General features: G+C 42.1%; 1 protein-coding gene across 1 annotated transcript; it reads left to right on the top strand.

Moving 5' to 3' along the window:
- The first annotated feature begins 4086 nt into the window (after positions 1 to 4086).
- Hibadh (3-hydroxyisobutyrate dehydrogenase) lies at positions 4087 to 103502 on the top strand. Its single transcript, XM_032906481.1, has 8 exons — positions 4087 to 4291; positions 13711 to 13871; positions 20815 to 20924; positions 23697 to 23818; positions 91375 to 91508; positions 92720 to 92796; positions 100496 to 100652; positions 102632 to 103502. The coding sequence occupies exons 1-8, from the start codon at positions 4204 to 4206 to the stop codon at positions 102788 to 102790; spliced, it is 1008 nt and encodes a 335-aa protein (XP_032762372.1). The 5' UTR covers positions 4087 to 4203; the 3' UTR covers positions 102791 to 103502.
- The last annotated feature ends 40677 nt before the right edge of the window (positions 103503 to 144179 follow it).

Consider the following 144179-nt stretch of genomic DNA (forward strand, 5'->3'; position numbering starts at 1 on the left):
ATGTTTCTAAAGTTGTGTGGTGTATGTGTGTATGTTTGGGCATGTGCCTGTGTTTTTCTAAAGTGGTGGTGTGTTTGTGTGTTTGTGGTATATGTGTGTTTCTATAGTTGTGTGGTGTATGTGAGTGTCTGTGATGTGTGTGTGTATACGGTTGTGTTGTGTGTGTACGTGTGTATATGTGCATATACAGTTGAGTAGTGTGTATATGTATGTAGGTGTGTGTATGTGTGTGTCTATGGCTGGGTGGTGTGTGTGTGTGTGTGTGTGTGTGTGTGTGTGTGTGTATGTGTGTGTGGTGTATGTTCATGTATACGCCTGTGTCTACAGTTGGGTGGTAAGCTATCTTCTACCCTAACATGCTTTCTGTCTTGCTAAGATGCCCCTGTCTCAAGTTTACAAAAGAAATGGTTTTTATTGAGCAAGTTTTGTCTGTGACTCTTGGTATTTTCAGGATTTGGTTGTGGATGCTTTCTCAGTTTTAGGGACATGGCCTACTGGGGGTTGTGAGAGAATGAAGAAAAGACAAAACCATAGGCACATGTGTAGCAAGCAGGGATCAGGTGGGCTTGGCTCTCAGATGGGGAAACTGCAGCACCCCAGAAGCTCAGTGTGTTCATTGTGTAGCGTTGAACAGAGAGGCAGGGCTATTGCATACAGCTGAACCAGGAGGTGGGGCTATTACAGTCAGATAAACAGGAATGCAGGTTTTATGACATACGGTTGGATCAAGAAAATGGTCTAGCTAATCTCTAATCTCAGTAGGAGCAGTCTCAGTGGGGTGTGGTCTTCAGGTCATAAATATCCAGGGGAGAAAGTTATGGTGGGCATTTTCTGCACATACTATTAACACCCACAACTGGACCTCAGAGTAAGGCTTTGTCTTTTCCCTCTGGGTCTCACCCTGGGAAGCTTTGCCATTCCCATGGGGCTGAGGCACTGTGGTCCTTAACATGGCTGTACCCGTGTCAACAGCACACATCCACTCTGAACTTGATTTACTCAGGGATAGATGGAAAAAGAAATAAAAGGAGGACACAATGGCTTTGTAGGGGTTGATGTTTTTCTTACAGATATAAGGGTGAGCACAGGCTGAGACATCTGGGAGAGTCTAAAATAGACGTGGACCAGGGTTACTAGCAGAGGTATGTAAGGAGAGAGAAGAGAGGAGAGGGGAGAACCAGAAGCTAGGAGACCAAGAGGCAAAAAGGAAAAAGGCCTATGTAATTAAAATGAATGGGTTATGTAGCGAAGAGCAGTTGCGGGAAGGGCAGCCCAGGCAGTCCCTGGGCTGGAGACTTTAAGGTGGAGGGCTTGGTATACCAACCAGGGTAACCCTAATAGGTACTGAGAGATGCTGGAAGAACTTGATGGCCAGAATCTACTTTGATGTTAAAAGGTGCCTCAGTACCTCAGTTAGCCATTTGCCCCAGGGTTGAGACCTAACAAGGCTTCCTCTGGTTCTCTCATTTGGTCTCTCTAGCTCTCGGTCTGGGATATATTAGGAACATAAAGAGTCATAGAATGGGAAGGCTGTGGTGGCATACACCTTTAAGCCCAAGGCAGATGCAGCACTCTGTGATTCAAGGCCATCCTAGTTTACATAGCAAGTTCAAGGCCAATGTTACCGGTCAATCCCTGTCTTAATTCCTAGCCTCCCCAACCCCCCAAGTCTAACCATAGACAGTAAACTGCCTTTCAAATATAATATCACCTTCAAATAGTGAGAATTGCTGATAAAGTCACAACGCTTAGGAAAAATTGCCTTTGAAAAATACTTTGTGAAGCAATTCAAGGATTCTGGGAGGAGACATTAGTCTATAAGATATGGGAATAAGTTAAAATTATGACATCCCTTTGTGACACTGAAACAAATAGAATTAAACTTTCAATATTGGGAGAGTTCCCTAGCCAGAGCGAAACCAAAGCAAACTAAACCAAACCACAGAGTGGTCCTCTGCTTGCCTCCCTGACAGTCCCCTTTTCTTTCTACTCCTAGGAGGATGGTGTTCACAAGAGTCGGCGTTTTGTAAGAAATAACTCATTTTCGAGAAAGAAGCCCCATAAACAACCCAGAGAAACAAAAACAGTAGCCCACAATAAAAATGACAAAAGCAATCTGATTGGGTGTAAAATCTCGGGAGGACTGGGATATTAACTCAAGGAGCTGCAGAGATGAATTGATGTGTTGTCTTGTGTCGTAAACAGCTCTGCTGTGGGGGTCGACTTAGCTAGAAAGCAGACTGCACTTCAGCAGTTAAATATAGAAACCTGTAGGGACACATTTATTGCTTGCAGAAAATCCATCCCAGTAAAACCTAAAGAAACCAGAATAGAGAGACACGAAATGCCCCAGAAACCAATTAGCCTATTAGGGATGGAAGCACAAATCTAAGAGACTGTCCAGTAGCTACAATGTTACTTGTTTGTTTTGTTTACTTTCCCTTTACCTCTGACTTTCTTTTTTGTTTTTAGCGCATATGTAAGGACTGTTTGGAAGGAGGATCAAAGGGAATTGTTTTCCTATAGCTACAGATGGGTCCTCACACTCTGTATGGGGTTCCTGGGAACATTAACACTGTGCCAGAACCCGGAGCGCCTGCAAAGAAAGTTTCAACCATCTCAACTTTCCTCTTATCAGCCCTGTGGGTAACTAGGAAGAGGCTTTTTGCTCTTTAAAAGTCAAACCTGAATCCCTTGATTCTGCTTTTTAGGTTGGATGAGTACAACACAAGGAGAATGGATTAATAAAACAGCTGTCTTTGTTTTGTTTTGTTTTTTTGAGGGTGGAAGGTAGTCATCTTGGTTTTCCTATTGCCCCCAAACCCCTTTCTTTCCTCCTGTTCTACTTTCCTCCGGAGGTTACGAGTCTTGTTCTGGTGTACTGAAGATGGAAATCCTTTAGCAGAAATAGAATGCATTGCAATTAGGGAACAGAAATTCAAATATGTATACTGTCTTACAAGGGGTTTTATTGCTGTGAAGAGACACTTTAACCACAGCCGCTCATAAAACAAAACCAAAACCAAAACGAAACAAAATGAAAACATTAAATTGGGGCTGGCTTACAGTTTCAGAGAGTTAGTCTATTACAATCATCATGGCGGGAAGCATGGCATCGTCCTGGCAGACATGGTGCTAAAGTTGGAGCTGAGAGTTCTAATATCTTGATCCGAAAGCAGAAGGGGACTGTGTGTCACACTAGCTGTAGTTTGAGCATATGCAAGACCTCAAAGCTGGCCTCCACAGTGACACACTTCCTCCAACAAGATCACACCTATTCCAATAAGTCACACCCACTATGGGCCAAGCATTCAAACACAGGAGTCCATGAGGGCTATACTTATTTAAACCACCAAATATACCGAATTTCCAAATAAGGAAAGATCAGCAAAATATGTTTCTTATAATATACAAATATACTAATCTATCATTTTAAATGTGCCATTAGATTTTGGTTTCGAAACATTCAGGTTGTAGAATTTTTAAACATTAAGGACGCATTTCTTGGAACTCAGTAAGTTCCTAGAAATTCTACCCTTCAAAGAGAACAATGTTATTGAATTACTTTCTTACTACCTTTCAAATATGATTGGAAAACCCGTTAAGTCATATCACATAGACATCAGTTAATACACACATGGTAGATTCTGTGGTTGTGCTTCAACAGACGCTGAAAATATATATGTTAACTCTGGGAGATCCATGTATTTATTACTCGAGTTAAAAATGAATCCCTACACTAGGAAACACGAAATTTCTGCTCTTTCTTTAAATACTGCAGTAGCTGTGGTTCTTGACTGTGAGGAAGAAAAACAGCAGGCCCGTGAAGAGGCAGTAGCGGAGTGCAGGTGCTCAGAGGAGGAGGAGGCGGTAGTGAGCGACAGCCACCGCCTCCCACACACCCCCTCAGCTTTTGGATAAACAAGAATTCTCCCACCCAAAGAATGTAAACTCGGTAGGAGCCGGAGGCAAGGCTGGGCGTCTGTGGATCTGAAAGTCCTGATTGGTTCGTTCCCGACTCTCCGGCCACGCCTCCTAAGACGGTGCTCCGCCCCGCGCTGGGCGGAGTCCAAGCAGAGCAAGGAGAGCGCGTGCGCGAGCTGTCCTTGCGGTGGTGCGGGCCATCCCCGGCGCACACTCGCAGTCCACAGGCCGTGTGTGAGGCGGCCGAGGTCACGGCGCGGAGGCGGGGCGTGGGGCAGCATGGCAGCCTCCTTGGGGTTCCGGGGGGCAGCCTCCGGCCTCCGGTACTGGAGCGGCCGGCGGCGGCCCGTGGGCAGCCTTGCAGCGGGTAAGGACCTCGCGCCCCATCTGCGCGTCTTCCTCTGGCTGTCCGAAGAGGGCTTTTCGCCCGAAGGGCTGCGGTTGGGTTGAGGGTAAAAGCGACAATTGTGGTCGTCTCCTAGGCCTGGGGCCCCTTGTAACTGCCTCCTGAGCGGTCAGCCTTCCTCTCCTGCCCTATGCCCGGTTCCACATTGTTCAGCGTTTCCTCTGCAGGACCCAGAACAGCTTGTGATGAAGGGAGGAATGTTTGGGTCCCTTGCGTGCTCTTTGGATTTGGGGCTCCTAGGACATTTGGAGGGTTCAGCTCCAGGGGTGACCCCACTGCACCCACCTCTGGGACCCCTGGACTTTCATCTCCCCCGCTTCACCTTAAGCGGGCGCTCCCTCAGACTTCAAGGCCTGATTTGTTTAACCACCCTAGTTGGTGGCATGGCTGTATTCTAGAAATCCAGCAAAGTTTGTCACCCTTGACCAGCCAGCAGCGCTAACTCCATTATGAAATGGAGCTGTGCTGCCTCAAAGTGGTGGACTTCTGTCAAATTATTAACCACAATTTTTTGCCTCAAAATCGTGTCCATAACCTAACCGACTGACTGCTGTGCTGTTAAGTATGGAAAGTGACCAGGGATTTAGAAGAAGCTGTGTTAGAGATACATGAATATCTGAGAACTACTTTTCACACGAGGACCTCCAAGGCCTTTTAATAAGTAAATTGGGACGTCTTCAACAAGATCCAGGAAGTAGCTCTTGCTTCTCCCTAACTCTTGGATTTTCTTTTTTTTTTTTTTTTTTTTTTTTTTTTTTTTCTGAGCTGGGGACCGAACCCAGGGCCTTGCGCTTCCTAGGTAAGCGCTCTACCGCTGAGCTAAATCCCCAGCCCAACTCTTGGATTTTCTAAGACATCAAGACACCTCTTTAAGAATTGGTTGATTTAGGGGTTGGGGATTTAGCTCAGTGGTAGAGCGCTTGCCCTAACAAGCACAAGGCCCTGGGTTCGTCCCCAGCTCCGGAAAAAAAAAAAAAAAAAAAAAAAAAAAAAAAAAAGAATTGGTTGATTTGTGGGAGATACCGAAGGATTTTTTTTTAAATGTAAAAGTTTATTTTAACAGTGTACTGTTTAGCACTGTCATAGGACTAGCAAACAAAACATCTTTGACTTTGCCTAATATGCAGGAGGCTCTGGATTCAGGTGCTTCTGTTCACTTGTTTTAGTTTTTGTGTAAGAAATAGGTTAGGAATTGATTTTTGGGCAGCTCCTAATCTTTGCCCTCAGAAAAACCTATGACTTTTCTTTGTGCTTTGGAAAAACATCTGTTTGCTGATAGATGACAAAAAGGGAATTGTGGTAGCAAGAGACAGACTTGTATGATTTTGGGTATATATATATATATATATATATTTTTTTTTTTTTTTTTTTTTTAAATCACTTGAAGGGAGCATCAGTTTTCTCATCAATGGACAACTCTTTGAGATTTGATTAGTTCAGGACGGTGTATTTACTGTTTAGTGTTTTTACAAGGTGACTAGTGATAGTTTCATGAACCGTTGAATTTTATGAAAATTCTTATAATCTGTGATAGGAGAATCTGTGGCCAAAGACTCTAATACTTCGCTCTGACAGCCGGAAGGGCCTGTCTCCCAGTGCTGGTTGTATAAACTGCTTTACCAAACCATCTTGTACTTGGGCTGCTTTGGCCCAAAGGTATGTGTCTATGAACAATTAATTTTAAGTAGTAGTTCTTTAGCGATATCTTTGAAACACTCAAGCAATCCTGTTTTATTTTGGAATTATTTTAAATGCCAGTGTTTATATAAACTATTATTAAGGACAAATAGTAAACTAATTGCGAAAGTGTTAATGTATTTTGAGATTTAAATCTTTTTTTAAAAGTGGGGGAAATACCTCATCTCCATGCCACTTTGAAGTGTAGGAAAATGTAGAAAAGGAATCATGTCCAATTACTGATATTTAATGTTCTGAATTCTCTGGAGGTGTTTGCCTCTATCCTATGTTTAAACTGTTTATATTGATAGTCGATAGTGTTATAAAGACTATAACTTTTTAAAAAATGAGACCGACAGGTATCAAATAATTTCTTTCCTGATTCATAACTCATTTCATAAGCAAGTTTTATATTTTATTTTAAAAGATAATTATATTTAGCTTTAGGTCTATTTTTGTAAAGAGGACACATACACATACTCTTCAACTTAACTTTTTGGGACTCCTCACCATGTACATGGAAAAACTGTATCAGGACATTTTTAAAGACCACTTGACTAAAGATGGGGTGGGAAAATTAAGTAGTTTCTGTATATAGAATTGCAATACTAAGTTTAAAAAACTACTGATATCTTTTGTATATATGTTTGTACTTTTTGTATGTTTAAGCTTTTTTTCAGTTTAATATATAAATACAGTGAATTGTGAATACATTTACCCACATTACCCCCAGTTATACCTCTTCCTTTCCCTCTGAACCCCCTCTTTCTAGCTCGTTCCCCAGAGGCTACACCATTCTCCAAAAGATAACCCTTCCAAGCTACAACCATTAGTAGGCAAAAGTACTTCAGAAACGGTGGGTCCTCACAGGACCTCCTCTGTTCGTGATGGAATGTTGAAGGGTCAAGTGTCCAGGATTGTAACAGCTGTGTGGTGTCTGCATGGTCATGTTTTGTGGCATTCCTCACCATCCTTTCATTCTTTCTTAAGCTGCCACGGTCCTTCCTTGATGTTCCCTGAGGCTTGGGGGAGGAGGACTGATAATGATTTTGTGGAATGTACTACTTTTTTTTTTTTTTTTAAAGATTTGAATCTCAAAAAAGTTAACATTTTTGAAGTTAGTTTGTTACTTGTCATTGACATTAGTTTATATAAACAATGGCATTTAAAGTAATTCCAGGGCTGGAGAGATGGCTCAGTGGTTAAGAGCACCCGACTGCTCTTCCAGAGGTCATGAGTTCAATTCCCAGCAACCACATGGTGGCTCACAACCATCTGTAAAGAGATCCGATGCCCTCTTCTGGTGTATCTGAAGACAGCTACAGTGTACTTATATATAATAAAGTGAATAAATCTTTAAAAAAAAAAAAAAGTAATTCCAGGGTAAACCTCAGCTCCAAAGTATAACCTCAGAGTAATCAGGTATAATATATGGTATTGTTTGCCATTTACATTAGTGTCACTTGTATTGGCATATGCAGGTCTGAAAAGTTACACGTAGCCTCTGGACCAAAGTTGACCTTGAACTTAAAAGATTACACACAGAAATATTTGTTACTGGAATAACATAAGGCCTTCCTAGAATAAACCGTCCTTCGTTGAGAAACCTCAACTACTAAGGCAGTGTTCATTCCGTTACTATATATAACATAGGATGCCATGTTGGGTATACGGTGGTCTTTTCTCAGCCAGTTTTGCTTTCTTCACTTCCAAGAGTTGCTGACCATTAAACACAGTCTGAAAATACTACATGGAAAGATATTAGGGAACCAACCACATTTGTATAACTTCAAAACGCTTATTGTTATAATTGTTCTACATTATGATTATTTTTATGTGTCTCTTAGTGTGCCTAATTTATGAATTAAGTTTTATTATGGGATATATATATATTTATGAATTAAGATTTATCATATATATTATATGCATTATTTCCTGCATATATATAAATATATAATTTTCTTTATACACATATACATATAGAAAAATATGTATAGTTTGACATTGTAATTTCAGGCATCTATTAATAATAGGCATCTAAATAATTCAAATTATTTCCTTCAGATGAAGAAAGAACACTAATCTTATGACAGAATGAAAAATCCATTTAGAAGCTTTAAGTGATTATTTTTGTATAATGAAGTAAACGTTTCCTTATAACTTTATGTTGGTTTTTTTTTTATATAGGATATATACTACAATACATGTGTTCCTTTGATTAGGTAGATTTTGGAAATGTAAAATAATCTTTTCACAGACAGTAGACTGATTTCTGGTAGCAGGTCAAGTTACCAAGATATATATAACTTTGCTCCTATTACATTTGAGAGATCATAATCTGTAAATTTAAAATCCAGAGTTGCCCAATTTTCTAACCAGTTTCTTCACCATTCAGCCAGTATCACCTTTATGCTGACTTTTTTTTCCAGCTTGATTTTATCTATCATCTGACATTGCTGTTTCTACACATTACTGTTAAGGAAGATGTATTTTTCTTATAGGTATGAAGGTGTTTTTAGAGTCCCACTAAACTCCCTGGGATCCCTGTACCTATGGGAACCAATTCTGTACACCAAATACTCCTTCAGAAATTCCATCTTCACTGGAAGCTGTCGTTTCCCAAATGACTCCTGCTGCCTTTAATCTTCTCTTTCTTCTAACCCACTAGGTTAAAGAGGCCATTGGGTGTAGGACTTGTTCCATAGTGGCACCTTTTGGCCCTTTTAATACAAGTAGCTACTATTTACTGACTATCATGTGCTAGGCACTGTTTAATGCTTTACATATCTTAGTTCAAGTAATCTTTACAGTAACCTTCTGATGTTGTTGGTACTGTTGTTGATAAAAGCATTTAGGGGAGTTAAGTAACTTTATGCTTCAAGGACATACAACCAAAGGTGATTTTACATGGATCCCCTAAACTCAGAATTTAAATGTGATCATAACCAGTGAACAATTTCTCTTTGGGCAGTACTTACACCAACTTCATACCATGCATTTCTTGTTTTGCCTCAGTGATGAAGAGAGCAGAGCCCATCACTGACAACCTGTCTTGATTGATGCTCACATAGTTGGCCCAGATAACATAGGCCTCCTTGTTCTTGTTTCCTTAGCTTCTGCAGCAAAGGTCAGCACTGTCCTAGCTGTTCTTGGATCCTGTCACTTGGAGTTTCACAAGAACTTGTCATGGTAGATAGTCTGTGACGACTCTTGTCTGCTAGCATTCGTCCTGTTTGCCTGTTTTACACCCAGCCTTTGACACTTACTTTGTCTATCACTAGACAAATTATTTGTTCCTTCATTTCATTAAGTACCTCTCTATCTTTTATCCAGTCTGAAATTTATTTATAAACAGGAATTTCACTTATGCCTTTGTTAGTATCTTAATATTTTTTTTAAAATCTTTTGCTCAGGTTCTGAGTATTACCTATGGTCTGTCCCTTCCCTCACCGCCACTTAGGTCATAATATTGAGAGTTATAGATGTTTGTTCATTATTTACAGTGCTTTTGTTAATCCCTTGTTCCTTTTTTTATTACGTTTTTCATGGCACTTCCAGGTCATTGGCAGGGTTGGTAGCCTTGGACCAGACATTATCTGAATCTGGGATAAGGGCCATCAGAGAGTTTATCTGTGTAATGGTTATAGCCCAGCTCTCATTTGCTGAGTCACTTTATCACACTGTAGCTCTGTAGCTGTTTCAGGCCTGGCTCTAGTCCTGTGTGCCCATTTAGTGAAACCTCTCCAGTTAGAACTCACTTACATAGCACTTAACATTCACTGGGCCAATTCATTTATTTCCTTTTCTTACAAAAGCAGTTATAAAAGTTAAATGCATGTAGTAAAAATGGAAGGTCTTTAATAAAAAAATCTCTTCTTTCAATCAGACCCAGGACTCTCAACACTTACTATGATGACTGCTTTTTTTAAAAAATATATCCATACAAAACCCAGAAAAATAAGCCCATGTATTTTTTTTTCACTGCATATTCTTGTATTAATGTTCTGCATCTTGCTGTTTTTTTCTTTGGGTTTTTTTTTTTTTTTTTTTGGAGCTGGGGACCGAACCCAGGGCCTTGTGCTTCCTAGGCTTTTCTTTGGGTTTTATCCTGGAGGCTTTTCCTCTGCCTTTAGACTGGTAGACCGTGGTATGACATGACAGAAAGATAGACAGTTAGGGAAATGCGGGAGGGAAGAATCCCCTCACTCTGGAGTCTGGTTAAACTTTGACAGATGAATCAAGATGGTGGAAATCCTGCAGGGCTGCACTCCTACATGCAGAGTTAAAGCTAACCCATGTTTGCTAAGAGAGGGAACCAATCTTCTCCAGGATCAGCCCTCTGATGGGTTATCCAGTCCCAAGTGGGCAGCTCTAACAAATGGAGTCAGCAGGCTGTACTTACATGCGTGTGTGAGCATGTGTGTGTGTGTGTGTTCATGTAACATGAATTTAAGATCATGAACTTGAGTGAATGTGGGGGACACATGAACTGGAGATAGGGAGAAGAAAGGGTAGAAATGAAGTAAATATAGTCCTCATGTATAAAATTCTCAAAAGTTAAAAACGTGACTTTTCTGAAAAAAAAAATCCAGTATTATTTACATTTTCAGTGACAGTTTCCTTTAAGAGATAATAATCCTTTTATAGAGAAATGTTTCAAATAAGACTTAAAACAACACGCTTAAAGCCTAAACATATTAATAACTTTCACGTGTGGTCCTCCTTTTCTCAACTGTAAACCTGCAGTTTTTGTTTTTTGTTTTTTTTTTTTTTTTTTTTTTTTTTTTTTCGAGCTGGGGACTGAACCCAGGGCCTTGTGCTTGCTAGGGCAAGCGCTCTACCACTGAGCTAAATCCCCAACCCCAAACCTGCAGTTTTCAATTGCAATGGGAATTCACAAGAATTCTCACTTACAGTGAAAGACATGTGCTGACCCCTGTCTGTAGGCCTCGTGAGTGACTCTGGTTTCTACCTTACCAGAGCTCAGTCCCATTCAGTCTACTCTGGAGCCACTCTATAACGCCATTTATACACAGAAGGAAAGGAGGAGGGATGTTAACAACCTTTGAGATGTAACTTGAAAACCACGAAAATCATACACATGACAACTATCGGTTGGTGTGTCCTTTCTGTGAGTGCCTCTCTAATAACCATTGTGCTTGAATTTATGTTAAATTAAGTACTCTACTAATATGTTATTAGTCGTTTACATTTTTCTGCTGCAATAAACAGTTCTATAATAAACTTTATTTGTGTGGTTCAGAGTTTAGTGCATAGCAGGACCCTGCAAATGATGGTCCATGGTACTGTTTTTATAAATAAAATGTATTTGAGGGCTAAGGCTCGGTAGATAAGCACTTGCCATGCAAGGCTGAGGACCCAGGTTTGGACCCCAAGAAGCACACACATAAAAGCTGCATGGATGTGGTGGCTTACCTAGAACAAGCTTCCTGACTCCCTTCACTCCCAAGCTGCCTAGCTAGGCTAGCCTAGTCAAAAAGCTCATGATTCAAGAGATTTGTAAATAAAAATAAAGTGGTGGGATCTAGAAAGACGTCAAATGTCGGTCTCTGTTCTCCATATGCATCCATATATGTATGAACATTCACATGCACACGATACTCAAAAAAGACAGCATAAACCATGCACTTTATTTGTTATTTATGGCTATTTTGAAACTAGAACAGATGAGTGGAATAGTTCCTCATGGCTTGCAAAGCTGAAAGTAAATTACAGCTGATCCTTTTAAGACGAAGTTTACAACCCTTGTAAATTTCTAGAAAGTAGAACTGCTGAGTCAAAAGTTGTTCTAAATTAAAATGTAGAGTTTCAAAAAGGCTCATCTGATATACTCGATAATGTATGAGAATACTCATTTCCATAAATCCTTGCTTGCTGATTATAGTTTTTGTCCAAATTTCAGTCCACTCAGTAGTTAAAGAATAGTGTCGGGGCTGGAGAGATGGCTCGGCGGTTAGGAACACTGACTGCTCTTCCCCGGGTCCTGAGTTCAAGTCCTAGCAACCACATGGTGGCTCACAACCATCTGTAATGGGATCCGATGCCCTCTTCTGGTGTGTCTGAAGACAGCGACAGTGTACTCATATACATAAATAAATCTTAAAAAAAATTAGTGTCATTTTTTTTCTCTAATTAAGACAAGTTGAATATATTTTCTCTGAAGAGAATTGAGGTATTTTTTGTTGTCATTTTGTGATTTTTTTTCCTACCTGAGTCATTCATAGATGTAGTCAGGATTTTTAAGTTATTCAGGTATGAATAGTGCTTTTCATACCAGATGCTAGCAGCCCTTCCTTAGTTACTTGGTTTTTGTCATCTATAATAGTTTTTATGTATTAATATTGTTAGTTTTTCTTCTTGTGAAAAATTCTAGATGGCAAGTACTAAATAGTATAGGGAATTCTGAGTAGTCCTTTGTGTAGAGTCTAAAGTTTATTGTTTTTGTCATTTTCTTTATTTCTATCCACATATATTCATATCTAGCTTGCATCACTTGAAAGACAATAGCAGTCACCATGATGTTTCCTATTATTTTAGTGTGCATCTTGGAGGAGTAAGGCCATTCCTCCATGTTACTAGACCAAATGATCATACAGACTTTCATGTCCTAAGATTGAACTTCTGTGAAGCCAAAATACACGAGTGTGTTCAGAAGTCACACCTAGCATGAGTTCAACTTGTGGCACTGCAAAACCAAAAAGCAGCTCAAACAAACACAAAGACTAAATCAGGCCTTGACTGTTTTCTTAAGCTTGCTAAGCATCTGGGTTCCCAAGTGAAAGGTTATCAATAAAGAGGTTTAGGTAACAGTGTCTGGTGTAAATATTAACTTACTGTTCATTTCTTCTGGCGTTTCTTGTTTCTTGAATGTACTCCTGTTCCCTTTTCTTTATGTAGTTCCCTTCTTGTTCTGTTTAAACCTGATCCACTCTAGAATACACAAGGTAAATATACCTTCTTAAAATTTTCAAGTCATGAATTCTGTACCAGCATTAGTTGTTTTTACATATTATTCTTACCTGTCTTGTATTAATGTTTAATTTTGTTTATGTCCTCTTGGATTTTAAGGTTATTGCAAGGCAAGAATTGTATCTCATATATGTTCAGTGGCTACGTGTAGTGGTATATACCTGTAATGCCAGTACTTGGGAGCTGAGGTTGGAGGATCAGAGTTTGAGGCCACCCTCTGGCTTAGCACATAGAGGTAGCTGCTTTATTTCTTAAGCAGAGAGCTCTAAATAATTTCCCTTTAGGATCTCAACGTACTCACACACGCTCATGGTGAGTCGGAGCAATCATTTGAAAGGATTTGAAACTTAAAAATGGCTGAGCTTAGTCATCATCACACAGAGTCTCAAAACCAAAGTTATTGAAAGAAAAGGGAAGAATAAGACCTGTAAATGCAAGGGCAAGGAGAGTTCTTTCTAATTCTTTCAGTAGATTATCGACTTGCGCCTTTCTAAATACTGTCAATATTGTCTAGTGTCACTGTGAAGTGGAGAAAGTGTGTCTAATGTTGTTTCCAAGGTGACCCAAAGCGTTCTTACCCTTTAAAGCACTGGTTTATGAGGTTAAGCCAGCTTTTAGATGGTCACGATCTTTTAAAGTGTTTGAGTATTTTGCCTACATGCATGTATGTGTACCACAAATTTATTTTTTATTTATAAATGTATTGAAATCAGTGTGTTCTAGGTCAATGGCTTCTAAGACTCCAGTTGGATTCATTGGACTGGGAAACATGGGCAATCCAATGGCAAAAAATCTCATAAAACATGGCTACCCACTCATCCTCTATGATGTGTTCCCTGATGTATGCAAAGAGTTTAAAGAGGCTGGTGAACAGGTAAGGCTTGTCTTTGGATTTGCTTTAGATTTTGTTCTTTAAAAATAACTTTTCTTTATCAAAGAGGCAAGCACTTCTTAGAAGCATACCCAACAGAGTTGTAAAACCTAATTGTATTCATTTTTAATTTAACATTAGGTCAACATTGGATGCACATCAAAAGAGCAGTATAGATGCTGGGAGGGGTCTATTTTTTGGTAGGTGGCCTGGGCATTTCCTGTTCGGTCATTTCCTGAGATAATATCTTCTCTGATTATGTTGATGAAGCAGTTATTTTGTTAGAGAAAGTTGGGATGATTGTCTTAGGACAGGAATGTGCTTTGGGACTTAAAGCTTTGCCTGAGTCCCTGATCCAATACTTCATTTTGTCTTGGTGGAACAAGTCAATTCCTCGGCTGGTTTCCACATCTGTAAAATGCATGATGACTACTTAGATTTTGAAGCTCAGATGAGGAAATATATGTGGGTGTACTTTATAAATGTTGCATGGCAGCACTCTGTGAGTCCATCATTAGTGACTGGCTGTAAACCAGGAGACCACATAAAAGCATTGCGGGCTATAATACGGAGCTGAGTTATGACTGAGCTGTAGTGTGTTGCTTTTAGGCTGCCATTTACATTTCAAGAACTGGGGTACTAGAGTTTATCATGTTTTATGATAGCATCTGCCAGGTAAGTCTTGTTCTGTCTGGATTTGTCAAACTTCATTAGTAATTCAGATGATAAGAAACCTTACTTTAGCCTCTAAATTTAAGAGATGTGCTTTTTCTGCAATACGAAGGGAATTTTGCACATGTTGTAGAAAGATGACAAAGGGTAGGATTTGATCCCGGGACTGGAAGAGTACTGTAAGTCTCCTAAGAAACAGAAAAGTGAGAACAAAATGGAGCAGAATAACAGACATGCAGTCCTGAGATAGAAAATAGGTTTAGTGACTTAGAAGCCATTTGTAGAGCTGAAGAGCTCCTGTCTGTCCTGGCCGTGTTCTCCATGCTGTCTGGTACTGGTGGTGCTGCATGAGAAGGTGACTGAGAGCTTGGGGCTTTTCAGTATTGCACTGAAGCTACTCATGCCCATGTAGTCTGTGGAGACTAACATCGCACTCCTTGGTGCTCTGGGCTATACAGGCTGTACAGTGAAGTAACCTAAACTTTTTGGAACGATTTGATGACTTACTTTTCTAAGAGAATGTGACAAAGGTGACCTTTTATTGTCTTGAATATGATAAGTATTCCAAGTTGTTTTGTTGTCTGGAGGTCAAATCAGTTGATAGTTGATTGAAGGAGATAGTATTAATTTTGGGGTAACACTGCTATTTGACATTCCTCACTTTTTGGTGACATGTGATTGCAAATGCTGACTGCTCTCTAAATCGAGGGAATGCCTTCACTTAAATATAGAATTTAACCAGAAAGCTCGGTAGAGGTCGAATGGAGACCGTCCAGTGGATTAGAAGAAAGAACTGACAGAGCATAAACTCAGGGGCTTTTAAATGCCGTCACCGTTGTCGCTCCTCCCACGCCTGTAGAACTTACAGCTTACTTTTGGAACAACTGAAATGGTTGTCACTGCATTCTGTATCTTTCAGTTTTTCCTAGATTTCCAGAACTTTCTGGTGTTCTGCCTGAGTTACTGTCTTCTCTGACTCTATTCCTCAATGCCATGCCTTTTTTTTTTTTTAACTGATTTTAGATAGGCTTGTCTTGGAATAAGGGAGACATTTGCACTTTCAAAGGAAGAACAAGAACCTAATATTTAGTGAGAAACTACTATGTCCATGGCTTCTTGTTAAGTATTTTGTGTGGTATTTATTCTGTTTTGGGGGACAGGGTTCATTGTATAGCTCAGGTTGGTCCCGTACTCTCATCCTTCTAAGTGTTTGGATTATGAGCAATTCAGCACTCTCATTTTCTTTTTTTTTGTTTTTTGTTTTGTTTTTTTAAGTTGTATTCATTTTTAAGTATGTCTTTGTGTGAGAGAGTTGAGTGTCCTCAGAGATCAGGAGTGAAGTCAGAACCGATACATAGAAAAGCTAGGTGCTCTTCTTGGGTTATTCAGTGAATTGATATGATAGCAGGAGCCAGGGACTGAGCAAAGGTCTAGTTTTGACACCAGAACTGTGGCTCCTTGCATTACAAGATGCACAGCCCACAGCCACTAATTAGTAAAAGTTAATGTATAAGGGATTTGTCAGTATGCAGCATGGTTTCATTTTGTTTTGTTTTTGCTCTGAAATGTAGCTAGCTACTTTTTAATCTGTTTATAAACTGGATAATTGGTATAAATTGCCTGACTGTTTAAAAGAAACCAGCAATGCTGAGTCATAAATTGTATGTGCCTTGCCCCTCCTCTTTAGCACGTGCTTCTTGTACTTTGAAGAGTGTTGGAATAAAATAATAGTCACTCATCACAGTAAGATTTTAGTGGATAACAGTGGATGAACAGTGGCCCCAGAAAGGTGTCTTCTACAAATCAAAAGGAAACACAAGCATAGAGAGATGGCGTGGCAGTTAAGAGCACTTATTCTTACAGAGGACCCAGGTTCAATTCCCAGCAACCACATAATGGCTTACCACTGTCTGAAACTCCAGCTCCAGGGGGTCTGATGTCCTCTTTTGACCTCATTGGCCACTAGGGGCATACATAGCACACAGACATACATGTAAGCAAGAGACTTATGCACATAATAAGATATAATGATATAAATAAATAAGAAAATAAACGGTAATACAATAGTGAATCTTTATGACCTAGACTTTGGCAAAGGATTCTTAGCTATAACAGCACGAGTTTGTGTAACAAAATTAATAGGTAAATTGGAATTCACTAGTATTAAAGTTTGCTTGTTATAAATAACACCAATAAACTAAAAAAGGTCTAAAATATTTAGATATCATATATTTGATAAGGGACTTTTATCTGAAATACATAAAGGAGTCTTACAACTTAAAAATTAAAGACAAGTAATTAAATGGTGAAGGATGTGAACTTGAAGGTGGTTATATAAGAGGCCGGAGAAGCATGAAAAGGATGCATTGTAATGAGGAAGAGAACCATGCTCACCGTGAATCTCAGAATGAAGAATCAAGCAAGCAAAGCAAAACACACCTTTTCATTGTGGTGATACAGAGAAGTCGGCAACTCAACAATGGTAGTAGTGTCTTCCGCCACTTTGGAAGACAAGTCTAGGGAGTGTCTCAGGTAGTGAAGCATAGAGTTATGATATGACCGAACAGTTCTTAATGGGTGGTGTATCTGTGTATGTTCATGTGTGCGTGTGGAAGCCAGGGGTCGATGTTGCCCGTCTTCCTCTATCACTGCCCCACCTTGTTTTTGAGATGAGGTCTCTACACTAAACCTGGAGGTCACTGATTTGTCAGCCTTTCTCTGCCTCTCCAATGCTGGGGTTTTAGATGCATGCCTGGCCTTTGCTTGGGTACTGGAGATCTAAACTCCGGGTCTTATGGTTGTATGGAAGAGCTTTATTCATTTAGCTGTCTCCCTACTTCTTAACCTTGCAATAAAAGAAAACCTGGAGCTAAGCCAGGCCTAGGGGTGCACACCTTTAATCCCAGCACTGGGGAGGCAGAGGCAAGTGGATCTCTCTGAGTTCAAAGTGGGTTCCCGGACAGCAGCTACATAATCAAACCCTGTCTCAAGAAACAAAACCGCCCCTCCCTCCCAAATAGCGATACAAAACAAACGTGTCTATACCCAGGAAAAATGAAGGCACATATTTACACAGAACTTTCTGTATAATAGTATTGTTCATAATAGCTAAGAAATAGAAACAACACCCATGTGTATCAGTGAATGAACTAGAATGTTACTTAGGAATTAAGGGAAGAAAGTATTGATGTTTGTTATGTCACAGATGAACTACGGAAGCACACTAAATTAAAGAAGCCAGTTGCAAAAGACCTTGCACTAAGCATCTCCTATCATCTGAAAAAGAAAAAGGAAATCTGTATATATAGTCGCTCAGTGCTTGGAGAGGTCAGCAGCACTGGCGCACAGGAGTGACAGCTTGTGGATGCACAGGTTCTTTCTGAGGAGTTAAACACGTGACTGGTAACAGTTACTTTTTTCTGGGAATACAATAGAAGCCAAACAATTATTCACTCTAAATGAGAACATTGTATGGTGTGTTTATCACTGAAGCCACAGGGGTGTAGCTAGTGGCAGCTGACAACCAGGACTAAAGTCACAGCATGGAAGAAGACACAGAGTTCTGGGAAGAGGGCGACAGACATTGCAGTCATGCTGCTGCCAGTGGAGTGGCACCAGCCGTTGGAGCTGGAAGAAGCAGAGAAAGAGCTTGTCCTAGATCATTGGAAGGAGAGTAGTCCTGCTGACACCTTGCTTTCAGACTCAGAGTTCTGCCTTCCAGCTCTGAGAATACGTTTCTGTTCTAAGCTTCTGTCCTTCCGGCACTTTAATGTGGACTCTGGAACATAATAGAGTGTTGGCAGTCTACAAAAAGCATTGGCTTGGAATCTGCCTTTGCCATTCAGTTAGCTGTTCAGTATTTGCACATGTTTTTGGTTTTTCTCTTTCTTAGCTTGTTTCCTAATGCATAGAATAAGAACAGATCTTTTCACACAACTGTTAAAATAGAGTTTAGCACATAAATACTATTTTAGTGTTAGCTGAAAATTCACATAGGCCATGTTCCTACCTCTGCTATATACATCTATTACTCGTGTGCTCTCCATTGAAGGGATAGTAGCAGTTCCCTTGTGTGTGTGTGTGTGTGTGTGTGTGTGTGTGTGTGTGTGTGTGTGTGAAGACAAGTTGCTTTTATTGGGCTGATAATTATGGGTTAAGCTTCCTGTGAGCCACTTAGCAAAACTGAGAGCAGGACCTCTGCTAAGTCACTGACTGAACAGCTGTTTCTGGAGTATATTCTGTGTGCCAGGAACTAGAACTTTTTCCTGAGTGAGTCCCAGCCTTACTTCCTTGGGACCCAATAGTAGGCATTAGATTATCATAACGTTCAAACAATACGACTCTAAACTGAGGGAAGTTGAACGTAAAAGTAAAAGAGATACTAGTTTGTTTTAGATGTATCACATTCGTGAGATGGCATATAGAGTTCTCTGTGGAGGCTGAGAGAAGAGTAGGAATGATTTATTCAGGGAAAGAATCAGGACAAAGGAATCATTTTTTTAAAGGCAGAGCCTCAGTCTCCACTCGTTAGGCGGTTTTTGCTTTTGGCCAACAGATAAAGCTTGAGTATCTGTCTCATGTTGCTTTCTTTCAAAATTATAATTTGAGTATGATAAAATGCCAAGACAGTTATTGAGGAGAAAAAGACAGGTGACACTTAACAGTTCGTTTCTGATAGAGAAGTTCAGAGAGAACTGTCATGTTTAGTCTCTGCTTACCATCCAACAGAGGTGATGTCTTCTGAAATGAAAGCTGTGAGTTCAAGGTTTCTGAGACTGCGATGGTCCAGGACAGATTCAGTGACCAGGTTTTCTTCTTTCCACTTGTAATATGTGAGTGGATAGAAAGAGATGATGTCAGTCTCGTTTTACAGTGACCAGCTTTCCTGGAATTGAGGGTTACTGGATATTAATAAATGGTACGCTGGAGGTAAAAGCTAAATTAGGTATTTGGTGGTTGTTTTGTTTTGTAAGAGGGCACATAGAGGTCTCTGGAGGCAAGGGCAGAAGAGTAGGTGGGATTTATTCAGGGTAAGACTGAGGACAAATGCATCATTTCCTTAAGAAGCAGAGCCTTAGTCTTCATTTGTTGGAATCTCCCTCTGCTCCCAGGCATGTCTCAAATTTGCAACTCTCTTGTTAACACAAGTCCCCCTAAATCTTAGGATTACAGGAATTAGTGCACTGCTTGCCATTATAGATTGGGAAGCTGAAGCCAGCGGGGTCAAATGATTTGCACAAAATCATACTGACTACTTGGCTGAGCTGCAACTAAACCTGAGTCTCTGACTTCCCTCAACAAGTGTCGCTTTGTTCCATCATTCTGTCTTTGCTTATCCACTCAATTAGCACACGTAGTTGAGGGATTCTGATTAGTTGGCTGCTAAAGGTTTTTGTGGCTAATGTCAGATTGGAAATGAGGTTGATTTCTTCCTCTCTGCTTTTGAGTTGTTTCCAAATTTTGTCAGTTATAGTTTTAAAGTCATCATAGCAATGATGAGAAGCGTTTGAGTGCCCTTGTCTAAGAAAAATGTCTTTGTAATACAAATCAGACATTGTTAATACATACCAAATGTGTGTGGTCATTAGATATGAAGCAGTCGTGTCCAGTAGAGCAGTGGTGTTGTAGCTATTATTGTTCATGTGTGTTTTTTCCAGACCTTTGAGCTTTGACACGACTTGCTATAATTGAGGGGTTACCAGTGCTCTGGCAAACCAAGCATCCCGAGAAGCAGATGCTTGGGATGCAGAGGGCTGATTAACCACTCCATGTACTTGGCAGTTGGACCATTGAACTGGGCATTGCCAGTTCATTGGGTTTGAGAAGCTTGGAGATAGGTCGTGTCCTAAGATCCATGAGCTAATTTTTGGTACCCTGTAAGGACCTTTGAAGGAGTGATCTAGATGGAACTAAGTTTCTTTCCCTGGAAGAGAGCTCCATTTCTAAGGGCACCGTGAGTTTCCTGACATAAACTATATCTTGGAATGATCTAGAGACGGAGCTTCACTAGGAAGAGGCTTCCTTTGTTTTGCTTTGTATTCACTTCAGGGAAGTGGACATTTATGGGGGCTTTCTGTGAAGCCCATGTTCTCCAGATAGTTCAGTAGAGGACGAAGACTCTGGCAACCTCCATCTGTTCTTTATTTCACTGAGCTTTGTCACCGGTTGTGATCTTGAACTTTCCCCAGTAAATAGTTGCAGATCCTGACCTGTTTGAGACCTGGACACTGCTTACATTCGAATTAAACAATTCTCCTTTGCAATTTCTTTAAAGGTAGCGTCCTCCCCAGCAGATGTAGCGGAAAAGGCTGACAGGATTATCACAATGCTGCCCTCCAGTATGAATTCAATAGAAGTTTATTCTGGAGCAAATGGAATTCTAAAGTAGGTATTTCTCAAGTGTACGTGTTTCTTGCTGTAGTTCTGGGTTTGCATTTGTTAAAGCTGCTGGAGCATTGCAGCTCTCTTGGTTAAATCTTCCTGTGTATTTCCTTATTTCATAAAGTGAACAGTGATTTTCTGCTTACTGTGAAGAGTTAAGGTTTGCACTAGAGTCCAGTATGTGACTTTTGGGGATAACCTCCTCCTCCAGCCTTGTTTAACCCTTGCACTGCATTTACTCTTTCATGGTAAATGGTTAGGAGACTTTTAAAGCTTGCACTTTAAATCATACCTACTCTTTAAAAGCATGATTTTCTTCTGGTGTATAGAAATCCAGAAAAGGGGTTCTCTGAAAAATAAAACCAAACACTGGAAAGAGCACTATCATTTAAGATTTTATTACATAAAAAGCTATTGAATGCCCTCTGGGCTAGTCCATCTGCAGTGAGGACTTCGGGAAGCTGAATTCAGCCTTAGCAGTAGCTCTTTGAGTGAGGTGTGCTCAGGTCAGCATTTCCCACCAGTGTCTGTGTTCCTTGGCACTGTAAGCCTGCTGGCGAATTGTCACTTACTGCCATACCTTGTGGTGTGGCTATGTCAGAAGGACAGTGGTTGCATTCCAGTCTCCAGGCTTTCTGTTTCCTAGTCCTGACTCACTCTGCTGTTGGGCTCAACAGGAACTAGTACAAAGCCATGTGCCATGTAGACACCTGAGTCACCGACACTGATTTCTAGTAATGCTTGCTGAAAGAAAGCAAGATTCACTTTGAGAAAACCGTAATACAATGATATCTGAGGTTTGGAAAACTAACAAACTTGTAAGGAAGAGACATGTGGATATTAGACAGAAAACTGATAAGATAAATGTTTAGATTTCAGGGGTTGAGTGGCACTCATTTGGATGGAGTCAGCAGGCCCACAGTGTGGGTGGTCTCGAGGCGGCTGGGCTGACTGGCTACCTAGCCTGCCCCAGCTGTGGCCTGCTTTATTTCTCCAGCAAAGTTACTAAAACGTGTGCGGTGACACAACGTTTACTAATATCCTTTACTTTGGAGCATGGTGGCCAGCTACTAGACCAGTTTTGTCCAGGGAGTGCTTAGGAAGAGTTTGGTTTCATATTAAACTATAATTGCTCTCCTCTCAGAGATGGTCCCCTTCTGCCCCTCGGCCCCCCCCCCAGTGCATAAGTAATTTTTTATATAGAATTTGTTTTTAAGATTGTTATAGGTGATAATACCATGGAAGACTGGTAGTTTTATTCATATTTTTTCTGTTACATAAAGTAAAGCCTTTGCTACTGAGGTGAATTCTAGGAGCACTTGGCATGTCTCCTCTGTAGAGTCCACACTAATACTCTGTTGGATCTGTCTAAATGTTTTTGAAAGAATTCTATGCACTGCCTTTTTCAATAGAAATATTTTGTTTTCCTCTTTAGTAGTTTATTTTTTAAAACAGTGATTTCCCCATTTTCTGTTTTAATTTTTCTATATATGGAGTTCTAATTTTCTAGTCTTGATTCTGTATCCCCTGGTGAGTAGACCTGTGGAAGGAACTTGAGGAAATGGATAGTGGTGAGATGGCTTGGGGTAGAACCCTTGCTGTGTAAATTGACTCCAGAGTCCTCTGTCCTCCATGTGTACAACCATAACACATCATTTACACACACTAATAATAAATAAATAAGAACGTCGGGAAATTTGCATACAATTGTAAGTTATCATTCTTGATTTATATGTTTATTCATATTTTTGAGACAGGATCGCACTGAATTCCTTAGATTGACCTTGGACCCACCTTGTAACCCAGGCAGATACTGAGCTTGTGATCTTCCTACCGCAGCCTTGAGTATTTAAGATTGTAGGCCTGGGCCTCTAAGACCAGGTAGCTAAATTATAATGTAGAGTTTCCTAGCCACTAGGATAAGCACGCCTGTAGATAAAAGGGAACTATTTCAGGTCTATGTTAGCACTCATAGTAAAAACAGCATCTTTTACCATAAGGATGATAAAGGTTTGCGTAAAATATCCATGATCCTGTTTCCATCTTTACCAATGTATGCATTTTCATTTGCCAAAAATATCTTGTCAAACTTCTAGATTCCATCCTTTATTTCCTTTTTTACCTGTTTAATATTTTGTTTTAAGAGTGTCTTATTAGGACAGGAAGTAGGTGGGTGGAAATGGATCTGGAAGAAGTAGGGTGATGGGGAGGTGGGAGTGGATCTGGGAGGAATTGGAGGAGTGAATATGATCAAAATTAGTTATTTGAAATCTTAATTAATAAAATATTATTTAAAAATGTTTCCATTGTTAAAAGAATATACCCTCTTGAAACAAATAGCTGTTCTTTAGTTGCTTATATTTATCCTTAGTGAAAATGGTATGGATATGGGGAATTTGCAGCATAACTTCCTAAAGACTTAAGCTTTTTAAGACCCAGTAACTGTCCACTTCCCTTATGAAGTTATAGGGTTTCAAACTTGCTTACACTTTAGCTTCACTGTGTTAGCATGGCCAGTGTGCTTCACCTGATACTAAGCTTTACCAATTCATTTATTAGATTTTCATTTTGATTATCTGAATGAGTATGGGTTTACTTTGAACTGTAATTGATCTGGAACTTGAGTAAATAAATACGAGATTTTTCAACTATTTCAGTACCAAGCCATAGACCTCCTTGATAGTCTGGTGATTTTGAACTGATTCTGATTGTATGCTTAGTTGCATGAAGTACTCATTCAGAGTTTTAAACTTGAATATTTTCATTTGTACTTAGAAAAGTGAAGAAAGGCTCATTATTAATAGATTCCAGTACTATTGATCCTTCAGTTTCAAAAGAATTGGCAAAAGAAGTTGAGAAAATGGGAGCTGTTTTCATGGACGCCCCTGTTTCTGGTGGTAAGTGCTATCTAAAACACATGTCACCTTGTCATGTAGTTTTCTGCTTGTCAAAAGTATCTGTCCTGCTTTTGTGCCACCCAAGGTATTTCCAGTTATTTTAAGATTTGTAAAGATTCTTAACCTCTCGTTAAAATAATAACAGAACAGAACTGGCATGAATCTTAGTGCTCTCATGATACAGCCCTGCTAAGTTACCCGTAAATTCATTTAAAAGTGTGTTAGAGCTTGGAAGAGTCACGTTGGTTTTGGTTGAGTTATTGTGTGATAGACAGATTACTGCCTAGAAGTTTAAGAACTGCTTCAGGAAATAACTAGTTTGGGGCTAGGGCTGTAGTTCAGTTTGTTGATTGCTTGCCTAGATATACAAAGCCCTGGGTTTGATTCCTAGCAGTATGTAAATTACATGTATTAGTGCATGCCTGTAATCCCAGGACTGGGTTGGCCAAGGTGTGAGAGTCAGGAGTTCAAGGCCTTCACTACATAGGCAGTTTGAAGCCAATCTAGAATGTCTGGTGTCCTACTTCAAAAAAAAAAAAAAACAACCCCCTACCCCCAACTTGGCTGACTCTACTGTTCAAGAAATTGAAAAAGTGATTTTAAAAAGAACAAAACAAACCCATCTGACCTCTCAAGTTATATGTGAGGCTGGAGTGGCTTTACAGGTGACTTACTAAAACGTAAAGCAAAGAGCATTACATTTTCACATGAATGTTTCCAGACCGTGGAAAATAAGGAAAGACTTCCCAACTAAGTCTACACAAAAGACCTCTGAACCCTCTTATTTAAAGCAAATAGAGTCAGAAGGTAGAATGGTAGGTGGCTCTCAGTCAGGAGCATAGAGTTCAACCTTTAAGACGTCATTAGCAGATCAAATCCAACCATAAATAAGAGAAGTAAAACATTGCAAGTTCTGTGTTGCCTGTATGTAGAGATGGCTTAATATTAGAAAATCTGTAAATGTAATTTACCATGTAACATGATGAAAGTTACGTGATAATCCTTGTGAGAAGTCAAAGACTCACCAATGAATGTTTTAAAATTTAATTTTGCATCAAATAATATCAGAAGTAGGTGTGTGGGATGGTGGGTGTGATTTTCTGTCATTTCCAAAATTGCTTTGTAGTCAGAAGTGTTCTAGTATATATTTCTGCTTATACATATGTAAAGACAAGTATGCATTTGTAGCAGTAGGAATTTTATTCCAATTATATTAAATGTAACTTTGGACTTTAAAGAGATGAAAAGTAAAATATAATTTAATCCAGATTTTATTTTTTATAAACTAATGGTTTTGCCATAAAAATTATATTCTAAACTTATTACTATTTTTTGTTGTTGTTGCTATTTTGTTTATTTGTGATAAAGTCTTTTTTTTTTTTGGTTCTTTTTTTTTCGGAGCTGGGGACCGAACCCAGGGCCTTGCGCTTCCTAGGCAAGCGCACTACCACTGAGCTAAATCCCCAACCCCTTGTGATAAAGTCTCATGTATTAAGCAGGGTTAATTCCCCTTGTCTCTACCCTGATTCCCCTGTCTCTACCTCCCAAGCTGGGATTACAGACATTTGTTATCATGTTCAGCTTCAAGTCAGTTCTGAGTGTAAGTGAAGGAATAATGAATTGTTAGCTCTTCTTAGTTTAGTAAGAAGCATAAGGATTTGTAGTAGTATTTAGGCACTTTAAAAATTAAAATTTATTATTAGTATGTGTATGACATGTGTAGGTCAGAGGATGATTCTGTGGAGTCAGGTGAATTCCAGCCGTCAGACACATGTCGTCAGGCTATGTGGTAAATGTTCTCCTCACTGAGCCATCTCTAGGGCTACTTTTTAAAAAAGGTTTGTCAGTGTGTATATACTGTGTGTGCGTGCGTGTTAGTGTAAATGTGGGTACATGAGCGTGCACATGTGGAGACCCTGACTAATGCTGGGAGTTTCTTCGGTGGATCCTGTTCTCTCCGCTGAACCCAGAGCTCACAACGGTGAGTCTAGCTAGCCAGGAGGCCATCTTTGTCTCAGAGCTGGGATTGCAGGTGGGCTACCACGCTTACCTGGTGTTTACTTGGGTGTGGGGTTCTGAGCTCTGGCCCTCAAGCTTGCACAGCTTTATGCACTAAGCCAGCTCCCCAGCTGGATTCAGGCATTCTGATTGTAAAATACTAATAATATTGGGGCTATGAATAAAATTAATAAAATGAAACATTCTTTTGTTGAATGAGATAATACACAAGTTCTTGCCAGGCATTCTCCTCTTTCTTCCTCCCATGGTGCCACAGTAACATTGGGACTAGAGATGTCTGCAACCGTGTGTGTCTTTACCTGGGTCAGTCGGCAGCAAAATGACACTGAAGGAAACAATCAACAGGGATGGGAGAAAAGAGCTTCACGCTCTGACTCTGTACTGAAGAGCATCTGGTTAAGCGTGGAGCAGTGGATCCATATCAGCATTTCTCACAAGAAGAGCAAACCACCAACAATGCACAGACTGTCCCAAGGCTGAGGGAAGCTGGCTGGGTAAAGGCCCTGGGTTCCCATCACACGCAGAACCCAGGAGTGTGTGTGGTGATGGTGGTGGGGGGGACATATGCACGTGTTTGTGTGCTGCTCATGTGTGCACATACATGTTGAGCGAGACCAGAGGTTGATAGTCCATATTTTCTTTTATTGCTCTCTTTCTTATAAAAGCTTTTGGCATTTCTGTATTTATTTTTTTATTTAGAAAGAACATGCATATGGAAGTTAAAGGACGACTTGGCAGAATATTTTCTCCTTCACCATGTGGTCTCTGGGGATTGAACTCAGGTCACTGGGCTTGGTGGCAAGTGCTTTATCCACTGAGACATCTTGCAGGCCCTCCACTTAATATGTTTTACACTGTTAATTATTTTGTGTGTGTGTGTGTTCACTTTCCTGTATGCTATGTCATATGTATGGAAAGCAGAGGACAAGTTGTGGGAGTCAGTTTTTCCACTGTGTGGATCCTGGGAACTGAACTCAAGCGCCATGTTTGGCAGCAGGCACCTTTACTCACCAAACCATATTACCAGCTCACTCAACCTTGATTTTTGAGCTAGTCTGTCATTGATTCTTTAGGAATCCACTTGTCTTTGCTTCTTCAGTGTTAGGGCTTTTACATGGGCCTGGGAGATCTGAGTCTGAGCCTCATGCTGTCTTCTCAGTCTGAAATATTCACAAACATTTGAAATCATTCTTGTCTTCTCATGAGACAATGTTTGAGTCCTAACAGGACTGTGAGTGCATCTGAACCTGTACTGTTATTGATGACAAGCTTCACACAGGTATAGTTTGTGATAATTAATTGGTTTGACACTTGATCATTATGAGATTAATTACTATATAATAGCAGCTTATTTGTATTTATATGGTCCTTTCACCGTTATTTGTAGGCATTTAATGTGATGGATTAGCCTCATACTTATTATTTTTATATATAAATATGGTTTGTGGAAAACGACTCTAAACTGAGCACACCTGTAGCCTCATCAGTAGGGAACCTGCAGCAGGAGGATTGCTATGAGACCCAGGTCAGAATGGGCTACATGGTGACGTCCTGTCTCAGAAGCAACAATAAGAAGATTGTACTCTCTCTGTTAAATAAAGGATTATCTACCTGTGTCAAACAACAGCTTTAAAAATGCTTATGTTTTAACCAGATGAGGCAAGAGGGAAGTCGGGGCAGAACAGTTAGGGCCCAGGCATTGACCCAGTTTTATGGCGGCTTTGTATAATCAGTTGTGGAATAGGGAATATTTTGGATCACTTGAATAAAACCTCTTCCATTGCTTCCCATGCTTTAGATCTGAATTAGAGGCTGGAGATTGATTTTGGGTTGTTTCCTCTATTTCTCCTGTTGTTGTTGTTGTTGTTGTTGTTTTAATTTGTTTGGATGTGACTTGGGGGTTTGTTCTCTCATTGCATGATGTGGAAACTCAGGTCATCAGGCTTAGTGGCAGGTGCCTTTCCTTCTACTCTCAGTTTTTGAGACCAGGCCGTTACTCAACCTGGATCTTTGCATTTCAGCTGGCCAGGTTCCTTGCAGCCCCCTGTCTCTGCTTTTGCAGTGCTCGAGTTACAGATGTCTACTGCCACGTCTGGGTTTCACATAGGTGCTGGAGTTTAGAACTTGGGTCCTCCTGCTTTCACAGCAAGCCATTTAACCCACTGAGCCATATTGCCATCTCCCCATGGGGGGATGTTTTAACTAAAAATGCATCTAAGTAGATTTATATGAGGATATAACTATAGTAGCATACAAATACAGATGAGCCTGTATCACAGTTTCTATTAGCATTTTACATAAAAGAGAAAATTTGCAGCTCAGATGATTGAAATAGAGTAGTGTTTGGAGGTGCAGGTCATCTCCCCACCCAGTACTTCTATTTCTTACTAAGTAATATTCTCAGGAGTAACAAAGATCATTCCTCTCTTTTTTCCCTAGGCCAGGAGCAGCAGGGTGAAGGTTTTCCCTAGGTTGGATTTATGTATATTAAACCCAACAGAAATGACTTCTTTTTTTTTTTTTTGTTCATGTTTCTTTTTTCGAAGAAACCATGGGGACTTTTTAAAAAACTTTCAAACCATGGGCCCCTTTCCCTCCTCTTGTGTTTCTACCACTGAGCTAAATCCCCCAGCCCTCAGAAATGATGAAGTTCTGTTTTACAAAACACATTTTTTATTAGAAACCCATTCCCAAAGCAGTTGTGTCATGTAATTCAAGAGCGTGTAAGAGCCATTTCACTCTTTGGCATGTTCTCATCTCTTGGGTTCTTTTTAAAAAACTTTCAAACCATGTACTTCCTTTCCACGTCTCATGCTCTCTTGTGTTTCTAGGCATTGGTTCTCTTTCCCCCATTTCTGTTTTTTTTTAATATGAAGTCTTTTTTAAAAAAACAATTTCTTTGACGAAATACTGCATATCTCTCCACTCTCACCCATTCCCATCATCATGCTTATCGGGCACTGGCGAAGTAAGAAGTAAGACGTGTAAGTGCATATTGAACTGACAGGTACCACCAGCTTAAGAGCAGGAACCTCACTACTTATCACCCTCAACGTCTCAATTTAAAAGTACATCTTCTTTTTAATTAGTAGAATACTTGTTTGCAATTATGGGAGCAGCGTGACATTTTTCAGTTACAGTGTTACAGTTCTAATCAGATCCAGGTAACTGCAGTGCCTGTCACCTAAGCTGTGGATATTGTTCTGGACTCCCCATCCTCTTCTCTCTGACTAGATGACCAGAGTCCCCATCCTCTTCTCTCTGACTAGATGACCAGAGTCCCCGTCCTCTTCTCTCTGACTAGATGACCAGAGTCCCCATCCTCTTCTCTCTGACTAGATGACCAGAGTCCCCATCCTCTTCTCTCTGACTAGATGACCAGAGTCCCCATCCTCTTCTCTCTGACTAGATGACCAGAGTCCCGTCCTCTTCTCTCTCTGACTGGATGACCAGAGTCCCCCTCTTCTCTCTGACTAGATGACCAGAGTCCCCATCCTCTTCTCTCTGACTGGATGACCAGAGTCCCCATCCTCTTGACTAGATGACTCTGATTAGATGACCAGAGTCCCCGCACACTTCTCTCTGACTTGATGACCAGAGTCCCCATCCTCTTCTCGCTGACTAGATGACCAGAGTCCCCATCCTCTTCTCTCTGACTAGATGACCAGAGTCCCCATCCTCTTCTCTCTGACTAGATGACCAGAGTCCCCATCCTCTTCTCTCTGACTAGATGACCAGAGTCCCTCTCTGACTGGATGACCAGAGTCCCATCCCTCTTCTCTCTGACTGGATGACCAGAGTCCCCTGTCCTCTTCTCTCTGACTGATGACCAGAGTCTCTCTGACTAGATGACCAGAGTCCCCGTCCTCTTCTCTCTCTGACTAGATGACCAGAGTCCCCATCCTCTTCTCTCTGACTAGATGACTCCCCCTCCTCTTCTACTCTCTGACTAGATGACCAGAGTCCCCATCCTCTTCTCTCTGATTAGATGACCAGAGTCCCATCCTCTTCTCTCTGACTGGATGACCAGAGTCCCCATCCTCTTCTCTCTGACTAGATGACTAGAGTCCCCATCCTCTTCTCTCTGACTAGATGACCAGAGTCCCCGTCCTCTTCTCTCTGACTAGATGACCAGAGTCCCCGTCCTCTTCTCTCTGACTAGATGACCAGAGTCCCCGTCCTCTTCTCTCTGACTAGATGACCAGAGTCTGACTAGATGACCAGAGTCCCCGTCCTCTTCTCTCTGACTAGATGACCAGAGTCCCCGTCCTCTTCTCTCTGACTAGATGACCAGAGTCCCCGTCCTCTTCTCTCTGACTAGATGACCAGAGTCCCCGTCCTCTTCTCTCTGACTAGATGACCAGAGTCCCCATCCTCTTCTCTCTGACTAGATGACCAGAGTCCCCATCCTCTTCTCTCTGACTAGATGACCAGAGTCCCCATCCTCTTCTCTCTGATTACCAGAGTCCCCGTCCTCTTCTCTCTGACTAGATGACCAGAGTCCCCGTCCTCTTCTCTCTGACTAGATGACCAGAGTCCCCATCCTCTTCTCTCTGACTAGATGACCAGAGTCCCCATCCTCTTCTCTCTGACTAGATGACCAGAGTCCCCATCCTCTTCTCTCTGACTAGATGACCAGAGTCCCCATCCTCTTCTCTCTGACTAGATGACCAGAGTCCCCATCCTCTTCTCTCTGACTAGATGACCAGAGTCCCCATCCTCTTCTCTCTGACTAGATGACCAGAGTCCCCATCCTCTTCTCTCTGACTAGATGACCAGAGTCCCCGTCCTCTTCTCTCTGACTAGATGACCAGAGTCCCCATCCTCTTCTCTCTGACTGGATGACCAGAGTCCCCATCCTCTTCTCTCTGACTAGATGACCAGAGTCCCCATCCTCTTCTCTCTGACTAGATGACCAGAGTCCCAAGCTTTACGTCTGATTCTCCTGCTTTTCTTTTGAGTTGACCTCTAAACAGTAGTTTTACATTTTTCATGATTTGGAACATTCTAAAAACAAAATCATTGTTCCATGACCGGCTTTTCACTTTCTGTTCTGTAGTGTTGGAAGAGGCATTAGCTTATCCAGTTCTTTGTGAGAATCAGAAAGAACTGTCTTCTCAGTATTGAAAACACTCCTAGGTAAGCCAGCAGAGTCTGGTTTGTCTTTGAAATAAGATATTGCTATAAAATCCAGGCTAGCCTCAAACTTGGTAACTTCCTGCCTCTGTCACCTGTGGTTGGAATTACTAGTGGTGGCACACACCGCACTTCCATGTTCAGAGGTACTTAAAAAAAAGCCACTCTTTTTTGGACAAATGTCACCCTGTAACAGGGTTTATGGCCTGTCAAACAATGTGGACTGAATGCCAGCCTCTGCTTACCCCCTTGGTCAAACGGCCGCATATAATACATGAGTGTTTTGCTACTGCATACTTACTACATGTAGTTCATTAATTTTAACTGCTATGTGATAGGGATATAAATAATCACACTCCAGCCAGGGCTTTAAAAAATTACACACTTATCTATACATCACAGGAGCCTGCCCTTTCAGTCTGCCTGTATAATACTGGAACATTGTTAGTGCTCAATAAATGTTTAAAATTTTAGGTTGCCCTCAACTGGAAAAACAACTATGAAAAATAGACAGGATAGTGGTGGCTCCCCCTTTACCAAGGTGAGAATGATACACAGAAGTGGTAAGTAATTAGTTCAGACTCAGACCTGTTTGATAGGAAAGCTGAATGTGGTGTGACACTGCTTCATATTTTGCTGTGTTAAGAAACTGTTTCTCAGTGTTATTAATTTATTCCAAGTTGAAATTAAAATTGTTAAACCAAGAATGCTCTTTAGAGTGTGAACTCTTATTTCTTGGCTAAAATAGCTAATAGCTGGTGTGGTACACTGTTACAGTAATGACTTCAAATGACTGGTCTCCCAGTATCTGCTCTGTTCCCACTCCCTGAATGGATTGAGCTTCACCATCTTACATGCTTTGGACAGTGTTAAATTCATTAAGTGTGTGAGACAAGGAGATTTGGAAGCATCCTGAATGCCAAAATGTGCTTTCTTATAATGTGGAATTCTTCCATCAACACAGCAGCCTAATCCAGCTTGTACAGACACACATAGAACGGCTGCTGAGTGTGGGTCTGACCATCTTGACCATCCTGCCCCAGTCAGTGTGCAGATGACTGACACCTCATTGGTTACAGTGGGCCTGACTAGCATATGCACTGTCCAATAGTTCAGCCTAAATTGCTTACCTATAGAATTGTGAGAACGTAGAAGTCATGGGTTTGGTGTGGATAGTGTGTATTGATAAATATATCATGGACCCAGTTGAGTCAGGTAACCAAGATTCTTGTCCAGGATTTGTTAGCAAGCTGGAGAAAGTGATTCTGTATAGAAATCTGTTGGGTTGTACAGTTCTTTAACCTTAAGTCTCTATATTTCTGATTACCAATGAGTATGTTACCTGTCAAGTTGTTTTGAAATAACCCACATTTGCTCAGATCTGGGAAAGTAGTTGGTAAATTTCAATAAAGGTTACTATATTTTTTCATGGAGTGTTGTGGTTAAGTAGTATGTCCAGCTTTTAAGTGTCTCTTCTGCTCCTAAAGTGGAAATTTATTATTTGAAGTAACCTTATGAATTATTTTAGTCTGACTCTGTTATTTTGTAGATAGAAAAACTGAGGTTCAAAAATGCTAAGTGACTTGCCTGGGGTTTTCCGGGTGCTTAGCAAACCTGGGAGCGGGATTCTAGTCTCTAGGTCAGTTTTGCTCTTCCTGCCATCTGCCAGAGCATCTTCCTTTTGATGGTGTCTGTGGTATCTTCTCTTTGTCCTGCACCTTGTCCTTGTCATGACAGTCTCCTTCTGATGCTGCAATTCTGATGATTCGTCCTACCCACAGCTAGTTCTGCCTGCTACTGTACTCCCTGCTAGGCACTGACATATCTTGAAAACCTAAGGGGAACTGCCTTATCTTCCAACCCCTAGAGGCCAGCTTCTAACCTGAGCTGAGCTTACCATTTCTTCTCCAGTCACTTGGGAGAAACTGGTTGAGAAAACAAGTTGGAGAACTGAGAGTTCTGACCTGTCCTACCAGTTCTGACCAGTTAGAGGGTGACCTCTGTTCACAGAATGAAGTGGAAACTTAAGGGTTCTTCGGAAAGTCAGTTGTGTTGGAAGGTGTTTTCCTGAAGTGGACACAGGTGTGAAAGGCTAAGGCAGACTCGTGAAGGAACATTTCCCTGAAGCAGACACAGGAGAGAGGGTGCTCTGCTAAAGCAAGCATGTGAAAGGACACGTGATGAAGGAGTCTTTGCTAGCAACACACATATATTGGTCGGCCTTACATTGTGTAGTTGAGCATTTACTTCTGGTGGTGTTTCTTGCCGCTTCTGTGGACTTGGGCTGATTGGCAGATGGATGTCAGTTGAGACAGACACATGTACTGAGGCAAGACCCAGGCAGAGGCAAGACATGTGAAGTTTGGAGGGTATTAAAGGACTCCACAGACAGTGATGTAGACTGAGCTTGGCTTATTTATAGAGCTAGCTGTGCAACACTTGTGGGTCTGGTGTCTTTGCTGAATCTTTGCTTCCCTGAGAGAGGCACTTGCGGGGTTCTTCCTGGTTCCTCCTGCTGACTGGAGGCTAAGGCCTTTCTCTGCTAGGTACTGGCACCGCTGCTGATTCATGTCTGCTAGCCAATCTCTATCTGTGAAGTGTTTGTGAGTGGATCAAGTTGCCACTGCTAAACTGAACTGAACTGCCAATTTCTAGACACCACAAATCCTTTCTTTCCCACTACCTCTGGTGGGTGGTGGGCTAAAAGGAAGGTTAAAGCATTTAAGAACCATCATTAAAAATATGTTTTGAAAAAATTTAAGTTACAACAGAATGAATGGGTTAGAACCAGTTTGGGGAGTCCTTCCTGTTTGGGATTACTAGCTTCCGGTACTTAATCAAATACGCCTGCCAAAGAAGAAGTAAGAGCTTGAGTGGGACTGATATGTGATCTCTTCCCAGACATAAACCCTTGGGGGGTTAGACGGGCTTGTGCCCAGAAGGTGGAGGACAGAAAAGATGGTTTATTCTGCAGCAGTGGGGCTATGTCCACGTCTTTCTTTTGTGCACAGCATAGCATGCACAGCATAGCATAGCATAGCATAGCATAGCACAGCACAGCACAGCACAGCACAGCACAGCACAGCACAGCACAGCACAGCACAGCATAGCACAGCACAGCATCTGTGCCATCACTAGACTGCTGTGTTACACTTACGTGCTTGTTTCTTCTGCAAGACTTGGAAGTGGGTAGACCTTAATTTACAAAAAAGAAAAACAAAACTTTATATCTGCAATGTATCTTCCTAGTGGACATTTAATAAAAATTGAATCAAGAATCAATCAGTTCTTCCTTTCTTTTCTTCATGCTTTACCAAGCTACCTGTTGATTCACAGATATGATGCTGGGAATCAAACATTTAACCTTCTCTACCATTGAGCCCACATCCCATCCCTTTTTAAAATGGTGGTGGGGCTCTTGCCTAACATGCACAAGGCCCAGGATTGCAATAATTAAGTAGTACAATTAAAAAATATATGAAGATTAATGTTGAATATTTTGGGTTTTCCTGCAGTCATTCCTCTCTCTTAACTGTAGTATTCAGAACAATGTAAAGAAGGCTTTCCATGAGAGTTTAGAATATAGAAAACATACTAATAATTTGTGAACAGTGCAAAGTGTACACTAGTTTAGAATAGCAGCATTGCCAGGAGCCGTGCAGAACAGGATCTTTTCCACAGCACTTTCCAATCTCCAGTTCTTCTCCCTGAGCTGCTGGCTGTTCTTAATCTGAGTTTTGTTTTTTTTTTTCCTCCACATGTTGGTTTGGATATTTAAAGAGAAACCAACACTGGATTTAACTTACACAGCTGATTCTACATCAACTGAAAGAGTTTTGAGTTTGGAAATGGAAAATGTATGTTAAAGATAAGTTCTCAAAACCTCAGATGATTTCTGTAATATCCCATAGGAATCACTGGAATTTAGGTTTTGATGTAACAGTTCTTTAGGAAATATTTTTAAATTTAAGAAAGTTATTTACCTTGGTGTTCTGCCTCCATGTGTGTGAAGGAGTCAGTTCCCCCGGCACTGGAATTACAGACAGTTGTGAACTGTCATTTTGATTTGAACCTGGGTCCTTTGGAAGAGCAGCCAGTACTCCTCACCATTGAGTCATCTCTTCAACCCCCAAGAAGTATTTTCTAAACGAAGGAAGGTGGTTCTTTCACATCATTCTCTTACCACCATTACTACCGTTATCTCTCTTAGTGAATTATGTTAGGAAAGGATACATTTAAGCACCAAAGGCTGGAAAGCTGGCTCAGTAGGTAAAACACTTGCCACAAAGGCACAAGGGCCAGTGTTTGAATTTCCAGAACCCACCATAATGCTTAGGTGCAGTAGCTCGTGTGTGTAACCCCAGAACACCTAAAGCAAGATGGGAGGTGGGGACGGGAGAATCCCGGGGACCCTGTCAAGGTGAAAGTAAAAGATTGATACACAACATTGTCCTCTTGGCTTCTGCATGCATGCTATGTATGTAAACACACACACACACACACACACACACACACACACACACACACACACACACAAACTGAAAAGAATGTGGAGAGTTGTCAACTCTGGTTTGCTCTCACATGCATATGCACGTACAGGCACACATGAAATCTACACTTGTCATATATATGCACACAAAAGGAAAAGGTTACATTTCCTTCAACAAAATAGCTTACAATTCAAAGTGCTGTGTTTACATAATTTTATATGATTGCATATTGTTTTATGCTTACATATGCTAGCTCTGTATTATGTTGATAATACTTTGACCACAAGGGGCATGATCCACTTTCTATTTCTTATAGTAACTGTTTAGTAAGTTCTTGTTACATTTTGATATTCTTTGGATACTAGGGCTTGGGCTTTTCTTCCTGGAGCCTATGTTTATGGGAATAAAGGGAGTGAGCAAATAAAGGGAATTTCAATAATTAGAGCCTTTAAATAAAGTACTAACTAGGGAGATAGAGACTAATGGGGGGCCCCTTTCTGTAGCGTGATGGATGGTCTTTCTAGGGAAGTGACATTTAATCAGAGGAGTGAGTGTAGAGACCCAGGAGAGTAGTGTGTTGGAGTGGAAGGAACTGCTCTATACAGGTTCCTATGTATGAACAAGCTGGCATGTGTGGAGCCTTCCTTTATCATTTGAGCATTAGGTTGTTACTAGAACTTGGTTGATGGGTTGGATAGTAACTTTTACTTGATTGCCATTTCTTACACCGACTTTTATTTAACACTTTGTGGATATAAAACAGAGCTAACCAGAACTGTGATAACCTATCCCGAGCATGCTACTGTAATCTCTTTATTTTGTGAAAATCATGTCTTTGGAGACTTGGAGGCATCATGTGACGTCAGTGTCCCTCCATCACACCACTCTGGGCACAATGGGTGTCTTTGTGTGTGTGGTGGATGGATTTGCTGCCATTGTCTTGGTTCCTGTTTAATCAACTCATTTCTGGCATTCATATGCCAGCGATGAAGCAAATCTAGAGTCGTTGTTTATGACTTATGACCAGGTTCTCAGGCTGCTCTCCCAGCATTGTTATGGTACTTAGCTGTGCTTGAATAATGACAGATAAACCCACCTGTGGCCTCGTAATTTATGCCGGTAGGTTTGCAGGGAGAACTTGGGTTGAAGCAGCTTTCAAGTGGCACTTGTGCTTAGTTAGCTCCAGGCTTTCCATGTGGCCGAGCCTGATTGACACACTCAACTCCTATCATTTCACTTAGGAATTGATGCCAAAATTAAATAACCGCACTGTGTGTTTGTATGACAGTTCACTACAAGGAAAGAAACCCGATTTTATATTCTTCTTGCCTGGGTTCTGTTTTAGTAATTGAGGTGTTCTTAGACTGTGAAGTGGTAAGCACACAAACCTATTGAAGAGTTGCCCTTAAAGTAGCAGACTTGCAGGCCATATCTCAATGAAAGTTTCATACAGTCTCCATTCTTACTTAAAAATGAAGTATGCAGTCTTGGCTCATACTCTTACTGAACTGGATACTTACTTTTTTTCCATTAGAGCTGTATCTAATTTATAGTAAAAGACCACAAAACCAAAAATCATTTCTGTTTTGGCACCTAGTGCTATTATAGTTTAGGGCCTGTTGGCATTTCGGTTACAGCATTTTCTTACAAAAGTTTACAACTTGGCAGTATTTCTTGGCTTTAGGCTGAAACGTTGCTATTTCTGTTTCAAAGCAAATTCTTTTATCAAATTTCCTAGACCTGAATGTGTCTGATGTGCTGAGGGAGGGACGATCGTAGCAGTTCCTGATGCCCTCACACATGCTTCAGTTACATGGAATGCTGTGTGTATGCTGAGTGTTTTCTTTAGAAAGTGTTTTTACATTTGTTTATCCATTTTGTGTGAGTGCATGTTTCGGTATGTCCTGAGTGCCACAACCTGTATTGGGAGCTCAGAGCAACTTGGGAGAGTTTGTTTCTCTCCTTCCACTCAGTGGGTCCTGGACATGAAACTCAGGTTACCTCTGAGCTATCTCACTTACCAGCATTCAGCTCCTTCTTATATTTTGTTTTTACCGCAGTAAAAGGTTTCATTATGCAAGATAACTGAGTTCTCGAGATCTGCTGTTACACTACGGTGCTTACAGTTACTATTAAAGTGGGGAGCAGAGAGTATGCTATAAGAGCATGGCAACTGTAGTCAGATCTCGGTGCTGATGCACAAGCTGGCTATAGTCCTGGACAGACCTGTGGAATGAGGGGCAACGTGATCATTGGGGCCTGCTAGCTGAAGGAAAAAGTGAGTTCCAGGTTCAGTAAGAGACCCTGTATCGAGGAGATGAGGTGGGAGAGATGGAAGGACACACAACACTCTCCCCTGGTCTCTGACAGGACCTGGTTCCAGGACAGTAAGGACTGTACAGAGAAGCCTTCTTATCCTTCCCCACATATGTGTGCACATAAAGAAATAAGTAAAAAGGAGTGTTACAGAGCAAGATCTAGTGGCTGAGGCCTGTAATCTCTAACATGGTGGAGGCAGAGATCAGAGGATGTGACTTCTAGGTCAGCCCAGGCTACATATGAGACCCCATCTCAACCAAAACCAAAACCAGAAAGAAGCCAGTGGTGATCACAGTGCATGCCTTTGATATTAGCACTCAGAAGGCAAGTGGATCTCTGAGTTAGAGGCTAACTTGGTCTACACAATGAGTTAGGACAGTAAGGGCTGTACAGAGAAGCCCTGTCTCGAAAAGCAAAATAAAAAATCCAACCAAACAAAAAAACAAACAAAAAAACCAACCAAACAAAAAATTGAAAGGCAGATTTTTCATTCTTATTGCAAAACAGCAGCAGTAAGGCACAAGGACATTGGGTGATAAATGCTCCTGACCTTGACAAGGGTGGTGGGTTTGTGGGTGTATGCTTATTTCCACAGTGACCACATTTTATATTTAGTAAATAAAGTTATTATAGGTTTTATTCTGAAATATATTGGTTGAATTTACGTAGGTCTCTTTGTTAAGACAGTGCTGATCAGGCTGGATTCACTCATCCTGCTTCCGCCTGAGTGCCAGAATTGTAGAGATGCTATACCACACCTGACGGGGCTTCTCTCTCCAAGAGTTACATTACTGTTGCAGTTTCTTTAAAGTTACTCTCTCACTGGACACTCTCATCTTTACTAGCTAAATGTAAAAGTATGTTGTAGCATTTGACTTTTGAATGAGAGACTTGAGTTACTCTCTTCAAAAATGTTAAACTGTTCCGGGTCAGGTTTTGATACTTCATATTTTAGTAGCTCAGATAGTTAACATGTACTTAAACTTTGGTAACTAACTTCATTTTCTTAAAAATGGCTTAAGGTTCATTAATAGCGTATACAATCTTGAGTTAATTATATTAGTCAGTTCATTCCCTGAAATTTTTATTATAACCCTGTATCCATTAAGTATCCTTTTTGTGCCTTGAGGCTTTCTACAATTTGCACGGGTAGTTCAGAAATGTTTGTAAATACATTTCAAGGGTTTATTTGAAGTGAGCTCTGAAGAGGTGCCTGTAAAAACCTTTCCTATTCTTTGGCATACTGTGACTCCACTGCAACAGCTGTTGCGTCAGGTCCCCTCTGAGTGTTCTTAATGCAATCAGAGAGGGTGACTGGCTCTGTAGATGGTGCAGCTCGGCAGCTCGGAGGCCCTGTATCCTGAGACAGGAGTGGGAGACATTGACAGCTGAGTGGTTGTTGCTCGGGGTCTCCTCTATTGCTATCACTACCCATTGTGACAACAGTCTCTGGTACTAGCACTCTACTCCCTTTCTGGACACTTGCTCTCTCATTTCAGAACTCCTTCCTCTCTAGATGTGAAGGCTGTATTTTAACTGTGTTGTAATTTTTGGTTAAACATGCACTCACCGCAGAGCTTGCCCCTGGCCAGTGCTTGTTCGTGGTGGAGACCCCGTGTTCTCACATTGCTGTGGTGGGAAGCACATCAGTAAGTAAGGCAGGGGTCCTGCCCGGAGTATTCCTGGGGTATTTTTAATGTCTTTTAATTGCCATCCAGGATGTAAGTCAGACCAGATGCAGTTGGGTCTGGTCACACAGTTAGGAGTGCCTACCTCTGTTTATGTAAAACTGAAGTAGATTTAGCAAATACATCAGGAGCTGCTGCTTGGGCATAATATATTATTCCTCAACATTATTGATTTCTAAGCAGCATGAAATCAGTTCTTTCATGCTTTACATAGCCTTATTTTGCTAGATCTGGTGTAGCACTTGGGTAGCGGTGAGAGAAAAAATGGATTTGAGAATTTAATAAGGGCCTTGTTACTAGGAAAATAGTTATTTCTTCAGATGTCTGGATTACTTCTTAAAGTAATTTGATAATGCTGGCAGATGAGAAGGATATGAAGTTAAGTTTAAATTAGTCTCTTTGTGTTTGCCACAAACATTGTATTTTCCCTTTATTCCTTTGGGTGTTCTGTTTGGGAACAAAGTTTGCCTCCAGATTTCGTGGTAGTCTCTTCCTTTCTGCTGGGAGAGGAACAGTGGGCACGCCTGCTCCTTCCTGCCTTGCCTGAGCTGATGGCAGCCGAGCTGATGGTACACTGTTGCTTTGTATGTAGCTCAAATCACCCTCGAGGATGTGAGAGGTAGAGGTTTTGTTTGGTTTCGTTTTGATGCACTCACTGAGGAACCTAAGTGTGGTGGCTGGCACTAAGCGATGGTCATCACAGTTGTTTATCCCTCGCTGCCTCAGAGGGCATGATTCTTACAGAGATTTTAAAACTAAAACAATGTAAGTAAGGCCTGGCATACAAGTAACTTTAACATTAATTAACTTTATTGCTTCTAATTCTTCTTTATTTGAGAGTAATATTTGTTTTCAAACAGCCAACATTTTTAATATACTAAGAGTAGAAAAACAGTCTTGACAGACACTGTAATGGGTAATTGGCTTTTCTCGCCAAGATAGGTTTGTAAAACTTTCTGGAAAATAAGAAATATATTTTTTTTTACTAATGACACATTAACCCTTTATTGTAGATTATAGAAGTTCTTCATTTAGCTTTCTTTCATTAGATAAACATCTCAAAAAATAGTTTATCTCTTGTAAACACTCTGATTATTGAAAGAAGTATTTTGATTTAAAATCTTTTGTAGAGATGAGATTTTTCTAAAACTCAGAAATAATTTTAAGAAAGACAAAAGAGTAACCATGTAACTGACTCTAAAACTTGGAATTTGTAACAGCAAACTTGAAATCAGTACTTTAAAAAACTTGATGATATCTCATGATCCTTAATTGGCTGAACTTTGATATTCTTATTTATATTCTTACTAGTAGTCATAGAAAAACAAGTTTGCATGAGCCAACATCTTCATCTTGGACTTTGCATTCTGCTCCCTTAGTAACAGGCCGTCTACACTGGGACAGTGAGGCTAACGGGAAGGAGTCCATGTCTGATTGAGAAGAAGCAGGCTCACTGAATGGCTTGAGTAGGGTGGCAAGAGCAGCCAGGACCCCAAGCTTGTGGGAAGGTAGGGAAAGGCTTTGTCCTTCTCTGTTTCAGCTGCTGGGTTTGTACTGAAAACTGTAAAGTTAAACTTTTTGGAATCGTTGCTATCCCAAGTGGGAATATAAACTATATTGAACAAAATTTATTTAGCTTGTTAAAAAGTCAACATAAAACTGTGGTTAATTAGTTTATATTATGACATCACTTCTAGTAGAGGCGCAAACTAGTACCCAGTAAGAGGAGCTGTCTCAGGTGAGCTGCCCGCTGCCTGTATGGGGCTTTAAGATAATGATGAGTTTAAATTCCCTCTTAGAGCTAAGTGAGAATAAAACTGGAGGCAATAAATATTCTCGGCCAGGGCCATTAAATGAAAAAGCTGGGACTTCTCCAGCTCTTGACTTAAATTGTTTGTTTATCAGCTGGCGCCTAGTCTGGAGTCAAGAGCTGGAGATGTCTATCTGTGACAGAACTTTGAAACGCTTGCAGGACACTTTCATTTCAGCTGAAGGTAACTTGAGTTTATAGCTCTGGCTTTAAAGATTACTAATGATTTACTCATTTCCTTACTATTTAACCAGAGTGGACTTTTTCCCAGGAAGGGATCTGTGTTTATTTAGGGCTTTTGTCTGCGGAGGGATTAAAAGGCAGCCCACCAGCATTGTGAACTTGATGGTAATAAAAGGTCACCAAAACACACCATAAAAACATTCTTACTATGGAATTAATTATACAGTGTAATTTTACAAAGCAACTTCGTTACTCCAGTTTTATCCCCTCCCTTAAACATCCTATTATTTGCAATGAAAACTTAAGTACAAAATTGCTTTGTGAAAAAATGTTTTGCTTCTTTTATGATTTAAACACTGAGGAAATTGTCATGTGCATACATGCAGTTAATTGCTTAAAGGCCTTAAAATTTCTAAATACAAATTATTTTTCAGAGGTAGGATAAGAATTCATTTGGGAGGATGGTAGAATATGAAAGAAGTAGTCGATATTTCAAGGAATGCTCAACTTATGGACACATGACGGCCTCTTAAGAGCTCATCTGTGCCACCAGGGGGCATTGCATGCAAACCTGCTTGTGATAAGAGAAATTAAGATATTGTTTGTTTGAGAGGATGTAAAACATTTTCTAGATTTTTGCTTTTGAAGTTGGCTTAAAAATACATCTGATATTAAGGCTAATTAAAGTGTCCTCAGAGAGTTGAAAGGCCTTCTGAATTTTACAGATAATTTATTTTTAGTGATTCTGAAAGTAAATCACAATAGATATTTACAGAGATTGCCTTTTTTAAAAAAATGAATGTAGTGTTTGTTGTTGCTATTGTTGTTAAACTCTTCTAAAAAGAGAAGGGATCCTGCTTGTGAAAATCCTCAAAAAAAGTTCAAAACCCCCCTATTGCTGCAAATTAACCCACACCCTCATGCACATGTGCTTAGTGTACACACACACACACACACACACACACACACACACACACACACACACACACACACACACACCTCTGTTAAAATGTTTGTTGGCAGGCTGCACTGATGAGCCTTTTTGAGAAGACGGAGAGCCCTTTGAAAGATGCAGGCCGGCCCTTTTCACAAGCCTGAGTGTGCAGCAGTTCACTCATGTCTTAGAAGCTGTTTTAGGAAAAACGGTCTTCAAGTTTCCTGTACCAGCTTCCAATGAGTCTTTACTGCCTCTTTGAATCAGCTTATCTTAAAAAGTGATCATATAAAACAAAAAGTGAGATGTTTTCATTACACTGAATACCAGGTTATATTTAAATATAAATTAATAAATGGTACCAGGTCCAACTGAATTATTTAGTACAAATGTCCAGTTGGAAGAAATGCAGTTCCCTGTACATTATCTTGATTCTTTTACTTTAAAAATGTGTACTTGCCGTGCAGAGAGGTGACTAATACTTGGCTTTGGTCATTTTGCTTTACGAAATTTACTTACTGCACACATTTGCCTTTTCTCAGAGGCTTCTTAATGTGCAAAGCCTGTTTAAGAGAGGTATGTGTTTTCAAGTAAGTGCCTGACCTCCCACCGTGATGTTCCCTTTCCTCTCACATGGTAAATTAGTAAAGCTCTCCCCTCCACTATCGTCTCTCTCTTACATTGTGAATTATTTGGTTAGCATGTATGTTGCACTAAGAGTAAATCTGTTCCATATTATTAGAGATTGTCTCTATGTTAAAATGATCACTTCACATTTGAAGTAGTCTAGACAGTTAAATTCATGACATTTGACCTGCATAATTCACTTTTTAACTTGATACAACAGTCTGCTTCTTAGCTTTGTTGTATGCTAATATTTCTACTTGTTTAACACCAAAAGCTGCTGTGGTTTTTCTGTAGTTTATGCTTGTGTTCTGGAATTGTCTCTGCTGGCCATGGATTGTATCCTGGCTTCTTGTCAGAATTTCTTACCCAGGTTTTGTGATCTCTGTAGCTAACATTTTCAAAAAGTCATACTTGACACAGTAAACTGGGTTAACAAAAATGTACTTACAATACATAACTATAATTGGAGCAGGCTTCAAGGCTCATCATGGCAGCTTTGTGCATTAAGAGCAAATAAATGCAAATCTCATGTAATAAAAAAATGATTGTCCCAAATGACTATATTTTTCTAGTTATTTCTGTTGGATTAACTCTTTTGCTGAAACTCTAGAAATTAATTTTTTTCATTAATAATAGTGATGGGGAGAAAATCCTTACTCATTAGCATATGGGTTATTTTTTAATGAAGCATTTAGATTTCTGCTCTCATTTCACTTGGGAGTAGTGTTAGCCTGAACAAATGTTACCATGGGAACATCCATATAGATATAAAAGGAAGACTGCCTAAGGTCGAGGGAGGGCAGCACACTAAAATGCTGTGGGCCTAGGTGATGTGAGTGTTGGTGGGTATGGATTGGGGTGTTTGGCTCAGCTGAGAGGGAGGGGGAAGTAGTGTGAGGAGCAAGTGTTCGTCTTAAAGGCAAGTGTTCGGAATCTCGTGGGTGAAAGGAAACATTTCAGGATATGAAGTGCATTCAATTATTCATTTGCACATGTTGCCAGTGTTACGTACTTCATTTAAAAAACCTCATTCATGAGAAGTATATTTAAGATAAACAATGTTGAACTTGGCTAAATGTGTTACTTTAAAGTTAGCATTTTGGTCTTTGAAATAGCTCTAATTATTGTGGATGCCCGTCATTGTGTTTCTCATGTCTGAGATAATGAGCTGACTCGTTAAAAGACAGGAAAACTGCATTGGGGTTTATAGAGTTTCTAATATTCGATATTTAAAATTAGACATTTTTAGTAATTTTTAAGTATTAGCCAAGAAAATAAATAACTGCACCTGCATGTTTAGTAATAATAAAAGCAAAAATAAAACAAGAAATGACAAAAGTAAAGCCAAGCACAAAATAGATTTTAGAGTCTGCAGATGTAGGAGAATTAGGTGTAAGGGCTAGGAAAGACTATTAGAGACCAACCAGCCTACCTGTATGCTTCAGTGTTTTAGTTACTCTATTCAAGTTACAAAAGCAAGGGGGCTGTGCCAGTGTGGAGAGTTAGGGAAGGGAAAAGGACCATTCCCACTGTACTGGCGCTATGGATTCTGGTGGGGATGGTGGGGGTGGGGTCGGGAGGATGACAGCGATTGTTTAAACTTAACCTTTTAATCCATCTAGAGAAAGAGTAAAGCTGCCAGCACAGTAAACAGCCAGAAGTTTTAAAATTAAACGGAGTAGCGTGCCCTTTGTATGTAGTTTGAGTGTATATGTGTGTGGGTGCTGATAATTTTAGATTTTGTGGGGAGTGGAAAAGGTAAGCAATCGAAACTGTTCTCTAAGATGCATTTTTATGAATTTTATTAAAGAGTTTTGTTAAACCGTTAAAAAAAATTAAACGGAGTAATTTAAGAGATGTGAGAGCGTGCACTTGCTTGGGAGAACGAGGGTTAAAATGACCAAAACTGCCTGGTTGGGCCTGACTGTGTCTGATGCAGTTAACCGGCAGGGGGAATAGATTGTTTTCAAGATGGGGTAAACAGTGCTGAGCTTTCTGTGGGGTGTTGGGGGATGGGTTTTAAGAAGTTAATTGGGATGCTGGAGGTTAACCAGTGGACTTTTTGGCATGTGAAATGTTAGGTAGAGGTATCAGCCTTCACAGGTTCAGCTGAGATTCACATTTACTTATGTAAACCACTGATGAGTTGTATTGCCGAATACTGGAGTGTCTTTATAATCTCACACACTGCAATTCTCATTGATGCTTCATAGAGGCTGCTCCTCTCTCCTCAACTGACCAGATTCAAGCATTTAAAACAAAAATGTTTTCAATTCCCTCCATGGGTTGGTTTTTAGTTAGGTGGTAATAATTCTTTCTATGTTTTTTTTTCTTTTTCTTTTCTTTTTCTTTTTCTTCTTCTTTTTCTTTTTTTTTTTTTTTTCTTTTTTTTTTTTTTTCTTTTTTTTGGAGCTGGGGACCGAACCCAGGGCCTTGCGCTTGCTAGGCAAGCGCCCTACCCCTTAGCTAAATCCCCAACCCCTCTTTCTATGTTTTGATAGGGGACCTGTGAGGGGAGGCATCCGTGTGTGTGTGGTGGTATCAGTAGATGATGGAAAAGTATTTCTGCTGATTGTGTTTGTAACTAAAACACACAAAGCCTTTTCCTTTATCTGGGAACCAAATAAATTCTAAAAAGAGTGTGGTGACTTTCATCTGTATTCTAGAACACAGGTGGCTGGGACAAGAAGATTGTCAAGAGGTTGAAGCCTGCCTGAGCTGCTACATAGTGAGTTCCAGGCCAGCCTAGACTGAGACATTGTCTCCAAGGAAAATAAGTGTGTGAATCCTACCTTGTTATTTGAAGATGCTCTACCTGAAGTGTCTCTTCACAGAATCAAGCTGACTGATGCTCACAGTAACCTCAATTGAGCCTCAGGCTCCTCACTCAAGCATGAGAACCCATATTTCATGTGGTGGTTCACATCTGTAGTCTTACACTCAGGAGGCTGATGTAGGAGGCTTGCCAAGAGTTAGTTCACAGCCAACCTAGACTACAAACAGACTGAATTTTAAAAGTGCACAAACCACTCCACATGACAGCCCCATATAAAAAAAAGCTTAGTGTTTGACTCTTCTATGAAACCTTTTAAGGTGATTAAAAGTATTTTAACTATACTTAAATTATAAGGCAATGTGAATTTTAATTTATTCCAAGATTGTTATATTTTCATAGCTTAGGGTTGTGTTAGGTGCACAGCTGCCCAACTCTTAAGATTTCAGGTGCTTAATAATCCTGATGTGGTCTTGTGATTGATAGATTTTCCTTGAAACACAGCAGTACCTTGGAATGAAGAGTGAGAAGACCCTTTTTCTTCTTATGTTGTGTATTCAAAAGGGAAACAAATCGGTGATATTCTTGTAGTTTGGAACACCAAAGAACCTGCTATGATATCCCAGGTTGTTTGGAAATAATGTAACCAGATTTTTCATTCTAGAGTTTTCTGCTTACAATATACCAAGTTATTTTCAGAAATGCTGTGATGTGAAAGAAAAGGATGAGAGAGGACAAGAAAGAAATTTCTAGAGGAAAACACTTTCTTTTTTGTGTGTAGTGTATACTTGCTAGTGTACATGTGCATGGGCGCATGCATGTAGAGACCCGAGACGGATGTTGTTAGGAATCTATTGCTCTCCCACCTTACTCACTGAGGCAGGGTCTCTTGGCCGGACTAAGAGCTCACTGACCTGGCAAGTCTGGCTAACAGGCTCACTCTGGGGATCATCTGTCTCCACCTTCCAGGCTTGAGTCACAAGCAGACTGCCAAGCCCACTTACCACTTATATGGGTTCTGGGGATCAGAACTCTGGTTCACATGGTTTCAGGGCAAGGTTTGTTTGTTTGCTCTAACTACAGTGCCAGCTTTCGAGCCCTTAAATACAGACACATGTATTCTGACTCTGGTTCTCCTAGGGTGATAGTCCAAGGAAATAATGATTACTACTGGCTGGATAGAAAGTCACTCTCTCCTACTTCATCCAGCAACTGATGGGAATAGATGCAGAGTATCCCACCCAGATGTTAGGTGGTGCTTAGAAGTCCTGCTGAGAAGGGAGAGGAATGATTGGAGGAACCACAGGGGTCAGGAGCACAGTATGAAAGAGAGCACAGCCTACAGAATCAATTGACCAGGACTCATGGGAACTTGAGTGTCAGGGAACTGTAGGGGTCTGACCTAGGTCCTTTACATATATTGTTATGTCTCAGTGGCTTGGTGTTTTTGTGGGAATCCTAACAGTGGGAACAGGGACTGTCCATGACTCTTGTCTACTTGTGGGACCCTTTCCTCCCTACTAGGTTCCCTTGTCCAACCTCGATGTGATAGTATGCGCTTGGTCTCAGTGTAGGGTATTATGTATGCCCTGTTTGGTTGATGTCCCTGGAAGGCCTGCTGTTTTCTGTAGTCAGGGGTGGGGGACTTAAGGGAAAAGGGAGGCAGGAGGGGGGACAGGGTTGACACTGTGGTCAAGATGTAATATATAAGAGAAAAATAAAAAAAGTCACTCATTTGGTAGTAAGGAGACTTGAAATTCAGTCAGGACTGCTTTTGTGTGTCTTTGCTCTTCCTTGCAGGATGGTAAGGTCCCTTTAGTGGTGTGTGATGATGGGAACCAAGGGGAAGACTGCATCAGAGATGTTATCTTTAACTGCCAGAACGCCCTACAATAGCAAGTTTCTTCAATGGCACAGGGAAGGGGGCAATTCTTGATCTTTCTGTGTGTTGGTAGCACCCACAACTCCAGTTCCAAGGGAAGAGATTCAGTGCTCTCTGGCCTCCTCAGACACCTACACACATGTGCTACAGAAAAACTCCTACAGCATACACAGAAATAAAAATAATGAGTACATCGTTTTAAATTGTGATTTTTTTGTTTGTTTTTTAAGATAAAAGGTACAACTTTTGAGAAGGTAAATTGACAGTGCCCACAGGTGAATTGTGATTTTCATAATTTCAGAGGATGTATTAATGTGTACTTCAGACAGTGTTTCCAGGAAGGGAAGATGATGTGGGAAAACTAGTAATAAAGATGAAAATAGTGAGGAATGCAGTAGAATTCTGTTTTTATTGCATAAAGTAGAAGGTTGGGGAATCTGTGAAGTATTTGAGTAAAATTTAAGAAAAATTAGAAGAAAAAAACTACTCACAGTGGCTTTTTTTTTCAGATAGTGTCTCACCGTATAGACCACAGCAACCCCATTACATAGTGCCTTACTGTATAGACCACAGCAACCCCATTACATAGTGCCTCACCATATAGACCATAGCAACCCCATTACATAGTACCTCACCATATAGACCACAGCAACCCCATTACATAGTACCTCACCATATAGACCACAGCAACCCCATTACATAGTGCCTCACCATATAGACTAAATTAACTTCAACCCTCACTATATAGACTGCACCTGCCTCATCACATAGTGTAATCTGTCCTTCAGATTGTCCTCCTGCTTCAGCCTCCTGAGCTCCAGGATGCAGCCGCACACCACCACTCCTGTTTAGTAGTTTTATAACTTTTCTTTATGAAGGGCTTACTGTTGTAGAGGTTAGTGTTCATTGTGTAGACTAACCTGGTCTCAACTTGGGATCCTTCTGCCTCTGACTCCTGAGTTCTGGGATTACATGTGTCACATTGCTCTTACGAATGATCGTCTTGGCACTACATCAAAATAAACTGTTGGCACTAACACTGATTTGTCATATGTGTCTGTCACATGACTCAGTTAGACGTTGGGAAGGTTACTGAGGAAATGAGCTGTCTGACTTCATAGCCTGACATTTCGCTCTTCTCCACTGCTGACCGTGCCTCTTGACTTGGCTCTTCTCTCACACCACAAAAGCATTTTACTGTCTAAGGAATAAGTCGGCTTTATTGTTATTTTTCCTCATTCCATAGTAACTCAGAATTTAATTTTCATTGGCAATTAAAATGTGAATGGCATACCCTTCTTTTATTTATATCTGTGTTCTAAATGTTCTTGAATTATTTATGTGCCATTATAATATACGTTATTGTATGAAGAACTACCAGGCATTTACTTATAGTCTTCCATGCAAATTCTTTTTTTTTAAATTTATTTATTTCATGTGAGTACACTGATGCTGTCTTCAGACACACGAGAAGAGGGCATTGGATCCCATTACAGATGGTTGTGAGCCACCATGTAGTTGCTGGGAATTGAACTCAGGACCTCTGAAGAGCAAGTCAGTGCTCTTAACCACTGAGCCATCTCTCCAGCCCCCATGCAAATTTAAATAAAGAAGAATCTTTATTTAAAAAAGAACTAAGCTTTTAAGTCAATACTATTTAATTTTATTTATATTTATTTATATTGTTTATATTTTAATTTCTCCTGATAAAGTTTTAAAACTAATAATTTTAAGCACAAAGGATTCAAGATAAAGTATAAGAGGAAAATATATATCTAATTGCATGTAGTTTTTTCTCTTTCTATAGGAAGAAATATTCTTTCCTTTTTTTTTTTTTTTTTTTGGAGCTGGGGACTGAACCCAGGGCCTTTCGCGCTTATAGGCAAGCGCTCTACCACTGAGCTAAATCCCCAACCCCATATTCTTTCCTTTTAACCCCTCTTTAAATTAGATTATGTATGAAGAAGTCATTTAAAATGCATTTTTGTTTGGACTGGAGGACTACAACTCTGACAGGATTGAAGTTGGAGTTGGCATGTGAGTAGTCTTTGATGATACGGTGCTTGCTTTTGAAGGCTCTTCAGTTATTCCCTTTCAGTAATGATCCAAGGGGATGGAGAGGATAAGTAAATGTCCCTTACAGTGCTCTGCACTGAGCCTTTATCTGGAAGAGATGATGATGTCGCATCTGGTCTGTCCTGACTGTGCTGGAGCAGACTTTGCTTTGCTTTTCAGTATTCAGTGGATGCGTCATTTCTGAAGTAAAATGCTGGTAAAGCTGTGAGAACAAAGTCCGAGTTTCCTGTCTTTGTTGGTATTTGTGGGTTCCTAATCTCCTAAGCGTCTTGGGATGCAGATCTGTGCATCGACACCAGCGTTTTTATGGTGAGGAAGAAGGGAAAAGATAGTATTGAAGCAATTCCTGTCCAGGTCTGCAAAGAGCAGATTGCATTTGGCTGTCAGTGGTGTTAAGTTTATGGCCCCTTTTTGGGAAAGTGCTATTAGGGTTGGAGACCTTTATCTTCCTCTGTTTTGCTGTCTCGGGTAGAGCTGTTCTCTGTCGAGTTTGCTAGGTATGATAAATGCTGTACTAAAACTCCTCGGGTAAAGTTTGAGCTGAAAGGATTACTGTTTCTTTCTGTTTCCTGAAAATGGAGTCACAGCATTCAAATCATCAAACACTGCTTCGTTAGATCAGAAGGAGTGTATATCTCTAATGCCCTTTAAAGCAGTTGAGGGCATGAATGACATGAATGACAGCCAGTTTTGTCTGAAACAGTAGCAGTGGAGAGGTAGCCAGACCTTTTCAGCCAGAACTTCCAAAGAGGAATGACTGGAGACTGAAGGGCTGTCTTCCTCTATCTAAGAAGGAAGAGCAGAGTTCTTGTATTACAGAAAGATTGGCCAGGGCAAGCCTTTGAGGTCATTGGTTCACACATCATAGCCATTCTTAGTTTTATTTCCTTCAAAAGACTTCTTTGTGAGCATCTCTTATGTTCTGGGATATGTTTCCTGTCTGTCTTTGTTGTTTAGTTCCGATTAGTCTGACTGGCGATATTTTAAGTTAACTGTATATTTAGTAGCTTTTATGCAATCCTGGTTTATTGGTATTGGTTGTAGACATTAGCTTTTATCCAGCTATTGGGTTCAAATACATTTCTGATTGAATTCTTCTAACAAGTAAACTTGTTAGTAAAAACAGGTAAGAGGTTTGATCAAATTACCTGGTATTTGGAGACAGTATTTTCTTCTTTCTTGGGTAGTTCACATGTCAAATACCTTGATACATATGATGGCAAATGTATTGCTTGAGCTGAGTATGTGGGGTAACTTATAAATTATTATTCTCCCATTTCATTTATATGTGTTAGTATTTCTTTTCCTTAACAGAGGCAATTAAAAATTGATGTTCCTGGCTCTGTAACTCCCTCTTCAAATTTCTTTATATTTTATGATCTAGCTTCTGTGAATTCCTGCTAGTGATAGATACCAACATAAGAAAGATAACAATGGTGTTCACAGTTGGTTTTGGTGGTGGTGGTAGCTGGTTTGCTTAGTGCTGATGATGTAATCCTAGAGCCCTTGCACATGCAGCACAAGCTCATAGAGCTGAGCTACATCTTGTATCATGAGCTGCCTCAGTCTTGGAATCTTCTTTTTATTGAGTGAAAATGATAAACTGTGCTCAAAATAACAGGTCAATATAATGTCACTTGTAGACATACCTACCAGGCACAAAGCCTTAGGTTCAGTCAGTCTGAAGCATGGAGAAGAGAGAGGGATGGGGGAGGTAGAAGAGAGAGGACATGGTAGGTGGGCTTGCTGATGTGTGGATCCACTCAGTCCCTTGCCTGGGGTCGTAGCCCAGGAGGTTGAGCATGCAGAGCCGTCTGGTTGGTGGATCCTGGCTGTCTGCCTCACAGTGCTGCGGCTCCTCGGTCAGTTGGAAGATTAGTGACTTCTAGCACAGAGTCAGCTTTCACGGGGTCAGGAGGCATGCTGCATTTCAGGATCATAGCAACCGTTTCCCATCCTTCCCTTCTCTATCTGAACTCCACTTTACCTATAAATATTGCTTTAAAAATAACCCATGGTCACTTTCTGCCAGGGCTTGTACAATGCTGGTGAACTCGAGAGACGTCTTTTCTCATCAGTGCTGTGGCCATCCTGAAGATAACTTAAAATTTTACTCGGGAAATGAAGGTGTACATTATAAACATGGCTTCACAGCCACTGAACTTATTAATGTTTATCTTTTAAAATCTCCTTTGCTTCTATTTTCTTGTCTTTATTAAATGAAATCAACAATACCTCTGTTCTTAAAGCTTCTGGGTCAGTGTGTACAGTTCTTGCTTGGCGTGTGTGAAGCCTTTGATTCAAACTCAGCATCGTCTAAACTTGGCATGCTCAGGGAATGGAGACAAGAATCACAAGTTCAGACTCATCCTCCATTAACAACAAGTTTGAGGCCAACCCATATTATCAAAAAAAAAAAATTCTATACATTGTAGTTTAAGATTTCCTTATATACACTTTTTAAAAAGAAAATTGGATTCTTATTTTACAGCTCACTTTAACATGTCTTCTAGTATGTAGTAGATACGCTTTAATGTTTTCAGTACTACAAGTGTTTTATTATGAGGACAGTCTTACTGTTGCAAAAGAGGCAACTCTAAATATTCATGAGCATAGATGTTTTCAAGTATTTTTCTTTAAAAATGGAAATGCCAGGCCAAAGAGTATATCTGTTTTATTAAAATTGATTACATTTTTTGGTGTTTTTGAGGTAGGTTCTTGCTGTATAGTGCAGGCTGTCCTGGAGCTGCCTGTGTAGCTCTGTCTGGCTCTGGAGTCCTCCTGCCCATCCTCCGGGTGGTGGGACTGGGGCATGCACGGCCACAGCCAGCAGAGGATCTGGGTTTGGATTTGGTGGAGGTTGCCAGGTGTTTCAGCAGTTCACGCACTAGTGGTGTAGGGAAGCGATCTGATCTGAATGCGCTCCTCAGATTGCATGCTCTGGAAAATTCATTCCCAGTGCAGTGGTGTGGACAGGGTGGGCCTGGGGAGGACGTTTGGGGTGTGAGGGCTCTGCCCTTGGAAATTGGTTTCCCTTAGGAAAGGCTCTGACCTAGGAGTTTGGTCTCTTGGTCTTCTGTCTTTCTGCTTCTGCCTCATTGAGGAATGTGTTCTTTCCCTCTGTAGGATGCAGAGGTCCACTCTTACTAACTATAAACCTGCTGGTGCTGTCATCTTGTATTTTCTGTTCTCCAGAAATCTGAGAAAGTTTCTTCCTGTATAAAATGACCCTGTCTTGGATAATCTGTTGTAGCAGCACAAAGTAATAGAGAGTATTTGATCACGTTTGGAAAACTACCCTCACATTTCCACTCTCAGGGGCTAAAACTTACATAACTTAGTATTTTAAGAGCGTTTATGTGCATGCATTCATCAATTACTTGCAGAGTATATGCCATGTACTTAGTATTAATCTAGGCCTAGAAATCTAGGAATCAGTGAACATACACTCACACAGATGCACATGCACACAGAGACACATGCATACACTCACACATACTTTCTCTATGGAGGTTCTCTTGTAGTGGGTATGAATATGTACGGGAAAATAAAATAAAAAAAGTAAAAAAGTCAAAAATATATACTGTCAATCTGTCTTTTATTTATGGTACTTCTCAAAAACAGAAATTTTGAATCATTTATATAACTGGACTTTTTGCTTTGTTTTACCTGTTATGGCTTCAGAGTTTTATGACCTACTTAAAAGACTGCTCTTTCCAGAGTATAAGATTTTAAAATTCATATGTATATTATCTTAGTTATGGTGCTATTTTTAAAACTTTTAACTCTTTGATCTATATGTGGTTTATTTTGATAGAGGGGATATTAGTAGGGCTGTAGATTACTTTTTTCTTTTGAAAGTCCACTTACTGAGGGCTGGAGAAAAGTGGCTTAACAGTCAAGAGCACTGGCTGATCCTCCCAGAAGACCCATGTTCAATTTCCAGCGTGGATGCAGAGGCTCACAACTACTTGCAACTCCACTTCCAGAGGATCCGTTGCTCTCTTCTGGCTTCCTCGGGGAACTAGGCATGCATGTGGTGCACAGACATACATGCAGGCAGAATACCTGTACACATAAAATAAAAATAAATCTTTTTTAAAAACCTACTTAATGAAATAAAAATCTTCCCTTCATCAGTTTCAAATACTCTGTTAATTTCATGCTCGATTTCCATCTGTGTATTCTTTAGCTCTCTGTATGATTCCGTTGATAGGTCACAGCTGATTCTTTTCCTAGAGGACGGTTTTATTTTCTATTGCTTTGTTTTATTATCTGGAAGTGATAGTCTCTCCCTGCACCCTCTACCCCCCACTAACTCCCTGAAACTCAGAATTTTTCCAAACAACTTTTACTTGGTTATTGTTCCAAAGAAATGTAGGAGTAATTTTATTACGTTCTTCTAAAAACACGCTGTTAACAATTTTGTTGTGATTACATGGACTTTATAGAAAATTGGCATGTTTACAAAACTTAAGTCTACCTTAGAGTCAGAAGGGGAGGCCAGCCTAAGTCCTGTTAGACACGCTGCTCATTTTGTTCTTCATGGCTAGAACAGCGAGAAGCCATAAACTTGTAAGCAGGGAGGCACTGTGACCATATTAGAATCTCTAAAAGATGCTAGCAGCTACAGTGTGGGAAACACCTCAGACAGAGGGTCAGGCACCCCCAGGGGGCTGGGGACAGGCTTGTAATAGTAAATAGTTTGTACTAGCCGTGGGGAAGGGAGGGAGGGAGAGGGAAGTGGTAACATGGTTTTTCACCTGCCTGTCTTTCTAGAAGAACCGCAGGTCCTTTACATAAGGGGAAGCCCAGGAATGCTGCAGGTTCATCAGACCCCCTCGCTCGCGCTCCGCTTCCTGCCAGCTGCCATCCATTGCTTTCCTCCTGGCCTACAGTTCTCTTCCCTTTGTTTCTTGACCCAAGGAAGTATCAGATTACTGTTTTCTTGCTGGATTTCTGTCCTTTGTTCCCTTTTGAAGATTTTTCAATCAGTGTATATTTGTACGTATGCCACATTAGGGTCAGTGGTACTGGTGAAGGCCAGAGGCATTGAACCCCTCGAGCTGGGGTCATAGGCAGTTCTGAGCTGCCCGACTTGGGTGATAGGAATTGACCTTGCATCCTTCAAGAAGAGCGACCTGGCCTCCTAACCACTAAGGCATCTCTGCAGGCCTGTTCTTCATTCAGCACCTTTCATCCAGAAAACACTTACTGAGGATTACAGTAGTCTTTTTACTCTGTTATTGTATGCTTTCATTTTGACTCATGGCTCTGCAGGTCAAGGCTGTTGGCCACATCCGATGACTTTTCTTGCTGGCTCAGTCCCATGGCTTGTCGGCTACTTCCTGGCAAGAGTCAGGAGGCATACACATGGGCCTCTTCTGTTCTCTCTCCCTCCCAGAAAACTCCATACCATTGTTCAGTCATGATGATGGTGACATGGCACCTTAACTAGTTCTGGCCACTTCCTAGGGGCCTCACCTCAAAAATGCTTTAGTTAGGTTAAGTTTCCTCCCCATCCTCCTTGTCCTCCTTATCCTCTTCCTTTCCCGTTTCTCCGGACTCCCTCCTCTTCTTCCTCCTCCAGCTTTTGTGCTCTGCTGGGCAAAGCAATGAGTGGACTTCCAAGCTGTCAGTTTGGCAACTAAGTTGATTTACTGAATTTCAAAAGAACAGATTCAGTTGTATTTTAAAAAGAAAACACTGCCTTCTGTTTTATGTATGTGTAAGCAATTGCAAATGATGCTGCCTCTGCGAGGTGGAAGCCATCAGTGCTTGTGGTGGGCTTGGCAATTCTCTAAGTGACCTTAAGTGGCTCTGAAGTGGTCCTTAGCAAACTATACTTACTAATAGTGAGAAGTCTGAGATTTGTGGAGAATGTGTGTGCTCACTCTTGCTTGTTGAGGCCAGAGGCGAGTCTTGTGTTTTCCTTTATCACATTACATTATGGTGAGAGTTTTGTTTTGAATTTTAAAGCAGTGTCTCTATATAGCCCTGGCTCCTGGAACCGACCAAGTAGACCAGACTAATCTCAAAGAGATCCTCCTACCTCTGCCTCCCAAGTACTGAGGTTAAGGGGATGTATTATCACTTTTGGCTTGTGTGCGTTTCTCTCTCTTTTTTTAAAATGATAGTTTGCCTTGTGTTTGTAATTTATTGTTTATGGCACCTCCTTTAAGAAGAAATTAATCCTAAGCTTAAAATTTTTAATTTAAGACTTAAACAAGATCATGTAATGTTATAGTATGAAGGTATATATTTATAAAGTGAAAATCATGTTGGATCTTTTGCAGTGTCTTTTTGAACTATGTTCAAAAGGTTATGTTCAAGGATTGAAACTGAAGAGTATCTCGTAGAAAAGCTGGGAATAAAATTTTACTTAACCATACATTACGCTATTTTCTTAAGTTTTCCATTTTTAAAAGTTGTTTATTAATTTTTTGCATACATGTATGTGTACCTGTATTCGCTTGGGATGTCAGAAGAGAGTGTTAGATCCCTTAAGGCTGGAGAAGCAGGCAGTTACAAGCCACCCAGTGTTGGTTCTGGGGACCAGTCCAGGCCTCCACAGGGGCATCGAGCACTCCTAACCATCTCTCTGGCCTCAGTGATTGCTCTTCTAATATGAGTTGCTACTATTCTGGCTAGAATCGAAGAACATGGCATTTCCGGTTTCCTGGGCCTATCAAGGAGTTAGTGCTGCCTTCAGAATGCTGTGCATCTGCATAGTACGGAGGCTTTGTTGCGTACAGTGCTTATTCTCTGCTGACTTTGTTCTGTATGGGAAACCTTTGTTTTGACTGCTTCTGAAAGAATCAGGAAGGAAATGTTGAGAAGCTTTGGAAATTAGGAGAATTCTGGTTTTGCTATTTTAAAGTAGAAAGATTTACATAGGCAATAAATTCTGATTATAGAAGGGATAGCAAAGTATTTAATTCCAGTGAGGAAGTAAGCTGGACATAGTGAGTGGTTACTTACATAGAAAATCTGGAACGGGGTGTGGCAACTCATGCCTGTAATCCTAGTGCTTAGGAGCCCGAGGCTGTAGGATCACCAGCTAGTTCAGGGCCTGCCTGGGCTAAGCAGTGAGATCAAGGCTATCCTGGGCTATAATAGTGAGATCCTGGGGACAAGGAGAGAAAGGAGTGTGTGTGTGTGTGTGTGTGTGTGTGTGTGTGTGTGTGTGTGTGTTACTGAGACTAAATTTACCTCTCTGTTTATTAAGTGTTGGGAAGAAATGTTTTAAAATATCGTAAAGTATTCCTAATAAGCATTTGTAGTTTTTAAAGATAATAAGAGAAATATAATTTACCACAATGGAACTAAACTTTGCCGTCTTTTGAATATGCAGGTAGGAGTATCACATGCTGGTATAACCAGTTCATTAGATAAAGGCACATCTTTTCAATGTACCCACATTACTTCATGTAGTCACATTACACATTTAAAAATGTCACTCTGTAGTCTAGATATTTAGTCCTACAATCCAAATGGACTAAATATATTTATGCCTTTAATAAATTTGAAATTTTTGCTTTTAATTCCAACTTACATAATTCTTTCTAAACTTTAGTCTCTGAAGAGTTAAAAGATGCTGACTTTTAAAATTACTTCAAATGGGTGGTGGCACACACCTTTAATCCCAGCACTCAGGAGACAGAGGCAGGTGGGTCTCTGAGTTTGAGGCCAGCCTGATCTAGAGAGTGCGTTCAGGACAGCCAGGGTTACACAGAGAGACCCTGTTTCAGTTCCACCCCTCTCCCCCCCAAAAAACCAAACCAAAACTAAAATTACTTAAAGATGAGCATTTGAAAAGCAGTTACCAAGTAGTTTAGGTTTAAACAAGGCACCGTGCATTCTCTCATTTGATCAGGAACAGGGTAAGACAAAGCATATAAGCTCTTGTGCTTACCACGTGTATCATATGTAATTTGAAGAAATTTTAGTAATCCTTAGAAACAAAATTAGAGAGCTGTGAATTAGTGAAACTGTCTTAGCAAAAGTGGTCTCATGCTATATTTTAAGATGCTGTCTTCTGATTTATCATAATTCCTTGCCAGATGTTCTTTCATACCTATTTCCAAGTTCACTTAGAAACAAACCGCAGCAGCAGCAGCAGCAGCAGCAGCAGCAATCTTCTAGTCCCTAGGCCTTTAAAGCTGAAGTGTGAGTGTTCAAATCTGGCTCAGTCAGCAGTGAGCTGTGACCTCTAGAGTAAGGTTCTTGGACATTCCTATTCCAGTTACAGTGTTTGAGGAAATGAAGTCCAGATACCCTTTTCTCATAATGCTGGTTATATAATGCTTGTATCATTTTGTGGCTGACAGACATTTATATATGTCCTTTCTCTCCTAACTGCTGTACTTAGAGTGTGGAAACTGTGAATTTGAAAGTGAAGCTGCTGATACACTCATCTTTTCCCTTCTCAGTGTAGTCAAGTGTATAATTTTATAATGACATTTTTTGAGTAAGACTCTTTAAGTTACAGCCTTATCATTGTGAAATCTCTCCTTAATTGTCTTTTGATTGGGGTAGAAATAGTTAAAAAACAAACTTTGAAAACTTCTCAAATAATCTTCTAATCAATGATGGGTTACAGTGAATTATTAAAGAGAAAGGAAGCCACCTCATTTTAAGGTTTGAGGTGTGGTTCATGTAGAGGGTTCCTGTCCAGGAGAGGGTGTAGAGGAGAAAGGACTTTAGAAGGGGAAGGAGCCATCAATATGAACTTCATGTGGTAAAGTCTGTCCTCATTTTAACATTTAAAACTGGATATTAGTCAAAAGGACCACTGTGGCTTTATTCTCATTATTCCACTCTTGTTCAAGTCATTACAATTTAACTCTCACATTTCTTGTAGTAAAATCACCTCTGTCAAATGCAGGAACTCTGCAGCTTGAACACCTCTCGTTCTGATTAGAAGGGTTTGTTTTGTAATTAGTTTTCCTCTGGGCTCTGTGTGGAGAACAGGAACCCACCGCAGAGAGGTTAGAATACCATGGAGTTTAGCCACTCTGCTTTAATGACACAAGGGCTTAGCAAAGCAAGAATAAATGAGGTACTTTTTGGTGAAGAAAAAAATGGTGAATTGACTGTCAGTGTGAGACGGGTTCTAGGAGCACTTAGCCAGCAGTTACAGGGCACACTTGAGTAATTGGATTTGCATAACAAGGCTTGCCGAAGAGATCTGACAGCATAGAGATTTGTCTAGCTGGAGAGCTCCAGATGGACGTGACCACGCAGCAGCTGGGTGGCACGTTGCTGAGCATGGACAGCACCGCCCAGACTGGCAGCTGGACCCTGGTGACTGCAGGGCTGTGGCAGGCCAGCTGGTGGCTTTTGACAGCCAGTGGCCCTGTTAGAGAGCCTTTTCATAATGGCCTGTCAGGGTACTGGACCTGCAGGGACTGGCAGGACAATGTCACAAGTCACCAATGAGGGCTGTTGAGCTGAAGTCCCAGGGAAGTAGAGGTGCTCAGTACTGCAGCCATGAGGCTAGCACCTCCTGGTGTGAGCCCAGTGTCTTAGGGAGGCTAAGGATCAGTGGGACAGAAGTGACACATCTTGTGATGTTTGTCTTCTGTCTTTGTATGTTTGAAACAAAGACATAGTGTTCGTGAGAGAAAACATGTTTAAAGCAGCACACGTAACATACACAACATGTACACAGAAAATGTACAGCACAAACGGTACACAAAGCGAAGGAACTGTGGTCATTAGTTCATTCAGGTGACCTTCCCCACCCCTGTGTCTAGGTGGATTGCATTTGTGTGGGGGAATTAAACCACCCATTTTCTCAGATTCGAGTCAGCTTGGAAGAAGGCTGGCCCCGAGTCTGCCATTAGTTAAACTTACGTGTGTGCCTCAGTTGAGAATTTTGCCGTCTTATATAATTTTTCCTCTAAAATGTGACAAGATACTATATCTTACTTAAAGGTAGGAAAACTACTTAATTAAATGAAAGTTTTACTATTCTAAGCCCCAGAGATTTTGATGTAACAAAATTCTAGTGAAACAAAAAAGCTCATTGATGTCCTTAGACTGTCAGCATTTCATCTGGCACCCCTGCCACCGTGTGTGTGTGTGTGTGTGTGTGTGTGTGTGTGTGTGTGTGTGTGTGTGTGTGTGTGTGTGTGTGTGTGTATTCAGTCTTTTTCTTGTATTTCATTTAGTGCTTATGTTAGCCCAGTGAGTTAGGGTGGCAGGTAACATCTCTATTTTAATAGACTGAAATGAGGACATGAAGAAGGCACATATGTATAGTTGCCTGCCTAGTTGTGGAACAGCCTGCCTGCACTTGATGACACTGAGGATGGTCCAGAGAAGCCACAAATTTTAAACCTTTACGTAGGCAAAGGGTTGTGTGCATGTATGTGTATGTACAAATATAAACACATAATTGTTCTAGTAATTCTGTTTCTAACAAATTTATCACTACCTTCTGAATACATATAAATATTTACTGATATGGATGAACTTTTAGCACTAAGACCTCAGGTCTCACACACACTGGGCAAGCTCTTAACTGCTGAACTTCTATCCCTATACTGGTTCATGATGTGCTACCCACAGGCCTTTCTTCAGATGGACCATAAAGTCACAACCATTCTCCTCATGAGACAATAATCCTCATGAAAGGAATGGTAGATACTCTGCTCTAAGCATGAATCAAGATGGCCACTTTGTAGGGTTTGTTGTTGTTTGAGTCAGGGTCATATGTAGCCCAGGATTGAGCTCTAGCTTGAGGTGATCTTGAATTTCTGATCCTCCTGCATCTGTCTTCCAAGTGCCGAGGTCACAGTTATGCACCATCATGTGGTGCTAAGGATCGAACCCAGGACGTTGAGCATGCTAGACAGGCACTCTATGAGCTGAGCTGCACTCCCAGCCCCACATTGTGTTCTTGGTGATCGTTCAGATACAGTTTCATTTAAGAATATTCGCAGTAGAGAAGTAATAACTATTTTTATCAAACTTTGAATTTGAATACATCTGTTCAGTGTTCTTTTTGATGAAATGATACATGTGCACCAAGATCTTCCGCTGCACTTGATACAGTGATGTAATTGCAAGCTAAACTGGATGAGGGTTTTTTGTAGAACATCATTTTACTTGTAAAAATGACTAATGAGATCCTAGAGAAAGACCTAGTGGAGCCTTTAATTTGAAAGGAAAAATGTTGATATATTTCTTATTAGTTGTTAAAACCAGTTTGTTCAAGTAAAAAATGATTTGGACTCTTGTATCTGACTGATTTTGAGAGCATCCTAAGATGTTTATGAGCTGCTTGGAAGTGCTGTTAAAAACACGAGTTCCTTATACTGTGTAATGGGAATGTTTGAAGCTTTGTCTAACCCACCAACTTAATATGTTTCAAATGACCATTATTTGGTATTGTAGAATAGACTGACTTTCATGTACCAGTGCAGAAATTCCCTAGTAGCCCTTTCAGATCCCATTCTGTAGCTCTGCAGAGACCATTCAACAGATCTGGGTTGCTGTCAAGGAAGAATAGCCAGGGTTTGGAAAGCTATTTAAGTACTGCTCCCTCTTCTCATGTTATCTGTGTTCCTTATCTACTCACCCAGAGCATCCACATTTAACCTGTGCTAAGCATCCAGCTGCCTTCCATTATGCCTGAGCTAAAGGCAGTCACACTTGTAAAATAATGTTCCCATAAACATTTCTTTGTTATGGTGTAACATTTTTAAAATACAAACATGTTAGTATATTTTAAGTAAATGAAGATAAATATTTTAATTTTTCCTTAGTTTAGTTTTAATTTCTAATATTGCACATTTTGACTCATATGTGTAACTCATATGGGCAAAAAAGCTTTGGGCTCCTCACTGATAAGTAGTAAAATGGAGGGGTCCCAAGATCAGAAGATTAGGAAACATTGGTATAAATAACTTGGTGATGACTTAGAAAGAGCTCAAATGTCCAAGAAGAAGGAATAATTAATTTTCACTATGACTTAAATAATATAAATAAGTACTTGACATGGAAAGAGTTATTTTTGTGAGACAGGTCTCTCACTCCCTATGTACCCATGTCTGACATTAACCTAATTTTTTTTAACTGTATATTTGTTAGGTTGTGAAAAAAGATTATAAGATCTGTTAATTCAATTTAAATAATTATTTTAAAATATAGTAGGCTTATAGAATGTTAAGTGTTTTATACATAATTGTCATCTATAGTATTAAATAGGTTTCTGTGGAAAGGAAGATAGAAGACATTTTGTAAAAGGCATTGTAAGCCAGGTCTGGTGGCACCTGCCTGCAATTCTAGCACTTTAGAAATAGAAGCAGGAGGATTGCAACAAGTTCATGGCCAACCTGGTACACATAGCAAAGTTCCAGGCCAGGCAGGGTACTTAGTAAGGTCCAATTTCAAAAAAAGGCCCAAAAATTTTTTTTAAGGGGAAAAAGGGTATGTGTGTGTAAGAATAAGTGTGTCTTAAGTGCTTGCCTGGTTTGATCTCTAGCACTGCAAAAGGCAAATGGAATGAATGAATGAATGAGTGAGTGAGTGAATGAATGAATGAATGAATGAATGAATGAATGAATAGTAGGCTGCAACATGAGGTACCGTTACGTTACCTCCTGGCTTTTGACAAAGACAATAATATTTTGCATTTTGTGACATTGGCTAGACTATTTAGTCCGATCTAGTTTTACACTGTTTTATAAACCAGGACTATGATTACTACCCTTCAGATTCATTGGATGGATTAAGGGAGGCCTCTAATACCATTCAGAGTGTGTGTGTGTGTGTGTGTGTGTGTGTGTGTGTGTGTGTATTCCTCTATTGTCTCTTAGTTGTAAGATTCTGTGTGAACATAATGAATTTGTAACACTCAGTGACTCAAAAGCTTCCTTTAAAGCCATGGGATACCTTTGAAAACATACGGATTATAGTATTTGAAGTTCACTTTACCACAGGGAGAGAAATTTTGTAGAATAGTAGCTATTATATAGAAAGAAAATGTCACTATATAAATAGAGTTTTTTATAAATAAAGGTTAAAATAGCCAGGTGGTGATGGTGGTGCACGCCTTTAATCCCAACACTTGAGAGGCAGAAGCAGCAGATCTCTGAGTTTGAGGCCAGCCTGGTCTACAGAGTGAGTTCCAGGAGAGCCAGAGCTACACTGAGAAACCCTGTCTTGAAAAACCAATAAATAGATAAATAGATAAATGTAAAGAGAACTAATATTTAATAAGCTTCAGTTACACAGTAAGTCTTAGACCAAGTACCTAGCTAAGGAGCTGAGGTAACTGATGGCTGTTGGAAGAAGGGATGGTCTGTCTTCTCTAAGGGTGTGGCCCCTGGTAGGTAGAGAACTTCAGTGGAAGACTGTATGAACAGTGCAAATTATACTACCAGAGTTGGGTGGGTAGGAAATGAAATAGATGTGGAAGAAGTTGAAGGAAGAAGGTAAATATGATCAAAATATATTAGATTCAATCCTTGAAGAGCTAAAAACATCGTTGAGTGTTTTCCCCGACTATATCCCACGTAGTCCTTATCACTGTTTTGAGTTAAACACCATCCATCACTGTGTGAAATGGTCCGAGAAGAGGGTGAGGTGCTTGTCCTGGTCACTGTGGAAGGACAGCTGATTAGATTTGCCAATGTAACCCACAGAGTACACTGTCTATATAAAGAGGGCACAAGGAACAGCCAGCCCAGTTGTTAACCCTAAGAAACCTAGTGAATTTTGAGGGAGAAATGGCCTGGATTAAAAATGGATATACTTCCAAATATCTGGGCTATAAAGATTCATTCACAGTATTCAATTAAAATAATGTGGACAAGACTGAGCATCTGGTATAGCATAAGCAGTCAGTAATCAGAAGCAAGTTATTATAAAACTTCTAACACTAAGCCAGAAGTTTAAATTTCTGCTTCTAAAATAGAAAAAGAGAAAATAGCCTTATAGAACAGTATCCCTTACCTAACCCTGTAGGGTCAAAGGGCTGGTTTTAAATTGTAGGCAGCATTTGCATTTAATCCGAGTTATACATTAGTTCCATCAGAGTCCCAGGCAGCCTTATATAGTCTACACATTAGTTTTGCACTGGAATGTGTGAATACTAATTAATCCTAAGCCAAATGAGAAAAGAAAAAAAATCTATTTTTGTATTGTGGTCTTTGAAGTACCCAAAGATACACAAATACAGGGTTCTCCTGATCTATAATAGACACAAGGACGAGGAACATAGTAGTCATTCCTGAACAAAAATAATCAGGGAAAATGAAATGTATTTGATATGAAATGTACATGTTCATCACAATAACACAGATATACTGTAAATGTGATAAAGTTAAGGAGAAGGGCAGCCTACCTTTGGTTAAAAAAAAAAAAAAAAAAAAAAAAAGAATGGTTTTAAAGGGAAAGACCCCCAGTGTTAGGAGAGCAAGCAGTTAGTCAGTTACATGGCTAAATTGGAAGCAGTGAAGTGAGGCAGCCTCTTCCTTGGCCTTCCTCATGTGCTCCTCTCCTACTGTACTTACATCCCACTCTGCATGATTAGACAGTGTCAGCGCCATGCTCTGTGCCTCTTGAATCTGACCCTCTCTTAGTCAGCTCCAGCTGTGATTTGCTGTGGAATGGCTGGCTGTGTTGGGATGAATGGTTGGCCATCTTGGTTTTGTTCTGAAACTCTGGCTCCCTGGTTTCAAGTGGGATCATAGGGCTGCTGGGTAAGTTCTCCTTTGTTCCAGTGCCCACACTGTTTCTCACACTGTCTTCTGTCTTCAGACCTCTAGTACTACTGTTCCGTGTCAGCTGCTGGCCTCCCTCTCACTAGAGATACACACATCCACCACCATGTCTACTAATCCTGTGCCTTTATGTGCACATCCTCGGCCTGCCTTCTGTCATCAGTGATCTCTAAAGTCAGCCTCTACTTCTGCTTGCCACCTCTCTTGCTGTCTCCCTAGTCAAATCTCTGGGAGTTGTTCTTGATACCTAGTTGGGATTGAGGCCCACACTACTGGAATGATGTAAGCTCCAGTAAAACTAGAATTTGGGGGTTGGGGATTTAGCTCAGTGGTAGAGCGCTTGCCTAGCAAGCGCAAGGCCCTGGGTTCGGTCCCCAGCAAAAAAAAAAAACAAACTAGAATTTGTTTCTGTTCATGCTGATTGCTGTACTGTCTGTTCCTATAACAATACCCACACACAGTAGGCACCTGGCTTATGTGGAATGGATGGATAAATGAATAAGTAAGTTGGTGAATGTTTCTAGAAAGAGAAGACAAATTACAGTATCTGCCTTAGATAGCACAAAACATATTTAATAAATAGTCTTTCCCTGTATTCTATACTCAAATTGGAAACTAAAAAAAAATTATTTCTTTTACCTCGAAGAGCTCTCTACCTGGTTACTATAGAGATCACCATTGGAAACTTTTGGGCATCATCTCTAGTTGTTGGAACAGGTTTTGGCACCTGGGAGCTACTTTTCTGGTTTCTAAGTAGTTGAGCTCTTTTCATGGAATATATTGATGGTCTGGATCTGCACGAACCCAAGCTTCTGTCCTTTCTTCTTACTGTGGCCTCTGAGAAGACCTCGATTAACTGTTTCTTACTGTGAGAGAGACGGGGCATGGAGATTTTTGTATTGAGAAATGTCTATTGTGATCTCATTGTAATGAATTGCCTATCTTTACTTAAAATCATAGGAAGCCAAGAGTAGTACCACACACATAACCCTAGCACTTGGAGGTAGAGGCAGAAGGATTTTGAAATCAAGGTTAGTTTGGGGTACATAGCAACCCCCCAAAAATGTCACAGGAAGCATGTTTGTGTCCTTGACACTTCTGTTTCGTGGGAAAAAAACTGTAAAAAATAGCCATATATATTTAAATTTAGCCTTTCTCTCTCCCACAAGTCCCAATTTGTAGAAATGTAGTTATACAGTCAGGTTCCTTTGCTTCTTGAGGATCTATCTATCTATCTATCTATCTATCTATCTATCTATCTATCTATCTATCTATCTATCTCGGACGCAGTGCTGTTTGGATCTAAGGAAGCCCTGGATTTTCAGGAGCTCTAACTCAGTAGCACAGCAGTATGCTGTGGAATCTGTCTTGGAATCACTGTATCAGCTAATAGCACAATAAGATACCTAGCTTCTTACTTGGTAGTTGAAGTTTATTTGCTAATAAAATGGAACTCAGAGAGGGTGTTCTCTGTGTAACGCTCTGGCAGATACTCCTGTACAAATCTGCAAAGTAAAATGGTAATTGACAAGTGATGACTCAGAGTAGGCTGAAGATGTAGCTCACTGGTGTAGCGCTTGCCTGGTGTGCAGGGTTCCTGTGTCCAAACCCTAGCATTATGAAAAGCAAAACTAAACTAGACTTCTAATAGAAGCAACAAACTTTCCTGTGGGAGACTTTCTGTTTGCCAGACATGGTGGTACAAACCAGGAGTCCCAGCACTTCAGACACTGAGGCAGCAGGACCCAGAGTTCAAGACCACTCTGGGTCCATAAAATATTTAAAAAGAAATTTAACTCCAATATTGTGCAAAAGTAATGTGTAAAACAAGAGGCAATTACTTACTTTACTTCTGTTGACCTTTTGGTAAGATTTTTTTCCTTACATCTTGCTCGTCTGGAAGTCACAGTAAAAATGGAGTTCAGGAAATCCTTCTAAATGATCATAGGAGTTTCATTTATGCACAGATTTCATGAATTATGAGTTGATAATATATTATAGAATAGTTACTATGGAGATCTTGCTATCTAGTCATTTGTTCTGTTTTCTTTTTTTAAGTTTATGTGGGGAGAGAGAGAGAGAGAATGAATGAATGAATGAATGAATGAATGAATGAATGAATGAATGAATATGCTCTTTGGTCAAACTATTTACTCTTAAATACTTTGAGCCTATGTTTTCTGAAAAGAGGTTCCTTGTAACTGCAAGGCTGGTATCCTACCCAAGACGTTTGCCAGTTATCTGGTGTTAGTTACTAGGGAGACTTCAGACTCACATCGTCCACTTGTTCCCACACAGAGCTGGGCTTCTGCGTCTTCTTTGATCCTGTGTCTGACAGTAGTTAGTGCATTGCATTTGGTTTTCTATTTCTTCATTCGTCTTTAAGCTACAACAGTTCTGATGCCTCATCTGTTAAACAATCTTTTATGCTAGTAAAATCTTTGGAGTCTTATAGGTTGCTCTTAATATGGATTTATTTCTTTCCTTACTAGCTTCAGGCTAATAAGAACCTGCTTTATATTTTAAAAAATGTTGCCATTCAATTGTAGAAATTTTTGACTTATTCTGCATTGTCTCGGATGTTTTTCTTAAGAGCTGCCGTCTCCTCCTTCAAGTATAGGGAAGCTGAGGTTGAGTTAACTTGGTGCAGGTAAAGAAACCTATCGTGAGAAGAAACTTTGTTTTTGCTTTGGGTAAAAATCAGCTGCCCAGATTTATGCTGCACTCACCTTTCTGAAACCCAGTGGTGAGGTGTGTGCTTTTCTGTCCCCAGCAGGATCTGGAAATGGTGTTAAATGATTACCTCTGAAGCACCACTTTCAGATTCACGTCCTCTCAGAAGTGGCCTCTGGTGTAAAACAACAGTGAGCTGAGCTGCAAGGGAGGGTGCTCCGACTGTGTATGGAAGGAGCCGTTTACACCAACTTCTGTCTACGGAAGGAAGTAGGAAGGAGATTTTTGGAGCTAGTCTGGTTATTTTTGAAACGTATTTAAGAAGAATTTAATAGTCAAATGGCATCGTACTGTAATACAAACATACATACTAAGAAAGTTGATACTTTAAATGATATGCTGAACTTAGAGAACGTGTGTGTTCAAAATATGTTTCTTTTAGTTGTAAAAAAATCCTACTTAACTAATGTCACCAGTTCTTTTCAAACCATGTATGTACACTCTGTTAAAGAGCTCCTTAGCTCTAGGTACTGTCTCAGTCTAACAGTCTTGCTGGCAGATCTTCATACTCAGGAACAGCCGATGTTTATGATATTCTGCTGTGAGGAGGAAGGTAGGTTTTTTTTTTTTTTTTTTAAGATCATCAGTGTTTAGATTAATCAGGCTGACATTTCTTGCTTGTGAGTCATGAACTGTTGATAATAGCATTAAAATGGTGATTCAGTTGTTACATTAAATTATCAGCAAAAACCACTGGCACTCACCCATGTGTTCTGCAGCAGGGGTGTGTAAGGGAAATATGCATGTCTCTTTTGTTTGCACCTCAGAATAATTAGAGGCTGAGTCACATATTAAGGGATGCTCCAGCCTTGCCATGATTTTAGAGAACCATAATCAAGAGCTTGACTGATGTGAGCAAACAGAAGAATATATCACACCTTTTGTATCTGAGCCCAAATCGTCTCTTCTTGTCCGTAGCCTTTTGAAACCTCGTCCTAATGAATGGATGTACTTGGGTTGCCGGGAATAAAAGCCAGTATATTCACAGATATGTAAATTGTATTTTTACTTAAACTATTGACTTGAGCATAAGAACCCTGTAAAGGTGTGTGTTCACTCTACGAGGGATAGGGCAGAGGGGAGAGATGGAAAGCTTACACGTGTGACAGACAGACATCTTAAACAAGATCCTTGTATCAGAACTTCTTAGCTGAATTTTTTTTTAAATGCTGGGATTAAACACAGCAAGTGTTTTGTGCATTTGCTCTAACACTGAGCTGTGACCTTGGTCTTCTAGATATGCTTAATCAGCCTTGTGAGGTAAATAGCAGTTCAGAATGCAGTGAATCAGACATTTCTGGTATCTTTGAATTTTAAAGTGTGCTTTTAGCATGTTTGTGTGTGTGCACAGTGAATAGATAGTACTGGGACAGTTCTATTAATGTTGCTTTACTTTTTGGTTGGAGTAAAGAATTCAGTCAGTTGTGATGTTTTAATAACTATTTTAAACATTCAGCCCAAGGTCTCAGACAGGTACTCATTTATAATTTACTAAGTAATGTGCGTCACGTGGGCAGAAGCCATAGGTTTTGGGAGGACTTTATAAAGAATGTATTTTAAGCAGGAAAGCGGAGTATTTCCCCTTACAGGAAAAGGTAATTGCCTTATTTAGGGTAAGCACGTTTCTTCGTATCTTGCTCTTTTGAGAAGTCAGACAGCATTAGAACGTTATGGGCCACTAGAGGGCACTGTTTAGTAATCAACTGCTAATGAACCAGAACAGTCAGAGGAGCCAGTAAATTACATGTGGGTTTTTCTAATTATGAATTCATATTTAATCATTCAGTGACAAGGTAACTGGAAATGGTTCTGTGTACTTTCATATGTGGTTATGCTAATACACAGTTACATTTCTCAGATGTTGGTACTCCATCATTAGAGTAGCAGGCATCAAAGGCTTTGTTTCTAATCTTCATTACTAATTGTAAAACATAATTAACGTTGTTAATACTTCCACACCTTACATGGCCAAACACTCTGAAAAACAAAGCTTAAGTGTAAATACGTGTTATAATAGTGTGACTGACAAGCGTAGCGGTTGAGGTGTTCCACTCTCTCCTGTGCCTTCCTGCCTGCCTCACTCTTTTCCCTGCTCCGGCTCTGTTCTGGTTTCTTTTCTCCTTCCTTTGGATTCCCTTTCCACTTGTGCATCTGTTAGTTGGTGACTGTTTCTGCAAGCCATCAGCCTTGATGGAATGCCTGGAAGAATGACTTGCACTGTGTGTGTTAAAGGACTCTAAGGGTGGGCAACTTACGTGCAGCCAACCAGCAGAAGGACGGGTGTGCTCGTCAGTCAGACGGAGCTGCGCTTGTTGCCAGAGAAAAGGCTCTGTTGAGCCTGCCCAGCCAGGAATCTATTCAGGAAAAGGCAGATTTTCTAGCCCCTCTTCCATGGTATTCTGTTTCTTGACACAAGATCTCATGTAGCTGACCTCTTAAGCCATTTTGTAGCAGAGAATGACCTTGAACTTGTGATCCTGTTTCCACCTCCCATGTGCTTCATGAGCCACCAGACCTAGTTTTTTAGTGCATTGCTGGAGATTGAGCCCAGGCCTGTATGCTAGAAGAGGTAACCAGTCTACTTCACCTTGAGTGTCCTCCGCTGCCCATGTCAGACCCTGCTAGCACACTGCAATACAATGTCACTTTTTTTTTTTTTTTTTCCTTTTTTTCGGAGCTGAGAACCGAACCCAGGGCCTTGCACTTGCTAGGCAAGCGCTCTACCACTGAGCTAAATCCCCAACCCCACAATGTCACTTTTGATGCTCACATTAATCTGGTATTTTTAGTCAAGGTTTTAATTGTATAACCCAGCATGACAGTTCACCTTCTTGAATTTTGAACATCTTAATTTTTTTTATGACAATTCATTTTCTTTGCCTTCAGACTTGTGTTTTAGTGTGCTAACTCTTGTCTAGATTACAGACTCAACTTGAACCAAAATTGGGACTTAATTAATTTTGTGTAATCTAAAAACCCAAAAGTGTGTTTTGTGTATACACACACACTGTAAATATCTGGTAAATATTTGGTTTGTAGAAAGTAAACATTTTTACAAGAGATTTTAAAACTAGACACAAACAGACCATGAACTTGAAGAGATCTTGCATCTCAAAGCATCTAATTTTTTTTTTTGATCCATAGAAAGTCATCATTAAATTGACTGATATGTCTAGTTGGGTGAAATATCTTGATTTCCTTTGAAGTAACAGCCATAAAAAGGTGTTCATTTGTGAAGTTTTAGGTTGATGTTGTTCCTAATGGTAAAGATGAAGCTTGTTTTAGTATCAAAAAAGAAAAACTATCCTATAAAAGCCGGGGAAGTCAGTCTTTCTTTTGACACCAAAAACCCATCTTGTCCTTCCCAAAGCTTAGTACTTCTTCTAGCAGCGCGGCAGACGAGGCAAAAATCACACACAGCAAATAAAGATGACGTCTTTAGAACCGTTATTAGCATATACTAGTTGTACCTAATAGTTTTGATGACTTAAGATAAAAACTGGGCAAGGTAGTACACACCTTTGGGAGCCAGAGACAACTGGATTCCCAAGTTGGAGGCCAGGCTGGTTTACAAAGAGTTCCAGGCCAGCCAGGGCTCCACAGTGAGACCCTGTCTGTCATTGTGTGTGCATATGACATTTATAGTGGATGAATCACGTGTCGTGACATGCACATGGAGGTAGAGGACGGCTCTGCTCTCCTGCCTCCATGTGGGTTTTAGGCTCAAGCTGTCAGGTAAGCACAGCAAGTACATTTAAGTGGGGCCAGTCTCACTGACCCCAGATACATTTTTAGAGACTTTATTAGCATATATTAGTTGTACCTAATAGTTTTAATGACTTAAAATAATCTTACTATGTGTATTTATCTTGTGTATGTATGTACATGAGTGTGTGTGTGCCACAGCATGTGTGTGGAGGTCAGAGAAACCACTCATAGGAGCCATTTCCATCTGCCACGTAGGTCCAACTCAGGGCTTCATGCCTGCTCAGGTGAGCTATCTTGCTTATCCAATTATGATATTTTTGTGCATGTATATAATGTGTTTGATCATATTCACCCCCATTACCCTGTCTGGTTCCCTCTACCATTCTATTGACTTCATTTTCCCAACTAGTTGACCATTTTGCTTCTGTATGTGTTCATGTATGTACATTTACGTGTATATACACACTCCAATGTGTGTTGGTAACCTAAGGAAATTACTTAGAATTACAGGAACATGAGTGGGTGATTGTACACAGGAATGTAAATAAGCTTACCTAGATACATTGACATACCCTGTTGCCATAAAGTGTACTCATGCACAGAGTAAAGCACCTTACATTTTGATGGGTAAGGGGCCATGCAGGCAAACCCAGAGCCTCACCCATGCCTTGTGGGTTCTATATATCCTCAGCCCTCAGATTCTTTGGAGGATTTTTGAAACAGGAACTCATGTAACTGGGGTAGACTGATCTCCTAGTCTTCTTGCCTCACTGTACTTTCTAAACATGCCTTTAGGTGCAGTTCACATTCCTCAGAAGATAAGGGAAATATTCAGAGATCAAGTAATTGAATAGTAATGCGAAATCAAATTGATGAATAAACACAGGAAGTTTAACTGCCCTGCAAGCAGTTGCTGCTTCAGAGAGCCAAGGACTTTGGGAAATAGTACTGCTGGACAAAGATCACAGGGTAATGGGAACCTGAACCATGTGTTTACACAGCTAACCACTTGCTCCTTATATTAAAAAGAAGAGGAGGAGGAAGAGGAGGAAGAGGAAGGAGAGGAGGAAGAGGAGGAGAAAGAGGAGGAGGAAGAGGGAGAGGAGGAAGGGAAGGAGGAGAAAGAGGAGGAAGGGGAGGAGGGAGAGGAGGAGGGAGAGGAGGAGGAAGAGAGGAGGAAGAGGGGGAGGAGGGGGAGGAGGAGGAAGGAGGAGGAGGAGGACGAAGGAGAGGAGGAGGAGGGAGAGGAGGAAGAGGAGGAAGGAGGAGAAAGAGGAGGAGGAAGAGGAGGAGGAAGAGGAGGAGGAAGGAGGAGGGAGAGAGGAGGAAGAGGAGGAGGAGAGAGGAGGAAGAGGAGGAAGAGGAGGAGGAGGAGGAGAGGAGGAAGAGGAAGAGGAGGAGGAGGAAGAAGAGGAGGAGGAGGAGAGGAGGAGGAAGAGGGAGAGGAGGAAGGGAAGGAGGAGAAAGAGGAGGAAGAGGAGGAGGAGGGAGAGGAGGAAGAGGAAGAGGAGGAGGGAGAGGAAGAGGAAGAGGAGGAGGGGGAGGAGGAGGGAGCAGCAGCAGCAGCAGCAGCAGCAGCAGCAGCAGCAGCAGCAGCAGCAGCAGCAGCAGCAGCCAAACCACCCCCAAACAGGCCAACCCTCAAAGAGAAAGGGTCATCTGGAGATCATTTGCCTGCTGGTCAAAGAGGCTAACTAGGAACTCTGTCTACCTAGACAAAGTGTGAGAAGCTTTTTAATAACTCTGAATCAATAGAGTTTAAATTTAAACTATTCACTCAACTGAAAAAAAACAACTAATAAATTAATGGGCTTCTTAGTAGAGTTAGTATGAACTATATCACCATAAACAAGTGAACATCCTCTCTGCAGAAAATTACCCTCAATCTGGGACTATGAGAATTTGCAGATAGATATTAGTATAGCTTGGTTAAAAGCAGATCGCCTGGGGCTGGCTCTGACTCTAGAACCATAAGCCTAAGTAAATCCTTTCTTTTTACAGTTGCCTTGGTCATAGTGTTTTCTCACAGCAATAGAAAAGTAACCAATACGATACAACGTGGTAAGAAGAGAAAGCATCTACATGGGACAGCGGACGGGGAGCATGCGCCTGTCTGCCTCATCCCATGCATCTACCCACACGTGCATCCACTGATTGGTAGATGGTAAAGTTCAGCTATTTCAAGTGTGGAGACCAATGAATGTGGTTATGTAACTGCAGTCACAGTTAACACACACTGTTTCTGTTCTCCCAGCAAGTTCTCTCATTTCTTCCCTTAGCCATTTATCCAGCCCTAGGTAAACACTGATTCACTGGCTCGGCTATAACCTTGAATTTCCTATAATATAATATATTTTATAAATACATATGTGTGCACGTCGTCTTTTGTGTCTGTAGTAAACTTGATAAGAATAATTGAAGGCAGAAGACGGTGAAACACTGCTGTCAAAACACTGAGTTAACTGTCAATTTAGAATACAGTCCAACAGAAGATTCCTTCAAGATGATGGTGAGGTTCCAGCTGTGGTACAGTGGAGTAAGCATATTCATTCTTTTGTCTCCTGATGAATATGACTAAAACTCTTGGACAGAATGCATGCAGCCACTGCCTGAGGACTGTGAAAAGTAAAGGACAGCAAGTAGACTGAGAGGAGAAACAGGACTCAGTCAAACCCACAAGCAAGCTCCCAGCCTGCCCTCAGCCCTGGCTGCACATAGGCACAGAAGGAAGATTCCCCACAAAAGAAAAATTTTAGTCAAGAGCAAGGAAATCCCTATAAAAGAATAAATGGGAAAGTAAATTATTCCTCTCCCTACCCCCCTCCCTCCACCTCTCTCCCTTTCTCTTTTCTCACAGCTCTTCCATTAGTTTACTCCTGGAGTTTCAGTTTGGTTGTGACCTTGGTAACCAAGCAGATCATGGAAACCTGAGAGGGAGTTCTCCTCTGGCTTCAGTAGGACCGGTGGACAGAGGGGATATATTGTGGCTTTCTTTTTTTGTATTTTCCTTCTGTTGGCCCCAGGGCCAGCCTTAGTTACCAAGCACAAGACTTTCTAGTCAAAGGTTAGGAGGGTTAGGGTTTGATATTGGAATATTACGGGGTACAGGAGGAAACATCATGTTGTGTATGGATTTCTGGGTCTACTCCTGGGCCATATAGCAGGACTCTGACCCTCAGCAGTACACCAGAGACTTGTCTCCTGAATGTCAGATTGTCTTCTGGGAGATTTGCATGTGAGGCAGGAGCAAAGAATACTCAGAGGATTGTAAAGGCAGGTTGGAATGTGCAGCCTGCCTCTAACCTGGTTGGTGGTCTGGTGAAACATACACCCCACACATTCAAGATGTACTGTTTTTCACAGAATCTGAGTAAATTTAAGGGTTTCATAACATGTTATGTTCCAAATGTCCATGTTGCCTTAAAAAGTTACGTGACACAGAAAGACCAGGAAAGGCTGACAAATTCCCCAGGGAAAAGACAAGATGCTGGCCACAGAATCGCACAGATGTTTCGTATCAGGCAGAGGTTTTAAAACAGCTGTTATAGCCATGCTTCAGAAAGCGAGAAGATAGAAAATCCCAAGTCTAAGAAATAGAAACTTTTAAAATGTCAATTTTTATTTTAGATATTGATTTTCGTTTTGTCTTTTCTGACAGATTTCTTCCCTGTAACTCAGGTTAGCCTGAACTTGAGCTCCTGTCTCCTCTCAAATACTGGGATTACAGGCTTGGGCAACATACCTGACTCCTCTCCTCCCTGTACCCATCTGTTCCTTTCCCATTCCTTTTCTTTTTCTGTGGCTCTTGAGTTCCACGCTGCTCACTTTAAGCTGCTTGATGTGGGTACCGGAAACCAAACCCAGGTCCTCTGTGAATAGCAGTGTGCTGTTTCGTTTCTTGCCAGCTTGACAATAAGTCGGGGTCATCTCAGAAGAGAGAACCTCAGTTGAGAAAATGACTCCATTAGAGTGGCATGTAGGCATGTCTGTGGGATGGTTTCTTGATTGATGATTGATAAGGGAGAGCCCAGTTCACAGTGGGCAGTACCACCCCTCGGTAGTAACAGAGTAAGCTGGGGAGAGCAAGAGAGAAAGCAGCTCTCCTCCATGGTCCCTGCTTCAGTTCCTGCCTCCAGGTTCCTGCCTGGCGTTCCTGCCCTGACTTCCCTTAAGTGAGGAACTGTAACTGGGACAAGCTAACTAAACCTTTTCCTCCTCGGTTTGCTGGTCATGGTGTTTATCACAGCAATAAAGAGCAAACTAGGACAACAGCAGCAGCAACTCAAAAGCTCTTAACTGATTGCTGAGCTGTCTCTCCAGCACCTCTTGTTGGGTTTTTAAAAGGAGTCTCAACTGTCTGTGGTTTATGAGAGGTCCACTTGAAAACCATATAGAAGGATTAAAATTAAAAGGGAGAAACAATACTCATGTAAATACTCATCAAAAGAAAGAACAGAGGGCCGAGATCAGGCCGAGCACTTCTCACTGAGCTCAGTGATTCATGTCTGCACATTAACTTTTCTTTTTAAATAAAAAGGGTTTAATTTTGATTTAGTATTGTTTTCCTGAGGCAAAGGTATCTTATATAACCCAGGTTGACTTCAAAATCTATAATCCTCCTGCAGCTGTTTCCTGAGTGCTAGAATTATAGGCATGTGCCAAACCACACGGGTAAGAAAGTTTAGGGGATATAAATTTTATGTAATCATCAAATAACAGAATTCTTATATGTACGTACTATGGTTTGTGTGCATCTCCTCCAGAATTCAGGAGCAGAAACTTAGTGGCTAACCTGTTGGTAGGAAGAGATTGTGCTTTTAAGAGCTGTGTGGAAGGCTGGGTAGAGAAGCAGTTTCCTGGCTGTGGGCGAAAGGCCCTGTTTTAGGAGTGGAAAAGAAGTAACTGGGCCGTGAGGGCTCTCTTCCCACTTTATGCATGGGGTTTAGTGACTTTGTAAGAGTCAGCTTGTTCTTCTTGTCCTTCCATTGTCATCTGCATACGCACTGTTCTGTAGGTAAAGGGGTCTTTCATGTCATCAAGAAGTATTCTTTTTAATCCAAAGATTGATCTTTTGTCTCCCTCTTTGATCTTTTAAAGCATTGTAATAGCTTTCTTCCTGACATTGCAGTGATCAGAACTTATAAGCATCTTGTAAATAGAGCATGCATATTTCTGACACTTCTTCAGAATGTTCTTTTAAGATAACTCAAGAAAAAATACTTCTTTGTTTTTACTAAAATTCATCGTTTCCCTAAGTTACTTTCTACATTATTTCTCTCCTGCCTGTGATTTCTGTCAGTTTCTTAGACTTGATTTATTTAGTGAGCATTATACAAAGAGCTCATGATCCAGAAAGAGTAAACAGGTAACCAGCACAAGTGGCTAATGTCCCTGATGGTGGGAGGCTGAGTGATGTGAGAGTGGTGCTCTCACAGGTGGGCCCTGGGGCAGCGTCTGCAAGTGACCCTAAGGCAGGACTTTAAAGAATAGGTTCACTTTTGCCAGTAGGTAAACACCCAAGGTATGTATCCGAGTAGGATGTGCATGCAGAGGCAGCATTCCAGGACAGGACTATCTGATCATGCTTTCCTTCTGGGGAAACAAAGATCAATGTAGTTTGGAAGGTGTGCCAAGTCCAGGGAGGTGAGTGTCGTATGATAACCTGCAACTAGCCATGTAAGTAAGGCAGAGGTGCAGGCATTTTAAAGGAGAGGAAAAAGTTGGACAACCCTCATGGCAATGAGTGAGGATTGAATGTGTAAGCAGAGAAAGATAACTAAAAATGACAGTCTCTTAAGTGAGAGATGAACAGATCCAAAACAACATAATAACTGAGCATTAGAGAAAAGTAAGGTACAGTTTTGTTGAAACTCTGCTTTGTTTAAGAACATGAAAGAATATAAGAAAAGAATGAGAACGTGCCTCAAGATGTTGTCTCTATGAGCCAAAAATGGAGGGTGAGTACAGCAGAGTGAGTGGTGCTGATGCTGTCGGGCAGCTGAACTCTGGGGCCGGAATTGTGCAGTGCTGGCTGGAGTTTACTCCCAGATTTTTAAGAGGAGCAGAAGTATTCATCCACTTGAATAACGGGATGTGTTGGCTAATATTGACTGAGTTTGACAGGATCTAGAATCATCTAGAAGACCAACGTCTGGGCATGTCTGTAAGAAAACTTCTAATGTAGATGGCATCATTCCATGTAGGGTCTTGGACTCATTACCTTTGCTTCCTGGCTGGATTCAGGGTGATGCCTGCCTTACCTTCTTGTTGCTGTTTCTTCCCTGCTGTTATGGATTACAGCCTCAAATGTGCACAGAAATAGACTTCTCTTCCTGTCAGATGCTCTTGCTGGTGTTCGATTGCCCCAGTGTGGAGTGTAACTAGTTCAGAGAGTCTGATCCATTTTCAGAGGCCGGAGACTAGCTGAAGCCTGCTGTTGACTTGCCTAGGGCTGGTGTTGCCAGCAAACCAAGCATCTTGGTCTTAAATATGGTGGTTGAAGGGTCAGCCAGCGAACCAAGTACCTCTTTGCTTCCTGACTGGGTCTGAGGCATTCTCATAGGGCAGAGCTTCAACACAGTAAGAACCAGTCCTAAACCAGAGGCTTGCAAGGCTCCCAAGGCAATGGTAAATCACAGAGAGGGTCAGATGAGTATCCATGGTCAGGGTAAGAATAAGGAATGGGGATTGAACAAAAAAGTACTTCATTAGAAACTAGCCCAGAGAGAGCAGCTGCAACCTGGCCAAGAGAAAATTACTTGCTGAGAAAATACTAACCAAAAATGAAATTTCACATGAGACTTGACAGAAATTGGTGCTTTAAATAGGGAAACAGAAGGTCATGTGACTAACATAACATTTCATGAAACAATCCCCAAAGAAGACAAATTTTTAGCTACCTTGAAAAGCAAATTTAGTAAGAAGTAGAAAAACTGAAAAGATGTTTCAGTGGTTAGAGCCTCCTCCTGCAGAGGACCCAGGTACAACTCCCAGAACTCACATGGTGGCTCCCACCATCTGTCTGTAACTCCAGTTCCAGAGGAATCTGAGGCCCTCTTCTGGCCCCAGCAGGCACCAGGTGCACACATGGTGCACAGACACATAGTCAGGCAAAGCACCCATATTCATCATTATCATCATCATCATAATACTAAAATTTAAAATGTACTTTTAGATTTTGTTTAAAGATTTTATTTTATGTGTGTTTTGCCTGCATATATGTATGCAGATCATATGCATGCCTGTAGCCTGTAGAGAAAAGGAAGAATGCATTGGATCCCCTGGAATTGGAGTTACAGATGGTTATGAGCCACCATGTGCATGCTGGGAAGTGGACCTCAGACTTCTGCAACAGCAAAGTGCTTTTAAATGGTGGAGCCATCTCTCCAGCTCTAACAATAACAACTTGTTGAAAATAATAAGTTGGAAAGAGTCTCTCTTAGTCTTTAGAATTTAGGCTATATGATTGCATATCACTATAAGCTTATGCATCTTTTTGTTTAACATACTATGCATTTGACCACAAAACCTTTAAGGAACTTTTTCTGTTGGGGATTCTTCATGGTAGAACGTACTGGGGGTAGCCCTCAAGTTGAAAGAGACCAGGTTTCAGTCCTGGTACTGTTTCAGCCTCTTTCTCCTGGCTGCAGAATTCTTTTGGTTTTGTTGCTGTGTGAGCGAGGTTCTCTGTTCATGTTTTTTGGATTTGTTATCAGAAGGGGGAGGATGGAAACCAAAACCCAACTGTGAATATCTCTCTGTAATTTTCATGAGGGTCCTGTAGAACTAGTGATCTGAGGTGCCAATCTCAGTGAAGGCTCCTAGTACAGCTCCTAGGGCATGCGAGAGGCTGTGCCTCAGAAGAACCACTTCGGGGTGACTGGAGGACGTTAGAATGTGCTCGTCTGTGCCTGTGAGCTGCACGTTGTGAGTAGCTCTTGGCTGGGCACGCCGTCAGGAGGGAGGTCGTGTTAAAGGATGAAGAGCTGAAAGGCTGTTTCCACGGCAGGTTGTTACATATGGCTCCACTTTACAGGAAGCAAGACAAGAAATAGGCTCTGCCATAATTCTCACAAACCAGATGCAGAGCTCTCTTCACTTAACAGTTATCAGCACCAAGCAAACAGTTTCCTTTACCCTACACATGGGCTCGCTGCACACTGCGGATGCATTTACTCTCAAGTTTTGGTACTTGGAGTTCACTACAATAAAGAGATTGCAGGTGGGTGCAAAATAGTAATGTGTCGTTTAGCTCATGCAGATATGGTTAGTTCTCCTGAGGCTGCCTCGTATCAGTAGAATGAGACCTGGTAGCTGAGGAGTTAGCAAGAATAACAGGAACGGGTCCTCAGTGTCTCACAACATAAGCAGCTGCTTCTTCACGTGGCCTTCCTTCTACCTGGAAACCAGACCTCAGGTTCTCTGAGGATTTCCAAGGCTCAGAGATGGGCTCCTGGTCAGCCAGGAGTGACTGTTTGCTCAACGTTCTCTTCATTTCCTGTGGTCTCTTCACTCCATTGCTGTCAGGTCATTTTGTCCTTTGCTTACTCGCTTACTCCTCTGGGGTCATCCTCACTGGGCAGCTGTCGCTTTCCCTTCCTTTAAACATGTTACAACATGTTCTTGATAAAATGGAGGGAAAAAAGTTATCACATGTTTTTTGGTAGCAAGATGGTGTGGTGGGGTCCAGGCTGATGTGGAATATGGCAGGAATTGGATTACCCAGACTTTATTATTAACATTTTAACCTGATTACTAATGCTGATGAAAAGAATGTGAAATGTGCAGGAAAATAGCCAATTCCTATCATAGAGGATACCTTTTTAAAAAGACGTTTTTAAAGGGTAAAATAAAAGTGCACTGGAGTTACAAGCTACTTAATAATAGACTTATTTTGTTTTTCAGTTATTCTTAAAGCTGAAAGATACAGTAGTTACATAACGAATTTTTGTTTTAACAGTATTAGAATGTGCTCTGCCACTCTGTGCCCAAAGACAGAGCTTCAAAACTCAGCGTTCTCCACAGGGGTTGTCCTGGTTCTCTGTAGACTGCACATTTGGTTCTTAGGAGCCTGGAGTTTTGTTGCAGTTCAGCACTGGGCACCGTCTCGGTCTGGGCAGATGTCAGGGAATTGTTCTTTTAAGTGATTTACAAAATGAAGGTAAACCATTTAATGCTTTGATTGCCCACTAGTTAAATCCCTCTCTTCATTTTTTCTGCCTTTCTACAACACCCTGGTCCTTCTCAAAGCCATGCTAACACCACACAGAATATTCTGTTGCTCTTTCAGCATAAGCAGGGCTATTGTGATATTTATCTGAATTCAAACAAGGCTAATTAAAAGAGCTGCTGACAGTTGTTGTGATCTGACTCTGACTGCAGCTTGATGGTCGTTATGGGTAAATAATGAACCAGGTCTGCAAATGTAGCAGCTGCCAACGTGGGCTAGAAGAACGGCCATTGCTTCCAATTTAAGGATCTATCGACCGCGTCTCTTCTCCCTGCAGATCTTCTGCAGAAAACAAATGTTTTCTGCTGCTGTGTATTGTGGTTTCAGCTGTTTCAGATATAGCCTATAATTTCCTTCTTTAATATTTAACTTAGGACATTATTAGCTTTCAGAGTTAACAACTTTTAAAGAAGTTTGGCTTTGTCCTTGTGACTGCCGTAACCAGCTAACCAGCTGTGGCTGTTTATATGCATTTAATTTGTACATTATGCGAGAAGTAGTATAAAACAGCAAGGTACGACTTATGGCAGTGTTTCAAAATCCTTCGTAGATAGCTTTTTTTGTTAAAAGATGGACGCATGCCCGTTGCTGCTTTTGTTTTCATAATAGACGCCTCCTGCCAGACCTTGAGTTTAGGTTTTGTTCACTTCTTTAGTGGCTTTGAAATAATTTGATATGTGCTGTATTTATCAATTCAGCATAGCTGCAGTGGCTTTCATTAAAATGCTATAGTGACTATATTGTCGCTCCATCATGAGTGTCTCCTTGTCCTATTAGTGAGCAGGAGCATGTACATTAAAGGTGGGCGAGAGCAGATTGCATTCCTAGATTAATGTACTCCCCTGCAGATTTCCTACACTTAAGAATGCAGCTTCTGGATCTAGTAGTTACAATCTAGGATTTCCAACAGGCCGGTAGGTGCTGAGCACCATCCCACCACCTAGTCAGTTGCTATGGAAAAGCCTGTCTGCGTTACGGAATACAGCAGTGCTTTGTGTACAGTGTGGCAGAGCTTCGAGATCTTGCTGGGAGGAAATAATCCCAACATGCCCCTGGAAGGGGAATCTTACTTTGAAAAATAATGGTGAAAAATTGCTTATTTTGCCATGCATTTGTCTTTGTTTATTTCAGGAAAAGCTAACCAAACTTTGTTTATCAGAGTCCGGAATAGCGCTGGGAATGGTCTGCTTTCTGTTTCCAGCCTGGATTATGCCAGAAGTAACGTTAACAAGGGGTTATGTTATGCTGGCTTATGTTAAACCAGATCACCCCGAACATGTGCAGAGCCATTCATCTGTGTCACCAAAACCCAGGAGAACATCTGACATGGGCTCTGAAACAGAAACAGTGATCACTTACAAATCAAACATGGCACGCTCTAAACTGATTGTGCACGGCAATCTTTTCTAGAAAGGACAACTAATTGAACATGATAAAGTGTAAAGTTAATTAACACCCTTAAATTTGTTGATTACTTTCACGGGATTATATTGTTCGTTGAGTAGCAGCTTTCTGTCCCAGCTGTCGCCCTTTTTCGGGAATGACGCTGGTAAACAATAGAGACACCATAACAAGTCGTAAATGGTCCCTGTGACAGCAGCCCCTTGTGAGGCTGCATCTGTAGAAAATGATTAGAACAATTGCATTTTAAAGACAGCTCACATTGCAAACCAAGTCCCATTGGCCTCTTCTTGATCTCTTTTGATGGCAGACTGGTTAAAACATTTAAGTTCTTTTGAGTAAATTAGGTGATTTACTGCGTTTTTCCTGAGAGTGCTTTGGCAGCCTGGCTTTTACAGTGTTAAAGGCAGATATAGCTGGAGCTTACATTTTAGCTTTCTGTCTTCTTCAAGGGTTTGAAGGCCTCTTTCCCATAGGCGTGGGTAAAACAAGCTCATTTGTGATTCCTAAGAGGTTATTTTAGGTTACCCATCTTTGATTCAGCTTTTTCTAGTAAAGCCAATTTCCAAATTTCAGCTCTCTGGTACTCTTAACACCCAAGACTTTTACGTGCTTAGGCTGAATAGATTTACTTGCTACATTTAAGTTTTATGATATTGTTGTTTACTACATCAAATACCTTTCCTTTATATTCTCTGCTGCTTCCATATAAGCGTGGTGCCTTTTGAGTCTAAAATTTAGACGGAGGAACCAAGATTTAACGGTATTAGGATTTGTTTGAGCCACCAGTGTGATTCGACTGGAGATTTCACCTGGGCCACTTAATTTGAATCACGTGTTTTCATTTTTACCTCTTTATGATAATGACTACACACACACACACTTGGGCTTCTTTACATGGCGTTAAGTGAAGATGCCGGTGCCACTGCTCCACATGTGAGGTTTTCTCCTTGTGTGTAATTACTGACGGCAGTGGTGGTTATCATTTACGCTGGTTTGGTAGTGTATGTGTTGTAGACAGCAAGATGAAGCTTTATCTCACTTTCCAAGAGTTCATGCCCTAAAGGTCTCAAAATGTGACACACCACAAGAAAAAACACGGGTTTGAGTAGTTCCAAGTGCTTTCCACCAGTGCCCCTCGGAATGCTACAAGAATAGGAAAGACAGCCAAGACTGTGGAGCTCTCACTTTGAGTGCTACCCTGGAGGAGCTGGTCGGGGAGAGGGGCCTGGGAAGGTGATCTCATGTGAAGGAGCAGCGAGCGTGTGCACAGAAACCCACAGTTCTCAGTGCACACAGTGAGCTAGTTTTTGTTGCGGGGTAGAAATACTTACCATTGACAAGAAAGGTGAAGATTTAAAAATTAGAACTGATTTAAGGAGAGAAAATCTTAAACTCCACTGCTTCCTACAACTCCAAGATCAAAGGCAGGAGGTAACAGTAGGGGTTTGCTGTCCTGTGCTGAGTCAAACTTACAGGTGCTTCAGAGAAAGTAACTGTAGTAATAGTAATGATGTCTGTAGCTGGCTGTGCCCACAGGAAGGCATCGTCTGACATACCAGCCTGTGCTGGTTCTTAAACGGAACTGCCTCAGATCGGAAGACAGATTAGCATGGGGATTAATGTTGATTTTTACTGTTTTACAGGTGTTAGACTGAGTTCAGTCAGAAGGAAAGAATTGAGTATTAGTTCACTTTGAGCAAACAATCGTAACATAAAAATATGAAGAATGCTATTTGTTATTTCATTTTCTGTATTCTATGTAAAGTACCAAATGAACATTGAAAATTATGAAACTTTAAAATATGTAACTTAATTCAAGGAGAAAATTAGTTTTTGAGGTTGCTTTATTCCTCTCTAAATGAAGTTTGCTCTTACTTTGAATATAACTTTTAAATTTAATTTTATTGTGAAATCTTTGTTATGTATTTGTTAATGATAAGTTGCCTTTTTTTTCTCCTTTTGGTCTTTGTATGTGCATGTGTGTGTTTGTGTGTGTGAATGTGTGTGTGTGTGTGTGTGTGTGTGTGTGTGTGTACATACTATGTGTGTACAGAGTACCAACATTGGCATCGTTTCCATGGTTCTCCACTTCATTTACTGAAGAAGGGTTTCCACTGAACAGGAGTGCTCTGTAGTTTGGCTAGCTGAGCTAGCTTGCTCCTGAGATCCGTCTCTCCTAAGTACTAGGATTGGAGGTGGCTGCCACACTGCCTGGCGTTTACATGGGTCCGGGGATCTGAACGTTTATCTCAATGCTTGCACAGCAACAGCTTTATCCACTGAACTGCATCCCTAACCTTTTAGTTGGCTTTTAATTGATAAAAATAGTATACTGCATATCATGTATGATTAATTCTTAAGGATATGTATACTTTGTTGAATGGCTAAATCAAAGTGTCTAGCATGTAGTACTGTATATACTTGATTTTAGTTATGAGAACACTTAAAATCTACTCTCAGCTATTGGCAGAAATACAATTCTCCGTTACTAACGATAGTTATCATATCGTTTAGTGGGCTCCTGAACCTCACCCTCCATATTTCTGGCTTTCTGCTTTCTAAACATCTTGTTCTGTAAGCAGACACAAAGTGCTGCAGAGAGGCGGGAGCTCTGTGTGGGTAGGGAGCAAGTGGACTCCGTGAGCACTTTGGCCTGCTTGGGTCACGATTGCTTTACTGTTTCAATCAGATTTGCAAGTGCATTTGGAATATAGGACACTGTATGAGCATTTGTGAAGGTTTGAGGGAGAAAAGGAAAGAGGGAAATGGTACAAGTATAATCTCAAAAGAAAAAATTTAAAGTTATAAATCCCTGAGTCCTTGAGCCTTGGGTGCTAGAGATGTGTAGGTGTATCCTTGGGGAGTGGAGGGTAAGGTAGAGTTCCATGTCCCCCATGACTTTACATTTTAGATTTCCTGGAATACTCATATTTCAGTTGTTCTCCAAATATGCTAGGAAACAAATCTTAATTTTTGTTCAGGAAACATATTTACCATTTTACCAGATTCCATGTGCCTGTCTTGAGAAGATTTCTTGATTTGTCTTTGGCCTTTTCAAAAAGAAAAAAAGGAGGAGGAACCAGGATTTGGTGGTGATTGCCATCTGTCATCTGACCCTGGTATCCTGTGATGCTATTTTCTGAACGTATCTCTTCTCTGTAGTTATGGTTTAGATCTTTAAATTTTTCTTTTTATATTATAATTGTATTATCCTCATCTTCCCACTCCCACACTCTCCCAAATCCAACCTACCTTGTTTTTGAATTCCTGGCCACTGTTTTCATTAATTGTCGTTATCTAAATACATATATACATTTCCTAAATACAATATGTTCAGTATGCATGTTGCTCATATGTATGTTTTTAGAGCTGGCCATTAGGTATTGGATAACCAGTGGCTGTGCTCTTCCCTGGGGAAGACTGTTTCTCCCACTCAGTATTCCTAAGCTACCTATTGTTCTCTGTTTACGGTTGGCCTTCTGCGCTCTCCCTTGTCTATGTTAGCATGACTGTTGGTGTCATCCAGCTCAGCTCCTGTTTAGGCAGTCATGCTGCCGAGACTTTTAGAGTGTAGCTTCTGATACTCCTAGGAGACACAATCGCACAGCAAACTCCCTGTTTCTCTGGCTCCTAGAATCCTTCTGCTCCTTTTCCACAATGGTCCCTGAGCCTTAGGTGCAGGGATTGTGTATAGGTGTATCCTTGGGGAGTGGAAGGTAAGGTAGAGTTCCATGTCTCCCATGACTTTACTTTTTAGATTTCCTGGAATATTCATATTTCAGATGCCAGGAAACATGTCTTCATTTTTTATTTGGGAAACTTACTTACTCATTGAATCTTTTTACCTAACAAGCACTGAATAGTTAACTTGCTGATGGTATTTTTCTTCTTGAGTCTGTGAACATTTATACTTCTCTAGCTTGGATATAACTGGTTTTTACTGGCTTAGGTGGGTTTTTTTTTACCCTTGCCCTCCCATCAACAGTAAATCTTGTGCTCCTTGAGTGGTAAGAGCTGGTTCTTAGTACCAGTTTGAAAACCCTTGAATGATGGGTCTCCAATTGTAGAATTTTTGTGTGTATCTACTCTAAGTCTATATTTTTAAAATAGGAAGACTGGCTATCGTAGACTTTGATTAGGCCTAAGAATGTTTCCCTTACACTGCAAAAACATGATAGATACCTGTGGCTTTTTTTTTTTTTTTCTTTTTTTCGGAGCTGGGGACCGAACCCAGGGCCTTGCCCTTGCTAGGCAAGCGCTCTACCACTGAGCTAAATCCCCAACCCCACCTGTGGCTTTTAAGAGCAGAGTATTTGTCTTAGCTTGGGTTTATTGCTGTGTCACAAGACACCAGGACCAAATTCAAATCTTATGAAGGACAACATTTGATTGGGGCTGGCTTGGAGGTTCAATCGATTCTCACCATGCAGGAAGCATGGCAGTATGCAGGCAGACATGACTCTGGAGAAGAAGCTAAGAGTTCTATATCTTGACCCAAGGGCAGCCAAGAGAAGAAGACTGCATCCCTAAGGGGGTGGAGCTTGAACACCAGGGGCCTTCAAAGCCCACCCCCACAGTGATGCACTTCCTCCAACAAGGCCACACCTATTCTAACAAGGCCATGCCTCCTAATAGTAGCACTTCTCGTGGGCCAAGCATATTCAAACCATCACAGTATTAGTGTCTATTTTGAGTGATTCGGGCATTTGCGCTTTCATTTTTTTTTTTTTTTTTTTTTTTTTTTTGTATAATTGAGTTCATTGTTTTTCTCCTAGGAGTATGGGAGAGAATTTCTAAAGACATGATTGCAAGAAATGGCCAGAAGCTTTAAAGGCAGCTACAAGCATTTAGGCTAGTTGGATTTAGTTAATATATGTATATAAGAAAATAAGACCTCCTTTTGCTTTTACACTGTAATAAAAGCTAAAAGGCCAAGAAGCAATAAAGCAGGATATATAGGGTGGGTATGGGCTCAGTCAACTGAAGGACATTTTATTTATTTACTTACTTACTTTTGAGACTGGGTCTCTCAGTACTCTGGCAGTCCTGGAACTCACTATGTAGAGCAGACTGGCCTGAACTAGATTCTTCTGCCTCTGCCTCTCAAGTGCTGATCAAAGGTATGCACAGTCTCATCCACTAGACAGTTTGCCTTAAGCCATTCTGCAAAGTATGCATATCTTAAAGTATTACATCATAAATAATAAGTAGTATACTATATCATTTATACTTTATCCTGATAGCCTTTCTTTTTTCTATAGAAAACTGTTGTACAGAGTCAAGTGTGCCCCAGTTTTGTGTGTTAGCATCATACATGCTTGAATGTTGATTTGTGTGAATTTGAAAACCCCCAATAATCATAGAATCATGTTGTCTGACTGCCCTCATAGATTGGAAGTGGATAGAGCAGGCAGCATCTAAGTGGCTTGCTAGAGTGAAGAAAAAGCTTGGTAAACCCCTAGCCTCACTGAGTATTTCTGTGAGAATAGGTCGCACCCGGTACCAGGTCTGTGTTTCTTCCCTTTTCCTCCTGTCTTAGTCCGCTTTGTGATGCTTTAGCAGCACTTGAGAGACTGGGGACTAGGGATATAGCGTTGGTAGAGTGCTTGTCTAATGTGCTTAAGGCTCTGGGGTTGATGCCTAGTACCCACCACCAGCACTACTCCAAGAAAGGGAGAAACTAGTTAATTTATAAGGGACAGAATTTTGTTTCTTATGGTTCTGAAGGTTTGGAAATCCAAAATAAAGGGCTGTCATTTGTCAAGAGCCATCATGACCTGGAGAAGCAGGATTGGTGGTGGGTGAGAATGAGAGAGGCCACACTTGTCCTTTCTTGAAGTTACATGAGTCCATGCATGATGGAGCGAGCCTCCATGTTCTAACTACCTCTCATTGGGTCTCACTGTTTTACACTGTAGTCTTGGGGATGACATACTTTTTAGAGTACACATTTAAGACATGGCTTCTCCTTCTTTGTCTTTCTCTGGATAAATTGTCATCTACTGAACATCTCTTTTGTACCAGGCTCTGTGGGTATGTGCCTCATGACTCAGCTATCTCTACCTTCCCAGAAATAACGTTCCTATGGAGAACTGTAACAGAAGTAAAAGTATTGAAGTAGGGGCAGTAAGGTAAAGCAGGAAAGTTAACAAGTGGTGATTCTGGCTTCTCTGAAGAGATGCATGCTGGATTATTTGGAAATTCATCATGAGTAGTTTAGAGAAGAATGTGCCAAACTGAAAAGAATAAGAAGCATTGGCTTTGAGACGAGATAAGGTCATACACGATCTGTTCCAGGGACAACAGAGGCCAGAGGGCCTTGAAGCAGGAGTGACAGAAAGCTGGGCATGAATAAGACAGGAGAGGAAGTCGTGGCTTTATTAAAAGAGGGTCCCTTAGGGCTTTGTAGGACTTTGGATCTTATGCTGAGCATGATGGGAAGCCTTGGGATGGCTGAGGGTAGAGAAAAGTCACGGGCCAGATTTATATTCTGGGCGAGTTCCTCTGGCTGCTGTGTTGAGGATAGATGTTGGGGACCAGAGCAGAAGAGAAATAAAGTGCACAGACCAGGGTTGTAGAAAAAAGTGGCCAGATCACAGGTGCATAACTTCTTAGAAGCAAGGATACATGTGACTAAGCCTTCAGCCTACAGCTAACTACAGAGCTTGGTGCTTATTAGGTCCCCAGTAGACTGTTGAATGATAAGCAAATATGGATTTCCCATCTCTTCCCAGAAGATACACTCAACTGTCTTTGATTTTCCAAGAGGTCTTCATGGTGATTTTTTTCCCCTCCCCACTTTTTTGAGACAGGGTCACATTTTGTTGTTTAAGTTGGTCAGAATTCATGATTTGGCTACCTTAGCCTCCCAAGTGGCATGACAGGCATATGCTAACTCACCCAGCTTACTTACAGTGTTGTAATCTCAACACTAACCAGACATGGACCTCTATAAACTTCTTAACCTAGGCCAGTCTGCCTCTCTTGTTTACGGGGTCAGCTCACAGCTAATATTCAGCAAGCAAGACTAAAGCTAACCTAGAAGAGACAACCAGATAGGGAAAATGCCTACATCACATACTCAAATTATAAACACCTTCTGTTTATGTGGTATTTACAGCTACTCTATAAAGATGTATTAATGCCTTTCCCATTTTATACACTGTCTTGGAGATATTCCATTATAATCACACAGCCAGCAAGTATTACTCTCAAAACCAGTTATTACATCTCTAGAGCCTTTATCCTCTGAACCATGATTATTGATTTATTTTCCAAACAGTCGTCTATTGAATATATCATGCAGTATACAACATAATAGAAATACTGACATAAGCAAGACCCTATGCTGACCCTGTAGGAAAAATCAGATAAAGAAAATCAAAGATTTTAATAATATATGGTAAAGGCCATAATAGAACTAAAACAATAGAATTGGTTTTATGTATACTATTATTAAAATATAAACTAAAATACAGATTTAAGATCTGAAGTGGTAGTGTTTCAGATTTAGGACTTTTTCAGATGTTGGAATATTTGAATATCTATCTATCTATCTATCTATCTATCTATCTATCTATCTATCTATATCTTGAGATTGAAACCCACATTTAAGATTCATTTTTGCCCTCACACACATAGACTGAAGGTTATTTTACATAGAATTTTTTGTGTGTCTGCATTTTGACTGCATCCTGTTACCTAAGGATAGATGCTCAATTTTCTGCCGTGGTTTCATGTTGGTGCCCAAAAAAGGTTGAATTAAAAAAACAATCCTATTTTAGACTGTTGAATTAAGAATGATCAACCTCTAGGCAGTAGTTGTGCATATCTTTGAGCCCCACCAGCAGAAGCAGGTGACTCTCTGAATTCAAGACCATCCTGTTCTATAGAGTTCCAGGACAGCCATGGCCACATGGAGAAACCCTATCTCAGAAAGCAAAATCAAAAAAGTCAATGTGCAAATATTTCCTAACACTAACGACCTGCACAGGTATTCGTTCTGTGCTGACCTGTTTTAGACAATGGACATGATTCAAGTGACCTGTCAAGGCCATATACTTTGTGCTTATTAGGGATGGACAGGAAGACCTGTTAGTGTCTTCAGAAGTCTTGAGGGCCTTTTGAAGCTTTGGAGTCCCAACGCTCCAGAAGTCCTTGCCATCTATGCACAGGGGTCACATTTCCTTTAGGCTAGCTTAGGCACTAGTTCTGCCCCACACTAGAAGGGTGGTGTTTAGGCTGGATGGTGTTAAAGGAGTGTGTGGGATGATAAGATTTGGTCCCAAGGCTTTCAGAATTACTGTTTAACCAGACACTACATTGGGGCATAGGTTGTGATAAGGTCAGAAATAAAAACACCATCACAGGAAGAGTGGGACTGCCAAGGACTTTGAATCAAGGATAAATTATTCTTTCTTGTGAGCTTTTCTTGCTTAAGTAACTTATTTCTTCTTTTTGAAATATGTGTTTGAACAAGTGAGAAAGTGCACCTGTCAAAAGATTAACCAGCTGAGAACCATTGTCAGCATTAATTTTCCTTCAATAAATGACTCTCTGAAGCTATTTAGCCGTCTGTAATCTAGATACAGAGCTACTGAACCTATGATGGATAGCGCTCGATTTGTTTGTAAGCTTTGACTTAAATTGTCTACTTAATTCCTGCAGGTCAGACCAACAGGATTAGGAGATGGCGTGGTTATGTGGTTTGAATAAGAATGGATAATGAATTGAGCAAAATGATTCTAAAACATTAATGGTTCACCATCTTGGTGAAGTAAATTAGAAACTAGAAAAATTACAGTCACTCAAATGTCATTATCAAAATGTTAAAATAATCAGGTTTTTGTACATAATCCTTTCCAAACTGTATCTAATACTGTTATGAAATGAGGTAATTTAACTTCCTGTAGGCAGTGTAGGCTTCCACATGTAAGGAATGCACTCCCAAGATAGTTTAGGTTACATCACATGGTTTTTGCTTTTAGTGATGGTTAAAAGTAATATGAACCAGGAAAGAGAAAGTACTTGATTTGGCAGTAGCAAAACATTTAAACATTTAAATGTTTAAAACCCGTATGCAGTTAGTTCAATTGAAAAGCTGGTCTTCACTCACAGCTGTCTGTTCGAGTGGCCAGGTGTCCAATCTTCGTACAGCGATGGTTTCCTATTTCTAGTTGCAAGTAAGCTGTAGAGTAATTAGAGAAGCTACTAATGTGTTATCCACACACTTACTTTTTTTGAACAATAAAATCTAACTTAAAAATTATGAACAAAGACATCTCAATATTAAACACATTAATTTTAAAATTTTATTTCATGGTTGGTTAAAAAGTTGTGGCCCACCTCCTTCTATGAAGAAAGACCAGCCTAAATTAAGAAGTTGTTTGATGAGAAAAATCAGATGGTACTGGAAAATGTATGTGAATAAGCAGCCATGTCCTCATTTGAAAAGAGCCTTGCTACCCGAATGCCTACTCGTGGCCTGAGCCAGGTCTCTAGATCTTACCAGTGGGTGACCTGTGGAGAAAGAACGCGTGAGCCACATCCATCAAAGGCCATCTTCAGAGCAGACCCTTCTGCGTGCTGTGGTGCTAGGTAGGGCCCCAGTAAGCTAAGTATGTATGGATGGCTGTGCGTGGCTTTGGAGTCTATATTAATCTCCATGACACTCGGTTATTGGCACATTCCTGCAGACATTCCTAGAACCATTTTTGAGGCAAGGGATTTAAATTTGGCTTTTAGGTCTGTCCTTGTTTTGGTATTTTACTTGAGCAGTTTGCTTCATTTTCTTTTCCCCAAATGACTCAGGCGTAGGAGCTGCTCGGTCTGGAAACCTTACATTCATGGTGGGAGGAGTTGAAAATGAGTTTGCTGCTGCCCAAGAGTTGCTGGGGTGCATGGGCTCCAATGTATTGTACTGTGGAGCTGTCGGGAGTGGGCAGGTAAGTTTGCCACTCAGATAACATTCTGACCACATGCTTGCCCTTCTTTACTTGGTTCATGCTGAGGATTCCGTGCTCAGATCTGTGTTACATTGGGATATGTTGGTTTTTCATGACTGTTCTTAGGTCTGGGCAGATGTCAATACAGTGAAAAGAAGTAACTGTGCACTTTAATCTTTCTGAATAACAAATCATTTTCCTTAGAAATACGAGATGGCTTTCAGTACTGAGCTCTGAATAGAACTAAGTGCCCTTCTCCACTTCCTAATGCATGCATATATTCTGTTCTTCCTGGTGATGCTTTTGCCCAGTCGCTGAGATTGAGACTTTCATATTAATAAGGTATCTTTATTGGGCTGAGTTTACCATTCTCAAGGCTGTATGAGTTTTACAGCAGCAGTCCCACTGTTGATCATCTTGATCATTCCACAGGTTACTTGGTCTAATCTCCTGTCACCTTATATCTAGTTTGCTGATAGAAGGCCAGTAGTTCCCTATTTTCTACTGTGTCCAACTTTAGTTTTCTCCCCCACTTGACAGTCAACTATCAAGTTTGTCCACATTCCCTAGAACACAGATATGAGTAATGTCCTTACCCTCCTAGGCTTGGTCCACGCTTCTCTGTATTTACTCCTCTTATATATCTCCATTTATCCTGATGCCCATCTTTTTTCTTGCCTATTTACATCATGTTCTAACCTTCAGAGATTTTCTGGTTCCACCTCCCCCATCCTCCCTGTTTTTAGTGATGAGTTGACTAGTACTGAACTGAGACTGACTCAGTTCTTCCTGCCCCACTCCTAACACAAGCTCGCACTCACCCCATTCCTCCTGAACTCTGCTGTCTGTCTGTCTGCTCTAGCACGTGCTTTACTGTCTATGCTCATTGCCTCATCTGTTCCCTTTCATGTAGCTTGCCATTCCCATTTCCAAATTAGAACGTAATCCATCCTTAGCGTGTTGAGGCCACTGTAGTAACGCCATTTATTAACAAGTGGAGGAAACCTCTTGGTTCTGCTGAGGACTGTGTTAGGCTCAGAGGACATACTGAACCACATTCTCTAACCTCCTGGAGAGAATCCACAACTGATTGCTGGTTGCTTGGTTGCTTGCTTGGTTTAAGGGAGAACCCTGAAGAATCAGGTAAAGAAAACGTTTTTAGAAGTTATAACCTGAAAATAAAGATCCTGATTGATGCTCTCTTTCTTCAGTCTGCAAAGATCTGCAACAACATGCTGTTGGCTATAAGTATGATCGGAACTGCTGAAGCTATGAACCTTGGAATCAGGTTTGTTGAAGGGAACATTTTATATACTAACAATTTTCACTGTCAAATGTCCCTATTTGATGTTTTATGTTAAAAGAGTGATGCTCATGAGAGTAAATGAGTTGGTTCAGGAGCGTGTTGCAAGGGCTTCATTATTGAATTTTGATAGACTTTGCTTATTGGACAAGCAATAGGACCCTAGGGAACATCTACACTCTTTGCCACAGCCATAAAATGTATTGCACTGTGCACTGGAGTTATATTATGCTTTTTATATGGAAGCCCCATCTCTTCTACTATACTGAAATGGAAAAACTGTAAAAATCAAACATGTTTGGCAATGTTAGGACAGATTTGAACGAAACCTGCTTCTAATGTGTTATGAATTCAAGTGCTATGCCACCACATAACTAGTTTTATATGCTTGTTTTAAACATATTTCTCAGAATCTGTACTAGCAAGCTTCTTGGTGGCTTGTTGTCAGGACAATCAGGCTTCCGTTCCTAAAGGCACGATTCATGTATATAACTTTTGTTTTCACTTGCTTGGTTATTCTAGATTACGATGTGTCTTTGAAAAATACAATGTTTGCTAACTGTTTGCTTAAAGTGAGTCCAAAATTCTGTTTTTCTTTCCAGTGATCATTCTCTAGAATGCTTAAGGTTAATGCCTTAATTTTAGTCTCTAATCCTTTGGATTGGGAATGCTACATATGATTAATCACCTAATTAGTATTTTTAATGTTCTGCATTTCATGAATATAATAAATACGTATTTTTTATTTTAGAGGACTGCTCAGTGTGTGCAAGTTGCTTTATTCATAGCTTTTGTTCATACCCCGGGCTGCTTATCAGATACAGCACGAAGCCTGAGAGTGGATTGGACTGCAGCTTTGGGTAAAAGCAATAAAAACAGGCAAAGTGCTTGAGATATTTTTTAAAACATGGTAATGGATTCACATTTCCTCTTAATTACCATATCAAGATGCCGTTGTTTTATTGAATTGCCCGTCTCAGATGTTAAACTATCTTGACCTATTAAGTTGTCATGTTGTAATTGAGATAAAAGAGGAATTTGCTTTGCATCAGCGCTAATTGGTTTATCAATATCCCATACCATTTACATTTTAGAGCCAAACGTCTATAAGATGGTGAGGCATGTCTGTACAAAGCCTTAATAAAACTGCTGTGCGTGGGAGCCCTCAGAGCCCCATTTGTGCTGTGGCAGCTTCAGGCTATGGGTGGTCGTCATGATGAAGACCTTGTTACTCATTTTCACATCGGTCTCTAGACCAGTTTCATGAAAGAGGAAAACAAAACTTTCTGGCACTCGTGTTGCTTACAACAGAATTAATATCCATTTAAATTTATAGATATGGTTTTATTCTTATTTTTCTGGAATAAGGGACTAGACCATGAACGTAAGAGCCTGCGTGAATATAGTTTCACATCTAGACTCACCGCACGCCCCGCCCTTACTGGTTTGTTCTTTACTCCTCACCCAGCCTAGCACTGGCACAGGACACTACGTAGGCACAATCATGTGTCTCCCGATAGTTCTTGAATAATTTTCCTGTCCAAACTCTGATGTGATAATTATTTACTCTTCTAAAACAAAGCTTTGGGTTGGACGTGGTGGCGCACACCTTTAGTCCCAGACCTTGAGGATAGGAAGATGGCTTAACAGGTAAGAGTAGCAGTGCATGCTGCCAGGCCTGAAACCTGCCAGGCCTGAAACCTAGGTTTGATCCCTGGGATCCATGCAGAGGGAGGCAACCACTGAGTCCCACACCGTGTCCTCTGATCACACACATGTCGTGGTACACGCGCACACACATACACACAAATAAGTGTAATTTTAAAACATAAAATGAAACTTATATCTAGGGTAAGCACTTGTAGAAAGTCACCAGATGCCAGCTAATAAAGAAAGTAGGGATATCAACTGAAAAGTGTATAATGAGCTGAAAGTCATTGGCTACCGCATTGGTTCTCAAGGAGAATGTTAAAGCTGGCATAAAATCCACACAAGGACATTAGTAGCCAAAAAATAGTTTATCTTATTTTGGCTATGACCCAGTATGGAAAAACAGAATTTGAAAATAGAAAGCTTTTCTGTGGCTCCATGGTATAACAGAACCTAGCATGCTAGACTCTGAAGAATATGAAAATTTATAGTTTTTCTAAAACTCTAAATATGTACATATATAAAACATTTAACGTGCATAATATATGGAGAGAAGAGAGAGCTCCAAGTATAAATAAAACGTGCCGTATAAAGTTTGAAAGCAAGGCAGAAGCTTGCTTGTTTCCCTTGGCTGTTAAGATGATGTACACCTAACGTCTCAGGTGGAGCGTGGCTGCTCTCATCACTTGCAGTTTCCCATGTTGCCTCACAGGAGTCTTGATGCTCTGAAACCTGAGTGCGTTTGCTGCTGTCTTTCCGTCATGGTTTACAGACATGGTTTAAAATGACAGGATTGTTCTCTAATAGAATGGAGAGAGTGGCCACGATTTATCGAGCTTTGCAGGGTGAAAGAGAAAATTGGCATCGGCAAGCATAAATCCCCACGTAGTAAATCCCCAGAGCAGTGCAGCAGAAGGTGGTCCAGAGGCACTCATGTTCTGTGCACTGCAAGGGGAAGTTTCTAGAGTATTAATGGCAACAATTACAAATCGAGTTGCCTGTTCCAGTGACGTGATCATTTCTGACTAATTTCATTCTCATAAGCAGTTTTTTGCTTCTAGAATATGGTTTCTCTTTATAGGAGAATAAAATCATACAGTTTAAAAATTGTATTGACCCTTGCTCTTTTATAGTGAGTCTTTATGGATGTTAGTGAAATTTTTAAAATGTTGTAAAAAAGTGCAAAAAATATTGGTATATAATATACTTTGAGATTCCTTTTTATTAGATCTTTTTCCTTCCTAATTGGATTCCTAGTTAGGGCTCTGAAGTCGGTTTATAGCCTTGAAAGCCCCCTGCTTGCTTGAGCGAGTTTGTGTATCTGTGATCACATTCAAACAACATCATCAGTGTGCATTTTGTTGTTTCATTTTTAGTTTTGCTCCATTGGGAATTGATTCTTAAAAACACTGGTGATATAACAAGTGATTCGCATGGTCAGTCGAGCCCAGGCCTCTCCTGGGCCACCATGTTGTCTTACACCCAAACTGACTGCAAACACTGCTGCTTCTGTCGGACTGTTGAAAGCTCTTGACAAAGAGCGTTCCCTGCAGTGCAAGTTCACTCTTGCTCTCTTGGTTAATGCACCTAGAAGTTAAAGCTCATTTATTTATTTATTTGGTTGGTTGGTTGGTTTTTCAGAACAGGGTTTCTCTGTGTATCCCTGGTTGTCCTAGAACTCATTCATAGAACTCAAAGATCAGGCTGACCTCAAACTCAGAGATTCCCCTGCCTCTGCCTCCTGAGCACTGGGATCAAGGGTGTGCACTACCACTGCCTGGCCAGACTCTAACTTTTATACCTTAGACAACAGAAAACTTGCAGGATGTTGATCATCAAAATGTTGATAGGATCTCTTAACTGATAAAGTGCCACATATCTGCTGACTGTCATGTCACCACCCACAGTCACCCAGTGACTCTCAGGCTGGTAAGAGTCTGTCCAGCTTCATCCAACTGTACTCAGATGTCCGCCCCTCTCGTTAATAAAGTGATAATATATCACCCCATTAGGTTACTGTGATGGCTGAGTTCATCCTCGTAGCTTTTAAAAAGTAGTTCCTGGCACATAGTGGCTAGGATACCTTAATGATACCTGGAGTTGTGGTGATGTGGTGAGGGGTTGGGATTTGGATTGACTCTTGTTTGGACAGTTTTGCTCCACTAGATGACTGACTCTGACTCTTACTCTCCCCTCTCTCCTCTCCCCCCACCTCCTGTGTGTGTGTGTGTGTGTGTGTGTGTGTGTGTGTGTGTGTGTGTGTGTGTGTGTGTGTGTGTGTGTGTGTGGGTGTGTCTGTATGTGTGTGTGTGTGGTGTGTGTCTGTGTGTGTGTGTGTGGTGTGTCTGTCTCTGTGTGTGTGTGGGGGGGGTGTCTGTCTGTGTGTGTGTGGTGTGTCTGTCTGTGTGTGTGTGTGGGGGGTGTGTCTGTGTGTGTGTGGTGTGTCTGTCTGTGTGTGTGTGTGTGTGTGTGTGTGTGTGTGTGTGTGTGTGTGATTGCCTGTTTTCCCTTCTAGAATATAAGCTCTATAAAGGCTGTATGTGCATGGCCAAATCTTAAGAACACAGACGAAAGGAAAAGGAGAGGGAAAGGGGGTGGGTCAGAGGATGGGGTGGGCACTTCTACCATGGGAGTGTGGGTGGATCTTCCTTTACTGCCCCGGGCAGGCAGGCACAGCCCATGCTCAGCTTCTTTGTTGTTTCATTGGTTCCTGCCTGGCACTGACACACGGCTGGTCTCTGCGAGCATGAGTGAATCAGGGAGTGACTGATTAAAATGGACAGAGCTTTAGATTTTTCTTTCCAGGTCTGTTCTATCAACACCCAGTTGTTGTTCTAACTAAATACCAGTACAAATACAAAAAAGGTAGAGTGAACAAACTTTTGGCCCCTAAAATTTTGGTAATGGTGAAGGCAAAGGGTTTTTATACTTTTCGTTTTTTACCAGTTATGATGCATCATTTTTTACTTCTCCCAAAAGTTCATTAAATGTTCTTATGTTTTGGAGGTGAGTGGGTTTGACATAGTGACGTTTATTTGAGTTGCATTATATATGCAGTGAGAGCAGTGAATTCATTCTGTTTATATCAGAGAACATCCCAGCAATTGTAAAGCCCCAAGCATGCATGCACAAACTCTCGAACCACGTCCAGTGGCAAGTTATTATGGGGACTGACAGACTGTCATCCTTTTGATGGCTTGAGCTGTATATCTCCTGAGCAGCAATGGGGCTCTTATGCAGAAGTATCATATGTTCCCAGCCAATTTACAGGGAAGCAGCAATAACATTTTATCATGGTTGAGAGCCCAGTAGCTGCTTCCTATTAAACTTGCCCTTTCAGATACCTGTCTTGGATTAATTTGTTGATTTCAAATGGAAACTCAGTCTTCTCCAGTGAAGCATGACGTTCTAGGGTAGACTCTCTGAATGACAATTACTGTGTATTCTAGCTGGTTTCAGACCATTACAAGCCTTGGGCACAGAGGAAGGCAGAGGACTTCAGTAACTGATTTTAATATCCTGTCTAATTCTAACTGTCAGTTCTGTGTGCGCCAGCTGAAGAAGCCTCAGAAGGAGGAAATGCAAAGCACTCCTCACTTGCTCTCTTTAATGATCCACTGTGCTGCAGAGTGGGGGCAGGGAGGGAGCAGCAGGCTCCTGCAGGGGATCTGCAGGGCAGGCAGCGCTTTGGTTTGGAAAGTGAGCAGAGAAACAGCTACCACCTGACTTTATAAGTGTTCATGTGCTCTTCAGGTGCCTCTAGACGGTGACATGTTCAGCAAAACAGCCTTCTGTACGTCAGTGCCAGGGTCTTCCCTTAGTTGCTCTCTTCAGGGAGAGCAGAAGGTGTTAGAAAGTTAGAGAAATAGGCTTAACTCGCCATTCGGGCAAATGCTACAGTGCGAAGCTCCTTTGCAGTAAAGATTCGTGTAAAGTACTAACCAGCAGAACCTGGACGGTTCCTAAGAGGAGTAAGGCCGCGGCTTTAAATGTGATGACATCTTTGAATCTAAGGTGGTAGGTGGTAGGTAGGACTCTCCTAAAATGTTTGGTTCCTTTGAAAATGTGCTCTTTATGGATGCATATTTAAGAACAGTATCTTTATTTTTTTCCCCAAGTCATACGTCTTACTGTCATACTGATAGCTTGATTTTATTTACATTGAAAAACAAAGTGCTTGTTGCAACTACACACACAGCAAACTTGGATCTTTTTCTTCCTCTTTGGCTTTTTAAAACATTATCTGACCAATATAGCTAAGATTGGCCTGGAACTTGCTATGTAGGCCACGCTGGCCTAGAACTCCTAATCTTCCTGCCTCTGCCTCCCACTTGCTAAGATTAGGCGTACATTACATGCTCTGCCAAACTCAGATATTGCAAAAAGATCCAAATAGTTGGACTTCTGTCTATTACTGGACAGAATGTATGAGAGCTGATTTAGACAGAATCTTTATGTTTGATAGAATCTTTAATAAAAGACCCATCATCATAACATGAGCCACCATACAAACGCAGCTATGTAGCATGTCGTGTGCAGTTCATTACTACCACCTCGGAAGCCTGGTTACGTCCTGCTGTGTTACACTGGTTCACGCTCATCTTGGCTCACAGCTCTCTTCCCTCCCTTAGCATTGGGGAACCCTTTAGTGTTTGGGTGTTCAGGTTTTGCAGTCAGTAGACCCTACAGTAAGCAGTTTAAGAATGCCGAGGTGCAGTTCCTTTAACATACATCTAAGTGTCTCTTTTCAATCTTTTTTTCTAAAACAGATTGATCTTAAGACAAAGTAGAAAGCTTTTATGAGTTGTTTTATAATGGTCCTTTGCATAAAAGTAACCAATAAATTGCTGAGTATAAGATTTTATTTGAAACTTGGTTTAGTGATACTTAATAAAACTGGGCTTCCCAACCCTAGTTGAGATTCTTAGACTCAAGCCCATGAGCCTTTTGCTGCTGTTCCTAAGGTTGCCTTGAGCAGCCGTTTATGCCGTCAGCCCCGTGAGAGAACAAATGATGTTTCCGCTCGGGCAAGCTTTGTTTTATCAGGATCAGTAACCTTATCAGCAGGTGACCCAGAACTACAGCGCATGTCTCTGAATAGATAGCATATGTCACCACTCTGGGCAGACTTGCTTCATAAGCAAGATTATCTAATGAAGGCTTAATAAATAAGGAGGAGTGTGCGGCAGGAAATCCTGTCCTTTGTAATGATAACGTCTCCTGAGCAGGTCTTACAGCTCTTCATTCTTCTCTTGCATTTGCTCTCATAAAAACTAAAGGAAAAACATACATTTAAATGCTTCCACCCAGACTAAGTGACTTTTCCAGTTGTCAGTATTTCTTTCTGAAATAGATCATTTGTATGTGAGTGTAGAATTTAGATTATCAGGTTGATTTAAAGTTCGTAAGTGACAAAGCAGTAGTATCTGAGAGACAATGGAGCCCTTGACTGTCAGAAGCCATCCACACAGTGATGAGGCTGTGTGCTTTCTTCTCGATAGTGGGCAGTGCAGGTTTTCTCCGGGATGCCCAGGGGATGCCCCTGTTAATCAGCACCTCTTAAAACTACATAATTGAAGATTGGATTCTTCACTTGGCTTTGATTTTATGTGTTCGTTTGTTTGATTTTATGAGTTGTTGTTTTTGTTATTGTTTTGGTGTGTTGATTTTTCTGGAGGGTATGGTGGCGTTGAGACAGAATATCTCTTTGTAATCCTGTCTGTCCTAGCACTTACTATGTAGACCATGCTGGCCTTGAACTCAGACATCTGCCTTCCTCCAGAGTGCTGGGATTAAAGGCTGGTTCCTCCACTCCAGGCCTTTGTTTTAGACTTTTGCTCTGTAGCCCAGGTTGGTCTGACAGCCCTCTATCCCAAGCTGGTCTCAGACTTGTCGTGACTCTTCTGCCTCCCAGTTCTGTGTGGATTTTAGATTTATAGTGAAGGAGCAAAGAGGTGGACTCCCCTCACATGTTAATGAGTCACACTTGACCTGTACATTCTGACATTTAATATTTTTCTTTGACCTTTGACAGGTCAGGCCTTGACCCAAAACTATTGGCTAAAATCCTGAATATGAGCTCAGGACGATGCTGGTCCAGCGACACTTACAACCCTGTACCTGGGGTTATGGATGGAGTTCCCTCATCTAATAACTACCAAGGTGGATTTGGGACAACACTCATGGCCAAGGTATGGTAAATGCAAAGAGGAGCTGGGAGGGAGAGAGAGAAGAAATGTATAATAGTCTAATCTTTTCTTCTCTCTCTCTCTCTCTCTCTCTCTCTCTCTCTCTCTCTCTCTCTCTGTCTGTCTCTCTCACACACACACACACATATTCAACAAAGCTTCCTCCTGTCTTACAAGGCAAAATTTTTACAACAATTTTGGCTTTGATTAAAAACATATCTTTAGGGCTGGGGATTTAGCTCAGTGGTAGAGCGCTTACCTAGGAAGCGCAAGGCCCTGGGTTCGGTCCCCAGCTCCGAAAAAAAGAACCAAAAAAAAACAAACAAACAAAAAAAAACATATCTTTACCTTGATCATTTTATTTCTGGGTAAGGATGCACTGAGATTTTTCTCTGAGGCATGGGTTTATTTATAGTGTAAGCTAATAAAATTTTGATCTTTATCATAAACTTGCATTAACTTACCAACTCCTTAGAATGGGAGCAGTGCGACTTGTTAATGCTCTTGTGTTAAGTGTACCTGGGTTTCAAATGCATGTGCCTGCTTAAGGGTGCTAAGCTAGTCGTTTAAAAGGCAAATCACTGCCCCCATTCTTTTGCTCTCTGTACTGTAGAAAATACTTAGGCCAACAGATCTTTAGGAGTCATAGAGCTCACCGCCCTCTGCCTCAGTACAGATGTAGTAACACATTCACCCAGATGCTGAATTCCTGGCGACACTCGTCCCCTCTACTTCCTGAGTATGTCTTGAATTCATTCCCATGCCTCTTTTTCTTCCACCAATCCATAGCAGTGCCTCATTCCATATGCCACAAGATGGCTTTCCACAGACAATGAGAGTAGGCCTCAATGAAAATTAGCTCACAGTTAACCTGCAGGTTGGTGTCTCTCTCTGCAGCTTGTCTAAGGACCTTTGCTTCCCCTCCCCTTTCTGCTCCTCTCTGCTACAGCCATGCCAAATCACTGTTCTTTCTCCCTTACTCCATACCTTTCCCCTCATGGTTCTCCATCAGGCTGTTCTTCCTTGCTGTTATTCCCCTAACCCCAGAGCTTTTACCCAACACATCTCTTTTCTCTGTGCTCAGCCATCTTTCTGACCAGAAGGCTTTACCCAGCACCCTGGACTATGCCTTCTGGGCTCCCATGCTGGTATTGTTGCTCCCAAATTACGCTGGTCCCTCTTGAGTGTCTGTCTTCAGTGGACTGAGTCTCTGCAGGCTGCAGCTGTCATATTCATCAAGGCGTATATTATATAGAGTACTATTTGGCACTGTCTATGTTTCTATACCAGTCATACAGATTTCTACAGATTAAAAAACATTTTTCTTCTTGTTTGATTGATTGATTTTGTGGGTTTTTTGTTTTGTTTTTTTTATTTTTTTCTGTTGTTTTTGGTTTTGAGGCAGGGTTTCTCTGCATAGGCCTGGCTCACTCTATAGACTAGGCTGGCCTTGAACTCCGTAGATCTTCCTGCCTCTGTCTCCCAAATGCTAGGATTAAAGGCATGTGCAACCACACCCGGCTTGAAAAACATCTTTATGTAATTCTGCCTGCACAGCAATTCTATCCAAAAACTCCTGGAGGAACAGGAATACAGATATTCAGAAATCAAGAATTCTGTTTTTAGCACTTCCAGCTATGTGAAGGTAAAAGCACTTAATATAGGTTCTGGGCATGTGGCTCTGTGTGGCTCAGTGAGAACATGTTTGTATGGGCTGGCCATGTGGTGAGTGCGGGGCTCAGCGGGGGTGCGCTTACCACCATTGTACGGAGTACTTGGTTTGATCCTCGGCATCAAAGGACAGAAACATCACACACACACACACACACACACACACACACACACACACACACACAAACTTAATGTGTGCAAGAACCACCTCCCTTTTTTTTCAGATTCTATTTTCCTTCCCTTTAGCCTAGCCCAGTTTCAAAATGATTCTTCCCCAAGTCTCAATGTGCTTCCTTCTGCATTTGATTTAGGATCTGGGATTAGCTCAAGACTCTGCCACCAGCACCAAGACCCCAATTCTCCTCGGAAGCGTGGCCCATCAGATATACAGGATGATGTGTTCAAAGGGCTACTCAAAGAAAGACTTCTCCTCTGTGTTCCAGTATCTGCGGGAGGAGGAAACCTTCTGACTGCCCTGTGGTCATGGACACTGTTAGGAACCAAACTCTGTCCTGAGCTTCCTTCTAGCTCATTCTAGAAGTCATGGGTTTAATCAAAGGTCATCTGTCTGCTTTTGATTGTCTACATTATAGCAATCCCTGGGGATTTTTATCCATTTTAAATGCTGCTGCTTTCATCTGTTTAGCAAACACACCCAATGGTTTCCACTGATTAGCCCAGTTGACCTTTTAAAGTTTGAACCTTGAGCACCTTCAACAAAATTGAGCACTCTGATCAGGATATTTTATTTACTCTGCTTTACAAATAAAACCAAATGTTTTGTTAACAAGATGGAACCCATGGTAAAAAAGGAAAGAAATCGGTTACAAAGACAAATTAGAGGGAAATTTGTCCTGTTAACCACGTGCTATTATTCCTTCATTCTGGGTTACTGACTTACTGTGCAGGGGTTGAGGTAAGACAGCTTGTTATACTTGTCTTCCTGTTTCGATTGTTACAGTATCTTAGTGTATCCTCCTGTTACAGCTTCCTCACTCAGCCGGCTTGCTTCTGTATTTTTGCTTCCTGTATATCCTTTTACTACATGTTTTTGACTCCAGAAAAATGACACCGTTAGACTGTTTCAGAGCCAATGATGATATTTCCTTTAGATAATTATTATATTATTCTAACTATAGTCATATTATTTTGGATTTAAATAAATTTCTATCCTGATAACATTTTTTGGAGCTTTTTGGGTTTTGTCTCTTGAGTTTTGTTTTTGTTTTTTTTTGTTTGTTTGTTTTTTTGTTTTTTTGTTTTTTTTTTTTTTGCAAGCTATTGGGGAAAGGTGAAAAGAACAAAGGAGGGAAGGAAGGTCAAAGGGTACAGAGCTTAGAGCTGGCCATCATCAGGCCAGCAGCTTGCTGCCCTTCTGAAGACTCCATGGCTGTGTGCCCAAGTGTTAGGTGGTCAGTGCTATAGGATTCACCATGGGAGGTGACTTGGCTCAGTGTGGAGCACATTCCTCATCTCACAACCCTTCAGTAGCCATTCCGCAGAAGAGACAGGATGGACCCGGCAGGGAGTGTGGAGTAGAGAGTTTACTAGCATCGAGATGGGAAGGCCTAGACTTATTTCTAAGATCGCAGATATGGATGGAGTGGGAGAAGGAGATGATCAGAGAGAAGACATCGCTAAGTGACTGGAGCAGTTGGGAGGACAGTCTGCCAGTGGCCTCCATGGAACATCGAGTGGACTTTTAGTAACGTGGTTTTTAACATGAATGATAAAATGTTAGTCCAGGATGGACTTTGAGTGTGACCTTGGGCAACTAGGAAGCTGTCACACCTGGTGTAGCCAAATACAAAATGCTTAATTGAAAGTAAAAGATGATGAATTAAGGACAAGAGTGAAAGTGAGCATGTGGTGACGGTGCAGCTCAAAACCCTGCAGCTAGGCGTGTCGGGTGGAACCAGTGCTTTACAACAGCTCTCGGAAGTTCCTCTGAAATCAGGCTCAGAGTCGGCACCTTGGCACTGTTCTGGTCTCAGTGCTCCGGAATGGAAAGTTGCATGCACGTAACAGACTCACAGTGCTGCTCCTGGGAATGGCATCCACAGTAGCAAACCGGCAGAAACCCCTCGATTGGTGAGCAAGGCCTGGGAGCTGCATGAAAATTGTTTTGAGGTAACAGTTTAAAAAGCCCCTGACAGTGCTGTGGTACAGGGACTGGAAATTAATCATGTGGATTTGGCACATTAGAGGTCATTAGTGACGTTTTAAAGAATCGTGGAAGTGAGCAGAGTAAGCCCACTGATCTAAGCACACAAGAGATTATTTGCTCCATTGAAAAGGAGCAGAGTGCTAAAACATGCCACAGCACGAGGTCCGTGACACTGGGCCAACCGAAGAACGGGGTGCAAAGAAAGGGCCACGCTCAGTGTGATTCCACGGATATGAAATGTCGGAAAAGCAAGCCCGTAGAGATTTGCGGTAGATTAGTGGTTGTCAAGGATTGAGGAGGAGGGACTGGGGAGTTAATGACTAAGAGAGTACTGTGTGTGTATATGAGTATATTCATTGGATAATTGGTTCTCAAGTGGATCAAACCTCCCTCATCCCCAATAGGAGGACCTAAGGTAATATCTGGAGATCCTTTTGGTTGTCACTCGGAGATTTTAACGGTCAGAGTCCAAAGAAGCTGCCAAGCATCCTACAGTACAGGTCAGTACTCAAGATCCCCATAAGGTACAATTCAGAGAGCCTTGCTCTAGGGGCCAAGGGTCTCAGGTCACATACCAAAAGCCCAGATAGAGGTCCCACCTTTCCTAATACACTTCGTTCTTCTGGCCCTCGTTCTAGCCAGATCTCAGCACTCCTCACTCCTATGAACCCTGTGACTGATCCCCAATCCCCGGTACCACTTGCAGACTCTTACCAGGCCCCAGTGTCTTCATAATTGCTCTTGGCTTTTTAAAACCGCTTATACTGTTGTAGAATTTTCACAAAATAAAATATTCTGGCTGCTTCTTGGACCACTGGTCAGTTCCTTCTTCACATTATTTCAAGAGAAATGTAAATCTAGTGCAGGCAGAGCTCTTGTGGCGTCCCAAGCAAGAGTGCTCTCTCTGACTTCCGGCTTTCTCCCGCAGGCTTCCGGTTTCCTCCTGTAGTGCAGCTTCCTTTAGTACTTGCGGTTTCCCAAATCGTCCATCCTTCTTATGCTGTGCTTTAGTTAGCAAGTAGCGCCTTTCCATGTCCCCTCCCTCACTCCCCATCCCCTCTCTCCAAAGCCCCTCCCCACCCTCCTGGCTGACTGACTCACCTGCCAGTATTTTTAAGTAGCTTTCCATAGCCATTTCAGGCCATCTTTTCTCCACCATAGCTTCTGGTTAACCTCTGTGTCAGGGAAGCTACCTGTTAAATTACATTTGCTTCCTTGGCTGTCTGTCATATTACGATGGGAGCTCCTTGAAGCACCAGACTGTCCTCTCAGCTTTGAGCATCCGTGAGCGTCAGTGCAGAGCTTAGGTGAGTATTGCAATATATGAATGAGTAGAAACTATGGGCGTTGCATTTATGTTAAGTAAACCACTAACTGCACAAACTGTCTTTCTTAAAGACGTTTGCTTAGTGCCACGTTTATTTTTATTAAAGATTACAGTTCATTACACACAACTCCCCCACCCCCAAGTCACAGAATTCAGAGCTTTCACAAAGTTTTTCCCTTCATCCGAAGTTTGTAAACTTGAACCTTTGTTAAAAACTGAATAAAGTTTTTACAGTGAAAGGTGTGCAGTCATTGATTTGCATGTACAGTAAGGCAGACAACCTCAAGGTAGCACGGATTACTCCCTAAGGGACTCTGAGAGGTTGGATCTGAGGGACTCTGTCCTACCAATGTGGTATCATATGATTATATAGATAGGAATGAACACACTGCAGACAGACCTTCTTGGCTGTGCTCACTGCACAGGCTGTGGTCTTGACTTGCTTTCTAAGCAGTCAGAAGTATGCAGCATCTGTCCACACTGCAAGGAGAGGTGAATCCTGAAGCCTTATCCATGTTCATAAATTAGACTTGGGCTACTGTCAGAGGCTGCCTGTGCTCGGGAAAACAGCCACAGTTACTGCCGGCCTCAGCTTAGAAACTGCACCCTGGAGCATTCTCCAACCGCTAGCCCACCAGTGGGGAGTCATCAACCTGAGTAGGGTTTTTAGGCACCTTTCAGTTCAATTGAAGAAGGGGCTTAAAGACAACATAGGGATTTGTAATGTTCCAGGCAAGGTGTCAGACCCATAAACTAGCTTGTCCGTCGTACTGGATGCACACGGAATCGTCTTTTGTTGGCAGCAGACAGATTGAAGATGACCTTTTACTATGTAATTATATTCATCATTTAATAATTCAAGAATACCTAAAAGGGAAAAGGACCTCTTCAAACTGGAATCAGTCTTTCAAAACGTTCACAGGAGAGTAAAGCAAAACAGAAGCAGAAGTACTTCTCAGCAGCCAGCCTGCAGGATACAAGAGCCTGGACCAGAGCACCAGAGACCTCTGGTCTGGTCCCAGGTCCCTGCCGAGCTGTGCAGTATTGGGATCAATTTCTCTCTTTTTCCGGGGAATCTCTGCCCTGCTCGCTGAGCTTTGTTTTAGCTCTAAAACGGATCCCTCTTACTTAAGAATTTAAGAAAACAGGAGGCATGTTTTCTTGACAGTTTTTGGGCTCTCTCTCGTTACATATTATTTATTGCTCATATAGCCATCTCATTTATTAGAAGTTTTTTTATAGCCAGGAATAGATTCACAGATCAATATGTTTTTATTAATGATACTCTGTCATGCCCGGTACAGAGATAGCAAGAGAGCTCATCTAGAATGAGCCACTTGAATAGACCTGACATGCGAGCTTAGCTCCGTGCTGCACTCTGTAGAGTAATGACATTGGCAGAGGGGAGGCAGTGGAAACCTTCCTCACAGCCAGACTCATAAAACCAAAGGGCAGCTTTGGGGCCTGTTTCTCAGCCTTGGCTACATATGCAAATCCTGTGACTTTTTGAGTATAGCATTTTATCTTCAAAAGGACAAAATTTGGCATTTGCCACGGTTATTAAAAATGATAAATGCCTAAAAGACTTTAGCATTTGGGTTGTTGGAGATTAGAACAAATATTGTTTCAGTAGGAAACAGTATTTCAGAGCAGAAAACTTCAAATTAAGATTGTCAAATCAGAAAATTAAAAAAATCTTTCACTCGTTTCCCCTTAGCCGGATGAAATTGGACATAATTGTTGCTCATCCTCCTTGGAAAAAATGAACAGCCTGGGTTTGGAGGAGTGAAAGACATCTCTGAACTTCGTTAGTGAACTTCAGCCTTATGTCCTGAAACAGTTAGTGCCCATCCCTGTGGCGCCTGCAGCCCCACCCCTACCCCAGCAGAGAGCAGAGGATACAAGCTCATTGCTCTCTAACACTTGTCTTGGGCCTCTCAACGTTCAGTGCATCCCATTGATGGGTAGAATTTGAAGCATTTTGGGGTAACTTTAGACTATTTGACTAACCAGAGATTTCCCCTTAGAGTTCCAATCTCAGAGTCGCTACTAGCAAATGTACCTTTCATCTTGTGGCTCCCTGTCTCTGTCTCCCCCTAATGACCCTAACCCTGACCTGAGGCCTGCTCTCTATAAGTGCCAAACATGATTCATTCTCCTTGCTTGGTTTAGTTTAGTTCCTTTAATGAGCCAAGAAGACCAGGGAGACCCAATGGCTTATTTGTGCTAATGAAAGCACGTTCTGCTAAGTTAACTCCTAGCTCATTTATTCTGGCTTTTATTTTTACCAAGAGTTGACCAGTCTCAGAGGTGAAAAGTCCGTATTTTCGACAAACCCATGGAGACAATTCAGGTAAACAGGAGACTGGCAAGTAAGATGGGACAATGGCGGGGGGGAGGCATGGCATGCGGGGCATGGCTGTCCCACCCATTTTTCTCTGGTGGTTTCTAAGAATCATCCCTTCTCTAGGTTGATGGTTGCCATTTGTAACTTGGGATCTGAATGTCTGATCTCTTCTACTGCAGGAGCATGCTTTCAAATCCTGTCTGGAAGAGGCAGAAATAGTTCGGTTTCTTCCCTCCCTCCCTCCTTCCCTCCCTCCCTCCCTCCCTCCCTCGCTTGCTTGCTTGCTTTAAAGCTTGGGTTTAATTTAAACTCAATCTGACTTTCCCGCCAACACACAATGACAGAACCGGGCCATTACAGAGCCAGTTTACGGTGGGCTTGGGTTCGCTCTCCCTGTTGTAGGGCATGCTGTTTTCAGCCCAGTTCAGTTTGGATTGGTGCAAGCCTGTGTGTGGGCTCTGATAAATGTGTCTTTATCCTCAAGAATTTATGCTTGCTTCCCTGTCAAAAAAGAAACCATTAAAAACTGATAGTTTCTGAACACTGGTGTGACCCCCGATCATGGCCTTCCCTGGCTGTCCCATTTCCATCTAGTGACATTAAAAACTGCTCCTTCGGAGGCTAGGTCCCCTGCATTGCATCTGCTCACAGCAGTTTCATCCATTTCCTCATATAGGTCAGTGACACTCTGCAGCTTGTATACCTGTGTCACCACAAATCTTATAAGATGCCGTTTCCTTGGCAGCTTCATCCTCCTGAGATGAATTGGAGGGTGTGTGTGAAGGACATGGTTCTAACAATCTCAGTGCTCGGGTGGTGGGAGGTGGAAGCCTGTGTGTTCACACAAGAAAACGGTTGCCGAAAGGCCATGAAAGACAGACCTGTGGAGGGCCAGTCGTCCAGAGATAGAATTGTGTCTTCTCTGGCCCTCTGACTGGTCTCTGCCTGAAGGTACCTGCGTCTGCTTCTTGAACCGTCCCCTCATTTACAGTACAGCTTTTCATTCTGACTCTCAGGGAGAAACAAAGTCACGACTTCAAAGAAGATTCTTCCCAAGGCAAGCAAAAGCGTTATCGAACTCCAGCCCTTGAGGATGAGGGTCTTTTGTTGTGATAGCTCTGTGGTGCCAGATGGTTTCCTTTATTCAAAAAAAAAAAAAATTCTAAGTGAATTCTGCACGGTCAGGTATTGCCATCTTTGCAGAGAATTTTCTTTGCCTAATGTCCTATCTGATGGGCCATTCTGTGTGTTGTATGCTACATAATCTCCACAAATGCATACTGTGGTCCATAAAGCTGCCACACTGTTTTCAGAAACTAGTAATTCACAAAGTAAGCCTGAGACCGTGCTGTTAATAAACACAAATTGCAAACAAGCGGGTCGTGAGTGGAGCAAGGCACTCATTCAGGAGTAATAAAGCCTTTGATCTTACTTTGAAGAAAGAGTCTATGTTTAAACTGCCCATTCAGGGACAGCCAGATGCCCATAAAGGGCCCTGCTTTGCTTTGATAGAAAATCACTGAGGCCTGTCTAGCAGGTCTGGTTTGTAAACAGATTAGTTAAGGGTTCATCAGGACTGATTTGCATAGGATTCAGTGAGCCCCGGTCATTTTTTCAACCTTAACGACCAATGCCAGTTTCAGATTGGGAAGAACACCACTTATTTACTTTTATTTTTTTTTTTTTTTTTAGCTAGAAATCTTAGATAATTACCTTGTGGCAGGGGGAGAATATGTATATGAAGCAAAACCGCTGTCCTCAGCATCAAAGCGATGAGCGAAGACTCACCTGGCTCTCTGAAGGGCCAGGGAAAATGAGGGTGACAAGGGTTACCTGGTTACAAACAAGGGTTTTCTACAATTCTTATTGTTTGAGAAGGAAAGGGGGATTAATCTGAACTGGATGGAAAAGCCAAATGGACTACAGACCCAGTCCACAAATATTTATACACAAATGCTTGTCCTTGGAGTCCTGCTGCGCTCGGGAGGCTGAGAGATCCTGTGGTGCTGCTATACACAGACAAACCTCTGCCCTCTCCTGTGTGCCGTCCCAGCCTGCATCGGGAAAAGTGGGCTGCTGGAAGAGGGAAGCTGACCCATTTAAACCCAGGCTCTGAAGCCTCTGTCAAGTGGTGGTGTCTTGCTTGAGGGGGCAAGGCCTGCATTTCCAGAACATATCATGCTGTTAACTTCACCATTTGTCCGTCTTTGTTTTTGAGGGAGTGTCTGCTACGTAGCCCAGGTGTTAATCCCACACATTATAGGAGAAAGACCACTGACCCAAATCATCTCGACCAAATCAATTAAAGCAAGCAATTCATTAAAGCAAGCTTTTTTCTTTGTGTCTCTCCCTAAATATGGGCATCAAGAGATCAGCATTAGAGGTAGCTTAGGGGCAGGTGCTTTCCAAATGGTAGATTTGGTGGGCAAAGTAGGTGGGTTTACAGGAGCAGAACACAGGATAACAAGTTGGTCATAACGACCTGGAACAAAGGCATGATTGCAAGGTGGTCAGAAAAAGGTAGTTGTAACAACAGGGAGTCATAACAAGGTAGTCATAACAAAATTTGAAACTAAGGTAGGGTTGCAAGATGGTTATACCTTTTTGTAAAAGAAGCACAGTTGTCCTTTCCTGGAACAGGCAGAACAGAACCATTTGTCATTAAGGTTACAGGTGGGGAGCACAGTCCAATCCTTGAGAAACAGAAGTTTAACCATGGACAGGAATGAGCCTAGTTTGTCTTTATTATAAGATGGCTTTCAAGCCTAAAATGGAGGTAGGCTGGTTCATCACAGGCTAGCCTTGAACTTAAAAATCTTCCTGCCTTTACCTCCCAAGTGCTGGGATTACGGGTGTATCTGGAATTTATTCTACATTTTTACCCTTTGAGTTGTGGAATTTAAAAAAAAATAATCAAAAGAAAGCCTTTGCTTATTCTGACCACTGGGCAGATAAAACATAAGAGACAGAGGGTGACTATAGCCAAGCTGATCTCTACACGAAGTAACTGACCCAGAGTGCAGGGTAGTGCAGTCTTGGTAGCTTTGGCCTGGAATGTATTGTCTGCTGATGTGAGCTGCTTTTAAGTACCCTAAACACTGAAGTTGCTAACGTATTCAGTTAGAATAATAACCTTTGGCTTTTGTGTCCCACCGTGTTTAGGCGAGGTCTTAGCCATTAGTTCCCTGGAAGAGGGATCCGGTCAGCTTGCTATGTAAATGTCACCTTGGATACCTTCCATGCTGGAAGAAATAGCACAGGTCCGGGACGTGTTAGAAGACAGACTGGGGACAATTCCACAGCCGCAGGAGCAGGACTCCGTGTCCCATCCAGGTAACTCAGATGACCAGGATGTAAAGCTGTGCCTTCTGCTTCTCCAGGTGGGCTTCACAGAGGAAGAGAAGGCCTCGTTGGTTGCCTGTCTCTGAAGACAGATTGATAGAGACAGTTCTGTCAGTAGTGACATTGACTTGAGATCCAGCAATCATCAGCACCCATCCCCAGGAAAAAATGAGTCATGAGAACCTCTGACCCTCGAGAGAACCTGGATGAGGCCTTGGGCTAGGTTATGGCTTTGAATTTCCTATGATGAGCCTTCTCCGACACCACTTCTTCTTAATGGAGAGACTTTCTGTTGTTCATCTTTCTCATATTCTTCCTGCTCGATGTAGGCCTATTCCTGCCTTGTTTTATAGGTAACCATGCTCCCCCCTACCCTACCACAGCACCACTATCCTGGGATGAGCCCTCTAGGCCAGTACTTCCAGGAAATCTGTAACCTTCTTAGGAATCTTCACCACAGGCTGTCAGGAGGCAGAGCAGCATGCCAACTGCCTGAGCAGTGAGGAGCTCCAATAGGGCAGGGACAATGGCCTTGTGACTGAAGTCTCACAAGTACCTCATATAGTGCCTGATGCATATAGCATCTACAACTTTTATTAGTAATTTTTTGGCACTCTCCTCCTCCATGTTTTCCCACCTACCCCCTCAGTTTTGGGTTCTCTTTTGCAATTTTGTTTTTCTGAGACAGGGTCTTATATAACCCAGGCTGGTTTGAACTTGTTTTGTAACAGAGGTTGGCTTTGAACTGATGATCCTCCTGCCTCTGCCTCCTAAGTACTGAGACTTACCAGGAAAAAGAGCCAGAGCCAAAGTGGCCATGGGTTAGTGGCTCTGGAGAAGAAGTAGCCAGATGGAAAGTGAACTGTTTGTTACGAGGCAGCTTAAGCCTGGAAATGTGAGGTTTACCAGCTCCAAGGAAGCCTTCCTTACCTCAGTGTTTGCAAGTAGCCCTTTAGATAGAAATAAGACTGCTGTTCTTAAAGGCCTACCACGATAATTCCCTCCAAATATCCACGTATTGGACAAGGTTGCTAGCATGTTCTCTGAGCTATAATGAGTATTTGTTTGGTAAGTGTTCCTGCTGTCAGTGTGACTGTGCCTGAGTGCTGGCAGGTGAGCTCAGCCTAGAGTCACAGCCTGTTATGCTGGCCCAGCTCAAGCAGATTCCCACAGTGGCTGGACAAAGAGGCTTTGTTTCATCTTGTCTTCTGAAGTTAATATATATGAATGGTTATGAGAGAAGGTCAGCCGTTCTCAACCTGTGGGTCATGACCCCGTTGGGGGATCGAATGACCCTTTCACAGGGGTCACCTAAGACCTTTGGAAAGCACAGATATTTACATTATGATTCATAACAGTAGCAAAATTACAGTTACGAAGTTGCAGTGAATTGATTTTATGGCTGGGATCACCACAACATGAGGAACCGTATTAAGGGGTCACAACACTAGGAAGGTAGAGTACTGTTGAGCTAGGTGTCAGAGAGACTCCCAGGTAGGCAGATGGCTGGGAAGAGGGGCCTTGACTAGGTTAGAAAGGTATCCAATATTTTAGATGGCCAGCTTCTTCCATCGGGTGTCTCCTACCTTTTAATTATTTCATTGGCAAAGAAAACGAATCCAATCGAGGCCCCATATCTACTCTATCAGCTGTATAAATAAATAGACTCGAGGGCAAGGGTGTCACAGTCACCTCCACACACCTGGAAAAAGCTTTTGACAAAACCCAATATCCCCCCACAATAAAAGTTTTAAAGAAACTTTGAATAGAAGGAACATGTCCCAACATAATAAAAGCTATATGTGACAGACCTGTAGCCCACATTCTACTAAATGCGGAGAAACAGAGCAGAAATAATGGCAAGACGTGACCCGTAGGACACTTGGAAGGATGTATGCACTGCACGGCACAGTGACTGCCGCATAATGAATGCTCTGGGAGAGAAGGGAGTTCTTATTATGACTTGCCTGTTAGCCTGAGTGTGGAGAAGCCTGCTTCCCCCCAAGTGTTGTATGCCCACGAGTGCCAGAGTAGAGGGAGAGTAAAATATGACCCTCTAAGCTTGGGTCCCAAGTAGTTGCTAAAGTAATTTACAGTTGGGAAAGCTGTGATCAGCCTACTTGAGGCACTAAAGAGTATGGGGAGGGGAAGACTCCTAATTTATCACAGGCAATAAATTATAGCAAGTTGTACTACACCAAGAAAGCCCCAGCCAGAGATCAACTTAGACCATACCATTGACATGAAGCCTTTGTTGTTATTTCTCCCTGAGGATGGCTGCAGATGAGTTTGGCTTTAGAGCTTTCATTTTTATATGATATTTTGTATTTCTTCAGGTCAGACCTAGGGTTGGTCCTGCTGTGTGCCGTAGTGTGCCCTTTGTCTTTTATTTCCCTCCTCACTGTTACCACTGCTCCACAGGGGCTCAAGGACTCTTCCGAGGGTATGCAAGTTCTTCTTACAGTTAGAATGGGGACATATGTGCAAGGAAAATGACGTTAGCACCTGCACTCGTCCGTAAGTCACCCTCCTCATTTCAATAGCAATGTGTGCACCAGGGACTTTGAGGAGAGGTTTCAGCCACAATAGGAAGAAGCCTGCTGCTGAGTTAGGACGGTTGCCAGGTTTCCTCATTCCAGCTAGCGAAGTCTTCGAGCCATAGAAATTAGCCAAAACCAAACTGTTGGGGGCTGGGGGGTGTTTACCATATATATTTTTAATGCTTGGTTAATGCTAATACTTGAGAATATAGTTATTTAAACACCTAAATACTAAATACTAACTACTAAATAGCCAGTTAGTTTTAGGGATTTTTAAGACACAAGCATACCTGTGTGGGAGCCCCTGGAGAGAAAATCTAACTGGCAGAACTGTCTGCATTACTATCTAGAAGACACTGGACCTCCATTGTAATTCCTGAAAGGACTGCGGAACACAGATGAGTTTATGAGGCTTGGAAGAAGTTGTTTGAAAGTTATTACTGAGGGCCAGCTCAATGGCTCAATGGGTAAAGGTGCTTGAGGTCAACCAAGTCAGACCACCTGAGTTTGATCCCTTAGACCCCACCTGAGAGAACTAACTCCTGCAAGTTGTGCTTGAGACACGCACTCGTGCGCACGTGTAAACACACACACACACACACACACTTTAAAAATTATGGATGGATTTGAGACTATTAAGAATTCCAAGGATTTGAACATGTCTAGATGATTATAAATGCCAGCAGGATGGATACATCAGTTATCTGGGATGTAATAACAAGGAAACCTAGCCTGGCTTTCTAGGTCCTTCCTCTAGATTGATTAATGACTGAAACTGAACTGAGCACAGTTTCCAGTGGATTACCAGCCTGGCACATGTGCTCCCAGGCTGCCATGGCTGCCCCTGCTCTTCCCTCGTTTCTCTTTCTGCATGGTTTCCTTCCTGACTACCTTTCCTCTCTGCCCAGGCTTTCCCGTCCCATCCGGGACCTCCTCCGTCTCCATCTGCCAAAACCTACCCCAGACCAGGCACATCTCTGGTTCCCCCAAGTGGCTGGGTCCCGGTACTGATCCTTAGTGCGCCTGCGACACTCATACTATTTTCATCTCTTCCGCCCCACGATGCCATGGATCCATCATTACAGTGGAGTCACCTGCGGTTGAAAATGGCAGCAGAGGGGTGAAGAAAAACACCGGAACCCAGACTTCTATTCCAGTTCACATGCACATTGGGCCAAAGTCACGAGCTTCTCTTGGTCTCCATTTCTAGATCTGTAAAATGAGAAAAGAATCTTAGAGACCTTGGGGGCTTGCGAGGAGGTCCGAGGAGGTCCGTAGATATAAAGTGCTCTGTGACCCAGGGGCTGTTCCGAGGATTGCTGGGAGGCCACTGGACAGGATAGGGATCCAGGCTCAGCATCTCTAGAGCCAGTATTGTACCATATTAATGTCCTCAACCATCCAGGCTTTTTGATAAGAGCTGCTAATAGTCAAGAAGATGGCTGGGTATTACTTTGTGTCAGCCTCTTCCAAGCCACTTTCAGAAGGAAGTGCTAATGAGCAGTGAAATGGCCAGAAGGTGGTCAGCAGGGGAGGTGGAAGGAGCTTGGCCAGTCAGTTTTGGAAGAAGAGGCCTAATTAGCAGGGAGTCCTGTGCCCAGTGCCAGCTCCACATGGCACTCAAAGGAAGGGAGAGCCTTTGTAGGGGCTGCAGCCTTGGATCTGGCTCTAAAGATGCTATGGAAAGAAACTTGTAGCACACGACCATCTCCACCCCACTTTAGATCCATGCACCTCACTGAGCTTCCTCTCAAGCTCCTGTGAGGAGGACCCTCTGTCTCCTTTTATAGATCTAGAAACTGAGTCTGCGAGTGACAAGTACTTCTGTCTGCTTATGAGGAGGCGTGGAGGCAGACCCTTACAAACCTTCCTTCACCAACACTGTCCTGCGCGCATGCGCACGGGAGAGCCCAGGGAACACTAGCTGTCATTCGCCAGCAATCCTTCCCAGGGGCCGAGAGATCAGTGTTTCTCAAGCCTGGCTGCACTTGAGAAGCACCCGCTGCCATCCTTCAAAGGTTGTTGTGTGATATTTAAAGGAGTTCGTTTCTCAGTGCGTAGAGCCACAGAGTTTGCAAATAAGAGTGTTTCAAATAAGTACGGGCCTACGAAAAGCTGAAGCGACGGTCTGGAATACTGCCTGCATCTGATTTGACTTTGCTACAGTTCCACTCATGTAAAAAACCAGAGAGTTGCCTTTGGGAGGAAAGGATGCTTGCTTAAGGGGGCAGCGAAAGGGGCAGAGGTGTATGTAAAACGCATTCGAGAAGCCATGGGCTGAGTTTGACGCCAACAGCTTCCGCTGACTCTAACTGCCATGTCTGTCACCCGAGGTGGGGAGCCTGTGACCACACACTGAAAGCTCAGGAGAAGAAGGGTTTTAAGTATCAAAAGAAAAAAATTTTTTTCTTCTAAAAAGTAGCATTATGTTGATTTAAGTTAGGGTATTTATAATTCAAAATTTAAAGAAAAATTGAGATCTTAATGTTTACCCAAATATCAAGTAGGAAGATGTAGTCATAAACTTAGGTGGGAGAAGAAAAAGAAATGTGGGCTTAGAAGTTTGTACAGATGTCCAGGCCTGAATTTACTGTTGTCTCACAGAAGCTTTTGACGTTGAAGTATGTTTCTTGATATAGTGCTTGGAGCGTGTTGATGGGGATCAAAATCATGGAGGAAAGTGTGATTTACCCAAAAAGCACTAGTTCCTGAGAGACCCTGGCACCATGCGCAGGGTCTGGAAGATGGCTGCCAGATCCCACTGTGAGCATGGCCATTCAGGAGGTCTGAGCAGAGGCTGGGAACTTGTCTCTCACTCTCAGATGAAGCTAACCCTGCAGGCCTGGCTCCTGCATGACTCTAAGGAAAAGACCAGGACACCTAGACCTGGGCAGCTGCAGAGGTCTACACTGCACAGACAGGAAACAATGCTGACACGCCGGTGAGTTCTGAGGGTGGTTTGAACCTGTGCAGGCCCTGTGCATGCTGCCACACTCTCTGGATTCATACCTGCGCTAATTCTGTTGTGTCCGGAAGTCACCTACCACCTCTGGCTCTTACAGTCTTTCTGTCTCCTCCTCCACACAGATCCCCGGTCCCTGAGGTGAGGGCCTTTGGTGGAGACATCCCATGTAGGGCTGAGTGCTCCAAGGCCTCTCGCTCTCTGTATGTTGTCCCTTGTAGGTCTCTGTGTTAGTTCTCATCTACTTCACGGAGAAGCCTCTCTGATGATGGCTGTGGAAGGCACTGATCTGAGTCCTAGCCTAGCTGCCTGACCTAGAAACTCCTGGTTCTGTGAAAGCTTTCAGGGACCCATGGGTCAAGCGGGTACCTAAGTGTCACTAACTCACATGGGTTTCATTGTACAGAAAGGACAGTGCATGCAATACTCCGTAAAAAAGCAAGAGTCCACAATGCCCTATCCTCCAGGAGGCAGGACACGGAAACATTGGCAGCTGCTGCCAGGACCCTCTTGTGTTCATCAGAGCCCTGCAGAAACCCTGTTAGAGAATGCCATCCCAGCCTCTCCCCTTCAGTTCTTAAAACTGGCTCCAATGGAAGATAATAACTGTGATAGGCTTGACCTTTGAAAAAGAAACATTTGGTTCTCTTTCTAGCTAAGAAATTCAGTTCGAGTAACAAGATTATATGAGTCCCTGACAGAAGGGCTGGTAGATACAGCCCTTGCCAGAAGGAATGAGATGAAAGCAAGAAGCAAATTAAAATACTAATCTCAATTATTCATGTTAAATATTAATAGCTGTATTTTAAGGCATTGAGTTGATGGCTGGTACTAATTATTAATATCAATAGCTTTGCTTTCCAGAGCTTCCCGGGGCTTCGGTGTGTAGAATTGCAGGTCACATTTTCCTTCTCCCTGGCATTAGAATTAGATCAGGTGTGACCCCCTCCCCCTGGGGTCTTTCATCCCTTGAGAAGGAAGCAGTTGAGTGCCCGTGCTCTGAGTGACTTCGGGATCATCTTGATCCCCATTTGCCAGGCGATATCATAGATTGGTTTCTAACCAGTGATGTGGGCTATAAGCGGCTAAAGCATGAGAGAAATAATTTACCATCATGACTATCCCAGGCAGCTCCACCTTCCAGCAGGTGCGCCTGGTGATTCTGTTGAGTCAAAGAAAGGAAGAGCAACCAGCTTCATGTCACCATGATAGAAACAGTAGCTAGCAGACTACTGGTGAGAAAGCGGTCGTCAGAGGGCCTGTGGGGGAGGGGTTGGGTAAATAAGAATGGTTCCTGTAGACTCAATGTATGCGAATGCTTGGCCTAAAGGGAGTGGTGTTATTAAGAGGTGTGGCCTTGTTGGAGTAGGTGTAGCCATGTTGTGTGGAGGAGGGCCTTGAGGTCGTCTCCTATGCCCAAACTAAGCCTCGTGGGACACATAGCCTACTTCTGCTGACTGCATATCAAGATGTAGAACTCTTGGATCCTCCAGCACCATGTCTGCCTGCACACTGCCATGCTTCCTACCATGATGATAATGAACTAAACCTCTGAAACTGTAAGCCAGCCCCAAAGTAAATGCTTTCCCTTGTAAGAGTTGCCATGGTCACGGTAACTCTTCACAGTAATGAAACCCTAAGACAGAAGTTGGTACCAGAGACTAAGGTATGGTGGTGATAGGCCTGACTGTGCTTTTGTTTGGCAGAATGTGGATTTTGGAACTTTGGATTAGGAAAGCAGTGAAATGCTTGAATGGGGCTTAATGAGCCATACTAGTAAAAACATGGAAGACAGTGGTGCTGGGGGAGCCAGTGAACTGTGGGGGCCTGGTCCAAGAGGTTTCAGAAAAGAAGAATTTTAATATGTTGCCTAAAGATTATTGTGATATTTTGGTGAAGAACATGACTGCTTTTTTCCCTTGTCCAAAGAGTCTGTCTGAGGCTAAGGTGAAGAGATTTAGATTAATTGTATTGGCAAGGAAATCTCAGAACAGCCTTCCAGTGATTCATTCTTACGAAGAGTGTTTTGATGAAACAAGGCAAGCTGATCAAGGAAAAATATAAAATGTATGATTCGCAAATTAAAGAGGCACCAGGTGCAAAAAAGAAACTAAATTCTGTGTTCAAGGAGATAAACAGATTAAAGACATTAAATGGAATTTAGGAAGTGGTAACCTCAGAGCAATATCCTCTCCACCCCGCTCCCGCACCCGAGCTAAACTTCCAACTTGTGAAAAGGAACTTTAGGACAGTTTAGGTCCAGGTGTGGTGTAACCTTTAATCCAAGAATTCAGGAGACAGAGGCATGCAGATCTCTGAGGTCAAGACCTAGTCTGGTTTACAGAACAAGTTCTAGAACAGCCAAACTTAGGCATTGAAGGAAGCCATTGGAAAGAGAAAACTGGTGAAGATGTCCTTGAAGAGGGAGCCATGTTTCAGTCCCAGCGAGCAGTAAAACTTGGCAGCTTTGGCCACATGGTTCTGGCTTCAGAGTCCAGGAGAGAAGAAAGGGCTTATGGAGTCTCCCTTCATGGCTAAGGAAAGTCACCGAGGCCAGGCATGTGGCAAGAGTGTCACTGCATGGAGACCCAGAGAGGCCATTGTGTGAAGCTGCGAGGGTGAAGCCTGGATTGCATCGGAGCCCCCAAGAGGTTAGAGCTGCCTGAGCCATGGGTACCTGCTGAGAAAAGGTGCTACCAGGAGTGCACACAGCCCAAGAGAAAGAACTGTGCTGCAGTAACAAATCTGAAAGGAATTGGACATCAGACATGGAGATGCGGAATTTAGAGTTTACCCAGCTGATTTTCAGTCTTGCTTTGGCCCAGTGTTCCCTCACTCTTCTCCTTTTGTTACATTTTGGAATGTACTGTACATCCTGTGCCATGATGTTAGAAGTATGTGATGTGCTCTGTGATTTTGATTTGTTAGGGGATTACAGTTAAGGGATTGCGTGAATCTCAAAAGAGATTTTGAACTTTGGACTTTTAAATATTACTGAGACTGTGATAGACTATGGGGAATTTTGAAATTGGACAAAACGAATTTTGTTATGGTTACACAAGCCTATGGGGGGGGGGAGTGGAATGTGGTGGTTTGAACAGGTGTGGCCCCCGTAGACTCGTGTGTGAATGCTTGGCCCTTGAGGAGTGGCACTATTCAGAGGTATGGCCTTGTTAGAGGAAGTGTGTCCCAGTGAGAGTGCGCTTTGAGGTCTCTTATGCTCCAGTTATACCCCGTGTGACAGGAAGTCTCCTGCTGCCTGGGATCAGGATGTGGAACTCTTGACTCCTCCGGCACCATGTCTGCCTCACACTGCCATGCTTCCTACCATGGTGACAATGGTTTAAACCACTGAAATGTAAGCTAGCCCCAAACTAAACGTTTTCCCTCAAAAGAGTTGCCCAGATCTTGGAATCTCTTCACAGCAAAGAAACCCAAACCAAGACAGGTCCCCTTTAAAACTGAATTTCAGGATTGGTGAAAGGTCTCTCTGCTTTCTCTTGCGGTGGACTGGGACTTTTGACCAAGTTTCCTGTTGAGGACAGTTAGAAAACCTGGACAGAACAGTCTGCAAACATGTCCTCCAGGCATTAAAAGCCTGAGCCAGACAAGCATCAACAGGCTAAAATTTGGGAGAAGATAGAAATCAAGAGCCTTGGAAAGGCAGGGCATTGGGAGCATTTCTGCCAATTCAGGAAGAGAGGCTCAGGGACTGGGAGAGAAGCAAGGCTCTGGAAGGTTTGGAGGGCATGAGGGAGAAGAATCTGGAGTTCAGGACTTCCCTCAATAATTTATGGTGGTGCCCTTAAACCTCTCTGTCTGGAGTAAAGATGAACCAGAAGGAAATTAGCTTCAAAGGAGTGAATCCAGCCTTCGTAGTCCTGGGTCTGAACAACCGAGATCTCATCTGTTTTCCTGAAGCAAAGCTCTTTCTGAAGACGTGATGACACTTCCCAATCTTTGTCTTAGTTTTCCTGCCCTCTATAGTTAGTTTCTGGCATCCATGCAAATCAAGTTTTCCAGGCATATAAGGAAAAACAATCAATCAATCAAACAAACAGACAACAACAAAACAAACCCAAGCAACCAGAAATGACAATCAGAAGAAACAACAGAACCACAGGGAATCCAGACACTGAGGATGTTGACACAATTTTACAATACCACATTTCATGTGCTCAAAGATACAATAGACACTAGTGAGGTGATTTCATTAGGGAGAAATCAAGCAGGATGGTAGAACTGAGAAGCTCAATTACTAAGTAGAGAACTCATTAGGCTGGGCCTGCTGGTACACACCTTTAATCTTAGCACTAGGAGGCAGAGGCAGGAGTATCTACATAGATTTAAGGCTAGCCTGGCCTACATAAAGCGCCACACAGTTAGACCCTACCTCCCAAAACAAAATAAAACACCTCATTGAGTGGGTTTAATAGAAGATTAGACTTAAGTAATTAGAAAATTAATCAACATGAGTGATGGAAAAGACAGAAGCATAACAAATGGAGATCACATGAGGAGGTCTCCCTCCCAACCCAGAGCTGAGGATTGACCCTAGGGCTCTACCCCTGAGCTAAATCTCCAACCCTATGGCAGAGGTCTAACATAATATATAACTGTAGACCCAAGAGTAGAAGAGGGAGACATTATTTTAAAAGATAGTAGATAAGAGTTTCCAAAAACTGGTGAAAGGTATTGAGCCACGAAGTTAAGAAAGACTAGAAATGGCCAAGAAGGACTAAAGAGACCTAGACGCCGAACATCAGAGGGAACTGGTAGTTTGACTAGGATTAGTCAGCCTAGACTCATGTGTTTGCATGCCTGGCCCATAGAAAGTAACACTACAAGGATATGGCCTTGGTGGAGGAGGTGTGACCTTTTTGGAGGAAGTGTGCCAGTGTGGAGGCAGGCTTTGAGGTCCCCTATGCTCAACTATGTCCAGTGTGTCAGACAGTCTTCTGCTGCTGGCATATTACGATGTAGAACTCTCAGCTCCTCCAGCACCATGGCTGCCTGGATGCTGCCATGTTTCCCACCATGATGATAATGGACTAAACCTCTGAAGTGTAAGCCAGCTCCAGTTAAATGTTTTCTATATAATAGTTGTTATGGCCATGTGGTCATGACGTCTCTTCACAGCAGTGAAACCATGGCTAAGACAAGAACTGTTCAAAAATTCTACAATTGATAAAAAAAAATACTTACCAATGAAGGGCAAATAAAAAAAAAAAAAGCCCCATTCCAACCCCCAAATGGTAATTTTATCATTAGAAGAACTTCACAAAAGAAAATACTGAAGCATGCTCCTACATAGTTAGGTCCCAAATGGGAGAGGAAAAGGAAATGGAGAACAGGGAACAGAATGTAGGTGACATTAACAAGTGGGACTTGACTTGTGGCATTTATAACATCTGTACAATTAAATTGCACAGCAACAATAGCGAGCATGTAAGGAAAAGGGCAGATTAAGTAAATTCATACGTTAGTGGGAGAGGGTCAAGATACAATGCACAATCAGGCTTTTATCAGGAAGATAAATGTATCCACCCCAAGAAACATGAGGAGTGTGCCGTCAGCCTGACGCATCCCAGCACCTCCTGGGAAGAGTCTGGAGGGGAATTGTCCAGCTCGGGTTGTCCTGTGCGTGTCTAGGGGAGACTGCCTCAGCAGATCCACCCAGTGGCATCGTTTCATGGGCTGGGCTCCAAACTTGAGGGTGTGGCAGTGCATGCCTTTAATTCCAGTAAGAGGGAGGCAGAGGCAGTCCCGACCTCTGTGAGACTGAGCCCGGTCTGGTCAACACAGCAAGTTCGAGGACATAAATAGAATTAGTTAAAAAGAAAGAAAGCTAGCAGCACAGAAGCAGAAAGCAAGCTAAGGTGCCTTGCTCTCCTCTGTGCTCTTTACTGCGGGTGTGGTTTGGACGACGTCTGAGTTCCTGTCTCCACTTCCCCTATGGATGGACTTGGAATTATAGGCCAGTTTAGCCCCTTCCTCTCTGTGTTGCTTTGTATTGGGGCATCTGTCACAGCAACAGAGGTGACAAGAACAAGAAGGAGCTATCAGAATGTTCACTGTGTTTACAGGTGGATAGAAACATCCAGACAGTTTTTCCTTTCCTTCACTTATCTGATTTAGTTAGGGTTACTATTGCTGTGACGAAACACTGTGACCAAAAGCAAGTCGGGGAGGAAAGGGTTAATTTGGTTTACACTTCCATGTCCTTGTCTATCACTGAAGGAAGTGACATGAACTGGAACAGGGCAGAAACCCGGAGCGGATACTTGAGGCCATGGAGGGCTGTTGCTTAGTGACCTGCTCCTTATGGTTTACTCAGCCTTCTTTCTAACAGAACCCAGGACCACCAGCCCAGGGATAGTACCACCCCCAGTGGGCTGGGCCCTCTCCCATAATCATGTATCAAGAAAATGCCTTACCACCCAACCTTACAGAGACATTTTCTTAATTGAGATTCCCTTCGCTCAGATGACTTGAGCTTGTGTCCAGTCGTCATACAACTAGCCAGCACATCGTCTCTATGTATGTCTCCCCCCAATCTAACATGTGAGAAAGTGGTCATTGCCCACAAAATAACTCTTCCTTCTAATTTTATGACTCACCTGTTCCCACTTTTAGCTCTTATAGGCTGCAGATGGCTGATTAAAAGAAAAATTTGCCTTTAATGGGAAGTTTTTTTCTTTCACTTAATGTAACCTGAATATCTTTCCTATAATCAAATATAATTTTATAATAATGCTTATAGAGTAGCCCATTGTATTGCTACTTCATAATTTGTTTGGCCGTTTTCTCATTGTTGGGCATTTGGATTACTTCCAACTGTTAGAAGGAATTAAAACCTCCAGCGAACATTCCTGCATGGTTTTTTTTTTCCTAAGTACCTCAGAGGTGTGGTATGGGATGGAGAGAGAGCCAAAGGGCCTACCAGATAGGAAGCTTTAGGATTCATGTTACCAGACTGCCGTCCTGTAAGGTTAGAACCAGCTGCCCTTTAACTGGCAGGTTAGGCGTGTCCGAGAATCCTCATGGTCGGTGTAGTGGTGCCTCTGACGACAGTTCAAAGCTTGCCAACCATACAGCGGTGTCCACATCTGTAGAATCAGTCCCAGCAGCGCATGCGGATCATGCCGCTGTGCGGAGGGAAGTCATAGCACGTGAGCAGTCCTGACCTCTGTTGGAGAGGCGCCGTGGAGAGGGGATGCTCAAAGGTCCTGAAGGTGGGCAGTTGGGTGACTCGTCCAGAGGTGGAGGAAACAGCTGTGTGAGGTAGAGGCCTGCTTGCCTGACCCAGCACACGTGAGCTAGTTGGAGAGCTGTCTCACCGAGCCAAGCCAGGTCAGCTCGGGGATGTTGGAAGACAGAGTGGCTAATCTGTCATGCTTCAGATAAAACAGGCCGAAGTGGACTCTGGAGCAAGGCAAAGCCTTGACAAAAGGGACCCACTGTTTCCTCAGTGGGTAGCCCCCTACACACCTGATTATATCTCAGACATGGGAAGAAACTAACTAAAGGGTCTTTTCTAACACACACACACACACACACACACACACACACACACACACACACACACACACACACACCACTGCCAATTTGCTAGATAAGTCTCGGAAAGATAATAAAAATGAAACTTTCCTCCTCTCTCAGCAGAATAGAATTAGACTCACCTTGTTACGGCATGTGCTGCTGCCACCAATTAGAGGGAGAGAAGAAACTCTGTGGAAACCTCACCACCTTCCAGCTGCTCCCCTCTAATCCAGGTAGGTTAAGTCCCCCTGGACCGTAAGCTAAATCAACCACCAGATATTGAGAATAAAAACAAACTGTTAATTAGAGGAATTGTAAAGATTGCCTTTTCTTTTTGTGTGGGGAAGGAAGGAAGCATAGAGGACGCTGGGCAGGGGCCCCATCAAACACAAAGAAGATCTTAGAGGCACCCTTCTCTCTCTCCGGGGATTTCAAAGCAAAGATTTGTAAAGACTCCGGGAACAGTAGGGAGAGCGCTGGTGTCTTGTTAAGTCAGGTAGGGACCTCATTAGAGATGGATGAAAGCAGGTGGTCTCCCTACAGGGAGACGCTGAGCAGAGCTGTGCTCAAGGACAGCCCCACGTAAGACCTAATCAGGGAGGAGCCGGTGACCTGAGCCAGGGTGGGCATCGGGTGTGGTCGTCAGAGCATCCGCACATCCAGAAGTACCCTGTACGTAGTTCTCTGTACAGACTGTCAGTCTGCCCAGGAGAGCTGCTTCTCACTAGATGTCACTCCATCACATCTATACTCCATAGGCAAAGCAGGCAAAATATTCCTTCCCTTAGCAGTGCCTGGACCACGAGAACATGTCACTGTGCTAAAACCAGGAATTCGGGTGTCAAGAAGTGGACTGGGCATTTTTAGCTTCAGGGCTTGTTATTGTCTAAACCCATTCAGGAATGTATGGGCCTGCTCTGTTCTTTGCACTGTAATTTAACCATCCCCTCCTGCCAGATCCTTGCGTTGTTCCTTATCTTTTGGAATTATAAATCAACTTCAGATAATGTATTCATGCATATCTTATCTCTGCTGTAAAAGTCTTTAAGGATATTAGGACAAAACCTCAATGCCCTTGGGTATGGCCAGGACGTTTAGACACAACACCAAATGCGGGGGGTGGGGGTGGGGGAAAGAATTTTAATGGACTTCAGTAAAATTTAAAGTTTCTGCTCTGCAAAAGACGCTGTCCAGAGAATGGAAGACAAGCCATAGTTGAGAGGGTATTGTTAAAATACCTATCTGATAAGATGCTATCCCCTCCCCACGACGTGCAGAGAACACTTAAAACTCAATAGTGTGAGCTTACACAACCCGATTGACAAATGGACCAGAGATGCTCTACCGAAAGAGAGACGGATGGCACGTAAGCATATGAAAAGGTGGTCCACACTATCATCCAGGAAAGGCTCGTTTAAACAAGGAGACACTGCGTGGGATGCTCAAAATCCACAACACCAGGGGTTGGGGATTTAGTTCAGGGGTAGAGCGCTTGCCTAGGAAGCGCAAGGCCCTGGGTTCGGTCCCCAGCTCCGAAAAAAAGAACAAAAAAAAAAAAAAATCCACAACACCGGTAGCACCCGATGCTGGCAAGGATGTGGAGCAATGGGCATGTGTACTCATGGCTGGCAGGGATGCCAGGGGCATGGCCATTTTGGAATACAATTTGGCAGTTTGTTCGTTTGTTCCTTCCTTCCTTCACATCCTCTCTTACCATATGACCAGCAACTGAGCTCCTTGGCATTATGCTAAATGAATTGAAGACTTTTACGCCCCCACTAACATTTACATGCAATTGTGAATAGTGGCTTTGTTTATAATTGCCAAAGTCTAGAAGCCACCAAGATGTTCTCCAGTGAGTGAGGTGAGAAATAAACCACATTATATCTAGACCAGGCAGTGTTTGTTATTCACACTGAAGGGAAATGAGCTACTAAGCTAAGACAGAGAGGAAGCAGCTAGATGGCTCATTGCGTAAAGCACTTGCCACTCAAGCCTGATGACCTGAGTTCAAGGATTCCTGCTGGGAATCTAAGGGAGAAAGGGATAACTGATCTCTAAATTTTGTCCTCTGACATCTACATATATGCTGTATGTAGCAAGTGCAGACAGACAGATAGGCAGGCAGGCAGGCAGACACACATAGACACACACAGACACACACAGACATACACACAGGCACACAGTAAAGCATTTTTGGTTATAATTTTTTTATTTTTTGGGGTTGGGGGTGCTTTTGTCCTGGAACTCTCTATGTAGACCAGGCTGGCCTCAAACTCATAGAGAAGATATGTCTGTCTGTGTCTCTCAACTGCTGGAATTAAAAGTAGACACCACCATGCCCACCCCTAAATTTTTATAAAGACGTGGAGGAAACACGACGCATATTAATTAGTAAGCGAAAGAAGACAAATTGAAAAAGCCATGTGCTATATGATTCCAACTATGTGTCATTCTTGACAAAACAAAACTTTAGCTACAGAGAAAAGATAGGTCTGTAATTATCGGGGATGGGTGTTGGGAGACAGGGGATGATAAGGTGACGTGATTTCAGGCAGTGAAATGATTTTGTGTAATATGATAATGGTAGATACATGTCACTGTTTATTTACTACATCTGTGCGTCACTAAGAGTGAGCCCCAGTTTGAACTGTGGACTGTGGGTGAAGGTGACACATTGGAGTGGTCCGTCAATGGTAACAATGTGTCACATTGGAGTGGGCCGTCAATGGTAACAATGTGTCACTCTGGCAGAGGTCCCGGTAATGGAGAGTGACGTGAGGCCTGTGTGGGGCAGGAGGTATAAGGGAGCTCCGTTCCCTGCCCACAGTCCCATTGTGACTATGAAACCATTCTAAGAAAACAAAACTCTAGGATTAAAACTGCTGGATCAAAAGGCATATGTGTTGTAAATCTTGGCTCCTGAGACTTTTGTCCAGAGTATTAAAGATGAGGGTTAGATTATGTTAGAAGTCATGTTATTAAAGTATCGTTGAAAAGTATGTCTTAAGTAACCTCACATTTTAATGAAGGAACCCAGAGCCTCCATGTGTAAAGTAGCCTGTGACAGCATCTCATGGGCCAGCACTGTGACAGTCCCCACTGTCATATCATTCTCTCAGCCCTAGAACATATCCACAAGTTAGAACCTTCATGAGGTAAGTGAAAGCCCAGAGGAGTTCAAGAACTCACCTAAGGTCACACAACGAGTGGCTGATCCCAGGTTGTGATTCCAGAGAACGAAGCTCAACTTTATGCTGCCCTGCCTACACAGCTGGCACTGACAGGGACCTGCAAGTGTGTGCCCATTACGATTTCCTTGGAGTTCTCCTACATCATTAGCAAACTCAGAGGTAAATAAACCTTGACAACCTGTGTCACAGTCATCAGATGGGGCCTGCCTGGTCCAGGGGTCTTCAGGTCTGGGTCTCTTTCGTATTGACTTTAATGAAGCCTCATCTCTGCCCCCTCTGCCCTTCTCTGTGCTTCTACAAGCTGGTCTTTAAGGCTGCATCACTGGTTTCCAGCTCCTGAGCTCTGGTTTGGTTTGGCCAGGGGATGTTGGCTGCTAAGACCTGAGAAAGATCGAGGCATACATTCTATCCCTTCCTTCCAGATTGTGCTCTACTCATATCCTAGCCTGGACATCCGCTCCTTAATTGGGGCCACTATTGTGTCAGAACTGCTTGTGCAACTTGTTCAGAGAGCAGCCTTTCCGAATGGAACCTTTGACCGCTTCGGAATACTTAGGCCCTCTACTGTGCTCTGCCTGTCAAAGCCTCTGTCTTTGCAAACTGGTGCGCCATCTTCCCAGAAGAGCCAGCTGTTTTGCTGCACATCAATCAAGAGAAGGACTGGTGTTTTCCAGAAGTCACTGGCCCCTTAGAGCAGGAGTCTGCTCACCCTTCCCTTCCTCTTCCCTTTGCATAAACCATGCTATGCAAAACTCTTACCTGCGACTCAGGGAAGTTACTCTGCTGATCTCTCTCTAATCCATGGTGGGCTGCATTTTCAAAGATTGGGTGAAATAACAAACCCCACCCTGCATCCTCTTGAAATGTCACCTTGACATCCTACCCACTGAGGGGTGGGCTTCGACTCACACACTTTCTCCCTCGTGTCTGAGCTAACTCTGATAATTTCTACACATAAATTAAAGCAAAAAAAAAGGATGCAGTATGATTTCCAAAATTAACCGTGCAAGAGCCATACAGTTTGAGCTGGTCTTGGAACCCTGCACAGGCTCCCTCTTGGAACCATGTTGTTAGAATTCAGTTGTCAGACTGTGAGCTGACCACACCATGTGCAGTGCTTCAGGCCCCGGTCCCAGTTGAATCAGCTCTTGGGGTTTAAATGTGAGATGTTCCTACCCCAGGCTCGTGTGAGTCCCACGCTGCTGGAACTGTTTGGGGAGGTGAGATCTTTTGGACATGAGACCTAGCTGGGCGATTTAGTCTGTAAGGTTGGGGCTTGGAGCTTGAAGGCTGGATCCTTCCTTGCCATTGGAGTGGTGTTCTCTGCTTTCTGATTCCTTCTGCAACATACTGAGCCACCCATGTTCTCGCTGCCACAACTACCAGTCACCTTACCACCATGCCTTCCCCTTCACTATGACCCAAAATAACTCCATCATCTCTCAATCTTTTCTCCGTTAGGGATTCTGTCACATCAACAAAAAAAAACAACAAAAAAAAATCCAAATAGTATAGTAATAATGATGATGATGATAGTAATAATAATAATAATGATAATAGTAGTAATGATAGTAATAATTTGCCTATGCATTCCAGCACAGGCATCAGACACTTACTGGAAACCCCATCTGGGAAGCAGAACTTCCTGTTTCAATTCTTCCTTTACAGCCCAGAGCTTCCTAGCTGAGTTCCCGGAGAGGGACAGAGAAAAGCAACTTCACGTGCTCTTTCTAATACTTGACCTTTGGTTATGTGAGCACAAATGGGCACTATTTTTGCACCACTACTCTTGGGGTGGTTTATTATACAGTCATAGCAGCTGGCTCCTGAGTATATGCCATACCCAGCTCTGTGCACAATGCCCACTGACTCATGCAAGAACATACAACCTCTAAGGCCCAGGCTGCAGCATCCCTCCCCACCTTTATTCTAGAATTTTTGAAGGAGCAAAGGTATATCACTCTCTCAGTGATTTGAGAGCAGGAGTTTGGAGTCTAAAGGATAATAGAAACCCAAAGTACAGTTCCGAGTTCCAGGATGACTTTGGTAGTGCTGACTCTCAAGTTTTTTTTCCCTTTCCTACTCTTCCTTCCTTCCTTTCTTCCCCCCTTCCTTCCTTTTTTCAAAAGGAAAATTATTTGGGGAAGGAAAGAGAGGTAGTGGAGAGAGGAAGAAGAAGAAGAAGAAGAAGAAGAAGAAGAAGAAGAAGAAGAAGAAGAAGAAGAAGAAGAAGAAGAAGAAAGAAGAAGAAGAAGAAGAAGAAAAGATAGATAGAGAGAGAGAGAGAGAGAGAGAGAGAGAGAGAGAGAGAGAGAGAATATGAGAGAGTTTTGTATGTTCATGCCACGGTTCATGTGTGGGGTCCAGGCTTTGAACTCAAGTCGTCAGGCTTGTGTGGAAGCACATTTACCTATGACCCCTCTTTTCCAGGTCTACAGTTATGTCTGGTCAGCAGCTGTCCACTCCTGCTCCAGTGAAATACTGTGTTCCTGCCTAATAGCCTAAACCACACATGCTGCTGCTGTGGTAGCCATAAATGGTTAAATATCAGCAAGTTCATGCGGTTTGACCTAAATATTAACCTCCAATTCCTTACATTCATTCCATTCTTCACTCTCAACCCAAATATCAATTCTTCTTTCTCTTTTCTGCCCTGCTCTGTCTCAACTGGATTTCTCCGTAACATGTCCTTCCCTCCACAGAATGTGTCACAGTTTATAATTATACATATGTTTGTTATTTAATGTCTGGGACCCTGCATACACATATTAGTTTGATGAGAGCTGTATATCACTGTGACGCAGACCCCGCAGGCACGGGCACAGCACATCAGAAGCACCCCGTAAACGTCAGTGGAATTAATGAGTATACGACATGGCTCTCTTCATATGCAGACAATGTTTGTGTTCTGCTGCCAGTGTCCTGTATACACCGCGGTCCTTATCATGGCGTCTGGATCAGAACATAAGCTTTTAGAGGCCTGAGTGGCAGCTAGTCACGGCTGCCCATTCAAAATGCCCGGGAAGAGTTCAGAACAGCAGGAAGATCTGTCCTCAGATCTGTCAGACCCATCTACAAGGAATGTAGTCCGCGCACATGGAGAAACTGCAGAGGCTTCTGCCTAGCGCTGCGATACCACGATGCTTTCCTGCTGTTGGCCAGCAGGAGAGTTTTCAACCCAGCATCCTGGTCCCAGTTGCATTCCCCTCTGGCCACGTCAGCTTCTGCTACCAACCGCCAACCACCAACCAGAGGGCTTTGAAGAATCAAACAGACTTCACGTTGCAAGTCCACTGAGTGTTGCCAGTAAACTTTCCACTGACTGTACCAAGAGCATGAGCTTTTCCATAATCCAGAATAGTAAATCCACGAATAAACACGAAATCTAAAAAAGTATGGGCCAGAGGGCAGGTTTTCAGCCTCTTCCTCCAACGGTACCGCCAAGCTTCGATGATTTTTATTTTAACTCTCCCTACCCTATTTCCAGATATTAGAGGATTTAGTCTACTGGTTTACCGCCTAGTGAGTCCTCTATCCATTTAAGTACGGGGCACCCACTGTGTAGCTTTGTCTTAGCCCTTAGGGACAAACAGAGAAAGGTATAGTTGCCACCTAATTATAGATCATGTAGCCAGGAACTAAAAAGGGGCAAGATGCTGCTCCGAGCACACAGGAAGTGTCATCCAAACACAACAAGGAAAACAATTACTGAAGGCAGAATGGAAAGCTCCAAGTGGGCGGTGTTCTGGGGGCCCTAATAAACAGAGGTCCCATGGTAGGAGGCAGGGGCGAGTGAATGAAAATAGAGCCTTCAGAGCAAACCCAACAGCTCCAGGTGTGATAAAAATAACCTAGGCAACAGCATTTAAGTTTTCGACTCGAGTGTTTGCTTTGCGGTGCTGGGGACCAAGCCAGGGCCTTTTTTAAATGCATACGGGACTTGTGCTCTACCACAGAGCCATACACCCAGCCAGATGTGGGTACCTTTCTAACCCGTTTGCTGTTGCTGTCACTCCGAGGGAGACCTCAGACCATAGATGGCCCTTCCCCAAGTTACAGAACTTGTTCTCTATTTGTCACCCACGTCCAATGCGCAACTAATTTCATTTTCATAAACTTTATTGATTTCGCCAGGCTCTTCACGGCCACCAATTTATATGCCTTCTCATCACACCGAAGGCTGATTATTTCCCTGTGTACACACTGTAGTAATTGAATTGCTTACCTTAATGGCACAATAAGGTTTTGTACACCCCGCCACCGAGGCTGCTGACTTAGCACAGTTTGTCTCACTTTACTGCATTGTTCTTATTAATTCTCCCACTGCCGACTAAGCTGCTTCTCCTGGGAGCCGCCTGAGAGGCAGAAAGCCTTATTACTGCCCCACTCTGCTTTATGAAACATGTGTAGAATTTTTGAATTGGTGTCACTTTCCAATAAATACAAATCAGGAGTCATTTGAATTATTTATTGTTACATAATGAACTGTGCCAAACCATAGTGGCTGAAGATTACAGCCATTTTTCCTATCTCGCAATTCTGTGGGTTGTCTGGGTTCAGCGGGGTGGCTCTTCTGATCTGTGTGCTGTTGGCTAGGGCTATGGCATCCGGAGGCTCCACTGGGCTGGCGTTTCTAAGAGACTCCAAGGCATGGCCAGCAGTTGGTGCTGGCTACCGTACCTTAGATCTCCTGCATGTAGCCTGTCACAGTACAATGTCTAGATTCTAAGACGAAGGGTTCCAGCCCACGGAACTAGAAACCAGATTCTTAAGACTCAGTCTCCGAAGTCAAACAGGGTCACCTTTACTGTATTTTATTAGACGAAACAAGCCCAGAGCAAGCCCAGACTCAAAGTGAAAAGGAATGGCAAGACGTTCAGCCGCCCTTACACTAGGGACATTTTCCATTGTACAGATCAGTTTCCTCCCGAGGACACGTGTACCGCAAAGCACATCTCTGACATGGCCTAATTATTTCACAGGTGTACTAGCTCACTGGGTTTCTATGAAAGTCGCCTCACAGACCTGCCCCTCCCCTTCACGGCTCTTATCCTGACAGAGAGCAATTAGGCTCGGGAACTGCGTCTCAGAAAATGAGAGCTTTCAACTGCACTTCTAGTTTGTCATTTTGGGTAGGACAGTACTATATCCTTGTAAGCTCAAATTTAAAACAAACTCTATTCAAGGTAGGAGGGCATATTTAGTTTATTTTTGAGAAGATGGGAACATACACACGGTGTGCTAATTATACTGACCGATATTGAGACTAACTTTAAAACAGTTTGCTCTGTGGATCCATTTTATTTATGTGTTTATTTTTTGTGATGCTGGGGATTGAACCTAGAACTTTATACATGCTGAGTAGGCTTCCTATCCTGAGCTATCTATCTCCGAGCCTGAGATGATCAGTTAACCATGGCGGGCAATGATGAGAGCAACAAGGCAGGAGGTAGGGGTAGAGGGTATGGGCAGGCTTCTCAGGGAAAGCCAGGGGAGATTTTACAGTATATGAGGACAATGTCAGGGTAAGGATAGTAGGGGAGCTGGCCAAGGTGGGTGAGGCACACTGAGGACTGTATTTTTGGGCACCTCATAAGCTATGTTCCTAAGACAACGGTTTTCACTGAGTAAACGTCACTGTTTCGAGTGGCAATGTTTGTGTGGTGGTTTGAATGAAAATGTCCTGCATAGGCTCGCATATTTGAACAGTTGTTCACCAGTCAGCAGCTTTGTTGGAAGGGACTATGGCATCTTTGAGAGGTGGAGCTTTGCTGGAGGAAGTACGTCATTGGAGGGGGAGCCTTTGCTGGAGGAAGTACGTCACCAGAGGTGGAGCTTTACCAGAGGAAATACCTCACTGGAGGTGAGCTTTGCAGGAGGAAGTGTAGCACCGGGGTCACTGCTTCATGCCTGTATTTGAGGATGTGACTTCTCAATTTCTTTCTTCTGGTTCCATGCCTACCATTTGCTGTTATGTATCCCTGGCGTGATGGATTCTTACTCTGCTGGAACTGAGCCCAAATAAATCCTACCTTCCATAGGTTGACAGTATTTTATCACAGTCACCAGAAAAGTAGTTAATGCGACGTTGGTATCTTAGAGTGGGCTGTTGGTTTGAAGAGCCCGATTATTTTGGTTTTTGGAAGAATATGAGCGACTTTGGAACTTTGGACAAGAAAGGTGGTTGAGAACAGAGTCTAGGGGGATGGTCTAATAGGATCTTAGAAGACAGAAATTTGTGTACTAATGAAATGGATGTGCTTGTTTGTTTTTGCATAAAGAATGAAATGTTGGCCAAATCTTTAATGCTGACAAACACAAAAACAACTTCATTTAAAAAAAAAACCCATTTATTAATTTGATGTGGGTGGGGAGTTACATGTGTGCTTCAGCATATCCATGGGGGTCAGAGGACAACCCATGGGAGTTAGTCGTTCCTTCTAACTTGTGAGTCCTGGGAATTGAACACAGGTCATCAGGCTTAGCAGCAAATATCTTTACCCACTGAGCCATGTTGTCAGCTCCATCTTCAATGTTCTTAAGAATCTTTTTGGCATTACATTGACATAAAATCAATTTTAATAATTGTCAATGAGAACACTGCTTCACATAAATGTCAGAAATGTGCTTAAGACTATTTCAAAAATTGTTGAAAATTCTGCCCCTATTACCAAGCCCAAATTCATTGAACAGTTTTTGTTTGGTTGGTTTTTTGAGACACAGTTTCTCTGTGTAACAGCTGCAGCTGTCCTGTAACTCTCTCTGTAGATTAGGCTGACCTCAAACTTAAAGAGATCCACCTGCCTCTGCCTCCCAGGTGCTAGGTTTAAAGGTGTGTATCATCATGCCTGACCTGAAACATGTTTTAAATGAAACTCAAACAGTAATTAAACATTTTGATTCATTAATTTTTAATTTATTTTAAATAAATAGTTTGGTGTGTGAGTACTTTGCCTGCACTCTGTATGTGAGCCACGTGTGGTACCTGAGGAGATCAGAAGAGGGCCTCAGCTCCCCTGGGACTGCAGTCATAGATGGTTGTGAACTGCCATATTAGTGGTGGGAACCAAACCTGGGTTGTCTGCAAGAGAAACAAATGCTCTTAGCCACTGAGACATCTCTCAGCCCCTCAGACAGCAATTTCCTCTAGTTCCTAATGGACTAATTGCAAAGGTGTGGTCCTCGCTCAGCTCTCTGGTTGTCTTTGTGGGAGGGTGGCTTGCAGGTAAGTCAGCCTCCACTTCCCTGACCCTGGCCCCTTCTACTCTTATCAGTCACAGCATTCATTCTGCGGCTCACTTTACAGTGACAGGGACTGGTATTCTGTGGATTGTCTCAGCCATGCTTTGGGGACACACATTTGTAAATTCTAGTGACTGTGACAAGCTCATCCAATTGAAGGAAACCCAGTTTTATTTTATGTTATTGATGATCGAGGTAGGTACAGTGATGTTTCACTTCATAGTTTTCCTGTAGAAACAGCAGCCACAACACCTGGCCAGCTACAGGAGCCAGGCTTTCTGCAGAGCCAGAGCTTGGAGGCCACCAAGGGGAAAGACGGGGACTCTGGCCTCGACAGCTAGCGACAGTCATTTCCCCCAGACTGTAAGCACCACTGGTAATAGACAGGTCGAAAGGACCTGGCTAACAGTTGAAGTCGGACCATTTTGAATTTTACATAAAGATGCTTAAACATCGTCTTGACAGGTTTATTCTAATTTGGTAAAGGCAATAATTTTATGGGATGGTAGCTGTTTCCTTGCAGACATGACTCCTGCTGGTCCTTTGCATTTTCTTCTAATTGGCAGATTGATGGGCTCCCAAGAACTTGCTTAAAAACTTTGCAGAGGAAACCAGAGGGGCAGCCCTTTTTCCGGAAAGGCTACTTCTAATAGTGCAGGGGGAAGGGACTGCATTACCCACAATCTACAAATTATTTCTGGCATATTAATAGACCTTTTGCCTACTTAAATTTAGTTTGTATAAAGGCAGTAAATGTGTTTAACTTAAAAGTCAAGAACTTTCACAGGACTTGTAAAGAAAAACAGCAATCCTCCCCTCAGTCCCTCCCTGCTCTCCCCTTAGTCCCCCCACTCCTCTTAGTACTCCCTCCTCTCCACCACCCCTCCTTCTCCCTCAGTCCCCCCACTTCTTCCTTCCTTTCTCAGGAGCTTCTTCCCCACATTCTTGCTCTTCTTCTAACCCCCTTTTCTAACACTCCACCGCTGTGTTAGCTGAGTTCTCAGCGACAGATGTGACCCCACCCCCTGCCATGGAGGATCAGACTTCTGCCACATCACTGTTGGGATTCCTTCCCCTCTCTTCTGTACAATAGCCTCACAATTCTGTTTGTTGTTTGTTAAAGTAAAAAGGCTTCTTTTGGTGGACCATATCCTCCAGTAACTATACCGGAAAAGTTGTTGCTCATCCACCATTCTTAGCTGGGATAAGATTCTACTTCGGAGCTTGGTTTTCCCATAAGATTTCAAAGGCATTGTCCATGGAAAGGTTGATGTCATTCTAATTCCTTCCCTCCCTCCCTCCAGTCCCTCCCCTCCCCTCCCTTCTTCCCCCTCACCTTTCTTTCCTCCCTTCCTTTTCCTCTCCCCCTCGTTTTCAATCTTTTCTTATCCCTATAGCTTTGAAATATGATGACACTGTTCTTGTTATTGGCCAGTTTTATTCTTTATGGAGAGCAATTAATCCCATTCAGCATGAAAACATTTTCCATCCCCCCCCAATTGTATGATATCTTTGATAATCCCCTGGCTAATTTTGTCTGCTTTGCTTCAGACAACCTCCTGAGTTGACTGTTTTCTTGTTTCTTTACCTCTTCTATTTCCCATGAAACAATTATTGTCTAATCTGTTGCATTCAACATACCTGGTACTGTGTCCGTGTGCCTCCTCTACTGTCTTGTTCTTTGGATGCGCTCGCTCTCGCTCTCTCTCTCTCTCTCATATTTTATTGCTACTCTCTGAGTACACCAATTTCTATTCCTTAAAGTTTGCCTGATCCCTGCATTGGTTTTTGTCTTCTGTGAAAAGAAGGATTTGATGAGTAGCCTGAACCAAATAAAGAGAAATTGCTGTTGAAACTTTCTTTGTTTGACCTTCAGGGAGGTCGCATCATCTTGACTCTTTATTTGACTGTTTTCTCTTGGTTGTGATGGCTGAGCCCTCTCTCCAGAACCTGACTTCTTTAAAGTGTTTTTGTCCTCTTTCTTCAATTATATATTTGCATAGGTCAGATTTTAATAAAAGCGGGTGTCAGTCAAAGTAGTATGCATGGATACTTTCTATTGGTGTCTTACCAAAACATGAATGGAGAGAGAGATGTCAATCAGTCATCTTTTCTACCTCTCAAGAGACCTTAAGTAATTGGCTTATGAAAACTGGAGAATTAGTAACTCTTACCCCTGTAGGCCTGTGAGTAGCGTGGTCAGCATCCTAGACCTGTGGACTCTGGCAATAGTCCTGGACCTTAGCAATAGCTAACAAGGCATCAACTATTGGCTAAGTAAAGAGGAAGCAATGAATTCAGAAATAGTAAAATGATCTTTCATTTATTCAGTTTATTACTTGCTTACCTCATGGTCAGACTGTGTTAAATTGGATATAAAATAAAATCACAGGCCTGTCTGAAGTGAGTTTTGTCTGATGGGGTTACCAAAAAGTCAGCAACTGCTGCAGTTGAAGAACAATCATAAACAGAATTATAGAATAAAAATTCATGTTAAAAGATATTTTAGGACATGATAAAATGCCAGTTAAATATGGAACCCATACTGCTGGAACATATTTACTTAAGCATCTGTTTTCTAGCACATCTTTTCTGTTAAACAGGTACCAAAAACAAACAAACAAACAAAACCAAACAAAAACACTCCCTTGCTATTTGATTTTTATGCTATTTTTTAAAGTTGCTGGTCACTTGCTAACACAAAATGTAATGAAATTTTTCTGTCAATGTTCTCATATTTTATGACATTTAGTTATTTTGCTTCTCAAATGTATAAAAACCTGCAAATATAGACAGGGAAAAGATAATGGAATGGAATTTATCAAAAACATAAACTGTGCTCTGAAACGCAGGTTATTAGCACACTTTTTAAAGACTGAAGGAGTTTTCCAAATTTTCTCCACGTTTGAGGGGCTTAACATTAATCTGAGGGAAATGCAGTGTAAGGGCTGTGCAAGAGAAAGGCAGCAGCGGTGAGGGCGAGGAGCTCTTTGGAAGCAGCATCACCTGTGGTGAGTGTCACAGGCTGGCTGGGTTGGGTGAGCCGAGGAAGGGGCGTCCACATGGGCTGCCTTTGAAGGACGATGCAAGCAGCAGGAGCAGAGTGGCTGATGGCCAGAGGTAGGTTAGAGCCTGTCTTGTGAACCTCGCATTTAGAAGCTCCTGAAAGATCAAGAATAAGTCTGGAAGCTCAAGAAGAGGCCAGGTGGTAAAGGGCTTCAAGGGGACAGAAAGGGGGACTTTGTCTATAGGTCCTTGTATAGTATGTCCCCCAATTGCAGCTGAAGCAGGCTCCTGATTAAGCGCTATCAATTAATGGACACTGTTGTGGAACTAATTCAGAAGTAAAATCTGATTTACCATGAAAAGTATCATGCTTGATTAAAAATGTTCCCTGGCTTTCAGAGAGGTGACCTGCTGATGTGCAGAGCAGTAGTCTGTTCCATATAGAGAAACACACACACACGCACACACGCACACACGCACACCACCACCCACCACCATTACCACAACACAGACACAGACCAGCACCACAACACACATATCCCTCACCATCACCACAATACACACACTACCACCACCACCACAACACACACACACACGCACACATGCACACCATCACCCACCACCATTACCACAACACACACACACAGACATAGAAGACCACCACCACAACACACATATACCTCACCATCACCACAATACACACACACACACACACACAGAAACATCACCACTACAACACACACACACACGCACACACACACACGCACACATGCACACCACCACCCACCACCATTACCACAACACACACACACACACAGAAACATCAACACCACAACACACACAGACACACACACACACGCACACACACAGAAACATCATTACCACCACCACCACAGAACATGCACACCACAACACACACAGAATACAGCATTCTCACACACACATATACAAAACACAGCTTTCATTCTCTCTCTCTCTCAACTTCAGAACCCACATTTAAAAAAAGGAAGAATTGAAGTAAAGAAGTAGCCCAGGCTAGCTTTGTACACTTTGAAAGTAATAACCAAGTTTTGCAGGTAGCTCTTATTCAGCAGTCTGAACTCAACGCAGGGCATTAACAACATTAACTCTTAGCAGCCCAGGAAACCATTAAAAGTCACGTGACTGGGATCACTGTCTAGGACTGCAGGGATGAGTTTTGCTGAGTGCTTAGCTTGCCTTGCAGAGCTCCACACCACCGATGGTCCCAGCAGCCAGCCAGGCTGGGCTCAGTAGACCTGCTCTACACAAGGTCACCATGGACAGCACCATGCTGTTAGCACTCATGCCTGTTTGCTCTTTCCTGGGCACGTACAGAACCAGTGGGTACCCCCAGACACTGTTTTTCTCCTTGATCACCCCCACTTCCCCAGCCCACAGCCCTACCTGGCCACTCCTGTGTCTTCCTTTCCTTCTGACTCCACGCACGTCCAGAACTTGACTGACGCTCAGTTACCGCCATCAGGGTCCATACTTCACACCATTTTTTGCATGCACACCCCACACTCGGAGGTTTTCCATACCTTGGCGAAATCCTACATCTGCAGCTCTGTCTCTGCCGTTCTCGTTGTTTCTCAGTACTGCAGGCATCTGGGGCAGCTGCTGTCAAGAGTCAGGAGCACCAACCAGGAACCTGTGGTCTTGTCTGGCTGTGGTGGGAAGAAGAGATGTTGACTCACACAGACCTGAGGTTTGTTGTTCTGCTTTGAATGCTGGGGATGGAACTCAGAGCCTAGGCCAGCTAAGCAGGCATTTTACCACTGAGCTATTCCCCATCCACCAGAGCGCTCATCCTATCATAGCATCTAGGATAAAGAATTGAATATCTGTGTTTTTGTTTTTTTGGTTTTTTTGTTGTTGTTGTTGTTGTTTGTTTTTTTGAGATAGGGTTTCTCTGTGTAGCCTTGGATGTCCTGGATCTTCCTGCCTCTGCTTCCCAAGTGCAGGATTAAAGGTGTGTGCTGAATCTCTATGTTCTTCCTCATCGGTGAGGCAGGATTTCCAGTAGCATCACCCAAGCCTTTTGTGAGGATCCAATCCAATAGCATTCATGTCTGGGTCTGGAAAGGACTCAGCCTGCTGCCTCTCGTTCTGATGGAACCTCCCGTGTAGAGAGTGGAACAAGACAGCCCATGAGCAGACCCCAGCACTCGGGAGGCAGAGGCGGGCAAATCTCTGAGTTTAAGGCCCCCCTAGTCTGCAGTGTGAGTTCCAGGACAGCCAGGACTATACAGAGAAAGCGTGTTTCAGAAAGAAACCAAACCAAAAAGCCCAACAAGGACAGTGACAACAAAGATAGCCCACACTTGTGGTCCTGATAGAGAACGCCAGATACTCACTGAACTTCAAGGGACTTGTGCCTTAAATTAGCCAAGCTCCATGATAGCCCCTGGATATGAGAAGGCAAGAACGTCCTTTACAATGAAGAGTGGAGGTGTCCCTCAAACACTCTCTCTCTCCTGCACCCTTCTGCTCTCGTGGTACTTAGTGGGGCTGCAGCCTTGCCATCCTTTATACTAGTAAAGAGGTTAAAAAATCACAAAACCACGCCATAAGAGTGCTTCAGTGGAGAGAGGTGTAAAAGGCAGCGGATGATTGCCCGAAGAGCTGGGTGGTGGCCGATGTGGAAGATGAAGCAGCCAGTGTCTTGTTTCTCAAAATCTCTGCTGAGAATTTATTGTCTGCCTTATTCCAGGCAGGGAAGGTTGGCCATAGTTTGCCAGCTCATTCAAATAAAAAGAAGAGGCTACTAACCAAATCTGGGGGTTTCAAATAAAAAGAGGCTACTAACCAAATCCGGGGGTTTCTCTTGGAGGATAGGCACAGCTGGTCTTCATGGGACCTGCAGATGGCAGGTGGGAAGCCACTGATGCAGGCAGATTTTTTGCTGGACATTAGCCTGAAATTCTGGGTTAGTTTTTATTGGGCAAGCTGTTTGCATGACTGAAAGTGATCTAGAGAAATGGGCATCCGATTTTGTCCAGTTTCTGACAGACTACCCGAAAGCAATAAGACATTTCCAGTTTAAAGCTGACTTCAGAGCTGGGGGTGGCTCAGTGGTTAAGGAGCCTTCTAGGAAACAAGAGTTCATTTCCCAAGACCTTAGTAAATGAGGCCCCCTAGCCCCAAGTCTAGCCTTGGAAAAAAGGGACGTGGGAATCCCTGAAGCGAGTTGTCAAGGAAGACTAGCCCAACTGGTGAGCTCTGGGTTAAATTAAGAGATGCTGCCTCAAAAGAAAGGCAGAAGAGCAGTTGAACAAGATTCTCTGTCAATCCTGGGCCTCTACACATACCTACAAATCACACATGTGAACAGGTATACATGTATGTACACCACATCTGCACACATACACAAAGAAGAAGAAAAGGGAGAGGAGGAGGACAAAGCAACAGCAGCAGTTGACGTCACTGGGCCCATTCAGGAAATAGTTACACACACTTACGTAACGTATGTATGTAAAAGCACTCAGCGGTATGTATTCTAAATGTTCCATAACTATTAGCTCTTCCAACAATGGTTTTTATTACTGTTGTAGTATTTCCACCCAGTCCCTGGCACGTCCTGAAATTAATCCTGTGTATAGCTTTCCCTCAGCTAGGACCAACACTGTGCACTGAATTAACTGAGGTAGAGGAGGAAAGTCCAGTGACTTGAACATGGATTCTTTGCACCCAACTAAGAGACATGATCAAAAATGGCAGGGACTAGAATTCACTTGGCTCCATCAGACCCTCGTGCAAGCATATGATTCTCTGCATAATAGTCAGAGGTAATATAATGCAAGTGAAAGGGAGCAGGGGAGGAAAGGGACATTTCAAGGTGACCACCACGTGTCAGGTACAGTACCGGGCCTTTAATAGTTATCACATAAAGTGAGATATAACAATGAGCAGGAACAGAATTTGACTTCCCTTTCCCCAGAAGAACATGATGCATTTTGTAAACGGGAAAGACTTATATGAGGAACCTCAAGCATTTCTCCTTCCAGTCTAATTTTTGTGTAAACATAAAATGACAAGAGTTTAAAGACGGAACACCCCCGGGCACAAGCTTAAGAGTTCTGAATGTAATCAAAATCCCCTTATTTATTTTCTTGCCTAAGTGGCATCTCCCAGGAGAACGGCAGTTGCATTTCTTCCCCTCCGTGCAGCAGTGGCTGCAATTTAATGTGCTTGGCCATCAAGACAGCTCTGTGCACCTCTGCCAAGTGCAGTTATCTCATCCAATAATAGACACAGCCTGGAGACAGCAGAGTTTGAAACCCAGATCTTAGAAAATCTGGGCAATTAGCCCTCTCTTGCAGAAATGAGCAAGGAAGAGCCAGACTGCAGCAAAACAAAATCTTGTTGTGACAGCTGCTGTTCTAACTAATATTCCCTTTACGCTTCAAACTGTACTCAATCTACCGGCTAGAGCAAGGGACCGGAGACGACGAATAGGAGGAGAAAGGTGAAGATGGGGAAGTAGGAAGAATTAGCATATTTTCAGCTTAGAGTTGGCTCAAGGGTATGGGGGTTGGCTGATAGGAACCTAGGACGCCTAAGGAAAGGGTCCATTCGAGAGGTTAACATTTAACGTTTAAAATAGGCTTGAAGTATATGACATGAATGGCGGCCTGGAAGAGTCAAGTACATACAAAAGCCTGAGGAACTAACAGCACCAGTGCAAAATTCTGTTGCACTTAGTACGTGAGTGTATTGGTAAATTTTACATCACTGTACCTACAGCGTTTGACCGAGACACTCTAGAAGAAATTACTTATTTTGGCTGATGCTTTCAAACTTTTGTCAGTCCATCATGGTGAGGAAGCTGCGTTGCAAGGGATGGTAGTAAGAACATGGTCTGGGATCTTGTCATCATGGTAGACCCAGAAGCAGAGACCGTAAGAAGAATCAAGGAACCAGATATAACCTTGGCGGTCCACCTTAGTGACCTACCTCCACCAGCAGGGCCACACCTCCCAAAGGCTCTCCAGCCTCCCCAAAGAGCTCCACTATCAGAGAACCAGAATTCCAAACTGGAGCCTGTGAGGGACATTTCCAGTGCAAGCAAAATCAATAGGTTTGTTTCGCTTTGTTTTCTACCTGATGTCGTTGGCCTGAATAAAGTATTTTCAGTTTAGCAAGTGCCCGTGTGAAAAACTGCTGTCCCAGAACAAACATCTCTTGGATCTTGGAGTTGGTGCATCTGGAATGAATTTACTTCCCAAAGACTTGGCTCTAACATGTTTGCTGGAAACAAGAGGCGAATTCACCACAAGTACATTTTCATGTCTGTGAAAACTCCGTGAACCTCTTAGAAAAATCATTTCTTCTTCCAGTACTTGTGCTGCAGAAGTACAAAACAGAACTGTCCTGCTGCCTCCTTAGGGTTGTGGGAAACATGAGCTTACCAGGTCTGAAGATCACAGCTTGTGGGACAAGAGGCCCAAGGTCCTGGATCTGCCAGGGGCCTCTGGGACAGTTCCCTGGAAGATTCTGTTAGCTACCTGCTTGTACATTCACACCCTTCTAGATGTTTATTTCAGAAATAACATTTTACCCAGAATCGCAAAAAGGTGAAACTCAAAGTTCTCACCCTCAAACTCTCCTTGTAGCCAGGGCCGATGCTTCATGGCCTAACTAGTGTGACTTGTCCTTTGATTGCTGATGGTCGTGCCTTCAACTACACACATGGCTCTGATCTCATTTGTATGAAGTTACTGAGGGAACAGTGCTTTAACCGTGTGTCAACAGAGATGGGTCAGACTAAGCCATTCTTGCCCCGTATGTTCTTGTCCACTAACCTGACCGCATTATTTGAAAACAAAGCTCCACTGGAAGAGTGACATCAGGCTCTGAGAGCTGGGCAAGTAAGACACGGGACAGAAGAATGAATTGGCTTTAAATGGGGGACATAGAGATACTGATTTAGAAAAATAAATATGTTTTATGAGATTTCAAATAATCTCCATTATTGACTGTTTTTAAAAGAAACTCGAGTTCAAAGGTATTAGATAATTTTTAGAATTTTCTTTATTTTTTTCAATTATTTCACAATGAAAATCTATTGCTTCATAACCAGAAAAGAAAGGTTTTTTTTTAAAGTACAATAGAAGAATTTAAAGAGTAAAATGCCTTAAGATATAATTGTGTTAGAGAATACTAGGCA

This window comes from Rattus rattus, chromosome 6 (genome assembly GCF_011064425.1).
Source record: "Rattus rattus isolate New Zealand chromosome 6, Rrattus_CSIRO_v1, whole genome shotgun sequence".
In the NCBI taxonomy this organism is placed as follows: domain Eukaryota; kingdom Metazoa; phylum Chordata; class Mammalia; order Rodentia; family Muridae; genus Rattus; species Rattus rattus.

Bases quoted from the DNA above. Each gene is read 5' to 3' on its own strand.
- Hibadh (XM_032906481.1), top strand. From the start codon at position 4,204: ATGGCAGCCTCCTTGGGGTTCCGGGGGGCAGCCTCCGGCCTCCGGTAC. The intron at 13,872-20,814 runs GTAAGGCTTGTC...ATTTCTTTAAAG, and splicing joins TTAAAGAGGCTGGTGAACAG to GTAGCGTCCTCCCCAGCAGA. The intron at 20,925-23,696 runs GTAGGTATTTCT...ATTTGTACTTAG, and splicing joins GGAGCAAATGGAATTCTAAA to AAAAGTGAAGAAAGGCTCAT.